The sequence below is a fragment of the Cynocephalus volans genome, chromosome 7 (assembly GCF_027409185.1).
Source record: "Cynocephalus volans isolate mCynVol1 chromosome 7, mCynVol1.pri, whole genome shotgun sequence".
Taxonomy (NCBI): Eukaryota; Metazoa; Chordata; class Mammalia; order Dermoptera; family Cynocephalidae; genus Cynocephalus; species Cynocephalus volans.
This window is the reverse complement of record NC_084466.1, coordinates 34,507,119-34,641,474: the sequence shown is the minus strand read 5'-3', so window position 1 is coordinate 34,641,474 and position 134,356 is coordinate 34,507,119. Positions and strand designations below refer to the sequence as shown.

General features: G+C 37.7%; 1 protein-coding gene across 1 annotated transcript; it reads left to right on the top strand.

The window, feature by feature from the left end:
• The first annotated feature begins 17,998 nt into the window (after window positions 1-17,998).
• Window positions 17,999-121,146, top strand: SCEL (sciellin). Its single transcript, XM_063103115.1, has 32 exons — window positions 17,999-18,052; window positions 33,934-33,995; window positions 34,704-34,821; window positions 37,597-37,656; window positions 41,369-41,437; window positions 45,502-45,570; window positions 46,169-46,213; window positions 47,401-47,481; window positions 49,875-49,940; window positions 66,943-67,023; window positions 69,249-69,314; window positions 74,980-75,024; window positions 76,421-76,480; window positions 76,775-76,834; window positions 79,605-79,664; window positions 80,189-80,248; window positions 80,604-80,663; window positions 81,819-81,878; window positions 85,433-85,492; window positions 86,503-86,562; window positions 87,485-87,544; window positions 90,125-90,175; window positions 91,128-91,190; window positions 94,857-94,916; window positions 95,063-95,122; window positions 95,264-95,320; window positions 105,311-105,373; window positions 110,127-110,198; window positions 113,099-113,173; window positions 116,551-116,659; window positions 118,638-118,740; window positions 120,218-121,146. Exons 2-32 carry the CDS (start codon window positions 33,953-33,955, stop codon window positions 120,232-120,234), a joined length of 2,013 nt encoding a protein of 670 aa, XP_062959185.1. The 5' UTR covers window positions 17,999-18,052; window positions 33,934-33,952; the 3' UTR covers window positions 120,235-121,146.
• The last annotated feature ends 13,210 nt before the right edge of the window (window positions 121,147-134,356 follow it).

Here is a 134,356-nt window from a genome sequence, read left to right as displayed (position 1 = left end):
GAGTGATGTTGAGCATTTTTTCATATGTCTGTTGGCCATTTGTATATCTTCCTTAGAGAAATGCCTACTTAGCTCTTTTGCCCATTTTTTAATTGGGTTGCTTGTTTTCTTCTTGTAAAGTTGTTTGAGTTCCTTATATATTCTGGATATTAATCCTTTGTCAGATGTATATTTTGCAAATATTTTCTCCCACTCTGTTGGTTGTCTTTTAACTCTGTTAATTGTTTCTTTTGCTGTGCAGAAGCTTTTTAGTTTGATATAATCCCATTTGTTTATTTTTCCTTTGGTTGCCCGTGCTTTTGGGGTCGTATTCATGAAGTCTGTGCCCAGTCCTATTTCCTGAAGTCATAAAACATTTTATATCTCGCCATGTATTTAGCACTTGTTTACTTACTCCCAGCAAAGCCGAATAATTTTCTCCACAGAGCTCTTGCATGTCTTTTGTGAGATTTATTTTTTGGTGTTTTATATTTTTGGTGCTATTATAAGCACTATTTTTATTTCATTTCCTGTTGTGACTCAAATATAGAAATGTTTTATTATATATGGATATTTTTTAAAAACCTTGCTTAATTCTTTTCAATTCTGAATATTTATCTATATCTTTTGGGTTTTCTACATACATAATCATATCATTTGTGAGAAATGATAATTTTGTTTTCTCCTTTGCAATCCTTATGCTTTTTTTTGGTTTGGTCTTACCATACTGGCTAAACCTTCTAGTAAAAGGTTGACTACAAGAGGTAATAGTTGTCGTTCTTATCTTACTCCTAATCTAAAAAGGAAAAGTATGAACTTTAAGTGTGGTGATATACGGTTTTGTAGGTACTCTTAAACAGATTAAAATTTTCTCTTTCCATTCCTAGTTTGTTCAGAGTTTTTATTCTGAATGGATGCTAAAGTTCGTTCAATGCTTTTTCCATATTTACTGAAATAATCGTATAATTTTTTCCCTCATTTAATCTGTTAATGTGGTAAGCCACATTAATTGATTTTGTAAAGTTAAATCAATTTTGTGTTCTTGGCATAAGCCCAACTTGCCTGTGAAGTCATCTGGACCTAGACTTTTCTTTGTGAAAAGGTTACTTACTGATTTCATTTTTGTTTTTATAGGGTAACAGAAATGTTCAAAGATTCTCTCTCTCTCTTTTTTTTTTTTTTCCTTTGGTTGGTCTGCTTGGATAAGCTACATGGTTCTAGATATTTTTCCATTTTGTTTAAATTTGCAAATGTATTGGCATGAAGTTTTTCATCATATCCTCTTACTTCTAAGTTTACTTCTATGCCTGAGACATGAATACAAATGGTGGCCAGCATGCCATATGTCTAAATGTTTAAAAGTTATGAATTGAGCTGATGAACTATTAAATGAAATATGTTCTAGCTTCTTGACTTGACAAATATACCTTTATAACAATCTGAAAGGACAAATTAAAATTGAGAATTCTCTGACTCTTTAGACACCACTTTTTCTAATTTCTTAAGTTACACTTTATAATTTCCAGTTCCCTGTTAAAATTTTCTAACTTGGCTTTTATTTCTTTGAACATGTTATGCATACTTGTCTTAGGATCTGTATTGATAATTCCAGTCTCAAATCTATGTGGGTTTATTTTGGTTTCCTGTTTGTTTCTGCTGGTTCTTGTGCCTGGTGACATGTTTCCTGTGTGTCTGGTTATTTTTGGCACTGCTGGACATTTTAAACTTTAATTGCAGGAATAATTGACACAACAACAAGTTGCCATTAAATAGTTATTTGTGGTAGGCTGAATAATGAATGGTCCCTTTCCAGATGTCCACACCCTAATCCCTCAAACCTGTGAATATGTTACCTCCATGAAATTTTGCAGATGTGATTAAGTTAAGGATGGGGAGATTATCTAGTGGGCCCAATGTCACTGTAGGGTTCTTATAAGAGGGAGGCAGGAGGGTCACAGTGAGAGGTGATGTGATCATGGAAGCAGAGTTTGGAGAGTCAGAGCCCAAAAATTAATGAAAAGTGAGGGTTCTGCTGCCTATCCCTGCACTGTCAACACCCGTCACACCATATGAGAGTCATGGCCATCAACATATGTCCCAAGCAAGGGCACCAGTGTCAACTCATATAGTAAATAATAGTAAAATTAGATTTTATCATTACTTCTCAACATTTAAATACGTGTAAAAATATTAATATGTTATAACGTAATGTTATTTATAATAATTATATATTTTATAATCTAATACTAAATAATTATACATAATAAAATGTTTTATAATCATATATTTTAATATTTTTCATGCACCCCAATGGATTGTTCTGTGTGATTCATAACTTTAAAATGCAGCCTATATTAGTATTACAAACATCCTTTTTGAAAATGCCAGAAATATTACAGGGAGCCCTGGTGGCCTGTTTCCGATGTTTGGTTAAGTGATATAGTTACCATCAGGCAGGAGGACTCGCCTCTTCTCTGGGTCCTTGGGAATTCACACTTCAGAGATTGTGATTGACAAACCTGCTCTGGGGCTCTACGAATTCTCCAACATCCGCCTCTGTGACCCCTGTGAGTTCCAGACCTTCTCCCTGCTTCTGTGGCCCTGATTCATTAGACCCATTCTACTGTTGCTGCAACTAAGACTGCACCATCTCTGCTGGCTGAGAGCCCTGAACAACCCCTGGGCCACAGCTCTTTTCAGCCGCAGGAAGTCTTTCCCTTTAGTATGACATTTAGCTTTTTCAGCAAACCTTAGTTTGTACCTTCTACTTCCTAATTTTATCTTTGATCATTTATTATTTCTTCCATATTTTACCTGGTGTCCCTAAATTATAAACCCCTGAAAGCATGGACCAAAAAAAAAAAAAAAAAAAAATATATATATATATATATATATATATATATATATATATAATTTGGGGAACTTTACTAGTGTCTGCAACTCCCCTGGGTACACAAGAAATATATAATGAGGGAAAATAAGAACTAGACCAAAAAGAAAACAAGACCTAAACTGATTGAAAAGCGACTGTCTCTGTGGTTTAATTTGAAAAGTCCTGGAATCGTACACCACTCACAGCTGCTTCAAGACCTGAAATACCCGCAGGAATTAATCGTCCCATAGAGGCAGAAGAGGGAATATAAAACTGTTGGTACTTTTGTTTTAGAATCATAGGTGACAACAGGATGATTATATTGAAAGACCTTATTAGAGATTGTCTCATCTAATACCTCTATTTTACAAATGTATAAACTGAGGCTTGGAGGAGTTGAGTGACTTACTGCAGTCTCCTTTTTCAAATGTTACTGTTCTTTTTACAACCACGTACAGGTTAAATGCAACTCAGTCTAAATATTGTGTTTAAAAGGACAACATTACAACATGTTGAGTTAAAGATCTCAATTGGCTTTATTGAAATTCTGGAACTGGGCAACAAGTCATTCCATGAAACGGACTACGTGTTCCCGTGAGCTGCACAGAGGAGGTTGGTTTTATAGACAGAAAAGGTTGAGGAAGAAAGATACAACCACAACAATCCATTGAACTTTCAAAAGACAAGAACAGAACTGAGGTTACCAGAGGTGTGAAAGGGGGCAGGGGGGGGTATTAGGAAGAAATTGGTAAAGGGACACAAAAAATAATTACATTGTGTATTGTTGAATATAGTAATTATCCTGATTTTAGCATCATATATCGCACACAAGAATGGATATTCAACACAGTACCCACAGATATGTACAATCAATTATGTCTCAATAAATAAAAAACTAAAATATATAAATAAATAAACTGAAGGAAAAAAAAAAAAGAAAGCAGAAACAGAACAAAAAGCAAATTGGTTTTTTCAAAGTTACTTTCCTTGTAAGGTGGGAACAGTAAGACAAAACAATAGAAAAATGACTGACTAGTTAACATAAGATTACTTCAGGCTATCTCTTTCCTGTAAGGATTAAAGCAGAGGTAAATCTTCATTACCATACCTAATGAAAATTTAAACTGGCTTGTTTGGGAAATTGGCTGTTATCTCTTTATCCAGATTCCTGGGAAGATCAGACCACATTTTGGTTGATGTGGAACTTAGCAGGGTTGACTCCATTTTGGTTTTTAGTCTGGTCTGTTGGGGCCTAGTATAGGAACTTAGTCCAAAACAATGTCCTCATAATTTTTATTTAACAATTGTAAGAAAGAAATGATCTCTTAATGTACTCTTTACAACAAATAAAACAGGTACTAAAATATATTTCCATTTTGCATTTTGTGTGGCTGATGGAAGAAAGCAGAGGAGAGTTAAAAAAAATTCATTGAAAGAAGGAACATGATTAAGAAAAACAAAGAAAATAATGTTGACATCTTGACACAGAAAAACCTGCTAAAAAGAGACAAGATATATACAGAGAGAAAAAGAATGAGAGAGAAGAAAAGGCACATGAAGACACAGAAAGAGATGTGTGACATGTAAATCCAGTGCATAGGAGGAAGTGGCTAAATTCACTGTAATCATCCTGGGAATTAGAAACAGTAGAGGGTAAAGTTGAGTGGGCAATGCTCAAATGCCCTGATGCATTTGCATGGGCTGAAAGAGAGAAAGTCTGCAAACCACCATTCACTAATCATTTCTGCTTCAGCACACAAGCAGATGATCACAGCCAGTACAGGTTTCTGTCCCAGAGAGAACTATAATATAGTTCTGATAGGGCTGATTATATCCCATAGACATTTTGTGTGCCTTCTTTCTCCATCGTCCTTGTTTTTCAGCTTGTCTTTCTGGCCTCCAGGAACTGGCCTATTATTTCATTACCCCTACTCATGAACAAGTCAGACGGTCTTCCTTATTTAAGTAAACAAAATAACAGCAACCAAAAAAATCCTTTAATGCTCCACCCACTGAATTCTGGCATCCACAAGGGTCATGCCCAGTTCATAAATGATTCACAGGGCCACGACAATGGACTCCCACTGAAAAGCACCAGAAGACTCAGCCCTTAGCCCAGGGTGACAGCTCAGCTCACCTCTACGGTCTCTGTGATTCACTTACCCAGCAGGAGACTCTTCCCCTGCAATAGAGGACAAGGGAGTAATGGCACCTTTATCACTCAGTACCCTAGCCTGCACAAAGTAGGCAGTCCCCACACCAAAACGAGAAAGGTAGTGACTTCAGCTTGGGTCTAGTAGGAATCCTGGTGATAAAAAGGTGGGTCCAGAACCAAATTTCTCTCAAGCCTTTGACTTTTCCCGTGACTGATGTGGCCTGTGGAAACAAGGCTGTAGTTCAAAAGACATTGGCATCCCTCTGTGCACACAGCACCCAATAGGACTGAAAAAGGACACTACGGGAAGTCTGTTCTGGGTCCCAGGCCTGTCATGCCTCCTGGCATGTAAGAGATACTTCAATCATCCCTACTAGGTTCCCAGAATGGATCATGAATGCTAGAAGCTGTTTCACTGGTGTTCCATGGAGGGAAGAAAGGAAGAAAATAGAGAAGTAGAAAAGATATTTATGCAAAGGATCCTATATTAGTTCCATTCTTTATTTGGTTCTATGCAAGTAATATTTGCGAGGGTAAGTTGTTTTTGTTTTTGTTTTGTTTCTTTTTTATAGTATTTTAAAGGTATCAGTAGTAGAGAAAGCCTACAGGCATTTTAATATAAATGTGGATTTCTGCATAAATACAGTTTAATAGTGATGTCTTCTAGAGAGGCTGTAGGTAAGCCCATGCCCCTGGCTGAGGAGCTTTTTCTTTATGCACACCTCATAGGGAGATGCAGCTGCCAAATTCTTCTGCACAATCCCTAAAGAATGTCTTTGCCTTTTAGAGTGTATTTGCTTGGCTTGCTCAGGTTCAGCGTGGAAGGGTGGGGTGGCCCACAGGGCGGGCTGCATACCTTCTTGGGGAGACCCAGGAAGCTGCCCAGTGACACAAAGGGCAGCAGGAATTTCAGGTGGAGCATGAGAATTTTTTTACTGCAGTTAGGAATTTGCCTGGTGGTATCTGAAGTGCTTCAGTGAGGTTCTCCAGCTGGCACTTTTTTGTTGTTATTTTTAAATCAGTTTGTTTGCTTTCAGAAAATCATTTCACTGACATCATTTTTAACATTTCTTGATTTGCCTCTGACGTCTTGGCAAATCACAGAATTATGTGAAATATGTTGGCACTCTTTCCTTCTAATCTTTGCAGTCAACTCAGGCAGCACTGGAGAGAGCCCACACTGTTTATTTCTCTCTGCCATGGGCTTTGCTGAGTGATTAAATTAGGGAAATGGGTGTGTAAAGCTGCTGTTTTAATTTATGATCCATTGCTTCACTATTGAGTCTTATCTTACTTTCCTGGAGACTTCTATGGGCTGCCTCACCCAATCTGATACCAGACTTTTTTTCCCCTTACTTTTGGGAGACATAAAACTTTGGAAGGAAGAGTAAAGGACAATATACCTTACAGAATCTCTTCATTAGAAATCCACTGGGAATTGCTTTTGCTGTAACAGAGAAGTTTCCTCTCATTTAATTTTTGCATTTGAACCTGTGCATTTTAACAGATGGAAAATAGGGCTTGGTTGAGAAAGGAAAGACAGAGAAGAAATACATGCTTATTAGTAATCTGAGGATAATATATTTTATAAAAGCCCTGTTCTAGCTACTAGCCCTGCACAAAGTAGGTGGTCTGCACAAAGTAAGAGTCTGAGATGAAAATGAGTGTGTAGACCACTCAACTTCTCCTTACGTCAACGGATAAGTAATGATGGCTTACATGCGTGCATAAGATACACAGAATAATAATATTTGATTCTGTAAAATGAGTACATCAACTTAAAAAAACTTCTGTTTTCAGCTCATGGATTGTCATTTACCCTGTGATGACTTTTTCTTTTAATGGTGGGAGCATTAGTTGTGACACTTGGCCAAACCTTCATAAGGAAATACGTTTATTGAGAAAAGAAATTTATGGCACTGACCCTTTATTCCTTTCTAAATTTCTACACCTACTTGTTTGACAGGCTTATGGAAAAACAAAGTCAGATAAGTGTGTAGGGGCTCGTGAAGTGCAATGTTGGGATGCCAGTGAAGGTCCAACTTCTTAAAAGTATCACTCATTTGGCTACGAATGAAGGTAATTCCAGTAGTTTTTCTGGGACCTGCCCTGGACCCCTAGAGGCTGTGGACACTGGAATGAATCACAGGGCTGCTCCAGGAGTCTCACAGTGTGGGAGGGAGCATGAAGTCAACTGACTTTCTTTATGCCCTGTGGTTTTGGGTCTTTTCAGATTGGTGGTGTTACGTAAGCAAAGATCAAACACATTTCCCAGCCTTTCTTCATGGGGTTGGCCATGGGTGTGTAAAGTGAAGGTCCACTCCCTGTTTCTGTGTTGCAGAATTATAGTGAGACTGGATAGACAAGTCAGGTTTTGTGAGTGCTTCTGAGGGGAAAACATCCTACCCATGATAGCTTGGGTCAGATGCAATGGTAGAACTCCAGGACTGGCTTCCAAGCACAGAGAGTCCATGTACTACAGTGAAAAGGCTCCTTCCAAGAGGGTCATGGAATAGCAAACAATGGAAAGGGGAGTGGTGGGAGGGTGGCGGCAGCAGCAGCCGCAGCAGCCGCAGCAGCAGCAGCAGCAGCAAGAAACAGAGGGTTAAAAGCCCCAGCTCTTCCCTGTGCCATTTGCCTGCTGTGAAACTCTGGACATGTTGCTTAACCTCTGAACCTTAGTTTCTTCATTTTTGAAGTGAAGATAACAGTACTTTAAACAGTTGTTGTGAGGATGAAATCACATAAAGTATAAGTGCTTAGAAGCTTATCTGACATAGTAAGTGGTTAGAAAGTGTTTCAGAATTTTGACTGGACTCTGGTCTCACTTCCACACAAATTAAGTTATTAGATCTTTTCCAGGTCACCTGGACCACTCAGAACCTCAGTATTCTTGTCTGGAAAATGAAATTTCCACCAAATGTTTATGATCCTTTTATCATTTGATGTTCCCCCTACACAGGGAGGGGGTGAAAAGGAAGAGGTTTGTTTTTCCAATAGAGGTGGTTAACACAGACCAGGGGCGGCCGAGCACTACCAGCTCAGCGTGCCGTAGACCATTCTACCCACGCCCCTTCCTTTACCATATTGTCTGCAGCTGCTTTCTGCGACATGGCAGAGTTGAGTTTTTGGGTACAGACTACAAAGCTTAACATAAAATATTTACTATCTGGTCCTTTAAGAAGAAGATTGCTGACCTCTGGCCATGGACAAAGAACAAAAAGGCTTGATTCTGAGTTGCATCAGTTACATTAATAATGAGAGCTGCCGTAACGTTTTATAACATTTAATGTTTGCTTACGTATTTTTAATTCCAAATATGTCACTTAAATATGTCACTTGTTTGGTGCTATCATATCAATCTTGGTCTCTATCTGTGCTCAAAGCCAGGGAGTGTCATATTTTATTTGCTAGGGCTGGATTTGTGGGCAAGAATCTTGAGAGTTTCTCAAAAATTTCTCCTGACTGGGAGAAAATGTTCTATAATATGCACTTTTTGGGGAAGCTGTCATATTTTATACAGACAATAGCTTTGGAATTCCAGATCAGTATTGTGCCTCTTATGTATAAAAACAAATTCAATCAGGTCTTTACATTTCTATTTAGCCTGCCTTTGAAATTTAATTGTTAGTTTGAAATCTCCTCACCTTCTTTATATCAGGTATCTGTAGTAGAACTGATAAAAGTCAAGATTTATTTTTATAAAAGACAGCCAAATGTATATTTTTGTCTTTTGGAAAGAACTGAATATTAAGTAGAGAAAATGGAAAATAAAATGCAAATCAACAGTAAAAAAATTAAAAATATAAAAAATTTAAAAAGAGCATGATGCATGAAATAAAAAAGCAAATTATCCGACAATATTCTCAATGACCTCAAGGCTTCCTTTCTCTCTCACTCTCCCTCTCTCTCTCCCTGTCTTTCACAAACAACACACATACACACACACTCCCCAATTATTGAGGCTAATTACTTTTAATAACTTTTAGTTAAAATGGCCTGAGGAATGAGGTATTGGCAGAGGGAATTGTAAAATTAAAGCAATAATAAAGTATACTGATTCCAAAATATGAGTATTTGAAAATCATCATTTTCTAGGGACACCATTAAAATTGTAACAAATTTTGTTACAGCAAAGGATAACCCATTAGCTTACAATAATGTTTGGAAATTGAAAATTTTCTAGAATTCTCTGCTTTCTTCTGGAGGACTTCTCTTTTGATTACGTAAAGGAACTGGGAGACAATCTGAATTGTGAGCAGAAATTTGAGATGAGGAGGAAGTGGCAGAGGGAAAGGCAGTGGGCAGGGGAGGGAGGGAGTGGGAGAGGCTGCAGGTAGGGGAGGTGGGGACTTTTCAGTTCTCATGTGGGGAGGGAGCAAGGACACAATTTTGGGACACCCAGGTGGTGTGAGAGGTACGGTCAATGAGAATGTGTAAGATAGTAGAGAAAAACAGCACAGAAGCACTGGCATGGACAGTGAAGACTGTCTGAGGCACATTTCTTTGGTCCAGTCTGTTGAAGGGCAAGTCTCTGAGAAGGAAGAATTGGGAGAAGAAGTAGTCTGGTGATGTCATTTTCTTGTCAGGGGGTACACGAGTTGTTTCTGTTGCTCGTAACAAAATACCTGGAACTGGGTGATTTATAAGAAAACAAAATTTATTCCTTATATTTTCTGAGGCTGGGAAGTCCAAAGTCCAGGGAACACATCTGGTGAAGGTCTTCTTTGGTGGTGGCTTTACAGCAATGCAGGGGTCTCACATGGCAGAAAATGGTGGAGCAGAGAGAGAGAGAGACTCTCATGTGCTCTGCTTTTAAAACCCTCCAAACCATGTCCCGGACCACCAATATTAATCCATTCACTGTGGCATGGTCCAGCAATTTAATCACTCTTCAAGGCCCACCTTTCAATTACCATAGTAGGACTTCCCACCCTCTCAACCCTGTCATAGTGGAGACCAAGCCTCCAAAATATTAAACTTTTGTGGGGACACAATTCAATCCATAATGGGTGGCTTCTGTTCCATTTCCCCATGTGTCACATGGTAATGCAAACATAGTCAACGAAGAAACAGTCTCTGAGAACTGGCAAGGTCAGGCCCACTAAGGATGCAAGGATATATAAGCTCTAGTCTCTGCCTTCAAGTTGCTTACATTCTGATAGGGGAGACAGACACAAGTAGAGCTATCAATGTGTGTGTATAGATCCCATATGTATGTGTTATATATGTATATATTTAATATACATATTATAGATGTGTAAATATAAATAATGTGTACATATATATGGAGGTATGTATGCATATGTGCACAGGTAATATATAGTTCAGGTAGTATGTTTACCCAAGATTTAGCAAGGAATAGTTTTCACATGATCATTGCAACTAATACTTGAGCATCCACGGATCATTTGAAAACATGCTTATTAAATTACTACTGTTTATATCACTCATGAGTGGAATGTAGAGAATTATGATAAAAATTGCAAGTGTTTCTAGTATTTGTTTACATGTTTTTTAAGTAAAAAATTTTAGATGCAATCCTAAATGTCACCTATTTTCACTTAATAAGGTCATAAGAGTATCACTTTTTTTGTATTTATTTACTAAATCAAATTATTGCATGCATTTTGAACTTCTATTTACTTAATGATATTTTTAGTTTTTTAAATTGTAAAAATAGATGAAGCTTTGGGGAACTCAGAAAAATTGTAAAAATATGATAGGTTTGGTAGCCTGAATAATAGCCCCCCCGCCAAAGATGTTCATGTCCTATTCCCCGGAATCTGTCAATATGTTATCTTGCACGGCAAAGGAGATTTTGCAGATGTGATTAAATTAATGATATTGAGATGAGGAGATTATCCTGGATCATCCGAATAAGACCAATGTAATCACATGTGTTCTTATAAGAGGGAGACGGGAGGATCAGAATCAGAGCAGGAGATGTGGTGCCAGAGCCAGAGGTTGGAATGAAGCCAGGAAAGGATCATGAGCCAGGGATGCAGATGTCTGCTAGAAGCTGGAAAAGGCAAGGAAACAGATTCCTCCCTCAGTGCCTCCAGAAGGAACCAAGGAGTTTGCCCAATGAGACTAATTTTAGACTTTTGACATCCAGCACTATAAGATAATAAATTGCGTTGCTTTAAAACACTAAAGTTGTGATAATTTGTTAACAGCAGTGATACAAAACTAATAGAACAGTAAATTATTAGAGGAGAGATATAATAGATTTCAAGAAAGAAATAAAACTGTGCCATGATGGATATGGAACACTGAGGAAAGAGAAAAAAGACTGGGTCTATGAAGAGAGAAATGCCAAGCCAATCAAACAGAAGAGACTGGGAATAACAACAAGTTGTTGTCTAGAGAAATGAATTGTGCAATACTGCAGGGGACACTGCAGTCCACGTGGCATCTCTCACTCACTGTTCATAAATAATCCTTTCTCTTATAGGCATATGTGAAATAATATGGCATACTCTAGACAGATTTTGAAAATGTTTTTCTTAGAAGGTAGTAAGGTAGATGATTGATTCTGAGTATTGGCTTTTTAGTTGTTATTTATTGGTTATTTTGTTTTATTTATTTATTTTCCAGAAAGATCACTTTTCTTATTGATCAGGGTATTTAAAAATGTTTTGAAATTATTAAATGTAATGGACATTTCAGATTTTCTTTGTTATTTAGTTAAAACCTGAAGCCTGAAGTGCTCACAGTCATCTAATTATAAATGGGGATATTTATAAAAATCATTTGCAATGAGATTTGATCTTCTGATCAAATTCACATTCTTGATAACATGTATATTAAAATTGTAATGATAACCAAACCAAAAAAAAAAAATCATGTCAGCAAAAATAAATAAATAATCATTTCTCTGTCAAAGGATGAGTTTCCTGCATGATTAGTCTTTTATAAAACCATCAGTAAGTCCCAGGGACTGACTCTTGAGAAGATCTTCATACACCTTCTAAAACCTGCATTTAGTCATAGACAGGTAATGCTGTTCATGAACAACTTTGTTCACTGACATTTGAGCATTGAGCACAGCAGTATACCTGAGAAGAGAGGGGTTATTAATTGTGCTTACATTCCTGTTCTTCTAAGATACACTTTGTGTATGAATAAATAAGATGCATTAATAGTTTGCTAAGAGCTAACTTTTAGGTAGCACCTTACAAAGTTGCAGGCCCTGTTCTAAGTGCTTTTTCTATATTAACACAATTGATCCTTACAGTGACTCTGTAAGGAAGGTACTATTTTATTATCCCCATCTCACAGATAAGGGAACTGAGACAAAAGAAGTTAAATGGCTAACCAGGTTACTCAAGAAGTCATTGGCAGAGGCCATCCGGCACCTGAGTCTGTACTCTTAAGCACTAGTCATACTGCTACCACTATTAAGGCCTTCCAGAAAGGTATGTGGTATGCTGCATACAACTAGTTTATCATATAATGTAGTTAAGTACTATAAGAGAAGAATATACAGAGTTCTCTTAGAGCAGAGAGAAAGGGGGGAGTAGAATGGTAGGAAAATCTTCACAAAGCAGGTTATGTATTTTTGCTGGGCCTATGAGGATGAGTAAGGGGTCACCAGGTTCACAAGAGGCAAGGATATTTTAGGTCATAGGAACGGCATAAGGACAGATATTGAAGGCCTAAAATATAAGTTTATTTGGGCAATAGCAAGGATTTCAATGTGGCTAAAGCTTAGGGCTCATGGGAGGAAGTAGTGGAAGATGAGCCTGGAATAGTTGGAAGTGGCTTAAAGAGGCATTCGAGACCCGCTTTCTGCATTTCATATCTTCCCTACCCAGTATGGTATTTGAAATGTGGCTAGTGCAATTGAAGAATGGAATTTTAAATTTACTTAATTCTAATTAATTTAAATTTTAAATAGCCACATGTGGCTATTGGCCGCTGCATTGACAGCACAGTCATATATGAGTCTAAGGTGTTTGAATCTGATGGGACACAGGGGACTTATGATGGGTTTGGAGCTAGGGATTGATGTGATTGCACCTTATTTTGGAAAAATAATGTTAGGGATGGTGTGTCCTTACTGGGAAGGATCAAATGCATGCATGCCATGCCTGTAGGCCACTTCTGAGCAGTTGCAAGGCTTAGGGGAGCCGTGCAGTGCTGTTGCCTTGGTCACCGCTGATTGAGATGGGGTAGATATCTGACCAAAATTGTTCTCCTATGGCTAGCCAGAGCCCTGAGCAAGAGCTCTACCCACAGCACCCCAGTATGGGTGGTGGCTGATGGACTCAAGCGGATCTCTCCCAGGGCATTTAAACAGAGACCCACAGAGACTATGATAAATTGGTAGCATGGTAGAAAGAAGCAGGTAGAGAACCAAAGGGAGAGGAACTGAGTCATGAGCATGGGAGACTCATAGAGCTGCTCTTGGAGTCCCAGAGTTGCATATGACAACTAGTGTTGTTTTTACAAAGTAACTAGCGGGGAATACTATTTAATATCTTAGAAGGGCAGCTGAGACATATCCTGTCTTCCTGACAGCTCCATGAATCTTTATAGTAAAGCCCCATGCTGTGGAGGTTAATTCCAACAAGACTGGAATTAGCCTGAGTTCTACTAAAATAAGAAATGAGCCAGCACAGCACTGATCTGAAACATACTGATTGGTGGCATTGCTTTGTAACCATGTGCCCTAAGAGTTTCAGGATGGTCCGTACCAGCATATAAGCATTGCTTATTGATATCAATGAGACTGATGATTTGTATCTGGTGAGACCCCGGAAGGCCAGGCTGCATTGCAGGCTGTGCCTATGTGACCAGCAGGGTATGAGAAATCCCAGCTGAGACTCCATTTGGGTGTTTAATTCACATGTCAGTAATTCTTGATGTGAGAGGGAAAGTGGAACCTGAGAAGAATCTTATAGAGGGAGGACAATTGGAGCTTGCACGTGGCCTCTCTGACCCTTTACTATGAGATAGCCTTTAGCTGTGATACTTATCTTTAATGCGGTTGCTGCTTCCTATCTTTTTCCTGTAATAAACTGTAGATTTTTAAGAATCACCATTTTGGGTTCTGCTTAACTGCTACTGTTAGTGCACCCCATTAAATGAGGTTTCCAGAGCTTATCTCTGATTCTTACAACCTGAAAGAACCTAATTGACTCAGCAGGGGACAGATTTGCACTGAGAAGAGACCAGTTAGCAGGTGATTAAAGTAGCATTACCTTAAGACTTGAGGGCCTGAATTAAGTAGGTGGCAGGAGTCAAGAGGAAGAGTGATCTTAGCGAAGTAAGAGGTAGAATTGATGGTGATGGGTCAGGACAAATTGCTCAAACCAATTGGATGAGGTTTAGAGTAGGGGAGAGAGTGAGGGAGGTGACCATGATGATGGAGGTTTCAGTCTTGGGCAGCAAGTTCAGTTATGATGATTATCATTTGAGCAATCTCTATAAAGTGCAGAGTAAAAAGCTGCTGTAAAAAATAGTCTACTTAAAGGGAAAGAAAAAAAAAAACTGGCTAGCTATGTTTACACTATCATTAAATGACACTAGTTTCTGAGGCAATTCCTGGTCGTTCTCTGGTTCTGGTACTGTGATTTAATGTATATGGGCTGTGTTATATTATTTTTGATACAATGAGCAATACAAATACATAAATGCATGTATATATGCAAATATTTCCTGCTGTAAGCCATTGTATTTGTATGTCAGCTATTAATCTGGACTCAGGCCTGCTGTGAATTTAGGTCACTCTTGTAGTACAGAGTCCAGCCACAGTCTCTTGGTTAGAGTGCCCAGTCTCCTTTCCGGTACTTTGAAGAGGTGGTGGAGCATCCTATGTAGGAATGTGGGCCCTGCAGTCAGCATGCCTATATTGGAATTCTGGACATGTCTAATTTCCAGGTATGTGACCTTGGGCTTTTGTGTTATCATCTGTAATATGGACATAACAGTTCCCCCAGTGTAGGGTTTGGTGAAGATCACATGAAATAATACACATAAAGCACGTAGCAGTAATTGGCACGTACTCGTCACATGTTGCTACTCTCGTTATTGTTATTTTTGTAACTGTCATTATAATTTTCATCAATCATGCCTAAAATCTACTGGTTTCTTTGAGCAAGGGTAATTACCTGTTTGAAGCTTGAAGAAGAGTCAGAAAGCCTTGGGAACTCAGGACTGAATTCTCCTGTTTCTTCCAGATATTGTCTAGAGCACAGATTTGGGTCTTGCTTTAAAAACGCTGATATTGTCATTGTGATCTGTCCAGTTGGTAAAGAGATGGTTATCATCAATCTCACTGCGCCAAGCAGGACATGAGCCTAAAGGGTAAGTTGTTTGCCCATAGTGAATTGTAAGTCTGTACAACAAATTGACCCTGGCTCTGCGGGGGCCTGTGCTGTGTCTCCACTGGTCTGCATCACGCTGGTGACATCAAAGCGTATTAAGCAATGTTCCAGCTCTTGCAGCACTGGCCGTAATTCATTAATTCTGGCACCTATCTACTCCCAGACAAAGAGAAATTGGCTCTGTGATTGTCACTGTAATGATACCTCTTTTGTTTTAACAGGCATTTATTTCCACCATCTGGAAGGAAAATGGGGAGCCCTCTCTCTTCCAAACCCTCAAAGTCTGGGCATAATAGATGAGAAAGCTTTGAGAGGCTGATTTGTCCTCTTTGTATCATTTGCATTTTCAGATCAGTTTTGAATCTCTGGGGTGAGGAGGTGACAGTCACTTAATAGCAATTATTAAATTAAGGTATGAAAACTTTTGAGAACAATGCCCGGCACATTAAAAGTGCTCTAAAAGTGTTTGCTATTTTCTTTATTAGGTAGTAAGAGGTGCTTATGTTGGCTGGTGGTTTCATTAGATACAACACAAAGAAAAAGCAATGTGACATTATAATGTCTCATTTTATGAGACTCTGGGCCAGCAAACTTTCCCCCATCCAAGACCTAAGGTGGACATTGCTAATTAACCATGACACTCTCTGGTTGAGTCCAAACTTACCTACAAACCTCATCGTGTTCTTCCAGCCAGCCACCACCAATCAGTTGGCATTGGGACCGGAGATAAAACCATCTGCCACCCCAGCCTCTGAGCTTATGTTCTAAAGAGACCTTGAGAACTCTGACACTCACAGTGAAACAGGTGTGGTGAAGCCAAGTTATTCTAAGCATGCTCAGGGCTTCCCAGTTCAAGGCTTGAGTGAAACCAAGGCTGAGCCTATATAACCACCTCCACACCCAAACACATTCTTGCTCTGACCTCTTCGTGCTTTGAAATTCTTAATTTTAGGCAATCTTTTTGCTGAATATCTTTTCAGCATGAGGAGGTCTGCATTTTGCTCAAGTGTTTTTGAATAAGAGATTTTGTTCTAAATGAAAAAACACTAGTTTGGCTTAGGGGTTTGGGTATCCTGGTATATAAAGTAAGAGAAACCCTTAATTACAAGCAGAAATAATTCCTTGGAAGCTGAAAAGCCTTAAGTGTACCTAGGGCAGCTGTACTTTACTTCATTATAAGGTACAAACTTATTCTTCTGGTTCTATATTTTATGAAGGACAAAAACATACATTTAAACATTCTATAACACAAGTTGCAGCTTGTCCCTACAAAGCAGCTCTTAAACTGTTTCAAATCTTCATTTTGTCTAAGTTCTAATGCTGAATATAACTTCGAATTTATTTTTTGAGTTGAGCCAAGTCACGTCTTTGTTTTTCAACTTTCTCATCTGTAACATTAACATCCAATCTCAATCCAGCCAACATTTACTGGCATCACAGAAATTTAAAACATGCATATATAAAATACCTTATAAAATACCTTAAAAAGGGTTGAATAGGCAGGTATATATGTTTTACTTTGAGAGAACACTTTACTTTCTAGATTTTCAAATTCCTCAGCCCAGAATAAAGGAACATTAAGGAAGTGATCTCCCAGTTCATAATGATTGTGTCTGCATGCAATTTGCCTTTCTCTCAAATCTGGATGCTTCTACTTATTATATAGTCATTTCTGTGGGCAAAGCCCAGCTGCACTGTAGTTTTCAACAGCAGTCTTACAGGGAAAATTTAATTAATTGTTGGTGTGACTGAGGAATAAAAATGACCAAGAAATTCTAACAACCTAGTTTCTCTCAGCAATGTTCCAGATGTGCTAAGCTGCTTTAAAGCCTCCTTCACTAGTATAGAAGGTGTATTTCAGAGCCCGTAATAGGAGCTCCACTAGGATGTTTCTTCTGTGTTATTCTTTCCTCCCTGCAGAAGAAACCTTGACATTGGGGTCCACTGCTGCCCTCAGCTGTGAAAGATGTTTCAACCATTTTTTTCACATTTTTTATATATCATGAAATAATATATGGATCAGAATTCTTACATTCTAGGATGTATTTTTCCTGTGATAGTTTTACAAAACATTCCAGGTGTAGAAGCTGTTTAACAGATTCCTTTCATATTTTCTGATCCAACTATTCCTGAGTTCCTGAGGACTTTTCTTTCCTGGGAGAACTTGGTTCCTTTAAGCAGGGTACTCCCTGTGTGTGTGTCTGCACCCCTGCCTTCCAGGTACTTGGGCAGGTAAGGATTCCTTCTGCCTCTGGTATTTTGGTTTGTTTTTAAAAAGAGAATCCAAAATAGGTTGCCGCCTATTCAGGGATATAGTTGTGTGTCTTGTTAATATTATTTAAAACGGTGATAACAGGAGAAACGTGTGTGTGTGTGTGGTTTTTTTTTTTTGTTTGTTTTTTGTTTTTTTGGCATAACAGGGCCATAAATTATATGAAGAATTCACCAAACAAAGACAGTAGGTCCACGAGTGAGACTGTTCTAATTGAATTGGTATTTGTACAAGGTGACACCCTCTTTCACACCACCCACCTACTCCCTGGGTGACTCAGCTGCTGAGAGAGAAGCCTCTGAAGTGTTCATTAGTACAGTCAGGTTGAGGCTGAGACTACACGGAGAAAACTCCAGGTATCCACTCGCTGCAGCTGGATCTACCTGGCGAGTCTCTGCAGGCTGGTTCGCCAAACAGTCCTGCTTTTCTGCCCAAGAGAGGTAAGTTGAATTACATTTGCAAACATAAATACATCTGCTTTACATGCATAACATTCTCTGTTTTCCTTCCAAATGATTAAAATGAGAACTTACTGTATTATCTATGTCTTTTTTCCAGTTAAATTTTGACAGCCTCCAGTGGTCTGTTCTGCTTGTCAACAGCTCTGCTCTTCCTTGTTGCGCTTTTAGATTGTGCTGCTTTGAACTTCTTGGCAGTTTTACACATTACAGCCACCACAGAAATGAGCACCTGTTTGAGTTTCTGTGTGGGAGCTGTCACAGGGTGAATCCCGTATCGCACAAGGAGAGTACAGTCTTTAAGTCACGGGACCAGCACCCCACTGGTCTGTTTTCTCAAGTGACTATGAAAACATTTTTTAAAAAGGATCTTCCTGTCTTCATAAACGATGCATAGTGAAATAGTGAATTCTGTTGTTTTACAGATGATAAGTCATGTTTGTTTTTTCCCTACTGCTAAAAGCATTGCAAGTCGCTGAGCTGAGAGAGAGAGAGAGAGAGAGAGATAGAGAGATGCCAAACCTGTACCCCCTCTATCCTATCTTCCCCAAATAAGAAAATCACTATTTCTTATGTGAATGTACCAAGGAGTAAAGGCTGAATGGGGTTAAATGGGGGTGTGTTGTTTCCCATAGGGATCTGGGTGCATTTGGCCAACATTTCTACATTGTATTCTGCAGTCTCACCTAGGAAGTGATTCATATAGATGGGGGCAACTTTCAACCTCTATTCATATCCTAGTCCTGAAAAACCAGTTTTGGAAGTCTTTTGATAAGAATAGAAAAGTTATTTTAACCAGGCTTGCTTTTTATAATTCATAGCTAAGCTGACACTTCTGGCTTGTGATTTTCTCACCATTTCATGTATGATACAGAGTGGTGGGAATCAAACGCGGGGGCCCCTCGCAGTGTGCAACTAGCAGCTCTGTGTCCTGCAGAGGGATATTCCTCCCAGCCCACCTGGCTCTGTTATTAGCACTAGAGTTTCCCAAAAAGAGAAAGAAGAAAGATACAACAATCACGGTAATTCCTTGAACTTTAAAAAGGAGAAAACAGACCTGAGGCTACCAGAGGTGGGAAAGGGGTGGGGATGGGGAGGCTAGAGAGAAATTGGTAAAGGGCCACAAAAAGTGTTTACATTGTGTAGTGATAAAACAATACAGTATAAAACTTTTTAAAAAAATCTTTATTTATGGGCACTGAATTAAAAAAAAAAAAATACTAGCATTTTTTTTGCTTCCTACTGCTGACCAGGTCACCTGCAGTCTCAGAGGGGTTTAGATATATCAGTGCTCAATTCTCAGAGGTTTACTGAAAAATTCTATAACTTGGCTCTCAAACATTTACAGTAATCAAAAAGCTAAAGTATAGCATTGTGGATTATAATTTTATTTTTCATAAAATGTGATCAAATTTAAAATTGGCTTTAACTTCCACAGTTTACAATGCAGATATGATTTTTCCCATATTTGCTATCCTCCAGTTTTAAAACATTGAAAAAATCAATTTGAGAAAACTGTGATATGGCATCAGTAAAAACTTTAGTGAAATATTTGGACGATTCTAAGTGTCAGAATGTACAGAGAATGTAGACAAACAGGCTAGAATTTATACTGCAATTTTAGTATCATGTAAATCTTCAATTTAATTGACATAATTTTTTAATTAGAATGAAGTATAGGCTCATCTAGTCTAACTCCTTAATTTTCTAGATGAGGAAAACAGCATAAATGTCAAGCAACTTGACAGGATCAGAGTAACAGAACCAGAATGAGAAGCCAGATGGCCTATCTTTTGTCTTACTGAATTTTCTTGATGATTTTTCAAATTTCTTTTATGTGAAATATGTAGTAGCAATCAATGAGCGACAGTCCATCTTTACAAAAGGACTACAAATGATACGGAAATGAGGATTTCCTTACCCAGCAATATGTGAAAATGCTATTACAGTGTGCATGCTATGACTGTGACATAGTGGGGTACATTTCCAACTTGTGGCTTGTGGAGTCAGTCCTGCTGTAATGTGTTATTATATATATATAATGTTATAGCATGGGGTTTTAATCTCAGGAGCCAGTAGCCCCTCAGTAGGGAGGTGATCAGGTATGTGTGCGTAGATCATGGTATATACAATCAGGAACAGCCTTACCTCAACTACCATTCTGTAGGTATTGCTTATCTGGTTGCCTTCTCTAACTGCTGTAATTTTGACTGAAACACCTGAGAAATTAATATTCATGTGGACTTTGTAAACAGAACAAAGAGGATATATTTTGAACGACCAAGCCCATGCTGTAGAATGAACTGTATATAATTCACTAAGCAGTCATCTTAAGCAAACATTATTTAACTGACAGCATCCTGTACAATCTGGGCATTAACTCCAAGTATTCTTTAAGAGCGAGGTGATAAAATCCTTGGCCCAGCAGTCCAAGGGAAATCTTGTTGGTCCCTCACAGCTTCTCTTATGTCTCTCTCCTGCTGCCAGGTCATATGCTGATCTTTTTCCATTTTCTCTTGCTGAGAACTTTGAAATTAGGGTTTTATGTGTTAATTGCTGTGTACTTGCTGCAGTTGCTTGAAGTTCACTTTTTAACCAAAAGTCTTTATCAACTATATTCCTTAAGTGTTTCCACCTTACCATTGCACAAATCCACGTGCTTTTAGGATTTGGGGGAGGCTCTTCTTCAGATGAGTGAATGTCTTCCTTTGCTGATTGACAGTTACATTTATTAGGTTTGCATTTTATGTTAGTTGTTGCTGAACTTTTTAAGCGTATAAATCATCCTTTTATTGTAATTATTAATTGGAAGAGTGAATTTTATAGTTGTCTATTAAATGACACCTAGCTTACTTCTAGATACAAGAATCAATAGTCCTGAATACTCATCATAATTGTATACTTGAGAGCTCTAAGAATCTAAATAATTTAGTCTTTGTCTCTAGACCCAAGTTTCCCTGGCTCTAAAATGTTATTAAGTCTCATTTATATGGAAACTCCTGGGGGAAGACAGTGAACTATAGACCATACTTTTCAAACTGGGATACGCACACCACAGGAGACTATGGCAGTATTCTAGAAAATGAACAAAAATTACAGGATAAGCATGACATCTCTGCATGAAGAACTAATTTTAGTTAAAAGGTTTTGGAGAAAACTATTCCTATAACCCTGCCCTCTTCCCACTCCTTCCTAGGGTTCTCTCTTTTGTCATTAGGGATGCTGTGTTTAAAAGTTTAAAAGGTATTTACATACAAAAAAGTACAGGGAGCCAGAACCCAGATAAACGTGAATTTGAATCATGACCCTATTTGGGTTGAGGGAGACTTGTACGAGTATGCCTGTCCCACAGCACCAGAAGATAAAAAGAAAAATCAGGATTCTTGCTGAATAATTAATAGATACATAAAATTATATAATTATATTATGTGCATATTTTCTTATATACTTATATGACATAATATGGCATATATAAGTGGACTCCAGAATTCATGAAAACGTTCATATTATCTTTCCATTTTATTTTTCCACAAACTTTTTGGGATACCCTCGTATATTGTATGACTCTTTCACAATAATGCAAAAAATGCAAAACATCTAGAAAAAAGTCTCCACAAGAAAAATGTGGGATCCAGATGAAAAAAAATAACACAATTTTATGGTGAGATATAAAGGTAAAAGCTTCTTTGAGTACTGTTCCTGGATAGATAGATCGAACATCATGTGTCAGCTCTTCTGCAACACTTTTATAGATGAATAGAAGTCTCTCCTGAAAGAGGCTGAGAAGTTGGGGGAGGCTCAGAAAGAAGAACGTTTCAGGCACAGGGCATAGAGTAAACAGTACTTTTTTATCAAAAGTGATAAAAAAAGATGAGCCCCAAGGAACTGGAAGGATTCACTAGTGCTGAAGCTAGAGTTTGAGAGAGGAGTGGGAAGGAATGAGGCTGGAGGGTATGCTTACCTGTAAGCCTTGGTAGCAATTTGATTTTATCCTGATGGAAATAGAGCACCACTGAAGAGCTGTAAGCAAGGTGGAGATGGCACCAGTGAGGAGAATGAATTAGAAGAGAGTAAGTTTAAAGATTGAGAATGCAGCTAGAAGGCTGTTGCAGTAGTCGGGAGATTAAGGTAGTCTGAATTGGTATCGTGGAAACAGGAAGATATACAACTAAGAGGTATTTAGAAGGAGAGATAGAGGACTCGGTCACTGCTTGGATTTGAGGTCAGAAAGAAGCTTCATGGATGGTCTACAGAGATTTTTTGTTTTGTTTTGTTTTGTTTTTTGGCTTTTTCGTGACCGGCACTCAGCCAAGTGAGTGCACTGGCCAGTGAGTGCACTCACCAACCCGTGGCGGGAGCGTCGCTGCGCTCCCAGCACCGCACTCTCCCAAGTGCGCCACGGGCTCGACCCGGTCTACAGAGATTTTTAAAGAGTGGAAGAAACTATAAGGGGCAAGATAGAGAATGCGAAATTGAAATCTGCGGATCCAAAAAACTGGAATTAGAAGCTAAATAAAAAACTGTAAAAGTAAAGATGAATGTTTTTGATATATCAAGAAAATAAGAAATAAATAAGAAATCCATAATACTCAATGGATAATTTTCAAAAATAAGAAATAAAATAATGAATAAAGTGATGAAAATATGTAATTAAATCAAAATGATTCCACTTTCATCTATTAAATTATTAAAGAGATTAATAAACAATAATTCTAAATTCTGGCAAGTGTATGGACACTCATATGCTGCTGGGGGATTATAAATTGATGTAAGTTTTATGGAAAGAAATTTGATAGTAGGGATTAAGAGTATTTTAGAGGTGAAACCCCTTTGTCAGTAACTTCATTTCTAGGGATCTACCCAAAGAAGATAATCAGAGAAATGGTCAAAGATTTTCATCAGAAACAACAAGGGAATTATGTTACATTGATAAATAAGATGAAATATGTTGTAGCCAAAAAATAAATATTTAAATATTTTTAAATGGCATTGGAATATATATATATATCATTAGAATCTAACAGGCAAAAGAAAAAAAAAAAAGAAAAAGAAAAAAAAGAAAGAAACCCAGAAAAAGATAACGATGATTGATGAAAGGCGTTTAATTTTTCTCCTCTTTATGCTTTCTTGTATTTACCACATTTTCTGTAATGAGCATGTATTACTAACATAACCTGAAAGATTATACTGTGCAAAGTTGACCACATGACAATAATGATAAAGACAGGGAATGACCACATGACAAACCTTTTTTGAATATAAAATACAGTAAAGTATTTAAGGTAACTAATAGTGTTTTGGCTCATAGTGCATGGTTAAAATTTGTGTTTTAATTCATTTAACAAATATTTTCAGCTAGAACTGGAAATAACTCTTGATGGGGCTTAGGTGATGGATAATTTTTATTGGATGGCATTTTTATTCATAAGTATTAGACTAGCATCTCCTGTAAAATGAAATAGAAAATGGTCCCAGAGAGGAGGACACTATTTATGCTGACCCTTGACGTTATCATTCTCCAGAAAACTTGAGTGGTGGAAACAAGAGCAAGTGAGGCTCATGTATTAAAAATAAGAATCAACAGCAGGAAAAGTTTATGGTGGGGGGTTGTCAGACTCCGAAAGCTGGCAGCATGCAGACATCTGCGTAGCTAAGGATTTCATTTGTGCTGCATTCTGGACTCTGTTTGCCATCAGTAAGCGTGTTGCCCAGCACTAAGCTTAGACTATGAGGCCAGGTGACTAAGGAAATTGCCAATTCCCACCATCACAGGGGGATAAAGGACTCTTTAAAATGCCTGATAATTTTTGGATTTCCTGCTACACTGTGTATTCAGGCTAAACACAGTCGTTTGTGTCTGGTAGATTCATTTAAAAACTCATTTAAGTGGACTTGTGAACATTCACCCTTCATGAAGCTCTGTTTTCTCTTTACATAATATTTCATATTCTTATAGGTGACAATTAATTGTGTGACGGTTTGTTTTATTTATCCTCCAGAAGATAATGCTTCTGTGTGTTGGTTTGTAATTATCAGTCCCCTCTTACTCTTCTGTGGAAATGGTTTTATAGCATTTGTCCTTTTCCAGTTCCTAGGGATTTTTCCTATTTCAGTGATTTCCTGGGAAAACCAGTACTAGTGGGTTTCGCACTGTTATGGGGCCATGAAACCCTCAGGACTTTTATGAAAAAGATGAGTACCACGGGGCCATTTTTCATCTTGTGCCATTTTCTAGACACTTCTGCTGTATTTCTTTCCTTCTTTAGCTCTTTAGTATTTTCCATTACCATAGCGATTTACCCTAGGCAACTATTCACATTTGGTATTTCCAAATAAATAGAGTAATTTCTGTGAGTATGTCAGAAACTTGATTAGTTGTTTGGAAAATCTTAGAGCAGTTAAAATGCCGAATTGTCACTCTGTGCCGATCTTCTGATACTTTGGTAAAAGGATCAAACAAATCAGCACCAATTTCTCAGTCTTGGTTGAGCTCCATCCTGGATCTCTACTGCAAACAGTGTTACTCTTTTCACCATTTCTTTTAGCCCAGTAACTTTCCACCTGTTGGCCCCTTTTTGTTTCCCAGGCTTCTTGTGATGGGTACTTTTGTGTCTGGCTGATTTGGATTTGAATCCCAACTGTGCAGTTCACTACTCATCCTGAGACTCTTGTCCAGAAAAAAAATCTAGTTTTACCCACTGCCCACATTTTCAACTTCTGTCCTAGCCTGCTGCAAAAAGACTCTGACTTCATTAAAATCAAAATGTTGTACTTTTCTTTAGAATAAGGATAGTAATAGTAACAACCTAAAAGCATCGTGTGGTGCTTAAATGAGATAATGCATATAAAATCTAAGCTCAATATAGCTATAATTATTATATGACCCAGAATGTCAGCAGTTAGAATTGAATTCTTTTTTTTTTCTCTCTTTTCTTCCCTCACCTCCATTTTGTTAATCTACTTTCTGCTCCACAGTTTCTCCTTTTCTGCCTTACTTTTCCTCTTTTCTCTATGTGCCCCTCCCCCCACCACTTTCAGCTTCTCTGCTCACACAACCTTTCTTAAGAGAAAGTTAGCAGGGAGTGGTAAAGGTGTAATAAGGTAAGCCAAGAGGCATTTTGTCCTTGGGTGGGCGGGAAGACTGAAGTCTAAAAAGTCTTTATGCTGAGAGGACCCAAACGATGAAGAAGATCGTAGCTGAGCTGGAAGGTGGCCCAGGAATTCTTGAAATTGGGACAGGAGGAGTTGGGGCTAGGATTGGGTTAGGGGAGCAGTGGATTACCTAATGAACCCAAATGCTCCAGAGGAAGTGCTATTATTAAAAATAGAAAATAACAAAGGAAATTGAAAGACCACAGGGAGTTGAGAAGCTGAAAAGAAGACAAATTGAAGAATGGGGATGCTGATAGTTTCAAAAAGAAGTATCATCTGAAAAGAACTAAGCAAGTTGACTGATTTTGTAATTGAAGAGTCATTTCATCTAGAGCCTAAAGACACATGTCTTTGGGCAGGGGGCTATGGGAAAGGAACGAAAACCAGCTCTTTCTGGTGTTTGCCACAAAGGAGAAATGAAAATGGGTCACTAATTGAAAAGTGTTTTTTTTCCACTCTGTCTTTATAAACTTTGACATCATGATTTTACATCAGAGTTTTCAACCTATGCAGGCAATGCTTTAAAGCTTAAGGTTTTGCAGTTCCCAGCGTAATAGAGAAAGCTTCCACCCACCTCTTCTTACAGTACTCCACATTTCAAATGCAGTTGCTGGCATTTCTCATTGTCAGGCATATGTTCTGGCAACAGCCTTTTGAGGAGCCAAGATTCAAGTTTCATCTTTCTCATGAGAAGTTAAAAACTTAATTGGAATGAAACTGAAGGATGACACTTACAAATAAGTCCAGTTAGCTGAACTGAGGTTACTAAAGTGTCGTTATTTGGGTATTGAGTAGATTTGAAACTCAGAATAACCTCAGCCCCTGAAATGAGTACATAATTCTTTTCAAGAATTACAGAAAAATAAGATTTTACTGCATTTATTTTTTAATACTACCCATTTGAGAGGCTTGTAATCTATAATCCACTCCACAAAAGGGTGTTTTTAACAAGAGTATTATTCCCAGAGATGTGTGTTGTTGATTCATTTTTAATAACAGTACAAGAAATATCCATATATAAAAAATACTGCTTTATATCCTGGGCAGGAAAAAAAGAGTTTCATTGCAGTTAAATGTCTTTAGAAGTAGAGGTTGATGAGACCGGGACTTGAACCATAGAAGCTTTAGAATGGAGCTTCAGAAATGGCTCTGGGGCCACCAAATGGGCTGACGTGAGGGGTTGGTTAGGGTACCAAGGCCAATGGATTTTAAGAAAAAAAAGGAGCAAGCGGGGCTGAAGGAGGTTGTGCCGGAGATGTAGGACAGACACCAGAAGAGAAAAAGAGACAGTCTAAAGAGCAGACGTTGTCCACCGAGAGCCATCTGACAGGTGCCACCACTGTGTTGGCAATATATAAATTTGGTAAGAAAAATGTAATTTCCTCAATATTAGTCCTTTCCACTACAGAATAAAAAACGCAGCATCCTTATTAAACTACCACCACCTGAAAATAGTATCTATTATATTTTTCTTTCTCATTTAGCTTGCGTCAGAGGACAGCATGGGGCTGGGAACATATATGAAACATTATCATGCTGTCTAGCCGGGAGGTAGATCCAGGGGAGGAGTACAGTCAGCTACAGCGGTCGGGCCACTCCTGGCTTTGGTGTGGTCACAGGAGGGGTGAGTCTCCAGGCTGAGCTGCCAGGGGATGTGGGAGCAGCCTTTGATTACTGCTGCTTCTCCCAGTTACTCTCCCATTACCCTCCGCCTTTTGGGACTCCAGGGCATTCCTGTGAATGTCTGGTATTGGCTATGTCACATGGCACTTAGAGTTCCATACAGTATTACTGAAAAGAGTCCTGGCTGCAGTCATACAGGCCTAATTACAGTTCCCAGTTCAACCACTTACTGTGTGATTTAGGCAGGTGATTTAACCTCTGTGAATTTTGGGCTCCTATAATTAGAGATAATAGTACTCATCTAGGATTAAATAAGATAACACACATAAAGCACATGGCACGTGCATCACACATGATAGGGGCTCAACAAGTGACTCTGTGCCAGGAACACTGAACAACACATAGACATATTGTGAGGTACCATGTTTTACTGATAAAAGAATCACAAATATCTTTTGTAGATCCCCATTGGCTTTTAGACCTTCCATTTGCTCCATGATGGATTAGTAACATGTAGGAAAATTAGGCTTGAGTAATAAAAAAATGGAAATGCAATCTCTTAAAGTAGGAGGTTTATTCTTCTCTTGGAAGAAGAAGGCTGCTCTATGACATGGGCTCCTAACTTCCTGCTCTGCCATTCTTAGTGTGTGCATTTGGTCCTTACAGTTGCCATGATCCATATAAATGTGTCCACCTCTAGTATCAAGGGAGGCTGAAAAATGTGATTTTAGCTACCAGTAAGGAAGAAAGGGGGGAATAGATATCAGGCAACCATAGTATGCCATGAGCCCTTATTTGGAAACTTCCAGATCACCTGTGACTGGGCCTTTTCTCCTTGTCCTCTTCCATTTGAACAGAGTTCCTTTGATGCCTCCCTCCCCCCAAAAGTTCAAGACAAACCTTAAAATTAAAAAAAAAAAATGTGTGGGCCGGCCCCGTGGCTCACCTGGGAGAGTGCGGTGCTGGGAGCACTGAGGCCACGGGTTCGTATCCTATACAGGGATGGCCGGTGCACTCACTGGCTGAGTGTGGTGCAGACCACATCGTGCCGAGGGTTGCGATCCTCTTACCAGTCAAAAAAAAAAAAAAAGAAAAAAACATGTTTATAATGAGAATATCACTTTAGGGAATTTACTCCAAGGCAATAATTTTCCTAGTGGATTCAGGCAATGTGCATACTGTGGACAACTAAAGTAGATTTTTAAAAACTTTGTTTTAAAATAAAATCTTTTTTCTTTTTTGTGACCGGTAAGGGGATTGCAACCCTTGGCTTGGCTTGGTGTCGCCCGCACCGCGCTCGGCCATCCCTACATAGGATCCGAACCCGCGGCGGGAACACCGCTGCGCGCCCAAGAGCCGCACTCTCCCGAGTGCGCCACGGGGCAAGCCCTTAAAATAATTTCAAACATAGAGAAATACTGAAAGAACAATGTTTTCTCAGCTCAAAAAAAATGCGTGTAACATTTGTAATTTATAAGAGGGAGGCATGACATCCTGGGATATATATTTATATTCTAAATATAAATATATTTACCCTAGAATCTAGAGTGGTGGTTACTAACCTTTTTGAGCATCAAAATTCCTTCTCAGGTTAAAAAAATTCAAGACGTCCCACATGTGACACTAATTACATCTTCAGTAATTTGTTGGTTGACAATAGGTGTGATGGATTTAGTAATTTGTGTTCCACTAACAAAAATGCTGAGATGCTGAGTGCAGACCCTTTGCAATGTCAGTGCAGCTGCCTTCTCTCCCCCATCCCTTCCATCCTCTGCCCATTTAGAGATTTGCAACCAGAGTTTGAAAACCATGTGGGCATGGATGAGATCTTGGCAGGCTCCCTGCAGAGAGAGGTGTAAAGAAAAACACGTGTCTCCTCTTCATCTTACATTCAGGGCTAGCTCCAATTGACCCAACATTCTGGTATAGGGTCTGATATTTTCATGCCTTTGGTAGCTAGGTATTCTCCAGAAGGCCTGGTTAAACAGGAACAAGCTCATGGCCCTTAATCTCTTTCTCTTTGCTACCCTTGGGTATCCTATACACACCCCCACTGTCTCCACCCTAGGACCTATGGGATACTCTCTAGGAATAGTTTCAGATAAACTCACTTGCTTTCTCTGGGACACTCCAGTTTTTATCTTGTTGCATCTTTCATGGAGTGTAGCTCTCTGGTCAAAAACCCATGTGGATGCTGTTTTTTTAGAACTTCCTTAGTATCTTACCCATATGTGATACCAATCCCTCAGTCCTGCTCCCAACCTGGGCTTCTCCTGCCTCTTTAGGCTCTGCTTAGATGATTTTATACTAATTTATGATTTGCAAAGTATTATCTCATTTAGTTTCCACAACAATCTTTTAAGATTGACATAACCCCCCACTTTGCAGAGGCAGAAGTGAGACTTGGTTTAAGTAACTAGTGAGTGGCAAAGCTGGGACTTATCAAACAGAGGCTTTCTAGCAAAGCTAGGACTCAACTGGAGGCTTTCCAGCTGGAGGCTCATCATTTTTTCCTCTATGTCACCACTGACATGTTCACATGTTACCTGCTCAGTCATATTTTACTTCAGATTGCCTAGTAGACAGAAAGACCCTGAGGTCTACCCTAAAGAATGATCCATGGCTCACCCAGGATACTGGTTTGACATTTAGCAGTTGCTATAGATGTGTACCCAGGAAGAGTCAAATGTTTGCAGTGGTTGGAGGTACACAAGTCCTCATGGGCTTGAGATAATCTTGTGAAATGTAATTTGCTTCCATTTTATTCTGGCAAAGCCATGTGGGCCATGTAAGATTGCCTTTGCTGTTGCTGCAGCTCAGAAATGGGCCTTGCTGCTGCTGGTTTTTGTTTTTGTTTTATCAGTTAAGATATAATTTACATTCCATAAAATTCACCCTTCTGAAGCATAAAATTCAATTAAAAAAAAATGTATTCACAAGGTTGTGCAACCTTTACCACTATCTAATTCCAGAACATATTTTTAACCCCAAAATGAAACCTCATTCCCATTAGCAGTCACTCTTCATTCTCCCCTCACCTAACCCCTGCAAACACTAATGTACTTTCTTTTCTATGGATTTAACTATTCTGTACATTTCATAAAATAGAATCATACAATATGTCATCTTTTATGTCTGGCTTTCTTTCATGTAGCCTAATGTTTCAAGCCATATCCATGTTGTAGCATGAAACAGTACTTCATTCCTTTTTTACTGCTGAGTAATATTCCACTGTATGGATGTACCACATTATATATCCATTCGTCCACTGATGGGCATTTGGGTTGTTTTCACTTTTGGGCTATTATATGCTGCTGTGACCATTTGTGTACAAGATTATGCGTGGACATATGTTTTATAACTAAGGAAATATTAGGCCATACAGAGAGATTGCTGCTCTGTGAGGGTCTGTCTGCTGCAATGATTCCTTGAGATCCTGTCCTGATTCTCCTGGTGCCATGCACTGGGGGCAGGACTCATGGGATTTTCAATGACTGAGATGTCAAGGGGAGGCAGGCCACTGCTGTCTACATCCTTCTCTCACTCTGACCCAGGGAGCCAGTCTAGTCTGCAGTGACTCATGAGTACCATCATTGCTGGTTGCAGAGGAAGGAGGTGGCTTTGGTTTAGAAGTCTGGCTCTGCCTCTTACTGCCATGGACATGTTACATCCTCTCCCTGAGCCTCAGCTGTCTTATCTGGGAATTGGAGGTAACAATAGCCCCTCACAAAGTTTATGTGAGAATGAGAGACAGTGCCTGTGAGGTACCTTGTTTGGAGCAGGGGCTGAAATCATGGACAGTTATGCTATTAGCAGTTGCCCTGTGCAATAGGAAAATTGAGGACACAAAGGGCACTGGCCAGGGACAGGGTGGCACAAAGCTCTTTGAATGACTTAGTTATTTTAGAAATGTTTAAATCACTTTTTCTTTAAGGACTGTGTTAGTTTGCTAGGGCTGCTGTAACAAAATACCATAGACTAGGTGACCTAAACAACAGAAACTTAATGTCTTACAGTTCTGAGGCTGGAAGTCCAAGATCAAGGTGTGGGCAGGTTTGGTTTAACTTGAGATCTCTTTCTTTGGCTTGCAAATGGCCAACTTTTGCTGGGTCCTCACATAGTCTTTTCTTCGGTGTCTCTTTGTGTTTCCAAATTTTCTCCTATATGGCCTAGTCAGATTGGATTAGTGCTCACTCTAAGGGGTTCATTTTAACTTAATTACCTCTTTAAAAGGCCCTGTCTCCAAATATAGTCATAATCTGAGATGCAGGGGTTTAGACTTCAACATATGAATTTTAGGGAAACATGATTCAGCCAATAACAAACACCTACTCCATCCCAGACATTGGGAATGGAAGGGAAAGACTTAGGCCTTGCCCACTGGAAACACAGTCTCTTAGAAGAGACAGACAAATACATAACAGTAAATGCCTTTTCTCCATTTACTCTGCCTCTTTTCTTACAACTGAATTTGCAGTCTCTGCAGATATATCATCAAATACACATTAGGCATTTTGACAACCTCAGAATCCCAGTTCAATCAATCAGCTGAGAACTTTCCAGATCTTCATCAGCTAAGGGAAAAAAATGTATTAGAGCCCATTTAGAAACAAGAAGTATGTTAGCCAAGAATCCTGAGATGCACCATCAGACAGAGGCAAAATTAACAAGCAGTTGAGATTTAAGTTTATCTTTAGATGCCTCGTTAACTTCCCTTCCTGCCAAAGTTTTTGCATCTTCCAAACACAGCCAGCAAGGGGCTGCCCCACATTCCCTGCATGCCCAGATGTCCAAGTTCAAGTCTGTTCCATCCCCTCCCCACACCCAACCACATCTCTCCTGTGTCTTTGGTCTTTACTTTCCAAGATGATAGAGTAGAGGCATGAAGTTAAGAAGTATTGAGCGCCTACTGTGTGCCAAGCAATAATTAGACTCTTTACATATGTTATCTCATTTGATCCTCACAGTAGCCCTATTTCACCTCATTTTGTAGAAGAGAGATGAGGTAAAAAACATATCCAAGGTGAGGGTCAATAAGTAGCTTCATTTAAACGCAGGTCTTTCCAACTCCACTAAGACCTTCCAACTTTCAGTTATTAGCAGCTGCTGGGCTCTGTGAAAGTAATGGCCATGATTAATACACTGGTTGTTAGTCACAGATTAGGTTCCCTAGAAGCAGTGCCTGAGCAGAATTTGGGTGCCTGTGACTTATTGAAGGTGTGCTCTCAGGAGACGGGAGGAAGGGAAGGGGAGGCAGGGGACAGAGCTGAGAAAGGATGTGCTCTCTGCTGGGTGAGCCTCAGCTGGATCCCACAGTGAGCTCTGAAGCACAGATCGCCCCCTGCAGAATTGGTTCTACCTTGAGGCAAGGGACTGACTTTTTTCATCCGAGCTCAGGCAGTCACCAGCTGCAGGTTATAATGGGTGGGGAACCAGGCAGCCCCACTAGCTAAGGGCAATTCCCCAGAGAAGGTGCATCCATGAGCCTGTAGCCACCAAGCCCCAGTCTGGTAAAGGGGACCTGGTCTGGGCACCAACAGCCTCCACTTCTGACCTTCTGTAGCACGATTGACATTCTAAAAGGAGAACCCAGGGAAAAAAATATCTTGACCCAAAGGAATGCATCTTTACCATTTCAGGACCTATGGCAAGTTGTTGCAGGAGATATTTTTGCATTAGAGGATGGAAGGTGGGGGTCTTTAGAACCCCTGAGTTATACTTATAGATAGCTGTCTGATAATACTGTCTTAAATCCAAAAGCATTTATAGGCTAAAAAAATTCTTTCTGTTTTCATTATTTATGTTGTGATCATTGCAACAACCTTATGAAGTAGATGGCAGGTTTTATTAGCCCTGTTATACAGGGAGGTTAAGTGGTTCAATTATAGAACTTGAATGTGATAAAGCTGGACCTGGAACTTGCTTCCAAATTGATATTGAATGCCCTTCCAATGTTCCATACACTTTCTGATTGGATGGACACTGCAAAGGACATAATACCCCATCTAGGGTGACCAGCCACCCCAGTTTTCCCAGGACTTTCTGGTTTTAAAACTGAAAGTCTCACTTTCAGGAGATCCCAGGGCTGACTTATCCATCAGGCAGAGTAGACACCATGCCTAAGGCCCACGATAGCTTTAAGACCCACAGAAGTGTTCTAATTTTAATTCATTTTAACAGCAGAAGAAAAATATGAATATAATACTAATAATAGTGAGCCTGTAATAATGAAACCAGCCTGGATTATATTCATACTCACACAATCATAAAATATAATTTTTAATTTCAGGGTGTGTGTGTGTGTGTGTGTGAGAGAGAGAGAGAGAGAGATTGAGAGAGAGAGAGAGAGAGAGAAAGAGAGAGAGAGAGAGAAGGGGCCATAAAGGCAAAGTGTCTAGGAACCACAAAGTCATAATTCATCTCTGGGGAACTGGATCAGTTCTGGAAAAACTGGTATTGTGGGTCATCTTAATCCCCTTACACCTTAACTATAGTGGCTGGTTGTGGGTAAGGAACTTTGAGCTTTCCCATGCGGTGGTTGCCTAAAATCGCCAGTGTATCCCCAGATCTGTGATTTCCCTGCATCTGGCTGCCTCCTATCTCACTGCACATCAGTGGCCTGGGTTTACTGCAGCTTCCGCAGAGGAGCTGATGAGGCTTCTTCAAGCATTCTTCACATTGTGCTGAGAGTTCCAGCATAATGTCTCTCTCTTCCCATTGACAACGACCAGACACTTGTCCAAGTCGTCTGTTGTGCCAGCTCCTGGCTCAGTGCCAGGCACACTGGAGCCACTCAGTGCATATTTACAGATTGAAGAAATGAATTAACTGATAGCCTGATTCAACCAATTGCTTGTTCTATAAAATTGGGGGCGCTAAACATCCTGGGCCTGATTTTCTCCACCTGTGAAATAAATATGTTGAAATAGAGACTCTCAGGTTCTTAAGGAGCACTTCATGTCATGTATGTATTTGCTATAACAGATTATGTGACTTTGTCAATGTCATTGAAAAATGTGTCTCAGCCATGAAAACACAGGTTTTTAGACTCATTGTTGTGTTCTTCCCCATTCCCATTTTTCTCTTAGGTCCTTGCTGGAAGGCAGCATGTCCAATTTTACCTTGAGGAAAACATCACCCACGGGAAATGGTAATGGAGATGATGTTTCCCTTAGAAAACTTACAGAAAAACAACTCACAGATCCTAAGTCTTTAATATAGATATCGAATGCTTAGAAACAATTTAATTAGCATTTGCTAAAGTGAGGCTTAGGAAAAAGTAAGAATGCTATAGCCTTTACTCATTGAATTGTAATTCAAAGATAAAAAAAAAAAATCAGCAAAAATGTCTTTTGTTGAGTCTGACCTTTTACGCTTCTGGCTCCCACGAGATCAAAGAATTAAGTTACTTATAATGAAATGCACCAGGATTTATTGACTGTTATTTTTTACTGTTACTAGTTTTACTATTACTATTATTATTTACTAGATCCTGTAAAAACAGTCCTGTGTGTACTTCTGGGGCATATTTCTCGTTGAGTAAAGAGTCCAGCCCACTAAACCCTGGCCTGGTTTATCCCAGGCCTGTGGTTCTACTTTCTTAGGAGCTGGCTGGGGCCTCGTGAGCTGCACTGGCAGTTTCAGTTGGCACCTGAGCAGTTTTACATGTTATCTTTGATGATGGGTGTGGGATTTGTTCTTTCATGCTGGCGCATCCTACTTTAAAACAGTACTGGATCTGCCAGCCTAGAAGGTCGATGCTGGCCAAACAGATGTGCCTCTCATGATTTTCAGGTTAATAATCCCACACTCAAGTTTCAGTATCACCTCTCCCAACTTTTCATTTTTCTGTTGATAGATATGAAGAGCACCACTCGGGGGACCACACTGAGACAACAGGGTTTTCATGATGAGAACAAAAGAAGGATTTTCTTACAGGATAACAGCTGGATAAAGAAACGTCCTGAAGAAGAAAAGTAAGGGGATGTGGATAGTGGGGGGTGGGTGGATGGAGCACAGAGAGGCATTGCCTGTTTGGGAAGCCAATGGGCATCTGGAAAGCAAATGCTTTCCTTCTAGAACACTTTGTTGTGTGGTCTAATTTTGGGTAAGTTTCAGTAAATATAAACTGGTTATATCCGATTTTCAAGAACATCTCTACCATTTTTAATATCCACATCCTCAAGAGAATGTGGGTCATTACTGAGAGAGAGCATGGCTGTCACCTAGAATAGACATCTGTGCTTACTGGGTAAACTGAAAAGAAAACATGACTTTCCAGTTTCCAAAAAAGTAGCAGTTAATCCCTGATAGGGAGATTCCTGATTGTGTTGATGATGTCAGCTGAAAGAAACACATGACAGAATGATTTCAAATTTACAAATTTAATAACAATCTACATAAAATTTTATATGTACAAGTGAAATCAATAAATTCCCAACTCATCGTAGTCCCATCTGGCCATCTACCTCTATTGAAAGGGTGGAAAATGTGATATTACTTTTTAGGGGAAAGCACTTACCACCAACAGAGTTTTGTCTGCCTTGAGCATTGCTTTTACTAGCTATATGTTTAAAGATCCAATAAGTATGATCATAGGCATATAGTCTCATTGCCAACAGGGATTTACAATAGTTTTTTCTAGCCCAAATATATATTTGTTATAAATTATGTATACATTATGTATATGGGTGAATACATTTTTTGATTTCCTTATATGTCAAAATTGATGCTAGATGCTTTACATACAAAGCATCACTAAATTTTACAACAAACACAGAGGAGGAATCTGAGGCTCAGAGGAGTTAAGTAACTTGTCAGCGGCACACAGCTAGAAATGGTGGAGCTGAGATTTTATCATGACCCATTGTCTTTCCATCATACCAGTGTTTCGCAGCCAGGGATAGTTTTACTCCCAGGGAACATCTGGCAATGTTGGGAGACATATTTTGATTCAAAATTGGGGAGTGCTCCTGGCATTTAGTAGGTAGAGGCCAGGAAACTGCTAAACATTCTATGATGCACAGAATAGCCCCCACAACAAAAAATTATTAAACCAGAAATGTCAGTAGCCTTAAAGTTGAGAAACCTTGCATTACAGGGTACTGACTCTTAACTGTCTACAAATGGTTCACATACAATGGTTTGAGGGGTATATGTCCATTAATTTCTGTTACTGAATCTTATTATTCTAAGGAAATACAGGGGTGTTCAGAGATTTGCACTAACTTTTGGAATTAGCACTATTGGACAACAACCATTTCCTTCTCTGAAACAGGACTTATTACTTCTGTCAGAGGCTAGTGTGGCATTTCTAGTTTTCTGTAGTGGTAGTATGATGTCAAATGTAGAGCACACATTTTGGACTGCAAATATTTACACAGATGGCTGAAGACAGAGATGTCTAAGACAAATCCCAGTTGGTAGGAATGATGGTTTTGTGCCAGGCATGCCTCCTTAGAAAGTCCCTGGGAAGCCAGCTTTGATGGCATGGCAGCTGCTGGGTGAGGGGAAGCTGGCTCTGTCACTTCCACAGACACTGGACTGGTTCAGGGCTGTGTTCATTCTTCTTCAGGTAAGAATACACCTGGTACCTGCTACTCTCTCACAAGTTTCAGGAAGGGATACCGGGAAAGATAAAAAAAAAAAAAAAAAGCTCCCTTGAAGTCTCAAAATATATATATTTTGGGCGTATATAGTTTTTTTGGTATATATTTGCTAGCAGTGTTTCAGTTTCACTGCTCATCTTTCTCTTTAATTGTCGACTTCAATTCTTTTATAGCTTTATTAAGAGTGGTTCCAGAGTATTGAGTGATGTTAGTGGAGCAGAACAAGGAAAAATGTGTCATTTCAGGTTTGGTTGGGTTGACATGAAAAAAGAGCAGAGGGGTACCTGCTCTCTGCTTTGGCTCAAATCCAAAGGCTCCACTACATGTTTTGACATTTCCTAAAATTGCCTCTACTTTCAAGTCTACTGTACGAAGTAAGAAAGTGATGGCTTTGGGATTTATGTATGGTTGTCTACTGTAGGGTTGACCAGCAGGAAATGCAAAGGTTTGGAATAAAAAGATCTGGGTCCTAGACCCACCTCTGTCACTTGCTAACCTTGTGGTCTCAGGAAAGCCACAATATCTCTGATCCATTTCTTCATCTGTGAATTGCATATGACAGTGTCTTCCCTGCCTAATTATTTTAAGGACCAAACAAACTATGTATTCTTATGGGTCAAAAAAGGGCTAAATTGTATGTGAATGATCAGTCTCCCTAATCACAAATGTTGGTACTTGTTTTTCTACCTTTTGCCAAGGAAAACTGTACAGTCCATCAAAGTGTCCAGACATAATGGGCTTAATTAAATTTAAACAATATTTATGTAAAGATTTTATATTTGCCTTCCTGCAGAAATAGACTCCTCTAGTATACACGAAGTAGATGACCTTGTGTTCCCACACTCTGATAAAAAACAACACAGCAAAATAAAACACTCATTCATGGTTGAATCACGTGGAAATCTCTTGAGATAAATGATCATTTGTACTGCCAAACTTGTCTCTTTTCTCCATGCTCTTTCAAGTGGTGACTGGTTAAAATAGATACATAGTTGTGTTCTTATGCCTGAATATATGACTCACCCTGTAAAGTGAATTATCCTTGCCAAGAATTGTGAGGTCTCTCCCCTGTCTCTCTTATTTAGTGCTTAGCAAATATTGAAGTAACTTTTTATGTGGTGTGATTTTGTTTTTTCTCTGCAGAGATGAAAATTATGGCAGGGTGGTACTTAACCGACATAACTCCCACGATGCCTTGGACAGGTGGGTGTTTCAGACAAGTTACATCATTCGCAGAAACACAAAGATGGTAGTTTTGAGAGAAGACTTATTCAAGACAGCTGAATATTTGTGGCTAGCCTCAGGCTTTCCCCAGCATTCTGGGCACGTGAAGGAGAATCTGTGATATCATCAGGAGTTTCCACAAGGAAACTGCTGCTTCTCCAGCTCTGAGCTCCCAGCACTATCTCTTGCAGGCAGAACATAATCAACCCTCTGCCTACCCCACTGAGAAGGTCCTCCTGCCCAGCAGGGAAAGGGCTCTCAGAGAAACATGATGAGATAAGACATCCCTGAACCTTAGTGAAAAGAATCCCAAAATGCAGAAATAACAACTCTAGAGTTCACTTGGTTTACAGGACGGTGCATTTCTTTTTGGAAACTCCTGGGCTTGTGGAAAAAACAGACTGATCCTCAGTGACAAATAGATGAATAAATGCAAATTAGTGGGAAAATTGAGACAAAACTTGTAATCACAACAATGTAAATAATCTCAGTCTGATCAAATTAATAGATAATATTCCTATTAGGACACATTCGTATTCACACACATACAAACAACCACACCCATCAGAAGAACCTCATTACTTATCAGACACAAGTTTCATCAGGTCTGGTAGCCTGTGTTTGTTTGTTACCAAGAGGTATGTAGTAAGCGAGTGTGATCGTCTTTCATGGTGTGGATTTTAAAAAAGTTAAGAAGACTCCTTGAAAATGCCTGTTTTGGAAACCTTTAACTATGCATTTCTCTTAAATCTCTTCATAATTCTGACCTGTTGCAAGGGTGTGGAACTTACAACCCTCTACACAAAGTGGCATTTTTGTTTTCTGGATGCCAGCCTTAGTTTATACAATTTACCGTTCAGTGGTCTGGCAGACTCTACCTGTGCCCTCTCCTTAGTCTTCATGATTTTGATGATCAGAGCCTGGTTCTTAGTTGGCCCTCATCTTGTCAAACAAAGATGGGCTGATCAGTTGAGTCCACATGAAAACAGCTTCCTCTGTTGTATTTACCTTTCTCTGGAGCTGTTCAAGAACACATATTGTTCTGAAGGGTGACAGTGCAACCTAAGCTTCAGATTCTTAGTGTACATACAGTGTGTTTTAGGATAACAGGAGCTTAATGTCTTCCATGCATATTTTATATTTTAAATTATATAGGTTGTCTGAACCCTTCCTCTAGGTGGCTTGCTTTTTGGCTAAAGTAGCATATCAGGCTTTTATTGTCAGTAACAAAAATCTGTAAGACCTAGACATTTTCCCCTGACCTACTACAAAACATCACAGAGTACATCTTAAAAGAGTATTCCTTTAGGGTAGATTGTTTTTCTTTTGGCACTTGCTCAGATGACGTCACTTGTCACTTTTCTGCCCATTTACAGAGAATGCATTCATTTTAGTGTCTACCCAATAACCTCTTCCGAGTACCTACTACATGCTGGCATTGGGCCAAGTGCTGGGAATACAAAAATGCATAAGTCACACCTTTGACCTTAAGGAGCTCTCATGCTCATGGAAAAAGATCTGTAAACTAAAATGCTAAAATTTACCACGGAAAGTGCTGTTGCAGAGGTGTGTGGGAGTACTATGGAAATAGACAGGAGGGAGGGACTAACTATGCCTGAATAATCGGAGACCTCACCAAGGAAGTGGTCTTTGGTGTTGGTGTTGCTGCTTGATGGATGAGAAGGAAGTTTCCCAAGTAGGCAAGGCTGGCTGGTGGGCACGGGGCAGGGAGAGAAACACTTCCAGCAGAGATGGCGATGTGTACAGAGAGCTGGCATGAGCAGGGACTGGAATAACTGATACATTCTCATCACCTTAGATAACAGCATCCTATCATCCACAAACTAGGAAATTTTACCGTGTACACCCTCTGACAGGTCACTTAAACGTGTCAAATATGGCTGATTGCACAAACAGTGCATGTGGGATTCCTGCTGTGAGCCAGACACTGCGCTAAGGACTGGGAACAATGCAAAGTCCCTGCTTCTGTGGAGCTTGCACCCTAGTTGAAGGTGGGGGAGGGGAGAGAATGAAAATGCATAAGCACAGTATAGTATGTCTTGTGATAAATGCTAGGAAGAAGAAAGCTAGCTAAAGAGATACAAAGTGATGGTGTCTGTGGAGGGGCTGTTTTATGGAAGGGTCAGATGGCTCTCCAGCACCAATCTCCATCCACGCATTGCACAGGACTACAAACCTCACCATGACTGCATTCTGAGGTTTCCTTAAAAACCTGGGGAATTGCATGAGGTATTTTTTTTTTTTTTTACTTTTATCCTGCCTTAACTAACATTGTTCCCTCTACTTCTGTGTGAAAATGTTCACATCTATTTATCATTTAAGGCCCAGCTCAAACTGCATCTCATCTGTAAAGCCTTCTCTGATTTTCACACCTGGAAATCAGTTTTCTCAACGTAGAACTTCCTTGCACTTTACCTGAACCTCTTTCATGTCCCTGATCACTTCCTACCTTTGGATGTACATATCTAATCTGGCCCTCTAGCTCTGTGTGGGTAGCATGTATAGTTATTTAATTCTAGACTTCCTCAGAGTCATTAGCACTGTACTTTCTATATTGTCTACCTCCAAATATTTGCTCAATGAAAATATAACATATCAAGTTTAAAATGAATTCTTAAATATCCTGTCTTGTTGCTTATGCTCATTCAGTACCTTTGATCTGTTGGCATCAAATGATGCTTTGAAATGCAAACACAATAAATCATGATATAATTCCCCAAAGAGTATGCATTCCCTGCAGCACAGGGTTATACGAGGCATTAAACAAGCTTTTGTTTTCTGTTTGATTACTCTGATCAAGATATTTTCTCTGCTCCCATGACTGTAATTTCTGCTGTTGAGTCCCCATCCTCTTTCCTTATTTCCTTGTTTTTGTCCCTTCCCTTTTTTCTGCTCATCAGTCTCTCTCCTCTCCTCACCTTCCCTCTCTCCTCTCATTTCTCCCTATCAATCTTTCTTCTCTCCTTCCCATATCTACCCTTTTTCTTATCTCCCATGATCTTCTTTTAATTTCTTTGAAGCTTATCCCAATCCCTTCTCTTTTTTTCTTTCTTCCCTGTCCCTGCCTTCTGCCAGTGAGTTCTAGTCTTTCAACCCTGTCCACGGTGCTGAATGTTAAGTAGAGCAATTTAGTATTTAGCCCATTGTGCTGGCCTATGACACTTCTAAAACTCTGCACAATCTGACTATCCTATCTGACCATCACACATTGTACACAGCTATCAAAAGTCAACTTTGTACCCCACATATATGTATAATAAGTTATCTTTAAAAAACATAAAACTCTGCAAACAAGACATAGCTGATTGTAAGACACAGCTGAGTTCCTATTATGTAGAAATCAACAACATCGACTAGAGTACATATTAGTTATCAACCATTTTGTATGTTGTTTGTTTTACATGCCTTATCGCCGTATTTGAATATGTTACATTGTAGTTAGAAATAATCAGAGCCAGAGAAGAATCCTTTATTAGCATAGGGAATTGGGTTTGCCATAGTTTATTCTATCAAAACTTTAGAAGATTTGGGTACCTCAAATCTGTCTTTCCTTGGTAACATGTACATTTCCTACCTAAGCAGGTCAAAATTTGCCAAACATATGAGAAGTTTTATAAACCATTTTTTTTTTGTAATTTATTTGATCTTTTGGTAATTATTTTTGCTACAGGAAAATAAGTGAGAGAGATGAGCCAAAAGCCAGCATTAGTCGGTACAGATCTGATGACACTTTGGACAGGTAAGGTGTTTTTGAACCATGTAAGTGGAATGCATAACACATATTAAATTCCATTTTTCATAAAGCTATGAGATATTTAAGTGTTTACCAAAAAAAACTTTGAATCATTGACATTTTATCCCCAGGAAAGGAGGGCTCTCAGGATTGAATTATCTTCTTCAAAACTCACAAAATACACTATTTTCCTAAAATCCTGCTAATAGTAAATTAATATAAAAACTTCTGAGAGACACTGATTTGAGTACAGGCAGGGTTGACACTGCGTGGAATATGTTAGTTTAATTTAAAATGGAGAATATAGTTATTTTTGCAAATCTGAATAGTCCTTGTTCCAGTGTTTGGTTCTTCCATCCTGATGGTGGAGAAACAGCCATTTCTGTCCAACCTTGGAGAGACTGTACATTTTAATAACACAGTAGTTTTGATCTACTCTAGGGTAAAGACATTTGCTCTTTTTATATAAAGTGAAGCTATTCTTTTGGCACTGGAGTCACCATATGGCTTATAGAATGAATCCATTGTGTTGTGCTTGTTATTAGTTCACTCTTACATGGAAGTAAAGGGTTCATCTCTATAGAGAAAATTGAGAAACTTTTATTTAGGTTGAAGTATAAATGCTACACATCACATTTTTAGTTTAGGTTTGGTAGAGATATTTAGTAAGCATAAATAAAGGGCAAAGTTAACATTTTTAAATAGGATTTTAGGCACAATGAACACCCAAGGCCAGTGATAGTTGAATTCACTCTGTGTAGCTTAAGATGTGCTGCTATTGTAGGCAAAAATGGCAGCTGCTGGATTTTAAACAGGCATGCTGAAACCCACAGCATCTGATAGACTCTATAGTCAGACTACTTCTGCACTATTTCCAGGTGTTTAAGTCAGTCTTGCTAATAGAGGACAGTCAAGACTGGTATCCTAAAGAGCTGGTCTCTCACTTTTAATTATCAGCCTTGTCAAAAATGAGAGTGTAGAAGTATATGTGCAAGATCTCATCTCCACAGCATTGTGCAGAGAAGAGATAGACAAAACACTTCTGTCCATTCACCCTGGCTTTGCAGACTGTCCTATGGCACAGTTAATTGAAGAAGAAAACTCTATTTCCAGGAGCGAATTTTAAAGTGAGATAATTAAGCCTCAAGAGAGGGAGATGCGTGGGAGACCTAGGCTTTTGCAGGCTGTATATCAGAAAGTTTATGTCAGGCCAGTCAACATACAGCCTTGGAATGTTAGACATGGCCTAGACCTCACAGGCAAACTGGCTGAGTCATTCTCAGGTCATTCCAAAATGTGAGACATGAAATAATTTTAGGAGGAAAACGACTAAATATATTTGGTGTGTGTGCATATGCATTTTAATAATAATGCATTTGTTTCAATGAATATAAGAAAAGTACTGAGTTTATATTTGAAGAGTTCCCTTTTAATATATAGTATGTGCGTAGAAATATGAGGTGTGCTAAATAAACATAAATTAGTAATAATTTTGTGGAATGCAGATATGGCCAAAATCCTGAAGGCGATGGAATGACTAATTTGGAAAACCTAGGTTAGGGAGCCCCCTAGTGTTCTGCTGTGGAAGTATAACTTTTCCTTTATGGGTTTTTTTCTTTTTTAAAAAAATCATATGGATAATTATATTATTTCCTGTCTCCAAGACCGATTACTACGAAAACAACCTATTTCGTACCACAAGTTGGCAGAAACTTAATTTTCAGGGGAAATAAAAAATTAATCTTTGTCCGCAATAAAAAAATTGACATATGTATTGGAAAGGCGGTTTAGAGTTCTCTTCGTTGCTATTGATAGACTTATCCCCCTAGTGGCGTGGAAGAGATTGTGAGAGGTGAAGAATAATAACTAAAGGAAGATATGTTAACCTCATACGTACATGAGTTTGGGGGACAATCATACTACAGAATCAGATGCATGACATTGGGTCCCAGTGAAAAGACTTTGGAAATAGACTTCTTCTTAGTTGTGTGGCCAAGAGATAGTCACCCAACTTCTCTGAGATTTCAATTCATTGTCAACAAAATAAAAATAGTTACACCTCCTTGTAGTGATGTTCTAAAGAGTAGAGAAAATACATGAAATGACCAGCAAAGAGTAGCAGGTAGCTATTTTTATTATTACATGTAATATTGTCCAAATGGATTTACACTGTGGAATTTTTATTAACTTCATTTAATTTCAGCATCAGAACTTACCTTGAGAACACTTGATATTACAGTTTTATTTACTTTAAACAGAGTGTTTCCAGCGTACCAGAGTAGCAGTTTTCCAAAGTTATTTTTATCTTATATGAGGATCTCATAAATAGCTGTAAAGTCTGAGTGAGGTTTCCAAGGAACATTTAAGATTTAAGATTTCTGATTACTTGACATCTCATCTATGGTATTCACCGTAATTTACTGCAGCGTCCTTAAAATCTGAATATCTCAGAGGTTCAGAGTCTTCAGTTAGTGCAGGGAATATGATCCTAATGTTTGGCCTGATGACCCCCTAAGACTTGAAATTTTTTGTACGTGGGTTCTAGGGTTCTGTATAAGTTACTGCCTGTATTGTGAACAGTCTGTGGAGAATATGGAGCCCTGAAGTATTGCAACCTATTATTCATCCTCCCTTTTTGCATTCAAAAGTTTGCTGTTTGTGGTCTTATGTATCATAAACAGAAACTGCGTTTGGGGTTGACTCATAGAAATGTAATGGATTAGAGTGATTATCCAATATTTTAGTTACACATGCCAAAATGACATGTAGGAATTAAATTATCTTTAGTTTGTAGCAATGAAGTCATATTTCCGCGCCCCCCCATTACATTTTATTTAGAGAGAGGCAAAGTCAGTGTTCATCTTGGCTGGAATAGTTTATGTAAAGCCTGTCCTAAAGTTGATGGTAAAAAAATGAAAGTGTAGGGAAAGTAATGGTAGACCAATAGTGTGATATCAATAGAAGAGCCCTGCTGACCTTTGTTTTCCTGAGCCTAACTTTGCTACGTCCTGGTTTCGTGAAAGCTTGCAGAATGCTTCAGAAGACAGCTCCAGGTCTTAGGAGGAAACTTTTTATTTGGTATGAGGCAAGGAAGGAATGAACAAGGGCTGAAGTCATGAGACCCCACATGGGCATGAAATGATAGCATTCCTAATTTGTGCTTCCTGACCCAAGGGGCAGACAAATATACCTTTTCTAGATCTATCGTCTTTGAGGAGACCTGAGATTAGAGGGATCAAAACCTTTGATGGCCATTAGGGCCTATAAACTAAATGTATTGGTCAAAGTAAATTAATTTATCAAAGAAGAGTAACTGTCTCAATAAGTCTCCTTCTTTCCCCAAATTTAGGTGGGTTAACACAATAGAAGGTACTCCTGCACTCATCAGATGTGATTTGCTGGAGTCCACACAGTGACTCAGTGACCTTAGTTCTTTCCGTGTTTTAGTGCTGCCATCTTCAACCACGGGCACCAAAGCCATAGTGAAGGGGAAGGAAGAGCATGGAAGACTTCGCAGGAGGTGTTATGATGGGCCTGGAAGTGGCAAATAACATCCTTTAGTCTAGAGCTTAATCATACGGTCCCAACTTAATTGCAATGGAGGTTGGGAAATGTGGTTTTCCTGTGTACTCAGGAGGAAAAGAAAATGAGTTTGGCAAATGCATAGTATTGTCCATGCCACAAAACATTATTAACAAAATATATACTTAAGTATTCCAGTGATGCCTTTTACTGACATAGGAAGTACTGTCATTGACTAGATATATTACTAGGCAATAATGAATATAAAAATGGTTGAGTTAAATGCTCAATGAACCAGAAAGGCAAACAGGAAAAAGGCATAATACTTTTAAAATTCCAAGCTATATCAAAATAGCCTCATAAGTAGATTCTGTCATAAGTAGCTTTTTTTTTTTTAACTGTGAAATTTTCTATAATGGGACACCTGAAAAACAGTTCTGTTTGTTGGAGAGAGGTTATGTTGTGAAGTTATTCTAGCATGAAAGAGGTCGAATGGAGTTTAATAATCTAAATGTTTATCTAGACTTTTATCTTGTTTCTTTATAAAGGATCTCAGACAGAAATGATGCTGCTAAAACAGATAAGGCCATTACCTTGGATAACCGACTAACCAATAGGTATCAGTATCTACTAACTTTGCGAGAGGCTCAAATATAATGTTTTTCTAAGCATTACTTATTTACTTACAGTTCTTCAGTCCTACTTAACATCCTTCTGTAAATTCTCATCCTCTATAATTTTTACACAAAAGTTCCGGAGTGAAAACCTTTACTCCGGCTCATGGCTAGAATAAAATCTTGTTTGGCTTAAAAACCAAGAGAGCTTACTGGTTCAGGTCATCATTGTTACCACACTTATGCTTCTGTTTAAGATGTCCTGGTGACGAGATTATGAAATACATGCAAATGTAAATTTTACATTCCTATTGCTAAAGAAAATGACTGAACCCAACAAATAAAAACATTGGGCTTTAAAAGATACTGAATTTACTGAAGAAAAAAAAAATCCAATTGGAATCTAGTACAAGAGATTAAAAAATTATGAAATCATCTTATTAAATTGATTCAAATATTGATGCTTTCTTTTTCTTTCTCTCAAGTAATATCTAGCTTTTAATAATGATAGCTCTAAATTCATAGACAATTGCAAATAGATGCAAATGTTAATTCTTCATTGCTACTCAAACTTTGCCTTTTTTCCCCCCTCTCTTACCAGAAGCACATCCATGTTTACCAGAAGATCACCAGAAGCAACAAAGTCGTATGTACTTTTCTAATTGAAGTTTATTTCTTTGTGTGTGTTCAAGAAAAGCCAGGATATACCAGGCTTGGGCTGAAGTTTCATGGGAGGGCTGCCATGCCCCTGTTGCTGGGGCAGAGATGGGTACTAGACAGATCTGAAATGGTCTGCAAAGGTTCGAATATTTACTATGTGGACTTTTACAGAAAAAGTTTACTGACCATTGCTCTAACCAAACATCAAAGCTTAGGTCATCCTGTTTCTTCTTCTTTTTGGAAATCTAGACTCTTTACTTTCCCCCCACATTCCTACAGCACTTATTTTCTTTCTCTACACCTCACTTTCCTCCCCAAACACCCTTCACATCTACAAATCCACCTTTGGAGAATATTAAGTCATGAAATCATGGGTCTGCTAACAACCTATTTATTTATTTATTTATTTATTATTTTATTTTGTCGATATACATTGTGGTTGATTATTGTTGCCCCTTACCAAAACCTCCCTCCCTCCTCCCTCTCCTCCCTCCCCCCAACAATGTCCTTTCTGTTTGCTTGTCGTCTCAACTTCAAGTAATTGTAGTAACAACCTATTTAGATGAACTACATTTTCCCTAGAAGGTACTACTGGTGGTTATAAACAGCCAAGTTAGGTAGATTTTAAAACTTAATTTGTTTTTAAAATTGTATTTATGCATAAAGTAATTTTTCACACTGGAGTAGACCTCTCAGTGCTCGAAACAGGCCTAGCTCACTTCCATTTTGTAAGGGTATGCATATATTAGTAAATGCTAAATAGAGATTTAAAATGGTATAATATTTAGATTTTTCTCGAACGAATGCTTTTAATGCCCCCAAATTACACTATAATTCTGTTAATACATATAACATCAGGATTAAAACAATATGAATCCATAGCACACCAGAATTAATTGATCTGAATTTCAAACCATTAACATTGTATGATGAATGACTTTATTCAATTCCTTCCGTGTTAGCTAGTTATATGAGAGCCTGACCATTTATAGGTAACTAATAAATAGGTAAACCAAGGAAGAAGATTTTTGTTGTTCTTCCATCTTCAAGTGAAACATTTTGCAGTAAATAGAGAGCAAGAAGGAGCATGAGTAGTTTACAAGACCTTTCCAGGGTGGGGAAGAATGAAGAAGTTTGAGGAGTGTGTTCATTAATGTTCTTGTCATTCAACAGGCCACTCGGCGGTGTGCTGAGTACCAACAGTGCCACCGCCCCAGCGTCCGCCTCTGCGACTGCTCCTGTCAAGAAAAAGAGGTAGCGTGGGCTCCTGGGCTCTGCCTCTGGCTGATGTCCTGTGAAGGACTGTTCTCCATTAATTTCTGAGCCAGATCATCCAGCCAGGCTCCCAGGCAGCGTGCAGAAGCTTCCTGCTTGTGCCCCCTTCTCCTTCCCAGGAGTCCTGTGCTCAAGCTTCAGTCCTTCCCCCCAATCTCTTTCCAAAAACGCTGTCTTCTCTCCAGTGCCTTTATGGCCTTGAATTTATAGGTAATGTTTTTGATGACGGAGCTCAGATGTTAAATGGCGGTCTGTTTCAGGTAACATATTTTATAGGGTCCTACTGCAGGGAATGCCTTAGCCTGAAATAATGATTGATGTATGGTTATATGTTGCCACGCTCCTAAAACAAGCTGCGCCTATAGCCACCACCTCTGCTCTGTAGATTGTGCTGACCCTCCTTCCAAGTACAGTCAAAGGCCCTATCTGGAGACGTGTGTGTGTGTGTGTGTGTGTGTGTGTGTGTGTGTGTGTGTGTGTGTGTGTGCGTGTGTGCGTGTGTGCGTGCGTGCGTGCGTGCGTGTGTGTGTGTGATGACTGCCTCCTCCTCTGATCTCCCCTGCGTGGCCTCCCAGCTCCGCCTGTGATGAATTTCGTGTCTCTAGGAGGTATGGAGGAGTAGAGGCTCATGGTGCCAGAACATTCTTCATGAGACAGAGCCTGATGGTGGGAGAGATTTTCGCATGTTGAAGAGACACAGTGCTAGTGAATCATGATGCAAGTGGAAAACAAGCATTCATAAACACCATTTTAATTTTCCTCTTTTCTTGTCCAGCACCTAGGACCATGCCTGGTGTAGGGTTGGTGCTTGGTGTCTGTTGATGGACTGGCTGACTTTGCTGTAGTGCTGTTGTGGTCCTCCTCGAGAGAAATGACTGACTGTCTTTATTTTTCCTGCAGTCAGGATTCTGGTTGTATCTGCAGAGACTCAGAAAATGTGATTCATTTTCCTTTGAACCCAAATTTCACATCCCCTTGACCCTTTGTTAAAAACTTATTCCTAAGGTTGGAAGAGAAATTTAAGGCCAGTTGGTTCAATCTCCTAAAGGAATCTTACCTCTGACAGATCAGGTGTAATTCAGGACCACTGATGGCAGCAGTAAGACTCTCACCATTTTGTGATACACTTTGGCCTAGTTTTCTTGGGTAGGTAACATCTACTCCTTTCACTGAGCTGAAATCTGCCTTGATTGACTCCTACCTGATGCTAGTTCAGTCCTGTGGCTTCAAGAATTTAAAGCCAGATCTGCTGTCCTTTTTATCCCAGCCTTTCCTTCTCTAGTCTGTTTCATTTTCCTCTGAACATCTTCATTTTTGGCCCATATCTTAGTCTTTTTCACAGAGCCCTTAGCTATGTCCTTAAAATTATGTCTTAGTAACATGAAGACATCTTTCTAATTACATGTATATATATATGTATTTATACATAAATATGCATACCTATACAGTCGTTCCTCCATATCTGTGGGGCATTGGTTCCAGGACCCCCAAAGATACCAAAATTCCTGAATATTTATGTCCCTTACATAAAATGGCATAGTATTTGCATGTAACCTATGCATGTTCTCCCATATACTTTAACTCACCTCTAGATTACTTGTAGTACCAAGTACAATTTCTACACATCACTTCATTTGGGTGGATTCAAATTCAATTTTCATTAGCATGCTTCAAATTCAAATTTTACCTTTTGGAACTTTGTGAAATTTTTTTTTTCTAAATAGTTTTGATCTATGGTTGGTTGAATCCGTGGGTGCAAAACCCACAGATATGGAGGGAAGACTGCATCTACATACATATATATACAAAATTGAGGTTTGCATTGCTTTGGTGTTTGTTTTCAACATTCTTACTTGACAGAGTTTTCTATCCCACAGTTTTTTTATACTTTGAGTTGAGCATAAGATTGTTGTCATTTCTATTCCAAAATACAAGGGTCTTCAAAATTTCACAGATTTGTATTATGTTTCAAATCCATTTTCCACAAACTTTTTGAAGTACCCTTGTAGTTTAGATATGCAGAAAAAGAGAGAATAATGTGATAGATACCCACGAACCTACTATCTAGATTTAACAATTGTTATTATTTTCTGGATTTGCTTCAGATTTCTTTTTAAAGAAATGTTCACATTGTTTAGTGTCCAAGGGAATGAGAAAAAGAGTTTACGTGGGGGAGCAGACAGCCTGGAACATAGGACAGTGACTCCTCATTTCACTTATGAAATAGTGTTCATTTTATTTCCAAGGCCTTGCGTGAAAGTAATCTCATTGCCTTCTTAACTGTCAAATTATTTTCAGCTTTTCCTGATAGATACATGGGTGGGATCAGTCTTTTAAGCACCATGTTTTTAACTGATGCTATTTCTTAACAGACAGTCCTGGTTCCCACCGCCCCCTCCAGGTTATATTGCTACCCCAAGCACAGGAGCCAGCAGAAGGTAAGAAAAGGTGTCGGATGTAATTGCTATGCCATCGAGTGGAAGAATGTAAATTTGGATATTGACAACATGTAATTGTGGATGCTTTGGAATAAATTGGAGACAATTTTGTGAACAAGACGGTGCCCAGTGGGAGTGAAGTCAGGGCTACAAGTGCTCATGGTAAGAAATATGACAAGCTACAGGGAGTATGTGGAGAGCTGTATTAGTTTGCTAGAGCTGCTGTAACAAGGTGCCATAGGCTGGGTGGCTTACAAAACAGGAATTTATTGCCTCACAGTTCTGGAGGCTAGAAGTCCAAGATCAAGGTGTTAGCAGGGTTGGTTCCTTCTGAGGGCTGTGAGGGGCAGTCTGTTCCATGCTTTCTCCTCACTTCTGGATATTGTTCTAAGATTTGGGGTATGTCAGTGAACAAAACATGGAGCCTACATTCATGCCTTTAAAGAAGCATGTTCTACTAGTGTAGAACTCCTATAATTTGTATCATCGCTAACACAGAAAAGAAAAATAGGTCTTTGATTTGGTTTGGCTTTCAGATATTCAAAAATGTATTTATGTTTCAACCTCTAAAATATCTTCACAAATATTTCTACGTTTCAATGGGGATTTGTTATCCCAATTCCAACTATTAGAAGACAGAATGTTATTAAACTATGTACTTAACATTAGATCGGTTTATTTTCTAAAAGTTTCATCTACTTTGCAGACTTCTAATGTCTCTTTCATTTCCAAATAATGGAGATATTTGGAAATAAATGTCCTTTTTTATAATTTAGGTTGGATCTATAAGGATGTAAATGAACTTCAGTTGGTCAATAGACCCAAAGAGCTTAAGTTGCTTTTTTTCACACCCATCATTGCATTTGTCTTTATATATATATATATTTCTAAATCAAATTATTAAACATGTTGAACAATCACAGCTTGGAATCATTTCCCCCTTCTGTTAAAATGTTTTCCTTTTAAACCTGCCCATCTACAGGTGACTTCCAATTATATAAACTGCCAAGTATGAATTGTACTTCCAGTTAAAAACGTTCTTTCCCTTCAGGCTGTTATCAGCTATTTCTCTATGGGTGAAACCTTTTATGGAGCTACCTAAGTGGAGACAATGTTAACTGGGAGTCCTGCTAGTTACAATTTTTTTCTGACTATTGTAAGATCCATCCAATTTCATCTTGATAGATAATAACTGATACTTTTCTTAGAAATATGTATTACTTATTTCCAGAATAGCTTCTTATTTTTGTCCTCCATTCATGATTCCAATATTAATTTAAATTATCATTATAATAACCAACTGGTTATATAACTGTGTAAAAATATGGAAGGATTATTCATGAGTTAACATCTCATGCTTTCAATGCCTGTTGAGCTTTTAGAACTGACAGTGCTTGGCTCTATGCCCTTATCATTTATGCATTGCTGGATGTGATTTACATGGAAGATAAAATGAGTTACAATGCTCCTACTTCTGATTCCTGGCTCAGATCCATAGTACTGCAACTAAAGGAAAAGAGGAGATGATTGGGCTAGGTTGATCAGTTTAGATATCCATTCCTTTTTTAGAGTCACAGATTATTAATACAATGGCTAAACTGAAAGACTTTTCTTTGAGGATCAGAGATAATGTCATGCCAAGCTTTCAGGGAAAGAAGAGAATAATAACAATATAGCAATGCCTTTGATTTCTAAAGTGCTTTTCTTTGAAAGAGCTCAAAGTACAGCTTCTGTTTCTTACCTTTAATGCCAGTGCACTACCAGGGCTGAGAAATAGCCTTTTTTAGTAAATGCTGAAAAATAGAAGCAATTATTAAATGATGAAAGGGAGTAAAGTCTTCAAAAAGAGATCTTTGTCCTCAGAGGAGCCTAGAGGAAATGAAAATAGGTCAAAAACAGATAAAGATGGGGGACTATGATTTTTAATACTAGCTAATAGCTCAGGGCTAAACTTATTTCCCTCTGTTCTTCACTAATACACTGCTACCTGTCTCTTCTTTCTCCCCCCTCCCATCTTTAAAAAACTTCCCCTTAATACTGACACCTTTACTCACTTTTCTGTTTTTTATTTTGTGAGTCTTTATTTTTTCACTGCCTAATCTTTTCCTGAAATTTCACTTTCTCCCACACACCCCTCTCTGTGTGGCATACTTCAAAAGACCACCAGACTTCCCAGTCATTCCAGGGGTGAGTCCTTTTCCTGGGCTTTCTTCCCTTGACTCTGTAGCCTTTAACACCATAGATCATCTCATTCCTCATTTGTTCCTTTCCTGTCTTATATACTGTGGAAGAAATCAAATTTAGTTGTGTTTGAATGGAAAACTTGTGTTAGTATTGTGTTTGGATTAAAACTTGTGTTGGTATTGTGTTCAGATTACAATGTAAACTGCACTTAAAGGGTCTCAAGCTTTCTTATCCACAGAAGAACTCGTGATCTCATATCTTTATCTTTATCTGTATGTATATCTATGCCTCTGACTATGTGTCTATCTTTACATCTGCATCTACATCTATCTCTAACTAGATCTATATCTACATGTAATTCTTTCTCTATATGTAATTAACAAGAGGCTGGTGAGGTCAACTAGAGCTTAAATGAGAAAACTGATTTTTCTAAAATTATTACATTTTATAGCTAAAGAAAAAAATGCAATTTCTTAAGACAAGTGTTTTATGTATGATATACTTTAGTATTGCAATGAAAAGGGATCAGATCTGGGTGATCAAACAAAATTTTGGAGTTAAGAATTGAATATCTTCGAAAGCCTCTTGCCCTATTTTTGATAAACATTAAAGAGAGAAGCTGTAATTTATGACAGCAAGGCACGGTATGTAAAGTTTTGAACTTAAATAAAGCCTTTCTTCCTCCTAGCTGATTTCTAAGGTAGCTTTTTGGTTACTGTGTGTTCAGTGACTGTGATGTAAATGTTCTCTGTCTTTTTCCTTTTCTTGCTGAGAATGGAAATAAACAGAATAGTGTTTTGAATTATCAAGGTATGCCAGCAAGATTATCCTTTGAAGTTTTCTTATTAAGTGCCATCAGAACATACATTTTCATTTCTTTTTAATCAAGACTGAGTCAAAATTTTAGCTTTATAACTTATTCTTCATTACATTCATCTGTCTCTCTTCGAACCTCTCTGATCAAACCCGTTTCACTGGTTTCCCCCTTTTCCATGTTCAAATCTCTTTCATCTTAAAAATATAGCCTCCTAAAAATTTGATAGCCTAATCTTACAAATCCACTCAGCTGGCACCTTTTCTCTCTTTCCATCACAACCAACATTCTTGGAAGAATAAATGATGCTTTCCATCTTCATTTTCGGGTTCCTATCACCCTTAGTTCATGGAAGCAGCTCTCCCCAAGGTCACTAATGACTTTGCTAATAAATCATTGTTGATATGTCAGTCTCTATGACTACCTGACCCTTCAAAATGCACCACTGACTACTCATGCCTCTATGAAATCTTTCTCGTTATCTTTTTGAGAACCAGCTCCCAACACACCCTTCTGGATTTTATTTTTTTTTCTCTAGCCATTCTTCCTCAGTCTACTTTGCTACCTCATCATCTCCTACCAAGCCACTAAATGTTGATGTCCATGAAGGCTCAACATCCCCCTTCTCTTCTCTTCTTGTTCTGTGCTCTGAGCTTCAGCAGCAGCGCCTCTCTGTCTAGGGCTTCAATGGCCATTGGTATGTCTTGACTCCTTCATTTCTATCTACTCCAGACCTCTTCTGGGAGCTACTTTTGGGTAGCCAACTGCCTCCTCGACACCTTCACTTAAATATCTCAAAAGCACTGCAAATTGAACATGTTCAAAATGAAATGCATAATTTACCATTCTAACCTGGTCCTCTATCTCAGTTAACAATACTTTCCTCCCACAGTTGGCACCCTGAAAACTTGAAGGTATTTTTTACATACTTTTCTCCTTAACCATAAATATTCACTTCATTAGTAAATCCTGTCAATATATCTCCCAAATGCTTTTTTAATTTATGTATCTCTCTCCATTTCTATTATCTTTATCATGTCTCTCCTGGCCCACCATGACAATAGCTACCTCAAAATTCCCCCTTTATTCACCCTGATACCTACCACCCACTCCCCATTTCTTCTTTGCACAGTTGCCAGAGTGATATTTACAAAAGCATAACTAGAACATATCACCTTCCTGCATAACAATTATAATGATCTTTCATTGCTCTTAGAATAAAGATCCAATTCCTTAGTATTGATGCCTGGCCCTGCCTGCCCTCCATCCCTCTCACTCCCCTTCACTCTCTGTTCCAGTTACTGAATCTGTTTTAAATGCACTGAACTCCCATCTTCTGTAGACCCTTAGCATGTATGTGTCCTTCTGTCTGGAACCTGTCTTCTCCCCTATCTGAGGCATTAAATTCTTGTGACCGTGTTTAAATCTGATTTCTCTTCCAAATTTATTTTTGGTTTTCCTCTATTCCATTCTCTCAGCTCCACACTAACCCAGCAATAATAGTTCCCTTGATTTGTGCAAAGGTTTGTGGGTTGACAGGAGTGGTGGCGACACACTGCCGAAGCCCAGACCAAACTATGTAAAATGGAGTATTAGAATCCCTGGTTACGTGTTCTTTAGCCATCCTTATGTGGATGCTTCAAAAACGTAGTGGAAAAATGGAATTAAAAGATAATAAGAATCTTTCCATGAACATTTCAAAGTGCCCTCGTATCATTGGCATTTCTCATTGGCTGACATTTCTCTATGGGCCTTACTGCATTGCTGTTTTACTCAGCAGCTTCTCTCTTCCATTTCCCATTTTCTTTTTTTTCTCTCCCTGCCCCATGCCTGTAACTTATGCCAGTCATCTCAGTTTTTTCCTTGCTGTGCCAGGCTGATCTTAGAGAATCTCATCCTCATAACCAAACATGATGATATACTCACTCCTTGAGAGGCATTCTATGCTACCTTTTAAAATAAAATTATTTTCTCATGTCACAATAATATAAACATTCAGTCACCCCCACACCTAAAACATCAAAACTATCATTGACCTCTCTCTGTCTTCCTTACTCCCCTTATTCAATCATTACTGCAGTGAGTTCGAGGGATGAGAGTGCTGGTCAAGGAAAAAGAGATGACCATGAGGTGGCACAGATGCACCATCAGCTTAATTTGGGTGGTGCTGTGCCTGTGGAGGAGTCACTTACAAAGACAACTGCACAGAGGCCACTCCCTGGAAGGGGAGGTGGGAAAGGAGACTCTTGGGGGAGGGCAGATCAGATCAGGGCTTCCATGTCTAAACGATGTCACTTAGAAGCATGGCAGGGAGTTCCTAGGTTGGGGAACTCTGAAGGGCAGCAGCAGCTTGGGGTCCTTTTTATCCCCCAAAGCTGGATAATGTGGGTGTACAAATAACCATAACACAAGATCAACTGTGGGGCCATAAGGAGAGCATCGACCTTCTCTGGGAGATCTGATGTGGTAGGGAGAACTTCTAACAGGGGACTTGCAGAACGGTTCCTGAAAGAGCTGTGGAATTTGGAGGAAGGAGAGAAATCACACAATGCTAGATTTTCAAGCCCAAGGTGATTTTAAGCACAATGATACCATCAATCAGTGTAGGAAGAAATTGAAGCAGAATGAGAAACACACAGTTGGTCTTAAGAAGTTGACATTGTGCTTTGTTTTGAGCAGGTAGAGTCTGGGATACCAGAAGGATATATTTGTGGAGGTGATTCCTAAGCAATGAGAAATGACCAGGGGTAGAGGGAAGGTATGCTCAGGTAAGAGGCTGATGCTAGATATCCAGATTTGGGAATGAGCTCAGGGATTTAAAATGTGGTGTCTGCGGAGTGAAGTTACCTGAGGAGGGAATGTGAAATGAGAAGAGTAGGCAAGTTAAATCTTGATGTGTGTCTATGCATCAGGTGGTGAAGGAGGAACCAGAAAGATGAGACCACAAGTACAGCAGTTACATGGCAAAGATGAGCTGCAATGAGGGGCAGGTAGGGTGAGGCAGAGTGGTGGATGGATTCTGCTATCCAGAACCTCCCGGAACTACACCTCGAAGTCTGCCACGACCCTTACTTCCTGCACACAGCTCTCTCAGCCCAAGGGGCTCTTTTTGTCATCTGAACTCCGAAAGCTTGTCTGCAATCCTTATTTGGCAATTGATTGCATATTACCTTGAAACATCACTTACTTTTGCAGTATACTCATCAGCTAGGTGGCATCATCTTGTAACCCTTTGAAGCATCCAGTAAATTTATCCATAGTAAAATTTACATTTGTACAGTAAGTACCTATTGGTTGATTTTAATATTTCTTAGCATTTACGAGACAATGAATTTGTCTCAACTTGCTATCCTATTTGTCTTTTTGTAGTTGGGCCTTGCTCTATGTGCTTAATAATGATGACTGTTTAAATGCTTCTTCCTTTCTCTGTTTCTCTCCATCTCTCTCTCTGTTCAAAACAATCATTGAGCTCTGGCAATGTGCTAAGAAAGCCCTTTGCTAAATGCCACAAGTACAGAGAGGTGTAAGACCAGCCCCTATTCCAGGAATTCAAAGTCCTCCAGGGAGTCATTGTGAGCCAGGATCACTAAACCCAAAGGCTGGCCCTGACTGAGAGCAGGTCCCTGTGGTTATGATAAACGCAGAGGTAGAGACAGCCACAAACTACGTGGGAGCGTGGAGAGGGAGGCACTATAGGATGTATTTGGGGTATGGTAGGCTCAGAGGAGGCAATGCCCGAGATAAATCTAAAGAATGAGTAAGAATAAGCCAGGTGCGGAGGGGACCAGGGATGGAGCCGCTGCAGGCGGAAAGGGGAGGGAAGCTAAGATCAGAGAGCAGGTTGTGCACGCCCGGACGCATGTGTATTTGTGTGTATAGAACTATGGGCTTTCCATCCACGGGCATTCTCTGTATTCATCCTTTATCAGTTGTTTAGTGGTAGCAGGAAATCCAATAATTCCAAATCTGATGTCATATGGAAAAGTGTCTTTTATTATCAGACATTATGGGTGGATACTCATTCATAATTTCTGGTAAGCTTAAGTACCTTTGCAGAATATCATGTTTCTATTCTCAGTGTTCATGCTGCGCTGTAATGTAATTTGAGCTCTAACCATGTGCTAAAGATTGTGAAATATACATAAAAGAAAGAGCAAGTGTCATCAACATAGAAAATTATTAGCAAGTCAGAGCCAGGGAATGTTTTCTCCTTCCCATTGTTGTGAGGCACCCTCCCACAAGAAATGCACTTACACGCCACTCGTGCAGAAAAGGGCGGTTTATTCACTCCAGCTGGCCAGAGACCGTCTCCCAAGATGCAACCAAGGAAGAGTGGTGTCGGGCTTTGGTCTTGTAGGGTTTTTAAAGGCAAAAACTACATCCCGTTGGCACACGGGTTCATCCAGGTGCACAAAGCAAGCTAGGGAGCTGGGTCACAAAGGCCAAGAACGAGCCATTCGAGCAGTCAAGCATACACGTTTTCATTGTGTATGGTTCCTGTTCCCATGTAATAATTCACTGTGTATGGCTCCTGTTTCTGGGCAATTGTTTTTTGTTTCTATGAAAAGGTCAGCGGTTTCTCATGTAGAAGGGGGGGTGGTGGTCAGACAGGGGGTCAGACAGGGGGCAAAATGGAGTGACGTAGGTTAAGCAAGCAATTTTACAGAAGCAGATAGTGAACGTAATAAGGGTGTAGGGAGCTCTATTTCACTATTTCTTTCATTTTAAGATCTGTCAAAAAGCCTGGTGCAAAGCAGTTTGTCAGCAATCACTAGTGTATGTCTTCATTTTTCAAGTTCTTAAACTCTGTCTCTTTACTGAGTCCTGAAAGAGTGAGAACATTTGCCAAGCTTGAGCCAGTGGAGTGGGTGGCAAGTGCCACTCAGGAGAAATGTTCAGCAGCGTCACAATGAAATGGAAATAACGGGTCTGGGAAGTTGATGTTATAGTTCCTTCTGATTTCAGAACCCACCATTAAATCTTGATATTCTGCTTATGGCAAATTTGAATGCTTCTGACTATGCGTTTAGATGACTTAGAGATTCAGTGGCTAAAAGGCATGTAAAGATCATTTAAGAAACTCCCTGAAGCCAAATTAAAGTACTTGCTTAACAGACACTCTGAATGTTTATGAATGTAATCCATTATACTGATTTAGAACCAATAAAGCTACCACCAGCACCACCACCACAACACAAAACCAATGTGTCTTTTTTCCGGAATCATTTTCAAAGATGGAGAAAAAAACTAAATAATATTTGATAAAAATTAAAATCGTAGAAACATACCTTGGAAAATTAACATGTAAATATTTCCTACATACCATCATAATTTCTTATCCTTATTTGTTTCAAACTCTTCTCCTTCAGTGGTTTTCACTTACAGTCAGCTGACGAGGGGGAAAAAAATCCTGATTGAGAAGCAAGTTGCCATGGCAACATTGCACTACAGTTATATTCTTCTGTCTGTAACTATAAATGGTAAAATGTAACCTTTCTAATTATGCTGCAGCATTTTTAACTCTATTGGTACCAAATCCTCTACTAAGTATGATGCCAGTGCTAAATAAAACAAAAATAGATTTCATTTTTATCTCAACAAAAATCTTTATATTAACTAGAATCTCTTGTAAAAGTTAAGATTTTATGATACACAGTGCCTTGGGTTGAATGTCCCCCCCAAAACTTAGTCCCCGCTGTGGCAGTGTAAATGGCAGCCCTATTATGGTAATTGAAATGTGGAGCCTTGAAGAGGTGATTAGATGGTAGGACCATGCAGTAGCAGTGAACGGATTAACAATGGTGGTCATGGGCGTGGTTCTGGGGGCTTTAGAAGGAGAGGGCATGAGGGACTGTTCCTCTCTCTGCTCCACCATTTCTTAACGTGATACCCTGTGTCACTGTTGCCACCACCAAGACACTCACCAGATGTGTTCCCTGCACTGTGGACTTCCCACACTCTGAAACTGTAGCTGAAACAGTAAATTTTATTTTCTTATAAATTACACAGTTGCGGGTATTTTGTTATAAGCAACAGAAACAGGCTAATACACCCATAAAATGTCACAGTACAGAGATTTAAAATCTTATGTGAATGCTTAGATTACCCATTCTAAATAATCATAATAATTAAAACAATCACCTGAATTAAGTTTTATTATTTTTTAAAAGTGTCATTTGGATAGAAGGAGGAGGAAGCTAATTCAGAATGTGTAAATGAAGGCCTTAACCTTCAGCAATGAGGTAGCTTTTCTTCAGTCCTGTGAGGACAATGTAGGCAGTCCCTGATTTCCTAACGCTAGTTTTAAGTAACTCATGCATTCACACAGCGGCAAATGAAACACTGGGTTTTCCCTACTTTGCCCAATACAGAATCCCTCCACCCCACCTTTGCAGCCCCTGTTGCTGTAGCTGCTGGCAGGCTGCTCAGGGAGCCCCTTGAACGTGATGAAGCAGAGAAGCTTCTGGTTCAAAGGTAGGGGTGAGAAAGAAGCTATGAGAATCAGGATCCCTAGGGCCAAGTGCTGTGCCCAAAACATTACCCTGCCCCAACCATAAAAACAAAACAGTTTGATTTTTTAAAAAATTTATTTCACTGAGATTCTCTCTACTAGTGATTATAAAGCTCACCTCAATTTAATTTTAAGCATGAAATCTCTGACAAATTAAAGGGGCTATCTCTGGTCTTTCAAATCTCAGTGTCAATTACATAAGCCAGGTTTTTTTTTCCTGCTAAAACTGGGCAGAGTCGGACATTTGGGTTGTTTCCAAAGACACTTTAGGCATTCGTGTACGGGTTTTCATGTGAATATAGGTACCCCTTTGTCTTGAGTAAATGTTGGCAAGTGGATGTGCTAGGTCATATGGTAAGTGCATGTTTAACTTTGTTGACAAATCCACAGTTTTCAAACTGGCTGTATCATTCCCACCAGCCATGTATGAGAGTTCTAGTTGCTCCACTTCCTTAACATCACTTAGTATAGTCATTTTTTTTTTTTAGCCATTCCAATAGATGTGTAGTGTATCTCATTGAGGTTTTAATTTGCATTTCCCCAGAGACTAATGATGTTGGACACCTTTTTATATGTTTATTTGTCATCTGGACATCTTCTTTGGTGAAGTATATGTTCAAATCTTTTACCTATTTTTTCCCTGATGGTTTGTTTATTTATTGTTGAGTTTTGAGAGTTTTTAAGAAATGTGTTCTGCTTACAAGTCTGTTGTCAGATATGTGATTTGTGTATTTTTTTTTACTATGTCTTTGAGAAAACATCTAAGAACCAAAAGCTGCTATGATTTAAGCAATATTTAAAATTTTGTCTCTGTGTCTATTGACCAGCTAAAGTTGATTTATATTCTTATAGATAAAACCTCAGTTTAAACTTTATTAACCACAACAGCATCTAGATGCATATGAAAAGTGAGGTACAGTCAGCCCTCCTTATCTGTGGGCTCTGTGTTCTCGGATTCAATCAACCATGATGGAAAATATTCAGGAAAAAAAATCCCAAACAATAAAAATAACAATAAAATAATACAAATTAAAAACCAATACAGTCTAACAACTATTTACATAGCATTTACATTGAATTAGGTATTATAAATAATCTAAGATGATTTAAGGTACATGGAGGATGTGCACAGGTTATATAAATACTACACAATTTTATACAAGGGACTCATGGATACTGAGGGATGACTGTACATGAATGTCAAAGCACTTACTCTATAGCAAGTGCTCAGGGCCTTGTGGAACTGAGGATTCCTTGCCACAGCTCTGCTCTCCCATGGTCATGTAATGGTTTGCCATTCACAAATCTGGACCTATGTCTTCCTTATACAGATAAAGAAGCAGAGATTCACAGGGAATCAGCAGTCTTTCCAGGGTCAAAGAGAAAGTTGGTGGCAAAGCTAGTCTAGAATCCAGGTCTCTAGAATTCTAGTCCAGTGCAGGCTCCATTGCTATGTTATGGTTTATTGAAATAGCCACTGGCCACTGGAAAGTAAGATGTCATGACAGTAATCATTCTTTTGCACATGTACCTTGCATTCTGTAAGTTCTTTGAAAGCATGGACCATGCCTTTTCTAGTCTTTGAATGCCCAGTTTTGCCTCATGCACTGTGGTGTGTCCTAACATTATAACCGGGGCAGTTGTGGAATAAGTGCTTATTATGTGAATGGCTCCTTCCCAGGGCAAGAAAATATTTCAGAATAATTTAATTTCAATAGATTTGCATTGAAAATGCCTGGAAGAGTATTGGTTGGGTACAGTATGATGTAGAGAAAAAACCATGGGAGTTGACATCAGAAAGTCTAGGTTGAAAGCCTTGTTGAACAATTTACTAGCAGTATGACCCAGGGCAAATTACTCAACTTTTTGATCCTCAGTTAAAAATAATAATAATACACATCCCACAGGTTAGATGTATAGACTGAATAAAATAATGCATGTGAGAGCCCAGAAAAAGTGGCATGTTACTGAGACTCGACAGATATAAGTTCCATGCCCTTTGCCATTGTTGGAATAAGATTCTATTTGTGGGATGCTAAAGCACAATGGACAAGGAAAACAAAACTCACAATTAAGTATTAGAGTCAATTATTCTTGGTTCCACCTAGACTTGTGCTGCAGTAACAGAAATATATACAAAGTCAGACTTAAGCAGAAGTCACAGAGCTAAGCACTTTATGCAAAAAAAGCCACGAGAAAAGAAGCAACCTTTGCAGCAGCACATAAAAATGAAGTAATATAAGCAGCTTTCTTTACAGTGTTATTTCTTTCAGCTCTGGCTTTTGAGCTGCAATCTGTAACTTTTCACACGTTTCTCATGGAAACTGCCTTTTTATTCCTGAAAGCTATTCTTTATGATTATTGCCATTAATGTGGTGGCGTAGATCCTGCAAAGGTCCCCCATAGATCCTGTGGGGTCAGGGGAAGGGCAGAGGGGAGAGCTGGGGTCAGTTTATCCAAGCTTAAGCATTGCGTCTCAAAGTGGAATTCAATCAAGATCAGTCCAATAAATGTCTCTCGTTTCCTTCTCTTCAAAACATCCTGGGCCACAGCTTCCTTCCTGGCTCTCGCATTTTAATCCCCCTGCTTGGCATCGCATCACGCTCCTGGCACGGCGTGAATGATTTCTCTTATTCCCCCTGTCCCCCAGCCCAGAGGGCTTGGGCTCTGTCATCTGTGGCTGTCATTGCAGAGATACAAATGAAAGCTCCTTTGAGGTGAATTGAAGACAGCGGTGGCATCGCCTGGCCCCTGGCCCAGCAGGGTGTAAACCATCGCTCTCAGAAGGCTTTTCTTGACCTTGACAACCGCGCACCCGCTGCCTTTTCTTTTCCGAGTGCTCCCTAGCCATCTCAGCTCTATTTCTCTACCCATCTCTGCTTCCCAGACTCACGCAGCCACTATTTACCCACCTCTTTGCGGCTTTAGACCTTCTAAAATGGCAAAAATTTAGCATTTCACTGCCATGATTCTGCCATGAGCAGCTTGACACCGTCCCGTTTCTACTTTTGATTCTCATCCTTTCCATCTCCTTCCCTCTCTCCTAGCTGTCCTCAGCTATCCAGCGCCCTGTTCAGCCCCATCGTTAACCTGGACTGACCACCTCCTTCTCTCCCTCTTCTACCTCCGGAAGGAAAGCACATGATCCGCTAATCCACACAGATACACTGAAGACTCTGTCTCCTGTGCTTTACTCAATACCAGGATACTTTTTTTGAGAAGATGGAAGCAATACAGACAAAATAATCTCTACTTGTAGAATCTGACACTAAGCCAGGATGGGGAGACTATTTCCACGTGCATTGTTCTTCCAGAAATATCATGCAACACAGTAACTCAGCTAGCACCCGGCACCCAGTGGGCGTTCAGTAGTGGAACCTACAAAGGACTTCTGTGTCACTGCTAAGCTTTCACAGACTTTAAAAGTTTCAGGCCCCTCTTTTGCATCCATTTCTCTCCCCACCAAATAACTTCATTGAACTCATCTTTATTGGACACCTATGTCATACACAATCCTAGTACTTGGGATGTAACTATCCTTTTAGGAGCTTTCGGTCCAGTGTGGAAATACAGTATTACATGTAATCTAGATGAGTGTGATACGTGCTGTGAATAGGGTTGCTATGGGGAAATGTAGGGATATAGCCAGCACAGCTTTAGGTACGACTGGGGACAGTGATTCCTAGACCAAAGTCTGACGGGAAAGGGGGGTTTCCAGGCGAAAGGACGAAGGAGATACTCCAGAGGGGAGAGAAGATATTGGGGGGGGGGGTTGGGAAGTATAAGTGTTTGGCAGAGCTGCAGCAGGGGGTTCCTGTGAGGTAAAAACAACCCCCACCACAGTGCAAGGCACTTATTCAGCACTTCCCATGAGCCAGGCAGTCTAGTGCTTTGCCTGCCCTTATTCTGCCTCCAGTGCCACCTTCAGCACAAGAGCCAGACACCCATCATGATGTGTGCCCCACTGCCCCACTGTGCACCCCCACAGCCTCACCATCATGCCCTGCCATGGGGTCTTCAGCACTGATTCCATCATGTCCTCCCTCCCTGTGTCAGTGCAGCCCCACAGCAACCCCAGTCATTTCTTACCACCTGGATCATGTGCACAGAGCTCTGTGTGTCCTTGAACCTGACCCAATCTCATGTCATCCTGACCTCTCAAACCAGTCCACCCTGCCTCACCAAATGTGTCATCCACTATTGTCAAAACTCTCTACTCTTCAGCCTCCCCCTGAATGATCTCTCACCTTTTTGCTGGGTTCTTCCAGAAGACCCTGCTTCCATAGCCTCCTTCTCAGGAAGAGCTGTTTCCTCCCTAATCCCATGTACCACAGGGTCTGGAGGAAGGGCGGGGTCTTATTTGCTCCTCATTGGCACTACCTGTCAATTTACAGCTACCCCCTTCCCTAAAACTCTCCATTGCCTTTGAAGCCAGGCCACCAAGCTCTGTGACTTCCTCACTGGAGTCATCTGGAGGTCTCTGAGTCACTCCCCCTCATTCTTTGAAGATTTCTGCAGCAGGCTCACTGTCTTCCACAAGCAACCCCATAATGCTTGATTTAAAAATCCATGTAAAGGATTCTTCCCCACACTGGACACTCACTTTCTTGACTTCCTTTCCAACGATCCTGTCCTTCACCCACCTCAGCTACCCAGAGACCTTGCCCTTGTAAATAACCACACACCCTACAAAATTTCAGTTTCACAGCTTTCCCTCTCTGGCTCCTGCTTTCTATCCGTCCAGCTTACTCCCTCCAGGCCTCTGATTCCCGCAGTTCCTCAGTCCCACCACAATCACCAGTCCACTTTCTCTGCCATCTTTTTCAGAGCCCCTGGCCCTCGCATGCTCATTTCTCTCCATGTCCACTTAGACCTCGCAGTCTGTCATCCCTTCCTTGCATACTCCCTCTGCTCCCTTGCCATCGTTCTCTTTGTTGCACTCACTTGGCTGAATTGCAAACTTAGTTAAATCCAACTCTCTGTTTTATTCCTGACCCTACAACAGTAAATATGGCAAGAGAAAACAATGCAAATAGCCTTATTTTAATTTCATGAGTACAGTGCTAACCTCAACTGAGCCATTGGTGCTGCCCAAGCATGAAGAGGGCTTATGAAGCCAGACTTCCTGGTTCAGATTGCCCTCTCTGCCCCTTATGAGCTGCATCATTGTGGGATGTTTGTTTCCACCACCTCTACCTCAGTCTTTTCATCTGTAAAATGGGAAGAAGAATGATACTTATCTCTGGGATTACAGTGAGGATTAAATGAGTTAATGTATGTAAAATGCTTAGAAAAGTTCCTGGCATGTAATAATTCCTATAAAGGTGTGTGGTTATTATTATCATCATATTGTATTTCCTGATCTGCTTACTCTCCTGCTCTTCTAGAAGACCATTTCTCTCTCTCTTTCTCTCTCTGTCCTTCTTTCACTTCTAACTCCTCATCCTCCTCACTTTGAATTAATGATCTTGATTCCTGTTTTACTGAGAAAATAGAAGTAAACAAAGGACAAATCAACTAACATCAGCTATGCTCATCTCGTCCCTTTCCCTCTTGCTGCTGTGAGTGAGTTCTCCAAGCTTCCATCTAAGACCAACCACCCCACTTGTGCTTAGGTCTCACCACTTCTCAAGGACATCTGTGTAGAAACTTTCCCCTCACTGTCCTGCTTCAATGACTCACGGAACATTTCCATCATCACGTCTACATGCTGTAGCAACTGTCCCTGACCCATCAACCTCCATATAGCCGCCCATTTCTTCCCTCTTCACTGCCGAACACCAACATCAATGCCTCTATGTCCTTGCTTCATGTTTTCTCCTAAATCCACTCCTTTAATGTTTCTTTCACCACTGCCCGATCAAAACTGCTCTTAGAGTGAGCAGTGACCACTGCGTTGCCCAAACCCTGGTGAGTTCCCAGTCTTTGTTTTATTTGATCTCTCCATAGCATATGGCATGGCCAATTACTCCGTCCTCAAAACCCTTTACCCATGTGGCTCCCAGGACTCCACATCCTGATGTCTCTCTTCTTTTCTTCTTGGCCACTCCTCCTCAGACTCCCTTGCTGTTTCCTTCTCATATTCTTGACCTCTAAATATTGCAGGGCCCTGCGATTCAACTCTTGACCCTCTTGTCCTCTCTACTTACACTGATTCCCTTGCGATCTCATCTGGTTTCAAGTGTTAAATATCATCTCTAAGCTGATGATGCCCATATGGATATACACATCCTCCAGATATCTCATGGCTCATTCTATTACTTCCTTCTGGTCTTGGACCAAATGTCACCTTACAAAGAGGCCTCCCCAGGCCATTCTAAATAAAATAGTGTCCCCACCCCATCCTTCTATATCCCCTTACTCTGTTTTATTTTCCTGTATAGCACTTTCCTCCTTCTGACATGTATTTATTTGTATATTTAAAGCCTTTTGAGAACAGGAATATTATCCACCTCATAGAGTGCCTTGCACATACAAAGCTACCATAAATGTTTGCTGAATAAAAGCATGATCTCCTTCAGTGCTAACAATACCCAACAATCCTATTAGAAAGATTATTGCAGATGAAGAAACAGAATCAGGTTAATCTATTATCACACAGTTGACAATCTAGGCAGCCTGACTCCAGAGCACACACCTGCCTAGCATGCTACAGAAAGGCACATGGAGTCCAGAGCACAGGGTCCTTTGTTAGGTACAGAGTTTATCTTGAGGACATTAGAGAACCACTGGGATGGTAGTGGTGGGAGGATGGAAGAGTGACATTCCCTTGGTTGGTGCTTATTCCATCAAAATATGCACATGATTGCCCATCTCTAGTTTCTAGGTCATTAAATAATGCCATCTCAGAGACTACCTTGGTGCTTCATTGAAAATTATAGGGTAACTACACACACACACACACACACACACACACACACACACACACTAGCATATGTATACTAGTTTGTGCATCTGTATGTCTGTATCTCTATATATGTCCTTTGCTAGCATCAAATTGGCCTGTGCTGACAATATTTAAGTCAGATTTGGTTATGAGCTTGAAATCAACTTTACCTTGAAGTCTGTGAAAATGAAAACCTTTCTTGCTGCTTCCATAGCAGCCTGATAGTTGACATAATTCCTAAAGAAGCTTATATGTTAATGTCCAAGAGCCGTTTACTTTGCTCATGAGACTCAAAATGCCACAACTTGAGCTAGATATACTAGCAAAATATTAAGCTATTTAAAGAACATATTATAGTTCAAACTATGGTTAAAGAGGATAGCGTTTTCAAAAATCTGATAAATGAACTTTTAAAATGCCCATACTTTAAATATTTGACTACTTTCAAGTTTAGTGCTTCATGGATTCTGACGTTTCAGACTCCTCATACCTGGGGGTTGTAAGATATGAGAGGTACTTCATTTAGCCACTAAATGCATTTGGTTAGTAGATGCTAAAATTTACCATGTTTCCACGGTGAAATGAATTGCTGTTTTCTGTTTTAAAGGGAACAAGCCTTTCACCCGCCAATACCTCCAAAACCCAGGTCTCCTGTTTCTTCTCCTAACCAGCTGAGCCGTGATAATAGGTAAGACCCAACACCCAGAATTTCTTGCCAAAAAGAAGTTCATGGGAAATGAAAATAAATGTTGTGACCTGCTTTGTGCAAAGCATGGATATATTTTATGTGCCCGTTCACTAAAGAAGCACTTGTAGAGCTTTTTCTAATTTTATTTGCCCACACGTGTATCTATGTTGCCTTTGAATACCGACGGCTATTATTTTTCTATTATTTTCTCACCTTAACATAGAAACAGAACAATATTCAGCAAGTGTGCTCAGACTTCTCATACATTAGTTCCTAATATATAGATATAAATATATATGTATTTGGCATACATATTTTATATATTTAATATAACTATAAACATATAACTATAATAAAACTATACATATAACTTTAATATAACTATAAACATATAAATGATATATATATTTGGTTTGTATTTACTCCTAGTTAAGCTTCCCATTAAGAACTGCATATTCTGGTTAAAGATGTTCCTGAAACTTTGTGTTACCTCTTAAATCCTCACTTATGTTAAAAATACCTTTGGGAAGTTCTTTAATTCTTTTTTAAGCTAAGGAATTTATAATTTATCTTGAAACTATCACAAATTCTGAAAAATGTTCTAATTAACTATTCTCTGAATCAGGATAAACAGACCTGCTTTTCCTCTTTGAATCTCTGTCACTCTATAATTAATACTTAGAAACAAATTCAGAGATCTGAACATCTTCCCATGTGTTCCTGTTAAACTGTTTAATAATCTCGAACCATTTTTCAAGTGTACATTCCACATTTCCATTATTATTGTGAAATTGAAAAATGGTATCTCAGTGAAGACTGAATACATTAGATGTGCTTGATTACCTGCCTTTGATTCTATTGTATTTTTGCTTTTTGATGGTGATTTTTTCGACACCATGTAATACACAATTATACAAGTATTCTTTAGAAAGAAAATAATTTCAGCTAAAAAGTGCTGACTGAGCAGCAGGACTGTGTAGCATTAGGTGTTCATCCTGTGGGGTTAAAACTCCAAATCTGAATTTTATTCAGTGAAACTTCACAGGATCTTTGAAATTTTGTCCTTAGGATAAGAGCATAATTTTTTTAAATGAGTCAAGAGACTATTTCTTCACTGAACTAATTAAAAATATAGATGAGATTATAACTTTTATTTGTACAATGGTTATAATTATCTCTCAAAAATAACTTCTTAAGCTTTTTATCTTATGTTATTTTTCCTTTTATAGAATTAAGCAATTAAATCATAATTCGAAAAGAATTTTTTAAGGGGTTAAAATAAATTGGCTTTAGTACCACTTAAATTCTAATCTAAAATCAGTAACTCTAGAGCAGTGAACTTGTTTAGATTCAAAAGAAGTTAAATTTCACAGGAATTGGTATAATCCATTTTTACTACTCTAATTTCTTCCACCAATGATCTGGATAAAAATTAGGACAACTTGCATGTTTTTAAGACTCTGATTACTTTAATCACAGCAAGATGATTTTAATGAAAGAACATGAAAGGGAAGTGTTTCCCATGTAATTAACACATGTCCTCAGGAGTGCAAGAAAAATAGTTGAATATAGCTTCTTTAGAACAAGCGAGAATGTATAAGTAGGTCAACCAGATACTTAGAAAAAGAGCAGAGCAAAGATTTATGTCATAAATTGTGACAGAATCTAACATAGTAAAATTTAATCCTGTCAGTTCAGTGTGACCATTCTCAATGTGGTAGGTGTACTTGAAACATAGACATATTTCTCATCTCATCCGAGCAAATATATTTCTTGATAGCATTCAAATAGGATAAGTCTTTAAGAAAAACATTATCCCTTTGATGCCTAATAAAAAGATTCTTAACGTTTAAAACTATTATTTCATTATCTAGCAGAGAGAAGTATGAATGCTTTTTTGGTGAATGGAGAGCAAAAAAATAAATAAATAAAATAAACATGAACATATTTCAAACAAATATCTCTAGATATATTCAGTGGTTTAAAAATATATGAAAAGAGATAGGCAAAATTGCAAATGTTGGACTCCTTAGAATTTCAAACAGGAGATAGCTGAGTTCTAGCCAACCCAAAGAACGAAGCTGACTGAGTCTGTTACCTCTGGTGGTGGTGCGGTTCCAACACACGTTGATCCTTTTGAACTTAAATGTTTTCTTATAAATTTAAGTTGAACAAAGAAGTGTTTTCTTTCCTAACAGACATTATCTCTAACTTTAAAAATATAGGCAGATATCTCCACCTAAACCGGGTATATATACAGAAACCAGCAGATCTGCTGAAAGAAACATAAGGTACACTGATCTCTGTCTATATCTACACAATGGTGAAGCATGCTTTATTAGAAAACTTTAAAAATACAAATACTTAATAATAAAATACATAAAATCAATTTTCCAACTGAATTCAATATAATGGGTAATAAATGTTTTTATAGGTACTTATATAAAATCTTGTCTTTTTTATTTCTATCCTAAGCTTTACATTAAGAAAACAGCCCTAATTGTCTGAACATGATAACAGGGTAAGATCAAACCCTTTGAAGGAAGGAAAACTTGTTCACCTTTTTATTCCCAGCACTTGCCACAAGGCCTATACCATAGTTGCTGTGGATGTATAAATAAATGGGTGGAAATACTACTGTTAAGTTGAACTTGTGCTACAAAAGCTTTGCCTAGCACTGAAAGTCATGTACAGTTCCTCCTGTAGTATCAGGAAGAGGTTCACAAATTGTGTTGAGGCCTTTGGAAAAGGTCACCTTTCCCAAATGTCTGGTTTCACTGTGACAATCCTGATGTACACCTCTGTTCTTGCACATTCTGTCTAGTTTAGCATTTGTTCTGGATGTATCTTGCTTTTTTTATTTTTAGAAAAAATACTGTTCTTAAAAATAGTTTTTGAACAGTGCTATTTTATAGTTCTATTGGTATGATAAACAAATTTTTCAGTCAACATTGTTTTTGAATGAAAAAATTTTTCAAAGTTCAAAACTTCTATACTTTTCATTTTTTGTGTTATGCCCTTTGACGCTCCTAAGAGTCCCAGTTCGAAACACACATCACATGGATAACTTACCTTATCATGTTTCCCTTGTACCTCGTAACCTAAAGCTCAGTTTCCCAAACTGTGTTCCATCTGCTATAGGAAGCATGTTCTGTGAAAGAAGGGTTTAATGGTACCATAGATTTAGGAAACGCAATAAAATAGAATTCTTTGTCACAGGACTTTTTAGAAGCTTCAGCGTGCTTATGTGTATTCTGAATCTCCACAAGTAGGTTGCATTTCCCAAGCTTACTTGACTACAAAATCCTTTCTTCGGGAATCCTATTAACCTTCTATGAGATGTTTGTGAAACACAGGTCTTAATTACAGGGGAACCTGTAAGAATTTCCTAATTATTCCTTCTCAAGATCTAGGGAGATCAGCATGGATCCATGCCCTCTGTGCCTCAGGTGCTCCTACCTATCCCGTAGTTTAAAATGTACTTTCTTTCCTTTGGGAAGCATGAGAAGACAGATATTTTTACCCCTTTTGAGGGACTAGTTAATTGTCTGGATCTGTTGCTTAATGCTCCCTGGCTCTGGTAGAAAGCTTCTGAACTAATTTCTGTGTTTACTTGTGCAGTTAACTGGTTTTTCTTTTCTATGTCCTTTTTTAAAGTATAGAACTTGGGAGCTGCCCATACAGGTCCTTAGGAGAAAAATGTAGTTACTGCAGTGATCACTAGATGGCAGAGCCAACACCCAGGTGGATGTTGGACAAACAGTGGTGTGTGCACGCGTGCGTGTGTTTGCATCAGTGGGAAGGTGTGTCTGTGCAGGCCGTGAGATGTATGATAGAGCTGTCCTGGTATTCTGCTAAATTCAAGTCATTCGCGAACCACACGTGGACTATCACTTTCCTCACAGAAAACAGATGAGAAATTTTAGCTCCTTCGAAGACAGCTCTACTGTCATTGACCTGTTTTTCTTTTCATTGTTGGAAGGAGTCAGAATCTCGATAACATCGTCAAAGTGGCCACTTCCCTTCAGAGAGGCGACAAGGGGTGAGATCTCAGAGCTTTTGAGCTTGATTTTTCCTTCTCTTGGTGTATCAAAAATGCTTAACCAGTACCTTTAAAAGTTCCAAATATGAACAAAATCCCAGTGCTGTTTACCAGATATAATTTAAAAGAGGAAAGCATCAATGTGGCGACTTAAGTGCCCCTGAATAATGGATGGTGGGGACATTTATGGACTCTCTTCCTCTGTGCCTTCTTCTGGTGAATTTACTCATCCCATTGACCTCAGCTGTCAAACCTTCTTCCCAAACTCCGGTCTTGTGTTTACATTGCTGGCCCAGATCTTCACTTATCTGTCTCCCCGGAATTTCTACTTAGGATGTCCTAGGCCATGTTCAACTTCCTTCCCAACATGCTATTTTCTGACGTCTCCTCTGTTCTTTCCTTCCTGCCGGCTCACCTTTCTGGAATCATTCTTAACTCTTCCATCTCTTTCCCCCTCTATATAGTATCAGGCATGTATGGATTAAACATCTAAAATACCCCTCGTGCCTACACGGTCTTACCCCAATTCAAACCCTCGGTGACTCTAGCACAGGGTATTAGAGTAGCTCTCCAAATTTACTTATACTTCTGCAATCTCTCCTCTCACTAGCCCATTATTACCCATCAATGTCAGAGATTTTTTTTTTCCCCAAAGATTCTGCTCAAGCAATCACTGATCACTGCTCTGGCTCCCCATTTTGCCCATTCAATGGCATATAACCCAATTCAAAGCCCTTGCTAACCTGGCTCCAGCCTAATGTTCCAGAGTTATTTCTGAATTCACCCTTATATTTATCTGGCTTTTAATACCAGATTAGAACACTTCTTTTCTATAGTTTCCAGACACTCTGCCTTTGTTTATGCCTTTCCATCCAGATGGCAGCCAGCTTTTTCTAGCCTCAAGTCCACTATATCAATCAATCCAAGTCCCACCCATTTTTCAAGATCCAGATCAAATATCACTTCCTCTGTGAAGTCTTTCCTGAGTGATCCAGTGAGATGTGATTTCTGCCTCTCTAAGCTATTAGATCCCCACTACCCATATTTTGTGACACTTACTTATATTTGGATTTGTTTCCTGTTATGTACATAAATGTGTCATCTCCTCTGTCATCTCAATAATCTCTCAGGGCATATGTGAGGTTACTTCAAAAAGTTCATAGAAAAATCGAATTAAAAGATAATATGAATCTTTTTGTGAACTTTTTGAAGTACCTTCATATTTTTTCTTATTTACCATATGTCATTTGCAGTGTCCGACATGATGCTTTGTACGTAGTAGGTGTTTATATCGTAGATTATGGCAAATAATGATGAGCAGTGAGAAAAACTTGACTATAAATATTTAATTGTTTAAAATTCCAAGCCCACAAAAATTCTCCTGTTTTAATGGAATTTAGTAATGCTAAGAATGCTACCGGAGATTGCAGTCCCAGTCAAAAGAAACGAGGAAAAGAAACAGAAGTGATGCTTTGCTTTTCTGTGCAAATTCATAAAGAAAACAAGACCTCCAAATCCAGACGCAGAAAGTATCTGGGATGCCCATTTCCATTTCTTCTCTCATCTAAGGGTCTAGATCTCTAATGTTATTGATTTATTTTTGTTTGAGGTAGTATTTTGTTTTCCACGGGGATTGGACAGTTTTTTGGTGGTTGATGGGGATGTTTGAGGGAGAGAGAAGTGAGTAATACTGAAGGGCAATTACGGTTTGGTGTAAATCAAACAGAGATAAGGAGAGTGGCAGTTAGTGTAGCTCTCCTGTCCCCGCTCTCTGGCCACATGCACCGCCTTCACAGCCAGATGCATTAATCACAGAGAGAAGCTGCTGCTTTGACAGGGACCAGGGAAAATGTCTGTTGTGACACAGTCATCACACAGTATTGTTCCTGTGGGCCATCCATGGGGACTAGAAACAGCTCTATTTATCCAAGCTGCTCTTTGTGAAAAGGAGTGTTACTGCTGTCTGATTAAGAGCATTTGATTTGTTGCAAATGCAATGGTGAAACTTAATATTCAAAGCTCTCACTAATTATTAAATTCACTTTAGAAGTTCAAGTTCTTTATTCAGAATGCTGTCTCCATTTCATTCGATTTGCCACAGAAGGCCTTCTCATGATTTATGCTAATTTTCTTGTGATAAACATGAGCAACCCCAGATCCTGGTCATCTCATCATTGTGACTCATGCCAGTCAGGAAGGACTGGGGCTAAAATTTATGGGATTCTTAGGTTTGCTCTTTGCCTCAGGGACACAAACAGATTTGTAGCCTGAGTTGGAGGTAGAATTTCAAGCAAGAAACACTAATGGACACTGTGTCAGGGGACTGGGTACTGTTTGTCCCACACAAGGACAGAGCATTAATCAATTTTTTTTGTCAGTGGCAGCAACTTTTGTATTTCAGCATTTATTCTCAGCCTTCAATCCTACCACTGAGTATGTGAAATTACTTGAAAGGATTCATCTATGGGATGACTGATAACTTGACATATTTTTAGGGTCTCTAAGAGGACTGCCCTTAGCAGCTGTTCGGGCATCTTCAAAGCACACAGTGACCCAGCAACTATACCTCTCTAAGGCTAAACCAAAGTCTTAGTGTCTCTAAATGCAGTTAAAAAAATAAGTATAGCAAGCATTTATAAAATGAAAAATTTAGCAGTGACAGTGCACTTTTTATTATAATGGTCAAAATTAATTGAGAATTCATGGTTTGCCAGGCATCTCACTAAGCACTTTGTACTCATTAGCTTATCGATTCTTTTCCGATGTGGGTATGATTAGTGGTCTCATTTTACAGTTGGGGACATTGAGTCAACAGTAGGGTTAAGTAACTCACCCAGGGTCACCAACAAATAACTGGTGAACCCGAACTGGAATCCAGGTGTCCTTGACTTGGGACCCTAAATGTGTAACTACTGAGTTATGAGGTCTTACAGCCTCCTGGTCAGCACCAGAGATGACTCAGAAAGAAAGAGGAACCTTGAAAAAGCTTGGGAAACTTGGGATTCTAGAGCAGGAAGAAGGGAAAATCAAGATTTGTGAAAAGAAAACCTGGATAAGGAAGGCAAGAAACATGCGAATGGGGTGGGGGGCAGATGGACCCAAAAGCTGGGGAGAGGACATGCTGCTAGAGGGGAACAGGTGGAAGCACCAAGAGCACCCTTGGGAAACGCTCCCACTCCCCAGGCTGCCTGCTTGGGGAAGAGAGCTGAGCCCATGTGGTTTAAGGGTAATTCCCAAATCCAGGACTTTAGCTTAAATGAGTTGCTCCTGAAAAAATAGTCGCAAAAGACTTTTTGCATTTCTCATGTATGGAAACAGGCTAGCAAATTTAGCTACCCTGGAATGAAGTAGAAGTAGAATTCAAGATAGAAGCCAGACTTAGGGATGAACAAGTATTTTCCAGTCACTACTTGGTGCAATGGCATCGTGCAAAGACAGAAGCTATAATTAGTCAATGTACCTATACTTATTGATTCAATTAAAACGTATTAAGCATTTACTGTGTGAAAGACTGAAAAGGGTCTAATTTAGAATACAGTTCTAATTTTTTTTGTGGTTAGCATGTTTGTGTATGTGTGTGTACAGAGGCAGGGGCATTAATACATGACAAGTGTGCAATTGCTACACAGTGGTACAACGTACAGTAACGTAAGTGCCATAAGGAGATGCAAAAACCCAGATTGCTTAAAGGGCTCCAAAAATGTAAGGGACTCTATTCAGTTAGAAAACAAGGAAAGGCTTCTTGGAGAAAGTGGTGTTTGAAGAGAACCTTGAAGAATGAACGGGATTTTCACCGATGATAAACATGGGACGTGTGTTCTGTTTCAGAGATCAGAGTTATTTTAAGGGGAATCTGCTCTTTGACTCCAGGCAGGCTTTTACTAATGCGAGATTTTGTTTTTCCTTTCCAAAAGTGAAGAAATGGATAATCTCATCAAAATGAACAAAAGCTTGAATAGGTAAGATTTAAAAATGTCTTTTTTCTTTATTACTGAATAACATATTGTGACTTCTTATGTCTCTTCAGTCTTTGAGCATGAAGACCCACATACCAGGCTAGCCAAAAATTCCCTACAAATCTTGTATAAAAAGCTTGCAGAAATCATCATCATTTCATCATTACTATGAGTGGTTATTAAAATCTAAAAACACTAATATTAAAGTGTCTTTGATTTCCGTACTCCATTTGTTTATTGAAGTGGTTTTATAAATAACTACCTTTCTCTTCCTGAAATATTTATATACCAGTATGTAAACAGAGTTCGGTTTGATCACTAAATACGTTTAAACTATAAAAATCACTTATTACCTTATTTAATATCATCTCTTTATTTTGAATAGTTTATAATTGCATAACTTAAAATATGATTAGAGGGAAAAATGAATAATTGAAGCTTGTGTTAGAGGTGTGTGCAACTTTAGTTATCTCTCTGTTACTTTGCATACTAACCTAGTGTATGGGCAGAGTCCAAAGAAAAGGAGAAAACAAAGCAAATGTCAAAAGAATTTATTGATCTGGGGATCACAAGACATGGTTTTTATATCTTGTTCTGACAATAATGACCTGTATGATTGTCTACCAATAAATCACTTAAATTTACTGCTTTTCATTTCTCATTTACAAAGAGAGGAGGTTTTAGATCAGGAGTCATAGACTCCACAGGTACTAAAGGCAGGAGGTGTACATGAGTAAAGGGGGCTGGCTGTATGAAATGTAGGTGGTGGGGGGACTGGGGCGAAAAGGAGAGAGAATGCCTAGTCTAAAGCATCTGGCTGTTTCTCAGCTCCAAATGAGGGTCACCATGTGGGAATTTGAGCCCAGTGTTGCAGGACATTTTCAGGAGATCCTGAAAATCCAGGTTTCTATATGTCATTTCTATATGTCAAGGCCATCTTTGTAACACTGGCTCAATCAAATGCTGTCATCTCAAAGAAATGATAAATTTTTGCAGTGACAAATATGCTAATTACCTTGATTTGATCATCACACATTGTGTACATGTATTGAAATATATTCCATAAATATGTACAACCAATACGTGCCATATAAAAATAAATACACTTTGAAATAAATAAATAAAAACACCCCGTGAACCTAAACAGCACATCTATGAACCTATTATGGCCTTGAAGATCCCCACTTCGTATCTTTTATTTTATTTTCTCTAAGGTCCACTGCAATTTAAATTTTGAGTCTGTGAAAGTACCTTTTGGAACAAAGCAATTTCAAGAATTGTGGCTCATCTTTCTCAACCAGCTTCTATTTCCTCTCTTAGATGTAAACTGGTCTATGTTTTTATAGAGTTAAGCATCCATTATTACCACTGATAAGGTTTTTAATCTATCCATTTAAAGACATCAAGGTCTTGATGGTCTCTTCAGGACAAATCCAAAGGCAGAGCAAACGGAGAAAAGGTAAGCGCATCTGTCTCTAATCTGAAAATCTTATCTCTGGGATCACATGGTTTATTCCTTGAGACATAAGCTGTAAAGGGAGTTGTATCCTCTGGCATGGAAATGTGCTGGCAGATGGGGTAGGGCTCTCAGCATTGTACATTTGGTTCAGACGTAATTGCCTAGAAGGATTTCTGCATTCAGGAAGAGAAAATGAGCAATTCATGGAGAATGGTTATTGTATCTGAACTTTCAAGATACCACACAATTTCATTTCAATGTACATCTTTTATTTGAATTTCTTTGTGTTTACAGAGCCAAAAGCCTTGAAAGTCTCATCTATGTGAATGCCCGGACAGACAAAGATGGCAAAAGGTAGGATTTGATTAAGACAGGCCACTTTGATTGCGTCCTAGACTGTATACTGTTTTCTGGGGTAGACCTCCTGCTCAGGGCAAGGGTCAGGCAGGCTGATAGAACAGGCCTCCAATCTGGGTCAGCAGATGGTGGGTGTCTTGATGCTGGCTCTGCCACCAACATCAATCTGGGTGACCTTGGGCGAGTCACTTAACCTCTGGAGACCTCTGTTATCTTATCCCATAAAATAAAGGGTATGATCTAGAAAACCTTCAAGTTCCCTTTTATATCTAAAAATGAAAGAAGTCCAACTGGCTGTTATAAGTAGTGGACAATAGGCTGGTTTATTAACTAAATATATTTATTGCAAGTCATTTTGGTGCTGGGAGCCTAGTCGCTCACCACTAAAGTCTTTAAAATGTACTGAGGCATTTTTCAGTTGGGATTTTGGTTGTCACTTCACATGTATATCTCTTCATGTGTATTTGTAAATATCTTAAAGTAAAAAACCATGCTTCTATTTATTTTATGTCATAAAATGGGTTAACTAACAATTAGTAACTGACATCATTTGAGAGGTTAACTTACAGTTTTTGATGGATACTGATATACTAGAAAGTTGACTTATTTTTCATGTGGAAAGAAACCAAGCTCTTGACAGTTTCATTAAAGAAAATCTCAGAACAGTAAAGAATGACAGAGGGTAACAATTTATGGGATCTCTACTACTTTTTCCCTGAGATTGTCTGTTTACTTTGTATTTGGTTAGTCACAAAATTTGCCTTCCTAACATGATAATTATTTCCATCATCACAGTTATTTTTAAAAACCATTTATCTATGCCAATCTGTGCACAGAATGGTATTCTAGCTTTCCAAGTCAATCTTGGCAGACGCATCCTCAACCTTTCTGATGTAGAACACTTAACAAAGTCCATATATGAAAAGTGTTGGCAATAACCATCACACAGACCTTAAATGCTTATTAACAACATATTATTATAATGTAAACATGGCAACATATTACAAGTGATTTTTTTCAAATGGGAAATAGATGAAGGTAGAAAACAGTCAATTTTCTATAAGTGGTTATTAGAGCTTTACAGCAAAAGATGAGATTTCAGATCTTAAAAAAATGGAGTTTGGAGAGTTCCACAAAAGTGATGCAAAATAAGAAAAGTGGATAAGTATCACAAGTAGATCATTTTGTGAATGAGGAAGAAGAAGAAAAGAGAAGTGACATGTTACTTCTTGGATAACTTGATAGCAACTGGGCCTTCATGCAGGAATAACTGATCTTGTTGGTGTGTTAGGAGAAGAGTCCTAGTTCCTTTTCCTTCTTTCCTCTCTTCCTTCCTTCTTTCTTCTATTGAAAATCTCTTCTAATAAAAAGTGTCTGGAATTCTGCTGAGAAAAACAACAACAACAACAACAAATAATGGTAAGTGTTGTGGAGGGTGTGGGTAAATTGAAATCCTTATACACTGCTGGTGGAATTGTAAAATGCTGCAGCACCTTGGGAAAGCAGCCTGACAGTTCCTCAGAAGCTTAAACATGGAGTTACCATATGACCCAGCAATTCCATTCTTAAATATATACCCAAGAGAAATGAAAACACGTGTCCACACAAAAACTTATACATGAATGTTAGTAGCAGCATTATTCATAATAGCCAAAAAATGAAAATAACCCAAATGACCATCCACTAGACAAATAATGGATAAACAGAATCTGGTCTGTCCATACAATGGGATATTATTCAGTAATGAAATAGTGACACATGCTACAGCCTGGATGAAACTGGAAACACCATGCTAAGCGAAAGAAGTGACACAGGTTCTCTCCTTGACCAAACTTTAGTCAGCCTCCTCCAAGCCCTTTTCTACACTAGGCTTCATCCTTGGGCCTTGTTCTCAGCCTTGCATAGCACAGTTTTTGCAAGAATCCTATCAGTTTAGCAGAATCCCCCATACCCAAATCTGATCACCCTCAATATCTGACCAAATTCTTCATCCTTCATTGTTCCCCAGGTGATGCCTGATAGCCCTCACCTGCCTTCAGCAGGAATCCTGTGAGATCAGTTTAGCAAGAATAACCCCTACCTTGATGTCTCCTCTAAGTAATTTTCCACTCACCCATCTCCCTAACCATGCCCCTTGGCTATAAGTCCTCACTTATTTCTGTTGTATTTGGTATTAAGCCCAGTCTATAACGAGGTGTCTTTTTCTCTATTGCTCTAATTCCTGAATAAAATCTCTTTTAAAAGTTAAAAAATAAATAAATAAATACACCTTAGAACTTTTTAGAGGAAATGACTTGTCTAAACCCTCAAAGTATTTAGATTAAAATGTTGATTAATTGATTTCCACCCCTGATGTGAATGAGTTTCACACTAAAATAAGACGGTATCTCAACATATGTTTTAAAGTCAGCATCCCACCTACCCTCCCTCAGGAAAACAAAAGCTGGGACCTGATGGGAAGTTTTACTTCTAAGTTGATTCTATCATAACTGAGTGATGGTTGGGATCTTCATAGTCAGGATGTCTCTTAAGCATTTTTCAGTATAAGTAGAGCCACTGGAATCACATATTTCTAAGGACTTTTGATCCTTTAGGCACTGATCATGCCTTACTACTTTTGTGGGAAATCTGCTATTTTCTTAAGAGATTCTGAATATATCACTGAATTGTTCTCTCTTTCTCTCTTTTATTCTTTCTCTCTCTTTCTCTCTCTCTCTCTCTCTCTCTCGCTTTATCTTTTCTCCCCCCCCCCCGCAATGTTTTAAAGAAACCAAGGCCTTGGAAGTCTCATTAAAGTTGATGAAAGGACTGACACAAATGAGAAAGGGTAAGTAAAGCTTCTATCTCGAGGGGGCTCTCTTTTCTCAGGCTGGCTTTTTACACCTATTAGAAATGGAAGTGTTATGCATTCCTCTGTCACAGATGGACTGTTGCACTGTTTAGACTCATCAGAATTAGCAGGCAAAAGAACATGATCAGTGCTGTTTCCATAGGACCACATACATGCTTGAGTTGAATCGAAATGGGTGCAGGAAAACCTGCTACATAATCTCTTATTCTACATCTTCTTAAATAGTTAAAAAATTAGTCAATTTCAAAATTTAAATTAAGAAATATACAGGACAAAGCTGCAAAGTGAGAGGCAAGTTGTAAGCTTTTCTAAACTGATTTAGAGTGGTTTAAATCAAGCACGACCATGGAAATTAAGCTAAGGATAATTACATTAAAGGTCTTTCTGGTCATTTGGTCCTAAAAACATCTGATGCCACATTTGGAGATGTTCTTGTTTATGAAGATTTCAGAGAAAATTGTAATGTTAACTGACATAAAGTTTTGATGTTTTTTCCAAAGAAGCCAAGATCTCGAATCTATTATCAAAATGAATGCCAGGACAGAGAAAACCAGCAGAGGGTGAGAACTGCTTGGTTGTCTCTGGATATTGGTTATTTTCCCCTAGAATAATTGTGAGATCTTCTCAGTGATATTGAGGGCATCACATTTCTGGGTTTGACTTCTCTCTTCTGTATCTGATCCCTGGTGCACCGATCTTTACTTCAGAGTCTGCAGTATATTCTATCTATAGCCCAATGAAGTTCTAGAGATTAATTTAGCTATATTATTGATAAACAATTTTATACTAAAAGTCAACTTAATATCAGTATATTAATTTTCTCCAAAAGTTTGAATTAATCATCAAGAATATGGAATGTGTATAGATCAAATACAATGGGAATATTTTGAAACTGATCTAAACTTTTTTTAAAAGAGGTGAAGACCTTGACAATGTTATCAAAGTGAATCCCAAAGGAAATGGAAATATTACAGGGTAAGACTTAGTGTCTTTAATTCTGGTTTCTGTAAGTGATTATGATTGATCTGATGATAAAACAATTTTTTTATGACCATCCCTTTTTGCTCCCAATAAAACCACTAATTTTTGAAGAATTGCTCCAATGTTTGATAATGAATTGCCTTTTCTCCCAGATTTTGGGTTGATTTGTTTTTAGGAATGAGTTACTAAATTGAATTTCTTTGTGTTTAAACAATGCGTATTCTTGACATTTTCAAAGTGGATTTCCAAAATGACAAAGATAGCTAAGAGTGAGCCTTGACTAAAACTCTTGCAAATCAACATCTCTAAGGAGGATGGTTTTAGAAGGCAGCCCAGGAGAGCGGCTGGGGAGGTACATGCACAGGAAGGAAGGACTTACCACCACTTTGTCTCCTGTTGTCATGGCGACATTACCCAATCACAATGCTTTTGCCATCCCCTCCTTTCCCTTTTGTGTTCAGCTTATGCCTCTTTTGGTATCAGTCAGTGCATTTTAATGGAGTTGCATGTGTCCCCCTGAGAAGTGAGTCATTAATTTTCCTACTATGGAAGGTATGTTTTCTTGCCCTTTATGATTCACCATAATCTACTCTGAGGCAAATGATATTTTAAAAGTTTGGGTGAAAGCAATAGTTGAGTTTATATGAAGGTGTATATTCTTCTTATTACTATCATTATTTTAATATTATCAAGTTATTATCTTATTAAATTATTATCATTAGCATTATTATTTTTATTCAACAACAGAATAGGAAATTATATCTAATTTGTTGAATAGAAATTTACATTCTGTCTAGATCCAGTGTAGAAATTTATCTAACTTACATTACTTCAGTGCTGCCTGTTTGGGATATTCTAACAAGGTTTATCTAAAGGCAAAGTTGGTTTTGTCAAATAAGAAGTTTCACAAAAACATACATCCTGAGAACAAAATGAAAAATCATATATTTCTTGTTAACAAATAAGCAACCTTAAATGGTCTTCACCTCAAGATATGAGAAAAATTTTCATTTGCACTTAGAGCTTTAAAAATTTACGTTGAGATAGAGAATTTATGTATTTACCCCTTCTTAATTTTTTCAACCATTATTCACTTGATTAGTGTTTTGTTTTAATGACATTCATTCAAATTCATTTCTTTATTCAAAGAAAACAAGACTTTGATGGGCTTATTAAAGTGAATCCTGAAACAAATAAGAATATCAAGAGGTAAGACATTTTAAGCTTTTTTTCCCCTTTGTCTGGCATTTATACGCATGTTAGAATTCTGAGTGCTTGTATTCAGGAGAATAAATTGAAATTCAAGCCAAAACTGAGCTTTTCTTCCTTCAAACACATGACGTTAAACAATTCTATACAGGTTCACAGAAGTCTCTTGTATTTTATTCTTGGGTGAAGTTTGTTATCAAGTAATTTTGAGAAATTAAATTAAATTTTGACCTTCTCTACTGAGCAAAATCATTTATTTCTTTGAATGTATGTGTGAGTGTATGTGTATATGTAAAGTAATGTGTATATGTATAAGTGAATGTGTGTGTGTATCAGTAGTGTGTGTATATATATGTGTGTGTGCATATGTATCAGTAGTCTGTACGTATATAAGTGTATGTGTTTATATGTATCAGTAGTATGTGTATGTGTATAAGTGTGTATGTGGACATATAAGTAGTGCATGCGTATATGTATATGTGTGAACTGTGTGTAGTACATGTATGTGTATGTAGTGTGGTATGTTTTTAAAGATGCAGAGCTTAACAAAGTGTACTTCATTAAAGAGAATTCTCTTACCCATGAATTGTCAAGCAAGTCTGGAGAGCTTATGTCCTCTTGCTTTTTATTTTTTAAAAAGCAGATGGAATATTTTTGAAACTGTGCTTGTTGGCATGTTGCTGAAAACAGTGTACCAAATAACTCCATGTGATTTCCCTTGAACTCCTTTTCATTCAGTTATCTCAGTACATGCTATTATTTGTTGATTCCAAAATGTGTCACTGATGTCTGCAAGCCTAGCTGGCAGAGTAAGGGCTCAGCTAAATGAAAAGCTGGTGTGCATGCTGTCAAGCTGTCCTGCTCTTGGTGGTGTGGCATGGTAGAAGGCATAGTAAGTTAGAGGCTTGCACCGTCTGCAACCAACAGACTGAGAAGAAAACATTGATTTCCTTGGCTCCTTGAGTGGTTCAGGGAGGTAACCTGAAGTAATGAACGTGAGCAGGGAGTCCAAAAGACCTGAGTTCAAATTCTGACTCTGTCACTTGTTAACTGTGTCCTTCTGCCTCAAATTACTCATCTGCAAAAGAGGGATCATAATACTCTCAAGACTATTACATAGTAGATACAAATAATTGTTACAATAGTAAAGATTCAGGTGAATTATGTTTTCTTGACCATTTAGATAGTGTTCAAATATTTAGTTTACTTTGATTTTCCAAGAAAAATCCATTTTTTCCTTTCCCAACTTTATTAGAGTATTTCAATTTGTGACCTGTTGTTCTTCATATGTTAGTATGTGTATGTATGTGCATGCCTACATGTGTATGTGAGTGCACATGCACATGGGTGTGCTTGTGTGAACATTGTACATGTGTGATTGCATACATGTGCATATTTCTTATGTGTTCATGAGTATTTTATATAAGTGTATGTGTGTGCTTTTGTGTTATGTGTGCATGTGTATATGGATATGTGTGTATCTGCATGTGTGTGAGTGTATGTGCAGTGTGTGCGTACATTTGTTATGTGTGTACTTCCTGGGGGCTTTTAAGGATAGTGCTTGTCATTTCCTTTTTCTATACACATTACAAAGTTCTGTAGATCTTTTAAAAATAAAGTCAGATCATGCTCCTTTTCTTATTAAAACTTCAATGTTCTCCCATCTCAGGTGGAATAAAATTCTAACATTTAGTGATAGCCTTTTACTTTCTCAATAAAGCCCAGCCCAATTAATCTTTTCTATTTCAGGCTCATTCTGCCTTAAGGCTTCTGTATCTGCTGTTCCCATTTGCTGGAATGATCTATCCCATATTGTCACCTTGTCAAACAAGTCCTTTCCAACCACTGAATAGTATTAATCACCACTCCCCCCATTTCTAGTACTACAAGCACCAGGCCCTCTTTTTTATTTGCTTTATAGTGTATATTGTTATCTGGGATTGTCATATTCATTTATATGTTTGATTGTATATTGCCAGCCTCTCCCCAAGTTAGAATGAAGCCTCCTGAGGGCTCATCCTGTGTCTGTATTGTTCACATCTATCCCAGCACCTGGGGAAGAGCCTGGCCCACAGTGGGCTTTCCAAAACTATTTGTAGATTGAAAAATGTGTAACTACTGAAGATACATTCACTATGTAGCACTGCTTCACACAGTTGAACTCAAATATTATTTTACATTATTACATTAATTAGTAGATGACCACATTAATTAGCCCACTCTTTTTTATTGACTTTATGAACTATGAAATTTAAATAATATTATGCTGTTATGGGCTTTATTTAATGTTTAAAGAGATCAAAGTCTTGACAATGTAATCAAAGCAAACTCCACAACCAACACAAAGGGAGAAATTATAATACTTATTGTTCTGTTATTTTTTTGAATTTTCCAATCTGGAAATAGAATCCTGGGAATTATTTTTCTCAGTCACCGGCATTCAAATTGCACATACTTCATTTAGGCAAAAATCAATGAGGGGTAATTCAGTAGAGTGGTTGTTTCTGTGGGGTTGTTTCATTATTTGCATGACAAAGGTCCACATTTTTTATTGATGCTTTTAGTCTGGGTATTACATACTCAGACATCTGGATAACAAGTAAAGAACTTGAGTCAACATCTGATTGCTTCCAAATATCAGGATCTTTGATGTTGTAGAGAAAAAACCTCAGAGACTTTTTGATATGATCTTACTAGGGTCACAGAGTGTGGAGAAACAGAGTGTAAAAATACCTTCTTGTGGACATTCTTTTCCCCATGTGGCATCCTGTGTAGATCAGAGGCGCATTTGTTGGTGTCACGTATGTGGAAAACACACGTAGATACAATAAGAAAAGCAAAACGCCATTAAGATCAGAAGCAGGTGTATACTAAAAGGCAACAGTAATACACTGACGTGTTTTCAGTGACTGCATAGAATTTTATATCACAGTTGATGCATCTTACATTTCAGAACATTTCAGAACTCTCTAGATTTTAATCTTCCTATTGTTTGTTGTTAAAATAACTAGTCAAAATTTGTAGTTTTTAACACACAATTTTAATTACCAGAAGCAGACACCAGGTTGCATGATGGATTTTAACAAATTGGTCTATTTATCTTAATACCATTTCGTGATAGCCTGCTAATAAAAATCAATCTTACAAACATGGTTCTCTGAAGTTGGTTTGAAAGTTCCACAACATGTTGGAGGTTGATATTGAGAGGGTATACCTTCTTGAATGTTCCATTAGACAAGTATGTAGACTATTTAAAAAATGTTTTGTGCACCTGGAAAAGGCTAAGAGCATGACATTAAATGTATCAGAATAGAGAGAGTCTTATTGTAATATTTGCTAGTGGCCAAATAGCTCCAAGATTGAAATATTGTCTCACTGACTCTCAATGAGTTTCAGAGAGGTTTACATCCGTACATACTTCTGCAGTCACCTTTAACAATCATCAACTCTTTGACATGATCTCAATGAATATTTAATGTTTCTGAGTTTTAATGAAGAGTTTTGTCCAATTGTCAGTCTATCATTAATCTCAACATTTCTTCAATGTTTTAAAGGGGCCAGAGCCTTGAGAATCTCATCAAAGTGACCCCCGAAGTTAACAGAAGTAACCAAGGGTGAGAATTATGTCTTACCTTTCTTCTCCCTCCCCCATCAATTTGTGGCACTCATCAGAGAAGATGTGTTGAAAAACCTTTTAAAATTTTTTTAAATTTATTTTTTAACTGAAAAAATTGATTTTACATATTTATGGGGTACAGAATTGACTATTAGTATTTGCATACAATATGTAATGATCAAATCAGTAGTATTAGCACATTCATTCCAAATTGTAATCACATCACTAATCATCAGAGAAATGCAAATCAAAACCACATTAAGATATCCTCCCACCCCAGGTAGACTGGCTTCCACACTGTTGGTGGGACTGTAAGTTAAATTACTGTAGCCATTGTGGAAAACAGTATGGAAGTTTCTCAAACAACTATGGATAGAACTGCCATATGATCCAGCAATCCCACTGCTGGCTACATACCCAAAGGAGCGAAAAACCTTTGGGTTGGAGTCACAAAGTCTGAACTCCATTTCCAGCTGGGTGTGTTTGAGCAAGTCCCTTGAACACTGAGCTGCAGCTTCTTTAGTTATAAAATGAGGATTATAATGTTTGTTCTCTCTTTGCCACTTGATAATTGTAAAGTGAAATAATGGATATAAAATTCTTTTAAAAGAAAAAGGTACTACAAATAGAAATTGTTAGTAAAACACAGTTTAGTTATAGCTATAGCAGTGGATGAAATGCTTAGGGGAATTGGGCGAGAGTTTTTGGCAAATCATTACATTGTTCCTGAATCAATTATTTTTTAAAAACTCAGTCTTGCCCTACTTTTATGGTTTTATCTTAAGGGTGAATGGAAAACTAAGCCAGTATATCAATGATTTGTATGAAGATCAGCATTTTTACTCTTTTAAATTAATTAAAGGTATAGACTGGTATTAATTTCTCTCAAAACTTAATAGTAAAATTTATATGGAGCACATATATCCTTTAAATCAAAACAGACAATTGATTTAATTTTATTTTTGTTCATCATGTTTTTGTTTTTGTTGTTGTTGTTGTTGTTTAAAGTTCCAGAGACCTTAATAACCTCATCAAAGTGAATCCAAGAACAGGAAAAAGTGTACAAGGGTAAGATTTAATAAGCTCCTCTTTTTCCATTTTATGCTAACCAATGCTTAAAAGTGTAATTAAATCATCAATTTTTCTGACCGATGCTGAACCCAAGGATGGTTCAGGAAAAGTCTTGTAACCCTGACTACCTCATATCTGAAATGTTAGAGATTTTGGTCAATTGATTTCTTATACATTGAAGGTGCCCTTTGGTTAATTAGGTCCACAGTTGTTTTCCCAGGATAGACAGGACATTTTTATTTGTTAATATATTTATTTTTCTTAAGCAGAAGGGATGGCACAGTAGAGGAGAAAGATAAGTAAACTGGAGCCCAGAGATGTGAGTCGAAGACTGGCTGTGCTCCTCCTACCTGTGTGATCTTGGTCTAGTCACTTCTCCAGTTTGGTCTTCAGTTTTCTCATCCTCAAAGTGAAGAAATTGGGCCAGGTGCTCTCTAGACACTTCCAATGCTAATTCACTTACTAAGTTCCAATAAGATGATTGGTGTCATGGTAAAGCACAGCATTCTGGAGCTAGATTACCTAGCTTTAAATCCCAGCCCTGCCTCTACTAGCCGTGGGGAAAATTATTTAATTCTTCTGTGACTCACTTTTCCCCTCCTATGATCTTAGGGTGATAATACTTCCTATGTTATAGGATTATGAGGATTAAATTAGGTAAATCATATAAACACTTAGAACTGTGCCTGGCACATCAAAAATTTTCTAAAAAACAGGTATTATTCATTATTTCTATGCAGTTATAGTTAGGTTGTAACAGACATATTCATAGTCAATACTGAAAAACTCTAACCCACTGAGATAATCTCTGTTTGAATAAATATTTTATAATAAAAAGTATTACTGAGTTTTGACAAATATTTAGAGAAATTTGATCTAAATTTATCACTGATCTGGTCATTTCTTCCATGTTTTTAAGGAACCAAAGTCTTGACAGCCTTATCAAAGTGACTCCTGAAACTAATAGAACTAACCAAGGGTAAGGTTTATGGAGTTCTTCCATCTGTTCCTTTCTATGCAACTTTAAAAGTATGAGAAAATGCATTGCCCCACCATGGAGATAACCAGTGATGGGTCCCCAAATCAACAACTCGTGTGTCTGAAATCTGGTGTTCAAGCCCTTGCCCTGGGCTCACTGGCTGTAGGCTTTTGTGGGAGAGGGAATTCTTTGAAATACAGGAATGAACGCTTAATAGTATGAGATGTGTGTTCCATGCTTGGGATTTTCTTAAAATGAACAGGGATTCCTCATGGGACAGAACATCAACTCCCAAGCAATTTCCTAGAGCTAAGTATCCTAAAGGAAGTTCTTCATGCAATGAAAAGGTCTCCTTCCTTCTTCTTCCATCATTTATTCCCTCTCTTCTTGTTGACTTCTACTCAAACAATTCCTAAAATTGGGAGATCACTTTTAAAAATTATACTCAGTTCATTAAATAATAAAGAATACAAAGAATGACATTTGTCTTTTATGTAGAGAGATTTTCTCTAAGGCACATTGTAGTAAATAAAGAGACAAAACCATGAAGCTACAAACATATATTGTTATGCTGCCAGAATATGAGTTTGATACAGAAGATACCAAGATATATATCATCTTTCCAACAGATTTCCTATCTTACTTTGCACGTAGGAATGCTCTCTGTTTTTACAGTATGTAGCTATCAAATAGAGCTTATTTAGACAAGAAAAGAGATCGGCAGCTTTTTTTAAAGGGCTAAATAGTACATAGTTGAGGTTTTGGGGGTCAAAACAGTCTGTTTTAACTAGTCAACTCTGCCAGTAGTGTGAAAGGAGCCATAGATAATACCTTATAAACAAATGGAAGTAGCTGTGTTCCAATAAAACTTTATTTACAAAACCAGGCTGCAGTCTGTATTTAGCCTGAGGGCCATAGTTTGCTAACCCCTAAGCTAGATAGCATTTCATTTTGGCAAGTACGAGGATCAACTCAATGTAGTAGAGGAAGCTTTGGAAATACAACCTGCTGTCCCCCACTTTTATATGCATTGTTTCATTCACTTTATGGTTAAACCTAAGATTTTGTCACTCTTCTATCTGAATATTTAATGGTACATTGTTCTGAGATTTTGCTCACCAAATAAGAATACAACTTTATTGTCATTGTCTGAGAGTCAGACATTGAATTCAGAGGCCGTATAATACTTTACATTACAGATTAAGGTTCAGTGAAAGACAATTAATTATCTTTTGTCCCTCTCCTGAGATGACTTTGTTCCTAAAGGTGATGATGGCCGTAGTTATATGACCTTTCTTGAACAATGTTTGAGCCTCTATTTCAGTAGCCACATGCTACCATGCATTGCATTTGGTGTGTGTCCATTTTTTCTATTTGGTAGTGAAATTTTTAAGTTCAGAGAACATTTACCAGCTGTAGTCTTGGACAAATTGCTTAATTTCCTTTAAGCCTCAGCTTCTTTATCTGTAAGGCTGGGATTGTAAGAGTTAACTTCTTCATGAGTTAGAAAAATTAAAAGTGATCACACTTGTGAAACACTTAGTACTCAAGTACTTATTTATTACACATTACCTATCAGTATCCTTATCACTGCTACTACTTTTTTTCATTGTTGAATCACCATATCATAACTCAACACTTAATTTGAAGAAAATACAAAGAAATCATCCTATTAGGTTGAACCTTATGAAATTACTGACATTCGACTATTTTTGACTCACAGAATGACAATTTCATATGGTTCAACATCATAGAATACAATAATTTACACTGAAGGATTACATGTATGTAATAAAATGAGTTTACAAATTAGTCCCAAAGATTAGGTAGGTGACATAAGTGTTTCTGGTCTTTTTTCTTTTCAGGATATATAATGTATTGTCCAATAATAAAATATATCAAATTAGGCTTCTTGTTCAGGCCTTTTGGTGTTAGGGTTGGGATGAGATCCCAGTGTGATAATAGCAGTATCTCTTTAGAATTATGATTGCATATTTGACTGTTTAAATAAAAACATAAATTATATAATCTGAAGTCTTGCCTGTTATCATTTACCTTTGCATGAAGTGTGATTCTGAAGTGATTTACCTAATGTCTTAAAGTAGCATCAGTATTCACGTTATGTCTATTACTTACATAACTTAGAATCAAGAAAAAACTCATTTTTTAAAAGTCCCAGTTTTTTTTTTGTTTGTTTGTTTCTTTTGAAAGAGAGGGTAGCAAGAAACACATGGAAATGAATAATTTTATATTTTTCTCTTGTGCATTACAACCTCCAAAAATATTCTAAATTGCAATTCTACTACACAAATATAATATGAAAAATAAGGAGTTTAAGAGTAATTTTGCTTTGAGGTTGATTTGAAACAAGAATAAAACTAAATTAAATCCTCATATACACAAAGGTGAGCAAGAAATGAATTGATAGTAGCCCCTTTTTTACATAGGGCTAAAAAGAGAATTAAAGTAATGGCGAAGTTTTAAATAACAGTCATTTGATTCAATATTAAGGTTAAACATGTACAAATTATTGATTTTAGTTGACTTTGTCATCTATTGAAACTCACAACATTTCTTTAGGAACCAAAACCTGGACAACCTTATCAAAGTGATTCCCTCAGCAAACAAAAGGTAAGTTTATTAAGATTATTGAAGACTCCTGAGCAAGTCTCCAATTTATGCTAAAAAATAGGGTTAATTATTTGGCTAAGGATATTTTGACAGGGTACTTTAAAAAGTAAGGACAAGTTGATTTGTTGATGTGTAATAATGCTGAAAAGATTTTTCTTTTATCATTGCTTCTATTTCTTTCATTAAATATTGTTTAAGATGATAATGCTGAAGCTAATTCTGTATAATTACTACTTGAGAAATTTCATTTGACACAGTAATAACATAACCAGATTATTCCTGTAACTTCATAGTTAATAAATTATAAGTTTATAAAACCAATAAACCAAAGAATATTGGCTTTCTACTCATTTACAAATCCAGGGATTAATTTTTAAATGACTCAAGAGAAAACTGATGATATAACATTCCTATATTTGATTAGAATATTTTTGCATGCTATTGAATTTACTTTTGTTCTTGAGAAGTTAACACCCATTAAACACTGGAGCAAAAGTTAATAAAAGCATGTCAGAGAAACTCCAAGCTACCTCTCACAGAATTATCGTGAAGATAAGGTTGGTAAACAGCATTGTGCAGATGTAAGGGATCATTATGAACATAAGAGAGAGGAAGGGTGTTGAGGGGATAGAGTGTGGGGTCTGGGCTCCAGTTGCTGTGGTTCCAATTTTTTGGTTCACCCTCAGCCACTTTTAGGTATCAGCCCCAGGGAGTGTCTTAACCCCTCTGAAGTTCAATTTCTTTATTTACAAAGGGGGTGATAGTAGTGGTGGTGGTAATGTCTCTACCTCACTGAGTTGTTTTGAGGATTAAAAAATGATAACTAATGTACGTAAAGTAGAAACTTGGTAACATTATGTTTTACACTAGGAGCCCATTGAATGATTTACACTGTCAAAATGCCAGTAATGAAATTTGCTGATTTCCAACTGAATTTGACCTTTTGTTTTAGCAGTGAAAAAGGTCTTGATGAACTAATCAGTGTAAGCCCCAAAGCTGTCATAAACGACGCTGGGTAAGAGAAGGATATTGTTTATTTGTTTTGTTCCGTTTCTCTTTAAATAAGCACAATATGAATATAAATGACATAATTATTCTATGAGCAAATTAAATATAGGTCTTGAAATAGCATCAGATTTTGTATATGTCCGTGGAAAGCTATGTATCTACTAGTTAGCAGCAAGAAAGAGGCAGCTGAAAACAATGTAGGCTGTATCTGCTCCTCTCTCAGCCTCAAGTGAGGCGAGTGAAGGGAGCGATTGGAGGAGCATTGCTAGTCCACCAGCTGTTCATGTTTTGTTTAGTGTGTGTCCTGTTGGTATTAATACCTTTCTGGAATTGACTAAAATTTATTAATGATAGTTAATTTTTTTTAAAAGATGTAGACACTTCATTAGACTCATCATTAATAATATCATTTACTTTGTTTTGGAAGAGGTTTTTGGTAGTGGAAATTTTAAGAGGTTCATTGTTCTTTAGAGGGTTTGTTGTTTCCAGCAAAGTTAGAGACCTAAAATTTGATAATTCTTCAAGGAGCATTTGTAAGATAATGAAATTCACTTTTTGTCTCTGGTTATATAAAGATTTTTCTATCATTACACATTAAGAATGTTTTCATGATTTTCCTTTTTAAAGGTTTGTTGGTACATGTAAAAATCATAAAATTTTAGAGATGAAAAGAAGGAAACTTAGAGAATCTAGTTAGTTGGAATCATTTTGAAAACCACTGTTCTGATTGAACCTACACATTTTGCAGAAGAGGAAATTAAGACCCAGAAGGGTTAAATGATTTGACCAGGGTCACAAAGAAAATTAGTGGAAGACTGATAGTAGCCCTGTGATGTCTTAGGCAGTGAATAATTACTGAGCACCTACTGGGTTCACAGCCTACGACTAGGTATCATTAGCTGCACATTAGGTATAATTATAGGCTGTGGACACCAAAAAGATAATTCAGCAGACATACTCAATCTTATTAACAGCAGGCAATTAACATAGATTAAAGCTAATTATGTACCAGGGCATAGAGATGTTACTCCAAGACAATAATAGGTTGTCAATTTAATATTACATTTTGGAGCGCCCACGTACTGCTGGTTGAATATAGAATGTCTTGTCAGTGAGTTGCATTTAAAAAGAAAAAGAGACGTTGAAAAGCTAATTAAATAAACACCACAAGCTGTACACATTTATAGAGTTCTAGAAGTAGATGTTAGAGATGGACAGAGCCTTAGACATGATCCAATCCAATCTCCTCATTTACAGATGAGAATGCTGAGTCCAGGGGCAAAAATCTCATGGTCTTCTGTGAGGTCTTCTAACTTCCAGCCCAAATTCTACAGCACATAGACTTTGATCTTAAAATATATGGAAATTAATTAAGCACCTAGGGAAATAATGGAGGCTATAAAGATAGGATTGTTGTTCTTATTGTGGGACAGCCAGGAGGTGTCCTTTACTGTTCTCACAGGGTCACTTGAAGGGTTACACCATAGATTACAATGGCACAAATGTGCAAATGACTGCAAAACACTTTACAGCTTTTAAATTACATGGAAGTAATAATACCTAAATATTCTTATGTTTCCTTTATTATATCCTTAAAGCAAAATAAATGAAAGCAGTTACTTGAGTAGAAAAAATGTTACATTTTCCCTGAATAAAATTTAGATATAAGTTTGCTTCATCTTTTGGACCTGGGGCCTGAAAAAAAGTCGATATATTTGCTGTTTTCAAAAATTACATAATGCTATCAATCAAAGTAATTCAGGACTGTTACTAAGATCTTTGTTTTATTAACATGAGATGTTGTCTTTTTAGAATAGTGGTAGGATAGAGCATATATTTATGTTTTCTAAGCTACTGTTTCTCAAACTGTGGCTTGTGACCCATTAAAGAGTCATATAATTAATTTAGTGAGTGGCAATCAGCATATTCCCCCAATTAAATAGAATGACTTGAATAGCAAATATGAGAGTTTTTATGTAATAAGGGTATTATTTCATGAAATTTACATTTTAATGTGTGTGTGTGTGAAAGAGAGTATTAGGCTGTGATGTAAAATACATTTTTTACTGGGCTTTATGAAACAGTGGTTTGAATATCATAGTTCTAGGTTATTGAATGAATCACATTTTCTGTGCTCAGCAGAACAGTGAAAATGGAAATCCCCATGTTTGTTTTTGCATTTTCTATGCCATTTACTCTTGATTTTACTGACATATGAAAATTATATATAGTTACACTGAAAAAATTGTGATTAATTTTATATATTAAAAAATTTCTGGTTTTTGAACATGCCGTCTCTTCTACAATGATTTATTCTTTGTATTTTTTCTTTTTCTTTTAAAATTTTTATGGATTTTACATATTCATGGGGCACAGAGCTGACCATCAGCATTATTTATAATTTTAATATGTGAAATTAACCTTATTTTAAGGACTGTTGTCTTTCTGGTACAACAGTATTGTACAGTGTTATAACAGATTTTGCAATCAATTTACAGAAGAAAATTATATTTTGCATAGTTCTCATATGCCAATCATTCTTTTAATAGTATTTCTAGAAACCAATTGATTTTCTTTAATTGAGAATATTATTATCAATGACAACCCCAAATAGTGAAAATTCAGTTAGGGTCTTTCCATCTACCATGGAGATGTGAGAACCAGAATGAGCTTATCAAACCAAATGGAGCCATGAGCTGGAAAGCACATTCCATGGAAAAGTTGAAGGCTGGCAAGGAAAACGCTGACTTTTTCTCAGACTTTTCTGATGATTCATCTCTAAATGGCTCCCTTCAGTTCATAACCTTGCATCAATCTTCTTGATGAATAAAATCTATTTTATTTTTATGTGAGAAAACAGGACTGTTGGGGGGAAAAGGAGTACAGGCAGGCTGTCATCCCAGATGGTACTGGAAGCAGGTCTTATCAGTCCTGCCATTTTTTTGTCATGGTGACTGCCATGTATTTCTCTGATTAAATATTAAAAATGGGTTTAGAGGAACACTTTGAAAAATCCCTACTTTCCAGCCTTTAAAAACAAGGTGTTATACTGAGGCAGTGAATGATAGCAAACCATATGGGAGAAAATACTCCTCTGTGGCTGAAGAAAGAAGCTGGTGGAGTCTCAGATGTTTTCAGAGTGTGTAGATAACTTGACTGTGAATGACTGAGTTTTATTCAGTTCTTCAGTCATCACAGAGGAAAGAAACGTCACAATTTTGATGGATTTTTGGAGCTCTCTTTGCCAAGTATTATATTAAGAATAACCCCAGTTTTAGAGCTTAATTTTTTTTTTTTAATGATATCTTTAGCTGGTGAGCATGATTTAAAAAATGACAGGACACTAGAATCTTTGTATTTGCATGTTAAAACATTCCAGAGTGAAAAATTGTCAATCACCACATATTTGCTGTAGAACACTTAACCAGCGTGCCCTTCCTTGTAGATAGCCTCTGGCAATAAAATGTATGGACTCAGAATATGTTTCTTTCTGATACAGCGTAATTCTTTCTCCCCTGGTTTGGTTAGAAAACATATTTCATGGCGATTCTACACCATGTGTCTCATACTATAAAACAGTGTCTTATGCTATAATCCTTTCTTCCCATTTTCAATGACCTTTGACCCATATTAACTCTAACCCAAGCTGCTTTAATCTTTTTTCCACTTAAAGAAAGCAAGATCTTGATAAGCTCATCAAAGTGAAACCTGACATTTTTGAAAACAACCGAAGGTAATGAAACTATATTGTTTTTAATGTGCTTTGGTCAGGAAGAATATTTGGTTTTATTATTATTTCTAGCAGATTTATAACCTTAATGATGTTACCAAAAGAACTTTATAATTAACTTGTTTTCTTTTTATTTTTTTTATTTAAAGAAACCAGGATCTCAATAATCTCATCAAAGTGAATCCTGCAGTAATCAGAAGCAATCACAGGTAATCAAATAAAAGCAGTCAATTCATGTTTTTATCTGTCTGTTCCCCCCGAATGAAGTGCATTTATAATGTTGCTTTATGAACTGGCACAACCTGAAAACCTACTACTAATCCGAACTTTTTTTTTTCTCTTTTATACAGCCAAGACTTGGACAATCTTATTAAAGTGAAACCTTCAGCTCTCAGAAATATTAATCGGTAAATCACCTTGACTATCTTGACTTTTTCCCAAGGTTCTAGGGCAGGATTTTTTTTTTTTTCTTCTTTCTTTCTTAAGGAAGGCTTTTGTTTTTCTTTAGTGTTTTAAATGAGGATGAATTTAAAACCCGTGTGTCCCCTGTCAACAAGGAAACATACTGCACTCTTCTGGAATCAATTGCACGATTATGGAATCAGTTCTGGGCATCTTATCTGTACTAAGACAACCTCGTGTTTGTTGTCTACAGGAAATAGAGTTTCAGTATGAAAATGAAAAATGAGTAAAATTAAATAAGGAGAAAAATATTTTGAAGAAATTGAACCAAACCAGTGGTTTACATAGATGTCTGCAGAGCATTGGAAAGGATATTCAGGGACTTTGAAATCCCAGATGCACAGCTAGTAAGGGCTCACAAAATATTACAGCAGATTTTAACCTTGGACATCCATTTTGAATTGTGAAAATATAATTTGTTATTTTTATGTGATATCATTCACATAAAGTGCTTTGTTAATAGATAACAAAGTGATAATAATAATGCAGCAGAACACATTATATTAGAAGTACAAATTGCTCTACTGACCTGAAATTTTATCATAATAAATACATAGCTGGGAATCAGAATCCAATACTCTGAGATGAAAGGAACAAATTAACATATGAAAATTAACTTTGAACCCACGAGGAGAAAGAGAATAATGTAACACACTGATTGACCTAACTCTTACCTTATGTTTTCTACATCAGTACGTTGTTTTGTGCTTCCTGTTTATGTGTTTTATCACTGGGATGCTGGGGTCTTTGTAGTGGGACTGTATGAAGGTAGTTGAAGAGCAGTTGCTACTGAGAGTAGCATTTATTGAGCACCTAGGGTGTGACAATTTGTACACATTTAATCCTCACAACAACCCCATGAGAAATATATTCATGGGCAGTATTTTATAGAAGAGGAAACTATAGTGCAACGATACCAAATAACCTCTCTAAGAAAGAGAAGGCACCCTGGATCTAAACTCAGGTACTTCTAATGTCATTACCTAGAGGAAAAACAAAAGATCCGTGGTTAAAGGAGAGCAGACTCTCTTCTTCTTTCCATGTTTCACATTCCCTTAGCCCCATTTCTCCCCATACCCAATTAAAGGACTATAATCAGTTATATTTATTCTAGAGAATTACTGTTAAAATGACAGGGAGGAGAGAAAACATTGGCTGCACAGAGATCTTCTAATAGCTGAAATAACAGTGGACTTTGGTGTTGACCCTGCCACTGATAATCATATGGAAATATCTTTTAAGTAGAACCATTTCTTTGTAGTGGTATTTGTTGGGGTGGGTTTTTCTTATCAGTAATAATATTAGGAGGTTCCCAATCTTGTTGTGTGGAAGTGGTTAGGCTTAATAATCACATCATGCAATGACTAACAGTGGAAAATGCAGTTTTGTAGCTCGGTCTCTCTCATTCCCCCCACCTCCTTCCTTCCTCCCTCCCTCTGACAAATGTGTCATGTTGGCAATGGTAACTTTCTTATAAGAGTTTTGCCTTTTGTTTTATTAGAAGAGGCTAATTTTATAAAAAGCTAGCTTATATTTCACCAACTCCTAATCATATATTTATAGAAACAAAGACATTTTCCTTACACAGATATGATTACTATAAAAAGGAAATTTTAAAATATTAGCCATCATGTTGTTTTAGGGTAGAAGCTTGATCCACACATCTAACCTAAGTTATGTCCAATTATTCTTTAGTAGTATGCCAGATAGGATGATAATCAGCCAGATGTTCAAGAGTTATCACAGAGCAGACAAACAGGAAAGATTGAACGGTGTATTTGAAAAAAGTGACTTCATTCAACTGGTTCAGCCACCTGTATCTATAATGTATCCATGCTGTCCTCTTGATTTTAATGTAAGTAAAGAGAAGAGTATTTTAAAGCACCTCCTGGTAGAAAGAACAGCCACAAGTCACTTCTACCTCAATTCAGTGTGACGCAAACACTGATTATTTAATAATAAAACAGCACTGAATCAAAGTTCTTTTATGTGACTTTGCTGACATTTCCAGCAGCTGCTTATTTAATTCACAGTTAAACTTCAGTCATTGATCAGAACATAAGCTCCTTCCAGGAACACAACAATCAGAACAAATACAGATGTGCACAGAATTTTCATTGATTCAGTGGGAAATTGCATGACTTTAGCAGTAACAGTTTCACATTTTCATGAACCAACATTAGAGATATTTAATTATTTGTTAGACTAATTACTAAAACCCTAAATTTCTGCTCACAAATGAATATTCAGAAGTACCTTGTGACACTAAGGCCTTTACAGTTAGAAAAGGCATCCTTTATCTAAAGTAGGAAAAAATCTTTTTTTAACTATTTGTGGTATCATTCTTCCATCTTTTTAAGGACTTCTTACTTGTTAAGACACTACCTCTAAGTTTTTAGTATTCCAAGAGTAAAGTTGCTTTCTATCTTCCTATTGCATATTTTTCATATTTCTATTCAAGACATAAACCTGGGCGTAGCCTTGACTCTTTCTATTGATTCATTCCCCATTATCAATCAATCAGTACTTTGGATGCTTCTCCTAATCTCAGGAAGTAGTCCAAGGCACTTCATATCCCCAATACTTCTGTAGTCTAGATTACTGTTCAGCCTTCTGACTGGTCACTGCCAGTTTTGCCTTCTGCTCTTCAATCCACTCACTATTTAGAGTGATCTTCCTAAAACACAAATCTGATCATGTCATTCTTCTGATTAAAATCCTTCAGTGGATTCCCATTGCCATTGGATAATGGTCATGCTTCTTAATCTGGTCTCCAAAGCCTATCTTGATCTGGCCTCTGTGAGCTTTCTCACCCCCATCTCCTGTTACTCTTCACCCACAAGCAAACCCCACCTACATACCCTCTCACTTGCACACTCTTTACTCCTTCATTGCTATTGTGTGGGTAACTTCAACTTAGCCTTCAGGTATCAGCTTAGGTGTCTTACTCAGGCTCTGGGAAGCCCTCCGGACCTACCATGTCTGCAGTAGGTGCTTCTTGTAGATGTTCTCAGGCTCTCTAGTCTTCCTCTACCATAACACTTGTCTCCTGCAGGGAATTATTATTTAATCGTTTCTCTCTGTGACTATAAGATCTTTAACGATAAGGACTGAATATGTCTTCTTCATTTCTTTATCTATAGTCTATAGCACAATGTCTGGCACATATTAGATGTTTAATAAATATCCTAGGAATTAGATGCCCAGGGTCCTAGGAAGGAGCTGAGAGCAGGCCCCCTCTGACCGGAAGCAGACAAGAAACAGAGCATGCCCAGGGTCCTCCTCTGCCAGGAAGCAGGCAAGAAATAGAGCATACCCGGGGTCCTAGACAGGAGACAAGGGTGGCATCCCCAGCCCAGAAGCAGGCAGGAAGCATGCAGAAAACAACATTTTCACATGGGTGGCCCACCACAGCTTGATGCCACAGCAGTAGCCACAGCTGCTGTGCAGACAGCCCACCAGACACTCAACTGCAGAAACACAAGGAGAGTAACCAGCAGATACCAGAAAAGGAAGGGAACATCTCTTTCCTCAAAGCCCACTCCAGAGTAATAGAAGAAGCGACTGCTCTATCAGATGACCAGACATCAGTGTAGAGATACTAGAAATATGAAAACCCAAAGAAGTATGACACCACCAAAAGAATACAGTAATTCTCAAATACCAGACCCTGTAGATCAGGAATATCTTGAAATGACTGAAAAGGAATTCTGAACAACAGTCTTAAGGAAACTCATGGAGATACGAGAAGACTCAGTTAGACAACATGATAAAATGAGAAAAAAATCCAGAATATGAAGGAGGAAATTTACAGAGAGATTAATGCCTTAAAAAGAATGTAGCAGAACTCATGGAACTGAAAGATTCACTCAACAAAATGGAAAACCCAACTGAGAGCTTAAGCAGCAGGCTAGAACAAGCAGAAGAAATAATTTCTGATGTTAAAGATAGTCTTTTCAAAATAACCCAGGCAGATTTAAAAAAAAAAAAAAAGGAAAAAAGGATTTTAAATAATGAAGAAAATCTAAGAGAGAGAGCAGACAACCTTAAATGCATAAACATTCGAATCATGTGTGTTATGGAAGGGGAGGAGAAAGGAAAGACATGAAAATCTATTCAATGAAATAATAACAGACAACTTTCCAGGTATGAAGAGATAAACAGACATTCAGATCCAGGAGGCTCAAAAATCCCCAAACAGATTTGACCCAAAATCATCCTCTCCAAGACACCTTATAGTCAAACTGTCAAAGCTCAAAGACAAAGAGAGAATCTTAAAGAAAGTAAGAGAAAAGCATCAGGTCACCTGTAAGGGAGACCCTATCAGACTAACAGCAGACTTCTCAACAGAAACTCTACAGGCCAGAAGAAAGTGAGATGATATTTTCAAAATACTAATAGAAAAAAACTGCCAGCCAAGAAAACTATACCCGGCAAGGCTATCCTTCAGAAATGAGAGAAAAAATAGTGTATTTTCAAGACAAACAAAACTGCAGGAGTTTGCCACCACATGACCAGCCCTACAAGAAATTCTCAAGGGAGTCCTGCATCAGGAATCCAAAAAGTGATAATCACTCATCTTACTAGCTATAGTTCTGTTCAAACTCTCTGTTTTTCATAATTCAGTCTTGGTAGGTGGTGTGTTTCTAGGAATTTATTCATTTCATCTAGATTATCTAATTTGTTGACCAACAATTATTCATAATATTCTCTTATACCCCTTTTGGTTTCTGTAAATTTGGTTGTAATGACCCCTCTTTCATTTCTGATTTTAGTTATTTGAGTGTTCTCTCTTTTTTCTCAGTCCATCTAGGTAAAGGTTTGTCAATTTTGTGGATCTCAGCAGAGTACCAACTTTTGGTTTAATTGCTTTTCTGTTTTTTTTTTTTTTTTCTATTTTCTATTTCTTTTATCTATATAATTTTTATATTTATTTCCTTTTCGAGGTCTGGGCTTAGTTTGCTGTTCATTTTCTAGTTTCTTAAGGTACAAAGGTGATTTTTGATTTGAGATTTTTCTTTTTTACTCATGTATGCATTTATATTATAAATTTCCCTTTTAGTAAATGAAATAAATAGAAAAGCTATAGTACTATTAAAAACACAGATATTCTGTGAATTAAAGGCTAAATCTCAAACTAATCAATGCCTTATGATAGTCCACCTAGATACAGTCTATTGCCTTTTAGCTCTAATGTTCTGAGCCCCCATAAGTGAAACCAGAAGGGAAGAAATCAGATTTGTTTTAACTGGTCTCCTTGCTTGAGCCAATGACTATCTTTTGCTCATGACATAGTCTCAATAAATCATGGTGAATTAGAGCCACTGAAATCCTTAGTCACATCTTATATTTAAAATTCCAAAGTTGTCCAACTTCTCTAAGGACCTGTTAATTTCTTTAATATGAAATCTTTAAGACTTCCTCATTTAAAAGAATTATAAAAATATTTAAAAATACGTAAAGTTGGGCCCATTTCTCTATGTTAAAAATTGAGGAATTATACCAATTATCTCACTGTATTCTATACTCCTTTCAGAGACACAAATATTCCTTTTGGACAAAAGCCTAATGCCTGAGATTTCATTCTTGGCATAAAAGAAATACCATAGTAAATTTTTTATATGGAGGCTCTTAATTTTGCAAATGTGTTTGATACTTTACAAAAGCAATTTAAGTTAGCTGTATAGAGAGTTGCTATCTATTAATAAATACCTCCCACACCCACCTGCGAGAGGAAGAGCAGTTAGGAGTGAGCTAATAACTTTCTGTCATGCAGTGCTTATCCTAGGAAAAGTTGTGCAGTAAGAGACAATTCCTTGGGCTCCAGAATCTCTATTTTTTCCCTTAATCTGCTGTATAAGGGAGTGTTATTTTCCTTACTGTGGCAGTGGAAAACAAACTACACTATTCTAACATGGATAAATTCTTATATTCCAAAAAGTATCCTGTGGATTTACCCCATGTATAACTCATATTTTCTCCCAAACATTTTGAAATCTACAATAAGAAAAGCACTATTAGTTGCAATGGTTAACAACAATTTACTCTTTAGCAATTCTCTGTATCTACAGAGAACTAGTGATTTTCTTAGAATTAATTCCAACTGCTCATAAATATACAAAATTATAAGGTCTTACTTCCACTGCAACTGCCAGGGAAAGGGTTTGAAATCAAGCCTTTGTTCAACCCTGCAGCATTTAGCTGGATTTCTATAAAAATCTATTTTTCACACTTAGACTCACAGTTCTTCATCTTCTACCACAGCGTAAAAGATGCCATGCAATAGATGAAGTCTTAATTAAAGACCTAAATTTTATTTTTAAATCCTTTAACTTGGGAAGTTTTGGGACAGTCTGAACTTCTTGTATTGGATCTTCAACTATAGCTGATGACATCAATCAGGATGAATAACAAAAATAAATACACATTTTTTACTTTTCATAATCTGGCTTTAAATATAAATTATTCAGATTAAAATCTTATAACTCACTCTACCAAACTTGATATGTGGTATTGTTTAATAAAACAAAAAAAATCTATTAAACCACTAATAATATGGTTTATCTGATTATCCACAATTGTACCACTTTGGGAGTATGCTTCTTTGAAGGTGTATTAGTCAGTTTCTGTTGCTTATAAGAGAAATACCTGAAACTGGGTAATATGTAACGAAACAATATTTATTCTTACGATTTTTGAGGCTGGGAAGTCCACAGTCCAGGGAACAATCTGGTGTGGGCCTTTTCCTGGAGGTGACTACAGTGGTGCAGGTGTCATATGGTGAATAAGAGAGAGCTCCTCATGTTCTCTCCTTTGAAAGCCCTCAGAACCATGCCCATGACCTCCTTTAAACCTTCAATGGATTAACCCATTCACTAGGGCATGGTCCTCACAATCTAATCACCTCTTCAATGCCCCACCTTTCAATTACCATAAAAGGATTTCCCACCCTCTTAACACTGTCGCAGTGGGGGTTAAGTTTCTAATACATGGACTTGGGGGACACAATTCAGTCCACATCAGAAGGCATACACAGGTTCCAATTGTCAGTTGTGTACCTGCAGTTGTTGGATTTGTAAGGTTCTGGGTTCCTCTCCTTTCTTAGGTCCAAACCCTTCTTGTTCCCCCTCATAATAGCTAAGATCCAAAGGGGCTTGTGTCCTGGGGGTGAAAGGTGGGGAGGCTGAGAGGTGTAGGCAGAGCAAAGATGTAATACCTTCAGCAGCCAGGAGTGGAAAGTGCCAGAGGAATTGAGGATGTCCACCATCAGGCTGAGAAACTAAATGTAATCACGTTGTGCGGGGAGAAGCCAATCTGTATTCATTTGCTAGGGCTGCTATAACAACGTAGCACAGACTGGTACCTTAAACACAGAAATTTATTTCCTCACAGTTCTGGAGGCTAGAAGTCCGAGATCAGGCTATTGGCAGCATTGGTTTCTTCTGAGGCTGGGAGGGAAGGATCTATTCCAGGCCTCTCTCCTTGGCTTGTTGATAGCTGTCTTTGCATCATTTTCCTTATGTGTGTGTCTGCATCCAGATTTCCTCTTATGAAGATGGAAGTCATGTAACTTGGTTACCTCTATAAAGACCCTGTCTCTAAATAAGGTCACATTCTAAGGTCGTGGGGGTCAGGATTTCAACACATAAATTTTGGGAGTACACAATTTAATGCATAACAAGTTCAAAAAATAACTAAACAAAGCCAGGGCTGGAATCCTTGTAAAAAAGAGAAGAAATGTGTGCATTTAGGGGTGAAGTAAGGCAGGTCCTGGGTGAGTGACTCAAATGGAGGTGAAATGTCCATAACTGGCTTTAACTGATCTTTTTCTATGTGGTCATGGTGTACACTATGCTTCTAGAAGTGGATGGAACTGACTGTCTTAAAGGTTTGGAGTCTAGGCTAACATCTTCCCCTTGGGGCCCCATTAATATCTTTTCCCAGAGCTAGGTAAGGTAATAATAGATCTCACCAAAGGAGAAAAGAGAATTTAATTTAATTCCACAAATATTTATGGAGCAGCCACTAGTAAAAGGCTATATTAGGCCATAATAATATGAACCTACTCTCAAGTTATAATGAAATCCACCAGCTTCCTTAAAAAATGGCGTTCAGTTCCTCCAACATTAGCAATGCAGGGTGAATCACTTCAAGGGACAAAATTCTAATTGTCCAGACATTTCCTGGGGATCTTTTACTATTTACTACTGCCAACCATCCCAGTTTGACATTCCCAGGAAACTGGATTGTGGAATACCATATATTCCTTTAATTTTATTTCATTATCCCTAAGTATTTAAAATGTTAAGGGGGGATCACTTAATGACCAAGGCTGTTAAGATAGTATGGTGGCCTCTGATACCAAGAAGGTGGCTGTAGTAATTAGTGAAGACCGTCAGGGATTAGGCAAATCCAAACCCTCTGTCTCCATTTCTAAATGTGCAGGATGTGAGGTGGTTTACTTTACATGGTTCTAGCAGTTCTATTGAGGAATTTGGTTTTGAATTTTACATCATTGAAACTGAAGAATCAAATGATCTGATACTTCTGACTTACTTCTGATATCTGGTACTTTTTATACATATTAATTGGCATATTTCTACTGTAATGCACATTAAAATGTGATTTACCCTAATTTCTACCATTTTAAGTGTGGCTATGGAATGCTGCCAAATTTCCATATCTTGTCAATTACTGATGGCCTGGATGTTATGTAAAAAGAGTATTAAATCTCACTCTACATAAAGATGAAAACATTTTTCTTGTATTTTGCATCCTTATCAATATTAATTTTGTGAGTGGGAGTCCATATACTGATTCAGGACCATAACAAGGTAGATTTTTAAGAACTAGAGTTAATTTCAAAGATGAGAAAATTTAAGAGAGAATTAAAAATGACAAAGTAGTCACTTAAAATGGTGGAATCAATAGTGCCTTCCATGGCATCACTACACTTCCATCAACTATTGTTAATGCTTATTCAGTTCACCCCCAACTTTGGTCATTGTGCCATGAGTTTTATCAACATTAACTCATTCATTCTCACTGCAATCTTATGAAATTGGATATTAGTGTCCTACTTTGCAAAACGAAGCATAGAAAGGTTGACTAGCCTGGCCAAGGAAGTAAGGGAAAAGATGGCCTCATTGTTCTGACTCCTAAATGGTGCTCCTACTCAACAGGGTTCATGACAAAGCCTTTTCTGAATTAAAGAAAAAATAAAAATGCAAGAACTATTAGTGTTATACCAAATAAATAAATAACTAATATGTAAATAACATACTGGAGGACCTCGTAGCTCATCAAAGGATGTCAAATCCATAACACAGTCCAAGATCTAGGAATCTAATCATTCCATTTATTCTCCATGTTATGAACTGTTTATTCAAATTTTGGGTTGATTTCCTATGTTTTTGTGATCCCCAAAACTTGAATGAAGTCTCCAGGTAAACATCCAAGAGTTGGTTTCAATTTACAAGTGGCTTGCCCTCAAATCTTGATTCTTCCATAAATTAGTTAATTGACCTTGAAAAATTCTCATAGCCTTTCTGAGCTCCAGATGCTGTCCTGCAGGATTTTGTGAGATCTGAATGAGATAATCCACGTGAAAATACGTGGTTAGTACTTTGTGCCACAAAGTCTGTACTCATTAAATGTCAGCTGAGTGTAAATATAAATAATGGTTTCTTTTCAGACCAGATTTCCCAGACTTTCCAAAAAGTTATTATTTATTTCTCTCTTACATATAATGCACACTTTCATATTTGATCCATAAGTTGTATGGATCAAGTAGGTCAATGTCAGATTTCCAGTCTCCCATATCCTTATAGACCACAAACGACTATGTCTAAGATTATGTACTGATTTAAAAGTATTTCTAATAATTGCTTATTTTCTAAAATTATGTTGTAACTAAATTGTATTTTTTTCTTTAGAGATCAGGACCTGGATAATTTAATTGAAGTAAATTCTCATGTGTCTGAAAATAAGAATGGAAGGTAAGGCTTATTATTATTTACTTTTTTCTTATTAGTTCCATATAAACCTGTATAATGTGTAACCTTAGAAGATTTTCTGGGTGTTTAATTGTATTATGCTATTTCAATATAAATATTATTCAAATGCAAAATTTTATGGTACAGAGTGCTTAATAACTGACGTGGAAAAAAAATTAACAAAATTCTGTTAGCATGTCTGATTCGGGGCCTGCTGTTCTATTTCTTAGTGTAAAAGGCATCATGGAAATAAATGCAAAGTTCTTTACTTGGGCTGTGAAGATGTATTTTTACTTTCTGTTGCTTGGTAAGTTTTCAGTGGTGCAGAAAGAACTCTGGGGATCTCTTCCTTGGATACCTAGTGCTAAAAGAATGCATAAATCATCACAGTTGCAAAACAGAACCTAGTTCTGAAACTTCTTTACACCCCAGATTATAATGGCTTTAAAATTGTTATACCTTGTTTGCCATTATAAAGAAAGTTAGGTTGGAAGCTGTACTTCATTGCTGTTGCAGACTGTTTAAATTAGGAAAGAATAAATTTTTCCGTGTGTAGCAGTTCTTTCTCACATATGTGGGGAACCCTAAAAACAATGTTTCTATTTTTTATCTTCCTAAAGTGCAGCTGCCTTTTCTGTTGACTTTTTTTTAAGTGTAAAGAAATGGTATTTTTTATATTGTCTGCAGAGAGTGGAAAAGCCAGGGAAAGAGCTGGCTTACTTTTTTTTCACATAATGTCTACCAATAGGCTCTTGAATCTAACAGGTGGATGTTCCCTTAATTCCCCAAATCATTTTCTGCCTTCGTTTTTTCGATCCCCAAAATAGGATGAGAGAGTAAATTTTCAGTAGGATTTGCTTATCCTGGAAACACATCCACTATTTTGGGAATAGGACTGGGCTGACAACTAACCAATCTTATGCAAATATTATTTGTAAGTAGTATTTGGATCGAGGGGAAAAGTTACAAGTAAGTGATTGAGTATAATTAAGGAACTTCCCACTTAATATGATTTGAGATGTGCCCCAGTTTCACTTGGGCTTGTTCATGAAATGGGGTTTTATCAGAGACAGTAATGAGAAAGTGGAATTTCATGGGAAGTCGAGAGCAGTTATGGTGTCCTGACCAGCCCTCAGAGAGGCCTGAATTGGAAGTTTATTCATTCTTGGCCAGAAGAAGCTTCATCAGGAATCCTTGGATATTAGCCCTAGTTCTTTGTCATTATGTAACTCAGCGACTCCCTGAGCTTTGACATCTATCTTTCTCTGCTTTCTCTGCTACTTATTGGCTTCCTTATTCTCTATTCTGTATCTTTTGATAACCAAGACTTTTTGCTTCTTCCCCTTTCTGCTTCTTCATAACGTCAGCTTACTCTAGTGTTTCATGGCATCTAATGAATCAAATTAGAAATCTACATAAGAGTCCTGGGCCAATCTGCTAAACAGACTTGACGCACTTCAGGAATATATTCACTTTATATTGTAATTGGATGCCCAAGTAATTATATGCTTTTTAAAAAATTTAATTCACTAGGAATAACTTTAAATGCTTTTTATTTGCATTCTAAAGGATGGAGCCTTTCCCTAAACTAAGTGGCTAGTGATTATTAGAGAAATAAATTTCATAGAGCCATTTCACAGATTTTAAGGACATGTAACACTTCTTAAAAATTCTATAAAGATAGGGTAGCTAGACAATTTTATCTGTTCATCAGTTGATGGGCATTTGGGTTGTTTCCACAATTGGGTTGAAATTAGTTGTTATAAATAATACTGCTATGAATATTCATATACAAGTTTTTGCGTGGACATATGTTTTCATTTCTCTTGGGTATATACTGAGGAGTGAACTTGCTGTATTATATAGTAATTCCATGTTTAACCATTTGAGGAACTGCCAGACTATCTTCAAAGCAGGAACAGCATTTTATATCCTCACTAACAGTGTATGAGGGTTTCAGATAGGTAAATTTTCTAAGTGTTTTCCACTGAAAGAAACATTTTCTCAAGGATAATTCCATTTGGAATTCTATAAAATTTAATACAAAGTTTGGGTTTGTATTTTGTAGAGTTACTATTTAATGAACTATGAGTTATTACTTAATTAAACTGTAGTGATTGATTGAAAGTTACAATTCAGCAATTTGTTTCAATGAAAGATAACTTCCTAAGAATAAAGCTGTCAAGTGACAAACATTTTGAGTCTTGAGTTCTCATTTACAAGGATTATTTAAGGCATTTGAGGGAAATGCTTTGGCAGAGGTTCTTTTATTGCACTAGTTCTCAAACTTTTGTGTACATCAGAATCATCTGCTGTTTCAGGTACCATACGTTGAGAATCAGTGCTCTTTTGGGTAAGATGTTGGACTTTCCAACATTTAAATCAGTGGTTCTCAACCTTGACTGCATGTGGACTCTCTAGAGAGATTTAAAGGATAGTAGTACCCAAGCCATACCCCAAACCAATTAAATCAGAATATCTGGAGGTGGGACCCAGTAGCATTTTAAAAGCACTACAAGTTGTTCCATTGGTTACCAAAGTGTTGTTTCTGCAGCTCCATTTCTATACTTCTAAATAACAAAAAAATTAGTGTTACCATATGTCACCATCTCGTGAAAAACAACAAGAACAAAAGACTTGGCAACTATCACAAACCCTAGGAGACTAAAAGGACATGATGAATGTGGAAGTGGTATCCTGGATTGGATTCTGAAACAGAGAAAAGACACCAATGGAAAAAACTAGTGAACTAGTCCTATCAAATTAAGACCCCACCCTTACCACTCCACTGAACCTTTATTCCCCCCTATAAGCCTGTCTCCAAATATAATCACATTGGCGGTTAGGGCTTCAACACACAAATTTTTTTTTTTGGGGGGGGGGACACAATTCAGTCCATAACATCTACAAATTATTTCCCTCTCCTGTTTGCAGATTTTGTCAGCTGATAATATTTGATTTTACATTGCTGAAGACAATGCAAACACATTTTAAACTCACTGATAACCTTTGTTTTTGAAGCTATTTGTTAGAGTTGGGTTTGATATTGTATATTGTATGACTTGAATATTTTCAGACAATTCCTTGCTAGGTTTATTATTCCTGAAATGACATATTCTAATGATCATATTAGAAAATCTTCTAATAGTATTAATTCCATCTTCTCATTACTTAGTACCATTTTTAACTTGGCTGTATTTCTTGAAACAGATCCCTTAAAACCAAAACATGATTTTCTGTGTGCCAGATGTTATGATGTGAACAAATGTTTTCCTTTTCTTTAAGAGCCATCTTAAAATGGAAGGAACAGCCTGTTTGAAAATGAGAAGGCTTGATTAAGATCCAAACTCTCCTTTAGGTTTTCACATCTCTCCTATGTCAAAGTTTACTAACATGGAGGAAAAGGAGCTAACGTGTTCACTATTATTGCTTTAAGAACTCCTTCTGTTGCATAGGGAAAAGCAAATATGCCTATACTTTGTTAAACACAGTGACATTTTTAGTTTAACAGAAATCTAGGTCAGAATTCTGCAATCTTCAAAGTATTGCCTTTCATGAAAAGCAAAATGAAGACTGGAATTTCTCAAAGCAACACCTGAATCATTTTCATTAAATTGATAAACTCACAAATATATTGTACATGGGAAGTTTCCTAAAATGGCACTACTGGTGTGAAAATATTATGGGAACTAATTTCAGATGATTTGTGATGTTGATTAAAAGGTATTCTATCCATGTGTTAGATAATGTGGCACATGTCTGTAGGTTATTTTTAAAGGTAAAAGACAGTGGTTTCTGTGGAAGGAGTAAAATAGTACATGTATTCTATTTGTGTATCTGTGCAGAAATAAGGGAAACATAAAGAGGTTTACTGTATGCAAAATAATGTGAATTGAGCAGAATTTTAATAAAACAAAAAACTTTTAAGTGGCTTTGATTTTAATGCTAAACACTGTGTTTGCTTTCTCAGGCTAGACGGCCACATTAATGGATTCACCAGTGGTCTACACAACCAGTCCAGGAGCACCACTGCCTATTCTTATGAAGCCAGGAATAGTCTCAGGTACTGTGGTTGATTACAAAACAAATGACAAATCTGTTCTCCATTTCTTTGAAAACAAATCCTATACCCAACCTGACCCTTCCTTCGAAATGCAGAAATTTCTTTATCTGGGGTTATATGTAAACAGTCTTATACAAAAGTGTTGAGTTAGCAACTCAGTCATTGTGGTGACATCTGGACAAGGAAGTGTAAAATGTGATATTTTCCCGAAAAAGTCTACAATAAAAAAGCACGACTGTGACACTGGTATTGACATCTTTAGGCAAATCTAAAGGTTTCATTAAATCAGATGTTGTCATGATATTTAATTAAGGCTTACTTCTTGTTTAAGGTTTATGGGGAAAGTTATGGTTTGGAAATATGAATGGACATCAGGGAAACGCACTAAAACATATCGCACAAATATTCAAAATAATCTTCATGCTCTACAACAGATTTCTTGAGTGACCAATCATAACACTATGGAAGTAGGCCAAGACAGTGGAAGTTAAAATGGGAGGCACAAAGAAATTTTGCAGAAGTAGATTAATACCACTTTAATATTTACATTCCAACAATTATAGTTTAGAAGAAATATACAAGCATTACTCTTTGCACTGAATTTGTTAATAGCCTTGTTTTTATTATCATAGCAAAAAAACTTTAAACATGAAGTTTAAAGGGATGTGAGTGTGTTTGTGGTCTGTATTGCAGCTCCAATGTTGGAACCAAGCATTCAGGATCAAAGGATACTGTTGTGTACACAAGGACATATGTGGAGAATAGGTATTGGAAATTTATTTTAAATATTTTGCTATATTTATAATTTTGAAATGATCTATGTTTAACAAGAGATGCTATTATTTTACAGTATGTGTTTTTCAAGTTGAAGACCATCTAAGAGTATATCAAGTTCTATGTCTATTATTCTTTATATTTCCAATAGTAAGTAGTTGGTAAATAATCATAGTCATTGGATGGACTAAATAATATTGTAATATAACACTGCATAATAAGATTGCCATTTGAAAGTTCTCACATAAATGTATATGACTGTATGGTTATAATAAGCTTTATAAAGTTACACAAATATTCCTATACTAATTTAGAGTCCTATCCTACCTAGAAATGGTTCTGTCTACTGTTGTGTGCCTCCAATCTGAAATAAAGGGTATAACTTTGAGCAGATGTACTCTGGCCCAAATTACAGGGACTTGATGTCCCATGAAATCTGCTGCTTGGAGTGATGGATATTGAGGAAAATATCAACTAAGGTCGGGGATTCACAACTGATTTGGTTCTCAAGGAATATGAAAACAAGAGTTGGCCTAATTGTGGGGTAATGGAATGGTGGGTAAAACAACTGTGGATATACATGACATGATTTAATCAAAGAGACCTAAGAGCAGAGTATCAAGGGAGGTCTTCTGTGAGAAGAGGTCTGCAAGAAATTCAGTACATGTTAGGAGGTGAGCAAGCCTCCAAAAATAGATTTCTCAAACCCAAGCATAGTTTACCTTATAAAATGCAACCTCAGGATTGATTTTTCTCCTTAATCCAGTTCTTACTCTATAGTGTGTTCAGGTCAGTGATTTCTGCTGTCTTTTAATTAAACTAAAAGATAAAATATTTCAGGATAAATTTTAAAATAGCAAGTAGTTACTAAATTTGAAAGAAATTGGTAAATAGATAAGTAGTTTCGAAGTAATGTCACAGTGAAGGCAAGACACCATATATTGGCAAATGGAATAAAAATAACATAGTCATTTATTCTATATTTATGTAATAATCTCTATCAAACATTGTTACCCTTATGGAATATTACAACAATATATTTTGCTTTTTAAAAATATGTCTTATGGGAACAAAATGCCAAACAACTATAATACTGATTTTTTAAGAAATGGTGATTTTTTAGAATTAGGAATATTCTATTAAACACTATACTTTCTTTTTTTTTCTTTCTTTTTTTTTTTTTTTAAAGTTGACTGGTAAGGGGATCTCAACCCTTGCCTTGGTGTTGTCAGCACCACGCTCAGCAAGTGAGCCAACTGGCCATCCCTATATAGGATCCGAACTCGTGGCCTTGGTGTTATCAGCACCGCACTCTCCCAAGTGAGCCACGGGCCAGCCCAACACTGTACTTTAGAGTTTTTGATTTATTCAATAATTGACCAGAAAAATATTAAATTTATTCATGGAAGGGCCAAGACTAACACATACTTGAATTATTTAACTATGATGACTATAGTTTATTTTTTAATATACTTTAGTGTATATATGCATGTGTGTATCATGTACACATACAGAACAGCAATTCTCAACGTGTGGTCTCTGGGCCAGCATCATCAGCAACATCTAGGAACTTGTTAGAAATGAAAATTCTTTGGCCTCATTCCAGACCTGCTAAAACCCAGAAACTTTGCAGGTGGGGACCAGCGATTTGTGTTTTAACAAACTCTTCAGGTGTTTCTGATTCACATTCAGGTCTGAGAACTCTCTCTCTGAAAGGTAATATTAATATTGTGGCATATCAAGCCAATAGTGTGTAGGCCAGAAAGCTACTGAAGGATTGGAAGGCCTCTGTACCTTAACCTAACAAGGACAGTGATGCACCTCAAGCATCCCTAACTTTCCTAAAATCTGTACGGACAGACAGTGCAATATACTATAGAGTGCCTAAAATCAGATTTGGGGTTGAATCCTTGTTTGTCATTTACTAATCACATAGTCTTGGCAAAATTACTCTTGAAGTTTCAGTTTTCTTATCAATAAAATGGGAGTAATGATATATGCATCATGCATAAATATGTGCAAACTCACTTAGCATTGAGGGGTTACATGTTTCATGAAACAGATTCTAGTTCTGACAGCAGTCTGCCTGTGGGAAGTTTGGAAGAAGAGATAGATTTCTCATCAAAAAGTCCCATGTGAGGTCTGTGGAGTTATCACTCAGTGTTTGAAATAATAGGAACATATTGCTTCCAGTCCTAATATACTCCCAGGTAGCATAAGTACTTGGGAAGCAATCACGAGGAGCCAGCTCGTTATAGATTTCATTTGTCTCCAGGAAACAGTGACATTTACAAACTGGGACAATCTATAAAATAGAAAAGAGAGGACTTTTAAAAATTATTCTTCTTTTGCTTTCATTCAAAGTCATTCTTTCTTGGATGCTTTCAAGTAAAAAAAAAAAAAAAACTTCTAGAGCTTTCTCTAATTTTTAGGAGTTTCCGTGTCTCCCTGTGAGTGGCATGTGTGTGTATGGCTCACCTGCCTGTGCTTTGTGTCTTTCCTTTGTCTATGTTAGACTACACGGACTGTGGGGTGAGGCCAAAGAATCTTACAGCTTTTTTTTTTTTTTTTAAGTAAATAAGTAAGGCGCAAGTATAAATTTCATGAAAAATGGTAATTTCTTTGCCTGCTCACATTTGTTCCTATATTTTTTACTCTCTATTTACTTTGGTAGATATGACAACTTAGAGGAGGCATGTGTGTCAATACTTCTACAGATTAAAATATTAAAGGTGTCAGTGCATCATCCTGGCTTGTCACTTTACACACACACAAATATAATAAAGCTGTGTGAGGGATGTGAGTGTGTTTCCTTACCTGTGTACAGGTATGGACATCAATACTAGGGAAAATAGCCTGATTCTCATATGTCCATATATGTTTGCTTCTAGTAAATCACCAAAGGATGGATATCAGGAGAATATCTCTGGAAAATATATACAGACTGTTTATTCAACTTCAGATAGGTGAGTATGTCTGTATTTCCATACATTAAAGTATATATGTATGTATATACACAGGCATACATATATATGCGTATATGTACACATATATATTCTTGTCATCCTTTGTCCTTTGTACTCGGAGATGGCTCTCTTGATGCTAATTGTTATAGATATGCATGAACAGAACAGAGTACAGCTCACTAACAGCAACCTCTGCATCCAGGAATTTGCTTCTTGGCTTCCTGGCTATTGCAGCTCTCTGATTTTAATGCACATTATTCCAAAAGACCTTTCTGTGACTTACAGCTGGGTCCCAGGACAGCCCCTCTGCTGCTGGTGATTCCCAGGAGTTCCCATTACTGCCACGTTATTAGTATCTAGCTTCATTGCATCACCAGACTGTGCCCTCAGCCTTCCCTCCTTGTGGTTTTTTGAAGCCGTCTCGCCTGACACGGCTGCATGGATGTGCTGCTATGACCCACTCTGGACCCAAGCTCAGCTCCCAGAAGTGGGGTGAGGATCAATATTGATTTAGTGCTGATGAACTGGCCTCATTCAAGGCTTTTGCTGTTCATGATCCTCTTTACCATTTAATTTTAAGTGGGGCACCTACGTAGCATTCATGAGAGTGTGGCCTGCAGATTTCCAGTAGAGTAAATAAAAATAAATAACTAGCATTTTAACCTAACCACTGGAAACTAGCCATAATGCAAATGTCTGATATATTCCACTGATGGTGTTTATCTATAGCAGGAGCTGGAAATATGATTCATTGAGAGTAAGGACACATCTGACTTTTATGTGTAGCTTAACCTTCTAATTCAGTGCTTGGCACCTTACAACTAACTACTCAGTCAACATTTTCTGAAAACATCAACCCATGTCCTATTTGCTAAGGGAAATATGAATGGACCTGGCATCAAAATTATATCCCTTTTCTGACACTTCTACAAGATGTTGTCCATTAGCAATACTCTGCTAAATGTCCTGCCTTTAAGTCACACCCTTCTGAGTAGTAAAGTCATCTAATATAAGCATTAGAACTACAAATACTGTCTAGATAACTAAAACAAACAAACAAACAAAACAAAGCTAAGTTTTTCATAAAGTAATAATGCTTTGGAAAGATCTTTGACTTTACAATCTTAATGAGGACAATGCCAACATCAGGCTTTCCCTGGGCTTGTTTTTTTTTTTTTTTTAAACATTTACTTGGACATATTTGTGGGGTGCAGTGTGTTGTTTCAATACATGCATATACTGCACAATGATTCACTTAGGGTAGATAGCACGGTTTTGTACCCATTGTTCTACCACTTCTTCCCCCGCCCTCCCCACCCTTATATTTTTATTGTTAAGTTAAGGAAGGAAAACATTCTTCATACAAGTATTGTTGTTAATATGAAGAATTTCAGTCCTGTTTCTAGAGTGGCTTTCAAATGTTTCTTAGTCATCAGTGCAAAAGTCAATTCTCCAAAGGCCAGTGAGTCAAGCAACTTTTGCTGTTGATTGTTGTGTGAACTGACTTCTCACTTTACAGGATAAAGACCAACTTCCTCTGCACATTCTCTGTGGTCCTCCAGACCCTGCTCCTACTGATGTCAACCACTTCACACACCCTCGTTGAACAGCTCCTTTGCACAGCTTGTTCCTTCTGCTTGGAACTTCTCCATGATGCCCCCCACCCACATCCCACCCCTCCCCGCACCATGCTGAGCCCACCTGGAGAGCTCCTTCTTCTTCACACATTAACCCATATGGCATTTTTTTCTGACAAGCCTTTCCTGACTTCTCCCCAGGGGTTAGTTTCCATCCTAGCTTTGCTGTGCTGACTCTTTCCACATACCTATGGTATCCTACCGTCATCAGATCACACATCTGGCTTCCACAGTGGGAAGAGCTTCTCATCAGAGGAGACGATCCACCGCTCTGGATTCCCAGCTCCTATAGCTCAGTGCCTGTGGAATGACATAGAGCACCTATTTTCTGCTCTTGAAGTGCTTACACTCTTCAATGGGATATTTAAGTGTGTGCGTACATGTGTATGTATATATGGATAACCCACAGGAAAATATTTGCCAGGTATCTATAAACGAGTAACTACAGAGTGAACTGAAAGAAATAAATACTTGTTTATGTACATAAGGGTTAGGGGGAGGTTACTAGAATGACCGAAAGTAGGAAACCAGGCCAGATTTACCTACTCCAATATGTTTCTTCCCCTACCTCTTCTCCCTCCTATTTTCCCTTCTCTCTGCTTCTACTCCTGGGCTTGATGATAAGATAGTGGCCCCTGGGCATGACTAGCTCATCTCAACACAGTGAACCCAATAGATCCCATGGGCAAGCCAAGGACGCTGGGACCACGCTGCCTCCATTTAAACCCTGGCTCTGCCACTCACTGGTGTCGTGACAGCAGCAAGTTATTTACCCTTCTGTACCTTAGTTTCCTTTTCTATAAAGTGATGATAATAATAGTACTAGCTTCTCAGGCATATTGTTAAGAATAAATGAATTTATGTAAGTAAAGTACATGGAAAAATACATTTGTATATTAAGCACTAGATAAGTATTGGCTGTTTTTATTTCACCACCTCATTATGTATTCTACTCTGGAAATTTCAGCCTGCATGTTAAAGCTCCAAAATTAAACTGTGCAAGGTCCTATATAATATCCTAAGACCTTCCAAAAGGAAGGCTTTGGTGTGATCCAGGGTATTTTGGACTCTGCTGATCACATCTATAGTTCACTTTTTGTTGAAAGTTATTTTTCTAAAATAAATAATAAAAATTTTTTCCCCATCAAATTTGGTGGGGTTATATCTTTCTGGAGAGTATAAATTTTGTCATGACAGGTATCCCTGTATCTTGAGTCTTACAATGACACCAAGAGGAATATTTTGGTGACTCTAGACCCTAGAGTCCTGAGCACTGCAGATTCATCATTTGTGGGTTTATTGACACACTCTTGAACAGATTTTTATTTTGGCCCTATTAAATGTTTTGAGAGTTAAAACTGTGTATTAATCTTCAGCATAATTTTTCCACATATTCTATAAAATTATATACGTAAATTAATAATTAAAAACCCTCTTCTAGCTTCAAGCAGTACTTGTGACTTAATTCTTAACATCTTTGTCCTGCTCAGATGCACTTTGACTACTGATGAATTAATAATTTGAGAATTTCTATCATGTTAATTCTTTGACATCATTTTGAGGTAACTAGAAGAATCAATTCTATTACTAGAACAAGTAAACCTCAAACTTTCCTTGAGTTTTGCACAATTTCCTAAAGTATTATCAAAATTAATATATCATTTCCACATGCCTTTATAGGGAATACATCTGTCTTTTGTATGGTGGCAAATTTATTTTTAATTGCTTATGTCCCTATAGGTCTGTCATTGAAAGAGATATGTGCACTTACTGCCGAAAACCCTTGGGTGTAGAAACTAAAATGATTTTAGATGAACTACAAATTTGCTGCCATTCCACTTGCTTTAAGGTAAGAATGTGTTTATTTCACTTAACTAAATATGAAATTACATGATGAATGGAATAAAAATACTTTTTAATGAAATGCATGAGATGAAGTTAAAGTTTTTAGAAACACTATCATCCACATTAATAATGCACTACTTAAATATTTCTCAGAGTTCTGTGCCAAACCTCAAAGGTTTGTAATTACCATCCTGGTTTTAGGCTTAGAATTGATTACTGATACATTTATTCACTCCTACCCTAGAGATTTAAATCTGTGAAAAAGATAAACACTTGTTCTTTTAATAAAAGTTTTTGCAATATTTTAATAAATCATGCATTACATAAAATATATAATGAAACCAAAAAAGGAAAATAGACTGTTGAGAAGAAAGCTAGCGGCTTTTACATCATCAAATTAGGACTGATGGGTTTAATGATAGTTGAAACTCAGTTTACTTTTGAGAGCATTATTAATTCTAATTACTTGTGGCTTAATAAGTAATAATAAAGCTTTCACTGGTAGCATGCTTCATAGTTTGCGCTTTTATAGGCTATTTTTTTTTCATTCTTGCATGAGCACTAAACTAAGAATCCGAAGACATGAGTTCTAGTTCTGTCTCTTCCAGTAACTGTGTCTGTGTGACTTTGGAAAGCCACCTAAATTACCTTAGCCTCATTTTCCTTACCTGTAAAATGAGGTAGTCAACTAGACTAGTGGTTCTAAACCTTATACATAATAAGCATCTGAGCAGATTAGGAAAATAAAGAATGCTTGGGACCAGCCCCAATTATATCAGGCATATCAGAGATGATTGCTGGGCATGGATAGTTTTGGAAGCTCCTTAGACAGATGTAATGTGCAGGCAGTTTGAGAACCATTTGCCTAAATCTATGGATCCTTTCTAGTGCTGATATTCTATGGTTCATGCAAATAATCTAACCTGTCAAATAGATGCAGTACTTTGTTACTTGATTGCTTCTCTTACAGTGACACATACCAATTAGAAATATGGTACTTCATTTTGAGAAAAAAGAAATCCAATTGTAGGATATAATATGTAGAATTCCATATAAAAATATAATCTGAAGATTGCATAATTATTTATGAGACTATGAAGTTACATTCTTTTCATTATGAAATATATTCAGTTAAACAAAAGCTAGTCTACAGCTCTTTATTTAAAATTGCTATGAAGAAAATTTTCTAAAACAAGAAAATTCTCCTCCTGATTATCACTTTTGGTAAATAGAAATAATTTTGACTTACTGTACTTTAGATGATTTATTTCCATTTGCAATGTAATTTCAATAAAATATGACTAACAGAATAAAAACGTCCTCATGCTCCTAGAAAAAGACATTGTTCTATAGCCATGGTAATAAAGAACCACCTGACCTGGCTTAAACATGTCCAATTGATCAATGACAATTTACTTCAGTAAACTTCCTTCTGAAAGCCAACCAACCAATCAGAAACAGCCTCATGCTTGGAAGTCAGCCAATCAGCAGTGGACAGGTCTAATGCTTGCCTTCCTGCCTCTGTAACAAACTATCCCCCTAAACCTCTAAGATCAGCAGCTTGTTTCGCTCAGTGAAGTTATGCCTGGACAGCATAGCTCTCCCTTACGTAAGCAAATAATAAATGCAGCTTTGTGTTTTTGTTTGAGATATTGAGTGGTGATCTTGATCTTGGCATACCCAAGTTTTGGAAACTTGTATCTACTCCATTGTAAGTTAAGTAAAAACTTTAGTGGTAGATATGCCCTGAAATGTACCTCCATGGTAGAGAGATGATGTACCAATTTATTTTAAAAGTTCAGCACATGTATTATAGGCAAGTCCGCTCTCAATTTCCTTGTAGTTTCTCTTGAGGCTCTATCTGATTGTTGCTATGGAGAATAGTCTTCAGTGAATTGAAAGGGCTTTTCTATCCCTGTTCCTCTAAGAATCTAGACTTCATCTATAATGTGAACTTTATATATTGTTTATTTCTTCTTTAGTGTGAAATATGCAAACGGCCTTTGGAAAATCTAAAAGCGGGTGATAGTATTTGGATTTATAAACAGACAATACATTGTGAACCTTGCTACTCTAAAGTTATGGGTAAGTGTTACTCTCTGTAAGAAACAATAACTTTTGCTGACATGACTGAGCATTTAGCATTATTGAAAATGATGTATTCCAATAAAGTAAAAATGTTTTATGAATTATATTTAACTAAGAATTCAGCTGCAGATAGTTACACTATGGTAGTATTTTGTTTAATGGTATAAAATTACCCAACATTTATACTGTCTTCTGATATCAAACCAGACACAGATACAACTAAGCAAAGAGGTCATTTATTTTAGAAAATTCTCCATTTCTATCCAAAAGTGATAGTTTGTTTTCCAAACAAAAATAGATCTTCTCTGCTCAAATAATTGTTTCAACTGAAGTCCATTTTTGTGAATGACCTCTTACACTTGCACTTCAACATATTTTTTTTTACCTAATTTGGTTATAACATTAAATGCCTTTTAATGTTACTTTTAATGGAAAATTTAGAGTTGATGCTATATAATTCTATATTAAATATAGCATCTAAGTATTTTTTTTAGCAATTTAAGACCAATGTTATTATAATTTGGACTCTTAATTAACATAAATAATGTGAGAAGTAAACATTAAGGACCTGTATTTTTAACTAACATTTTCGATGAATTAAGCATGAAAGGCTTATAAGCTGATTTAAAAGATGTGCAAAGTGCACGATATATTAGCAAAATAAAGTCCTGTGAAACTTGATTGGTTTTTAAAAAGCCAGTATCCACATTTTGTTTTTATATTCAGTAGTAAGTAGATAGAATAACCAAAATGATATTGAGGGGCTGGTCAACAGCACTACATGAAAGGCATTTTTCCCCTGATGTTTGTGTAGTGAATTTAAGAGGAACATTTGGGGTTCCTATAGGGATCCAAAGTATGAAATTTAATGACAAATGTGAGATATTCATGAGGTACTAGGAGGCTACATCTAGAAAATGCTCTGAAGAATATTCAGAAACCCACGTTCCATCAGGCTGCAGAATCAATACAAGAACAAACCTAATGATATTCATACTTTGCCTTCTATTTTCTGCGTCTTCCAGACTGTTTTCATGTTCACTTTTCTTTCTAATTTAGCAGTCTTATCATGATCCAATTTTATATCATGGGTCTTGATGTGCATGTTGGTAGCTCTAAAACTTCCAGTCTCCTAGAAGTCTATGATGCGGCTTAACGGTGTGGTTAACAAAAGACTCAGAAGTTTTGTGTGTCCTTCCCTGCCTGTGTAGGCTTGCGTTTTTTATAGTACATAAAAGTTGTCAAGATATGGCTCTCAGGCATCTCATAAACATGTGTGCCAGGCATCTGGTACTTTATATATATAGTATGATTAAAAGCCACAGTGATGAATTCAGGAGTAGAAGGAAAAGTGGAATGCTCGATCCACCACTACCCACTGGATGAATGATTGTTTTTTTAATTTTAGCTATGGGCTGAATTTAGCTATGTACTGAAGTGTATATCTAACTGTTATTTTCTTTAAATCTTTCAGCAAAGTGGATTCAATAATTCTGGCACATGGAAATCAAGATGAAAAGCATTCATTAAGGAATTAACAGTTTTATATTAAGAATATGTAACCTAGAAAAGCTTTTACACTGAAGACCAACTCTCATAAAGTTAACAATTCTGCTATTGCATAAATAACATAATTGCCTTCGGTAAGGTCATACACATGAAAAGAAACATCTGGTATCTGGCTAGATTTAGTGATAAAAAATTCAAGTGGTTTTAGTTACTGATGTCAAAAGAATGACACTTCTGATGTCAGTGAGCATTGTCAGCCCTGGCCAGGTCCAGCTCTGCTCCGTATTTTGTCTGTGCCTCATGGTTTCCATTAATACCAAGTTTCTTATTTTGTCACCTTTATTTCCCAAAGACTTTGGATTGACAGACATTACTGATATCCTGACAAACTCTAAGAAGCAAAGATACTTCCTTCATCTGCAAAAGAAATGCTGATAAAATTTTTTTATAAAGTTTGGTAAAAAGACGTTAACATAAAAATTGTATGGACCTCAGAAAATCAGTTAAACTTTCCAGATCTCTGTGCCATTATCTGTAACATGAGGTACCCTGGACAAAATGATTTCTAAGGTACCTTTTCACTCTCCAAATTCTCTGACTCTAAAACAAGTTTTAGTTTGCTCTTTAGAAACATATCTGTACATGTATTTGTTAAGCATATTGACCTAGAAAAGATGTATAAACAGTTTAATCTTAATGTCATCCTTCTGTTTAACACAGACATGGTTTTTAGAGACTGTGTTTTAAAACCAGAAAGAAACACATTTGTTGGTAATAGGTAAAATAGTATGACGTGTATAGTTTACATATTATAATTTGTCAAATTTTCTTTGCATGCATTTCAAAATCTGGGTGTACGAATAATCTATGAGAAGTAATGGTTATGGACTACAATAGACATGTTCTTTAGCTTGTTCAATGTATTCATTTTACATAGCACTTTATATTCACAGAAGGCTTATAAAAATAAAATGAGCCATTGGTTACACAGAGTCTTTTTGTGGAGTGTCTATAAATATCATTCATTAACACTGATTTTGCATAGCTTTTATTCTAAAAGAGATTTTTCTGAAGAAAATGAAAATTCAATAATCATGGGAAGAATCAGTATTATTACTAACACTGATAACTTGAACTAATAAACTATTTAATGAGCACACAGCAACTGTTCCTTGAAGGGAGGTGTATGGAACATTGAGGTGGGGATGGAATTCTAAGAAAGTTTTAAGGCAGTTTCAAAAAGCTGACATAAACTAGGGAGATTAAAGGATGATCGTGTATTTTTCAAGTGTTGATAAATTCAAAGAATTATTCTCCTGTATAATAATTGTACACATCTGTTCCTCTTTGAGACTGGTCCATAAAGTGTTAAATACAAAATGCTTATCAAAATATAGCAACATATAATCACTGTTCTATGGAGAGAGAGCCAGAAGAAACAATTAATAATAATTTGATATTCATTAATTCATGCTTGATGCAAAGTGGTGGTAATTGAGCCATATGTTTTATTGTTCTTTTATTACATGCTATCAGAGTGGATCAAAAGAAATAATTTTCTTAGAGTTGAAATTCACTGCAGAAAAGGATGGATGGAATGGTATCCCTCCCTTTTATATAAAGTGCATTAACATCTCAATGCTTTTGTAGTAATTAAAAATCATCTGAATATCATTTTAAAAGTATAAAAACCTAAAAGGAACACATTTCTCACTTTTCTATAGCTGTTTAATGGGCCCTTTCTTCTACAACAATGTATTAAATCAAACCAAAAACTGTTGTAAAAATGGAATAAATATAGAGTAGAGGGAGAGAGCAGGGCTTCTGATTCATTAAGACCACTTCATTGTGTCTGGGGTTTATTCTCAGTATAGGAATGACAGATTCCCAAAACAATTTGGAAGATCTCATTTTTTTGTAGCCAATTAATTATATTATGATTGGCATGCTTTTTCTGGACACAATTGTCTAAATCTAGGAATGCTGGGTCCTGAATTCTATTACTAATTAAAAGATGTCTCCAAAACAGAATTAATAACTCCATCATGACAATAGCCTTCTAAGAAAGCAAAAAAAAAAAAGACATGTAATAATCTCAGAAATACTTTGTTATAATAGTTCATTCTCTCTTTTAATAAGGCCAAGAGAGAAGAATTTATTCAAGAAGAAATTTGTACATCCTTAATTGTTTGATTGCAATCAGTGAACTATTTGGATGTGAGGTCCAGCTATCACTGTCAGTGCACTCTCTGACTTGTTTACTATGAGAGAAAATCGGGAGCATTTGGAACATTTTACTGCTCAGCTTGATTCAGGGCTCTACCAAAACAAGTGACCGTTTTGTCTATACCATGGCAAACTAACAGTGTTGTTGATTTTTTCTTTGTACTACTGAATTTGCTGGTTATTTTGATACAATGAACATAAATTGCTTTTAGAATTCCACCTATTCCATAGTACTCAACAGTTCCCAGAGGAATCCATAAATGTCTGTATTAACTTGGGCAGGGCACTTTCCCTTCTGGGCCCATTCCCTCCTGTTTAAAATGTGGGGTTTAGAATACTGGCTCTCTAATGTACCTACCAGCTCAAACATCACAAGGACCTATGGATCTATTCCTGCTGCTCACCCTATTCTTAGATGATTTCTTTTGTAGGTGCCTAAGGGTTGTTGAATGTTTTGTATGTACTTTAAAGTCGATTGCAAGTTGACTTTATCACAAAAATTGAACACCATCCTTATTTACTAGATCTTTGTTTTGCCATTTGAGAAGTGTGGCTTCTGATATATATTTCTAAAATATTCAAATGCATGAGTTACGTAATGATTTCAGTTTTTTCACTGTAAGAGAGGAAACTGAGGTCATCATTGTCTTATAAATGTCGTCTGGGAAGGATGTTTTAACTTCATTGTCCCTGCATTCTCTTTATTCTTCTCATTAACACATTTAAATGCCCAATTGTTCTAGGATCCATAGAAAAAAAGGCATGGTTTATAGTCTACCATCATTCATTCATTCTGTTATTCAATACTTGGAAAATTTTTTGAGAACTTGCTGTGATCCAGACCCTAGTGATGACCAAAACAGCTAAGGTTCCTGGCCTCGTGCAACTTATGTTCTAAAGGGGGTAGGGGATGGAAGTGTGGAGAAGCAGTTTAAAAGACAGAAAACAAACACAATAATTCTGAAATTGGTAAAACCAATGAAAGAAATGAAACACAGTGACTAGGTGAAGGAGTAGTTTTAAAAATAATGTGGTCAGGTGAGGAGGTGCTATTTCAAATAAGATCTGAATGATACTAAGGAATCAACGGAGAAACGCCTTCCAGGGGGAGATGTATTAGAATTGGCTGAAATCAGACCACTTTCTAGGCTAAAGTTAGCTTTGCTTTTGAAAAACATAATTAGATAGAGTTTAAAGACGCCAGGAGACAGAGATCAGTCAAAAGACTTTTAAGCTTCCTCTATTCCCCATACAAGACAATATTCGGATATTACTCAGACTGCTTTCAACTCCCTGCCAATGGGTGGGTACACCAAATGGTTGCTTAGTCCTGGGCTCGAGGCTGAAGTCCCTCACTTGGGCAAAGGAGACCACTGGCATGCTCAGTTGACTGTTTGAAATGTGGGGCAGGTGAGATCTGAACCTCATTTCAGGCACTAAGGATCAGATCCCTTTCTTTTTTCCAAACAAACAGAAACATTAAACAGCAAGGCATTATCATTTCTGATTAGGAAAGAATTCTCACAGGAATTTTATAAACATTACATGTTTTCTTCCCTTGTTGCAATATGAATAATGTATCTGGTGGAAAGGAACATTCAGATCTTGGTATAACTTTCTTAATTTACAATTTGTTAATTTTGTCTTCTTTCCCAAGAGAAAAGAAAAGCCCATGAGTGTCAGGAGCCCTACAAGCCCACAAAGGCAAATTGGATTGAAAGTTTCCTACAAGAAAGTGGTTAGGCCCTAAGGCCAGTGTGACTTTGGTATGACTTAGGAATAGAAAGACTTCCAGGAGCCTGGAATTAGTGAATGTGAAGAGATGAGGTTGAAGAAGTAGGCAGAAGATAGGTCATGGTAATTTCATACTGGATTATTAAAAATATATGTCATTAAATGAATGTGGACATTTAGTAGAATTCATTTATCCCTTTTAGATTTGTACAAGTCATTAAAATATCGTTGAACATTATTAACTACTACAGATTTTATGAACAGGTTACAATTATATTGTGACAAATATAGTCAACAGATATCTGACAAAGGCCCAAATTCATTTCAATGGAGGAAGAATAGTCTTTTCAAGAAATGGTGTTCATGGTGGAACAATTGGATGCCTGGATGCAAAAAATATCCCCAAAAACCTGGACACAGAACTTATATATCTCACAAAGATTCAAAGATTGACTCAAAATGGATCATAGACATTAAATGTGAAAAATGCAAAAACTGTAAAACTTCTAGAAGAAAACAAGAGAAAATCAACATTCCCATGAGTTTGATGAATAGGTTTTGGACACAATACCAAAAACTTAATCTATAAAAGAAAAAATTGGTAAGTTGAAACTTGCTCTGTGAAAGACACTTTAAGAGAATAAAAAGATAAGCCACAGACTGAAACAAAATATTTGCAAAACACATATCTGATAAAGAACTTGTCCCCAATATCTACAAATAATTCTTAAAACTTAACAATAAGAAAACAAAAAATATAATTAAAAAATGTCAATAAGATCTAAATAGACCATAGACCATAAACATAAATAGACCATATCTTCTTCACTAACGGAGATATGTAGATGGCAAATAAGCATATGAAAGATGCTCAAATAACATTTGTCATTAGAGAAATGCAAATTAAAACAACAATGGGCTACAACTATATGCCTGTTATTATACTACATGCTGAAATTTAAAAACTGACACTACCAATTGTTGGCAAGGGCTCAGAAAAACAGGAACTTTCATTCATTGCTGGTGGGAATGCAAAATGGTACAGCCACTTTGGAAGACAGTTTGGCAGTTTCTTACAAAGCTAAGCATGTCCTGCCCTGTGATCCAGCAATTGTAATCCTAGGTATTTATCCAAATTATCTGAAAACTTATGACCGCACAAGAACCTACACATGAATGTTTATAGCAGTTTAATTTTTTTTTTTTAAATTTTATTTTGTCAATATACATTGTGGCTGATTATTGCTCCCCATCACCAAAACCTCCCTCCCTCCTCCCTCCCCCCTCCCGCCCCAACAATGTCCTTTCAGTTTGCTTGTCTATCAACTTCAAGTAATTGTGGTCCTTTCAGTTTGCTTGTCTATCAACTTCAAGTAATTGTGGTTGTTATATCTTCTTCCCCCCCGCCCCCGTTTTTTTTTTTCTGTGTGTGTGTGTGTGTGTGTGTGTGTGTGTGTGTGTGTGAATTTATATATTAATTTTTAGCTCCCACCAATAAGTGAGAACATGTGGTATTTCTCTTTCTGTGCCTGACTTGTTTCACTTAATATAATTCTCTCAAGGTCCATCCATGTTGTTGCAAATGGCAGTATTTCATTCGTTTTTATAGCTGAGTAGTATTCCATTGTGTAGATGTACCACATTTTCCGTATCCACTCATCTGATGATGGACATTTGGGCTGGTTCCAACTCTTGGCTATTGTAAAGAGTGCTGCGATGAACATTGGGGAACAGGTATACCTTCGACTTGATGATTTCCATTCCTCTGGGTATATTCCCAACAGTGGGATAGCTGGGTTGTATGGTAGATCTACCTGCAATTGTTTGAGGAACCTCCATACCATTTTCCATAGAGGCTACACCATTTTGCAGTCCCACCAACAATGTATGAGAGTTCCTTTTTCTCTGCAACCTCGCCAGCATTTATCGTTCAGGCTCTTTTGGATTTTAGCCATCCTAACTGGGGTTAGATGGTATCTCAGTGTGGTTTTGATTTGCATTTCCTGGATGCTGAGTGATGTTGAGCATTTTTTCATATGTCTGTTGGCCATTTGTATATCTTCCTTAGAGAAATGCCTGCTTAGCTCTTTTGCCCATTTTTTAATTGGGTTGCTTGTTTTCTTCTTGTAAAGTTGTTTGAGTTCCTTGTATATTCTGGATATTAATCCTTTGTCAGATGTATATTTTGCAAATATTTTCTCCCACTCTGTTGGTTGTCTTTTAACTCTGTTAATTGTTTCTTTTGCTGTGCAGAAACTTTTTAGTTTGATATAATCCCATTTGTTTATTTTTCCTTTGGTTGCCCGTGCTTTTGGGGTTGTATTCATGAAGTCTGTGCCCAGTCCTATTTCCTGAAGTGTTTCTCCTATGTTTTCTTTAAGAAGTTTTATTGTTTCAGGGTGTATATTTAAATCCTTAATCCATTTTGAGTTGATTTTAGTATACGGTGAGAGGTATGGATCTAGTTTCATTCTCCCGCATATGGATATCCAGTTATCCCAGCACCATTTGCTGAAGAGCCAGTCCCTTCCCCAGTGAATAGGCTTGATGCCTTTGTCAAAGATCAGATGGCAGTAAGTGTGTGGGTTGATTTCTGGATTCTCTATTCTATTCCATTGGTCAGTGTGTCTGTTTTTATGCCAGTACCATACTGTTTTGGTTATTATAGCTTTGTAGTATAGCTTAAAGGCAGGTAGTGTTATGCCTCCAGCTTTATTTTTTTTGCTCAGCATTGCTTTGACTATGTGTGGTCTTTTATTGTTCCATATAAATGTCTGGATAGTTTTTTCCATTTCTGAGAAAATGTCTTTGGAATTTTGATGGGGATTGCATTGAATTTGTATATCACTTTGGGTAGTATGGACATTTTCACTATGTTGATTCTTCCAATCCAAGAGCATGGGATATCTTTCCATCTTCTTGTATCCTCTCTAATTTCTCTCAGCAGTGGTTTGTAGTTCTCATGATAGAGATTTTTCACCTCCTTGGTTAACTCAATTCCTAAGTATTTTATTTTTTTGGTGGCTATTGTAAATGGGCAGGCTTTCTTGATTTCTCGTTCTGCATGTTCACTATGGAGAAAAATGCTACTGATTTTTGTGTGTTGATTTTGTATCCTGCTACTGTGCTGAAATCATTTATCAATTCCAACAGTTTTTTTGTAGAGGTTTTAGGCTGTTTTTTATATAGGATCATGTCATCTGCAAACAGGGACAGTTTGACTTCATCTTTTCCAATCTGGATGCCCTTTATTTCCTTCTCTTCTCTGATTGCTCTGGCTATTACTTCCAACACTATGTTGAATAGGAGTGGTGAGAGTGGGCATCCTTGTCTAGTTCCTGTTCTTAAAGGAAAAGCTTTCAGCTTTTCCCCATTCAGGATGATATTGGCAGTGGGTTTGGCATATATGGCTTTAATTATGTTGAGATACTTTCCCTGTATACCTAACTTACAGAGGGTCTGTGTCATGAATGAGTGCTGAACTTTATCAAATGCTTTTTCAGCATCTATAGAGATGATCATATGGTCCTCGTGTTTGAGTTTATTAATATGGTGTATCACATTTATTGATTTGCGTATGTTGAACCAACCTTGCATCCCTGGGATGAATCCCATTTGATCTTGGTGAATAATTTTACATATGTGTTGCTGTATTCTGTTTGCTAGTATTTTAGTGAGGATTTTTGCATCTATATTCATCAAGGCTATCGGCCTGTAGTTTTCTTTTTTGGTTATATCTTTACCTGGTTTTGGTATCAGGATGATGTTTGCTTCATAGAATGAGTTTGGGAGATTTGCGTCCGTTTCAATCTTTTGGAATAGTTTGTAAAGAATCGGTGGCAATTCCTCTTTGAATGTTTGGTAAAATTCTGCTGTGAATCCATCTGGTCCTGGGCTTTTCTTTGTTGGGAGCCTTCTGATAACAGCTTCAATCTCCTTTATTGTTATTCGTCTGTTCAAATTTTCTACGTCTTCATGGTTCAGTTTTGGGAGCTTGTGTGTGTCCAGAAATTTATCCATTTCCTCCAGATTTTCAAATTTGTTGGTGTATAGTTGTTTATAGTAGTCTCAAATGATTCCTTGTATTTCAGATGAATCAGTTGTAATATCGCCTTTTTCATTTCTTATTTTTGTTATTTGAGTCTTCTCTCTTCTTTTTCTTGTCAGCCATGCTAATGGTTTGTCAATTTTATTTATCTTTTAAAAAAACCAACTTTTTGATTCGTTGATCTTTTGAATTGTTTTTCGTTTTCAATTTCATTCAGTTCTGCTCTGATCTTAATGATTTCTTTCCATCTGCTAACTTTAGGTTTGGATTGTTCTTGTTTTTCTAGTTCTTTAAGGTGAAGTGTTAGGTTGTTCACTTGCCATCTTTCCATTCTTCTGAAGTGAGCATTTAATGCAATAAATTTCCCCCTCAGTACTGCTTTTGCAGTATCCCACAGGTTTTGCTATGATGTATCATTGTTTTCATTAGTTTCAATAAACTTTTTGATTTCCTGCTTGATTTCTTCTTGGACCCATATGTCATTAAGTAGAATGCTGTTTAATTTCCATGTGTTTGTATAGTTTCCAGAGTTTTGTTTGTTATTAATTTCTAGTTTTAATCCATTGTGGTCTGAGAAGATACATGGGATAATTCCAATTTTTTTGAATTTATTGAGACTTGATTTGTGACCTAATATGTGATCCATCCTGGAGAATGATCCATGTGCTGATGAGAAGAATGAATATTCTGAGGTTGTTGGGTGGAATGTTCTGTAGATATCTGCCAATTCCAATTGGTCTAGAGTCTTGTTTAGATCTTGTGTTTCTCTACTGATTCTTTGCCTAGATGATCTGTCTAATATTGACAGTGGGGTGTTCAGGTCCCCTGCTATTATGGTATCAGTGTCTATTTCCTTCTTTAGGTCTAATTGAGTTTGTTTTATAAATCTGGCTGCTCCAACATTGGGTGCGTACATATTTATGATTGTTATGTCTTCTTGATGGATCAGTCCTTTTATCATTAAGTAGTGTCCCTCATTGTCTCTTTTTATGGTTTTTAGTTTAAAGTCTATTTTGTCAGATATAAGAATAGCTACTCCAGCTCATTTTTCTTTTCTGTTTGCATGGTAAATCTTTTTCCATCCTTTCACTCTTAGTCTGTGTGAATCTTTATGGGAAAGGTGGGTCTCTTGTAGGCAGCATATAGTTGGGTACTCCTTTTTGATCCAGTCAGCCAGTCTGTGTCTTTTGATTGGGGAATTTAAGCCTTTTACATTAAGTGTTGTTATTGAAAGGTGTTGATTTATTCCTAGCATTTTATTGGTTGTTTGGTTGTCTTAGGTATCTTTTGTTCCTTGCTTTCTGATTTACTGTTTGGTTTCTGTGTTTGTTGGTTCCTTAGGTTGTAGATAGCGTTTTTGTTAGCTTGTTTTCTCTTCATGGATGCCATTTTTATTATACTAGTGGGTTTTGATTTTTCTTGGATTATTATGGCAGTGGTAGTTATTTTTCAGGAACCAAACCCAGTACTCCCTTGAGGATTTCTTGTAAGGGTGGTCGTGTGGTAGTGAACTAACTCCCGCAGTTTTTGTTTGTCTGAGAAATATACTATTTGCCCTTCATTTCGGAAGGATAGCCTTGCAGGGTAGAGTATTCTTGGCTGGCAATCTTTGTCTTTTAGTATTTTGAAAATATCATCCCATTCCTTTCTAGCTTTTAGGGTTTGTGATGAAAAGTCTGATGTTAGCCTGATTGGGGTTCCCTTATAGGTGATTTGACGCTTCTCTCTTGCAGCTTTTAAGATTCTCTCTTTGTCTTTGAGTTTTGCCAATTTGACTATAACATGTCTTGGAGAAGGCCTTTTTGGGTTGAATACATTTGGTGATCGTTGAGCTTCCTTGATCTGAGGATCTGTGATTTCTCCTATACCTGGGAAGTTTTCTGCCACTATTTTGTTGAATATATTTTCAATGGAATCTCCATTTTCCTCCCCTTCTGGAATACCCATGACTCGGATATTTGAGCGCTTCAGGTTGTCTGATATCTCTCTCAGATTTTCTTCAATGTCTTTGATTCTTTTTTCTTTCTTTTTGTCTGCTTGTGTTATTTCAAATAGCCCATCTTCAAGTTCAGATGTTCTCTCTTCAACTTTGACAAGCCTGCTGGTTAAACTCTCCGTTGTGTTTTTTATTTCGTTGAATAACTTCTTCAGTTCAGCAAGTTCTGCTACATTTTTTTTCAGGACATTGATTTCCTTGTACATTTCCTCTTTCAGATCCTGTATACTTTTCCTCATTTCATCATGATGTCTAGCTGAGTTTTCTTGTATCTCATTCAGTTTCCTTAGAATTATCACTCGAAATTCCTTGTCAGTCATTTCAAGGGCTTCTTGTTCTATAGGATCTAGAGTTTGAGATTTATTAACTTTTGGTGGTGTACTTTCTTGACTTTTTGTATTTCTGGTATCTTTTTTTTGATGTTTATTCATTGTGGCAGGGGGTTTCACAGTCCACTCGTTTGAGACTAATGACTAACTAAGATGTTGCTGTGGTTGTCAATTTTGTATGACTACCTCCGTGACTGCTCAGTTGGCCTCTAGTGCCTTGTGTGTATGGTTTCCTCGGGTCTTGGGCCTCTCTGAGGAGCCACCTTTCTGGTCAGCTTGGACTCTGCTGGGCTGGTTGATCACGTACCACAGGGTGTGTGATCTCTGTTGAGCTTTCACTTCCCATGCAGGACTTCTCCCTGTTCCGTGTGCTCTGGCCCAGGCTGTTGGATCGTGCAGTGGTGACCCCACAGGGTGTGTGGTTTCTGTCGAGTCTCCGCCTCCCTGGCCACACGTCTCCCCCCTCTGTGCGCACTGTGCTGGGCTGGGACGTGTCTTCTGCAACCCTTGTCTATCAGCTGGGCCTTCAAGACCCTGCTCGGCACCATCTCGCCCAGGAAGTCTACCAGGTTTCTGCTACGCACAGATGACCAGTAGCTCTGGGTGCCTTTGTAGCACTGTGTAGATCTTTCTCGGGACTTGTTCACCTTTGTATCCCCCTGGCATGGACCGAGTCTAGCACCCGCCTGCAGCCAGCTCTCCGGCAGGTTCAAGTGGACTTGGGAACTCTCCTACCACACTATTCCCAACCAGAAATTGGTTAGGCTTTTTTCCGAACTGGTGGCCGCAGAGATGGTATCTGCCTCCCAGTAACAGGATGTTTACCAGGGACCGGAGTCCAGGGTGTGGTGGAGTGACAGTCAGCTCCTCCCGTACTTCCTTGCCCTCCCAACACTGGCCGGGGATGCCCCACACCACAAGCCCCGACAGAGAACCACGGAGGGAGTGGGAGGGGAGGCCGGCCCGCAGGCTCCGGAAAGCCCCACGCCGGGGCAAGCAAGTGGGAAGGCTCATTGAGGGGCCGAGCCGGGCGGAGCTGCCAGCACCTGGGGAAATGGAGGCAGCCTTGGGGCGGTGAGTGCCCCGGTGATGCAGGCAGAAGCCGGGTGGGCGTCAGTCCCCCGAGCAGGGCTGGGCCAGGGGTCACTCACAGGGCTGTGCCAGGTCGGGTGCTCACTCTCTGCCTCTGGTTTGTCGCCTTCCCCGTTCTCGGCTGCTGCCGCCTCGGGCTGTTCAGTCAGTCCCGCGGCGCAGCTCGGGCGCTCCCAGGAATCTTCTTTTATGCCGGCCTGAAACCTCAAATCCTGGATAGGGCCGCTGGTCACCTTCAGCACGGCCCCGGCCTCCGGGATCCTGGCTGCATCCATAGCAGCCCTGGCGCCGTGTTCCCTGTTTAGAGACTTGCTTTTGCAGCTAAGAAACAGTTCTTTTCCTGCTCCACACTTCAAAGCTGTTGCCTGTAATTGAGGCAGCCTCTCCTGCCGGGGGCAAAGTGGCGGTCAGTCCCCACAACCGGCCAGCAGCAGCGGTCCTCCCTTAAGAGATGGTGAGAGGAAGGTCCACAAGTTTCCCGGCTGCCTGAGGCCCAGTGGCCACCTTTTCTACCTCAGCTACTCCGCGGCAACTGTCGCAGCCACCGCCATCTTGAAACCCCCCCAAGACAAAGTTTCCTAGCAGTTTAATTTATAATCGTGAAAAATTGGAAGAAACTGAATTGTCCTTTAATAAACAAATATATCCACAAACTGTGGTACTTCAATGCAATGGAATAATATTCGCAATAAAAAGGAATCAAGTCTGAAGAAACATGCATCTCAGATGAATATTGCTAAGTAAGAAATTCTGAAAAAGACTTCATGCTGTATGATTCCATTTATATGGCATTCTAGAAAAGGCAAAATGATAGATACATTAAGCTGATCAATGACTGCCAGGGGTCAGGGTGGGGAAATGAAGAGTTGAATAGGTGGAGCACAGGGAAGTTTTTAGGGCAATAAAGCTATATGACACTGTAATGGTTAATACATGGCACTATGCATTTGTCTAAATCCACAGAAATTTACAGTACAAAGAACGAACCCTAATACATGAAAATTTGGGAGGTCAGGGTCAGGGGTTACCGGAATGGGATGCAGAATGTGAGAAAAGAATCCAGCTGTGTTATAAATGTATGATACAGTCTCAGTGAAGGATTGGGAGAAAACAGGAACTGACCTAGCTAACTTTGGAAATGAGTGGAGACTGTAAGACTAAAGGCAAAACAACTATCCACAGCACAGAGTTGTTTCTCATGGGAGTATAGATTAACAACTCTGAAACTACTATACGTGTACACTGAAATTGAGAGATTAAGTAAATGGACAGCAGATGGTGGAAACCAGGTTTCTCACAGCTGGAGTGAGAGGTTACAGATAAGCAAAGGGGAGTCTAGACTGATCCATGTGGCAATGGGTAAGAGTTGCCATCAGTGTGAACTCATGTTTAGTTTAATACAGGTGCAGATGATCACATAAAGAAACATTTATAGATATGTGTATATACATCATTGGTAATACATATATATTTCCTTGCTCTGTTAGCTGAGATAGCCTACAAGCAATGAAACTTCAGTAGCAGTGCACATACCTGGCATCCAGATCTAGATTTCTAATACCATCTTGTAGTAAAAGGAATCAGGTTCCTTGGAGATATGGCTGGTTATCAGAATGGGGCAAAATGTATATAAGATGAACCCAGAGCATATTATACTGCCAAAAACAAGGAAACACACAGCGCATGCACACACACATAAGAGATGTGGATGTGTCAAAGGGACATAGAAGTCAACTGAAAGAGCTCTCAATAGCCAAAACTGGAACAATTTGAGCAGCAAAATAAACAATGTACCATTGAATTATAACCCAAAGTAGAAAACAAATATCCATGAGTCCATGCTGGTATAAATAAATAAAGGGAGGAGAAGACACAAATGTCCCATGCAGAAGTTATGTAGCTACGCCATCCTTAAGAACATAATTCTCCACTCCTAAAGTATGGACTGTGCATAGTGATTTCCTCCCAAGGAGCACAGTGTAGAAAGGGGGAAAAATAGTAACTTTACAGTGGAGAAACCTGACAAACACTACCTGAGCCAGGTGATAAAGACTAACAGCGACATTAGTAAATCATATTGCTAGCACATACCCTCAATATTATGTGATAAGAATGACACCATACATCCGTTGTCTTTCTCCCCTAAACCTATAACCCTAGTCTAATCATGAGAAAAATATCAGAAAAGTCTTAATCGACAGGCCAGTACTCTTCAAAATTATTATGGTCATCAAAAACAAAAGTCTGAGAAGCTGTCGCACTAAGAAGAGCCTAAGGGGGCATAATTACTAAATGTAATGTGGTATCTTGGATGGGATCCTGGAATTGAAAGAACATTAGGCAATAAGAAAATCTGAATAAAATATAGACTTGGGTTTATTAATTATGACAAATGTACCATACTAATGTTGGATGTTAATAGGTGTAGGGTATATGAGCCCTCTGTACTATCTATGCAATTTTTCTGTTAAGTCTAAAACTATGCTAAAATATAAAGTTTTTTAATATATTGAATTGAGAAGTTACTACTAAAACCCCTACTTCATTTCGCTGTTGCTGGGCATGTAAACATTGTCAAATGATAGACATTGTTTTAGAGTATAAGTAAAGCTGCTATAACTATGAGATCCAGAAAGACAGTGGCTCCAAACATATAGAAATGTATTTCTCCCCCACATA

Bases quoted from the DNA above. Each gene is read 5' to 3' on its own strand.
- SCEL (XM_063103115.1), top strand. From the start codon at position 33,953: ATGTCCAATTTTACCTTGAGGAAAACATCACCCACGGGAAATG. The intron at 94,917-95,062 runs GTAATGAAACTA...TTTTATTTAAAG, and splicing joins ATTTTTGAAAACAACCGAAG to AAACCAGGATCTCAATAATC. The intron at 110,199-113,098 runs GTATTGGAAATT...GTTTGCTTCTAG, and splicing joins AGGACATATGTGGAGAATAG to TAAATCACCAAAGGATGGAT.